At 43.7% G+C, this 144,179-nt stretch overlaps 1 protein-coding gene across 1 annotated transcript; it reads left to right on the top strand.

Moving 5' to 3' along the window:
• The first annotated feature begins 68,195 nt into the window (after nucleotides 1–68,195).
• On the top strand, nucleotides 68,196–139,156 carry ZMYM4 (zinc finger MYM-type containing 4). The gene is made up of 27 exons (XM_044287626.1): nucleotides 68,196–68,282; nucleotides 94,077–94,559; nucleotides 102,100–102,161; nucleotides 102,896–103,066; nucleotides 103,313–103,391; nucleotides 112,395–112,689; nucleotides 116,456–116,630; nucleotides 117,519–117,731; nucleotides 118,785–118,935; nucleotides 120,302–120,417; nucleotides 120,554–120,865; nucleotides 123,838–123,988; nucleotides 124,108–124,280; nucleotides 124,424–124,574; nucleotides 124,744–124,890; nucleotides 127,039–127,076; nucleotides 127,197–127,341; nucleotides 129,083–129,198; nucleotides 129,320–129,491; nucleotides 130,492–130,671; nucleotides 130,925–131,019; nucleotides 131,261–131,432; nucleotides 131,511–131,662; nucleotides 132,591–132,702; nucleotides 132,963–133,211; nucleotides 136,761–136,890; nucleotides 137,478–139,156. Exons 2-27 carry the CDS (start codon nucleotides 94,085–94,087, stop codon nucleotides 137,680–137,682), a joined length of 4,437 nt encoding a protein of 1,478 aa, XP_044143561.1. The 5' UTR covers nucleotides 68,196–68,282; nucleotides 94,077–94,084; the 3' UTR covers nucleotides 137,683–139,156.
• Nucleotides 139,157–144,179: the final 5,023 nt, after the last annotated feature.

Genomic DNA, 144,179 nt, shown 5'->3' with positions numbered 1-144,179 from the left:
TTATAGCTAAATGATAAAGTACATGGAACATATACTATATTGGAATTCAGGTTAACTTGCCGTGTTGCCACTTTGCGATAAATAAGTGGGTTTTGGGTTACAGTTTGGGCACTCGGTCTGTAAAAGGTTTGCCTTAACTGGTCTAGGGTCTTACAGCTAAGTGCTGTGGACCCCAACCACCAGAAACAATAAATCAGATAAAGTTTTTTTAATTTTTTTCTCCTAACTAACTATTCCCTCTATCCCTGTCTAATGGTGCCTCTCCCTCACTGACCCTAACCTACCTGGAGGGTGATGGGTGCAGGAGGGTGATGGATACCGATGGGTGGATCGCAGGAGCTGGTGCTGGGCGGTGCAGGTGCAGCAGCAGGAAGAGGAGGGGAGAGGGGAGCGCCGGGAGTTTGAATCTCCTGCCTCTCTCTAGCACCAATCAGCACCATGGACAGCACCCATTAGCACCACGGCCAGCACCGCCTCCCCCAAATGCTCGGACTGTGATTGGTGGTGTGTAATCACACCACCGATTACCGTCCTTTTCCGGTTCATCGGGTCACCGGAGACCCGAATGGACCGGAAACACAGCAAACCGCAGGTCTGAATTGACCTGCGGTTTGCTGCGATCGCTGATGCGGGGGGGTAACATGACCCCTCTGGCGTTGTAACAGGATGCCCGCTGAATGATTTCAGCGGACATCCTGTTCCAATTATCCCCCGCCATGCCGCAATCGCGTTTTAAAGTTAGGACGTATCGGTACGTCTTGAGTCCTTAAGGACTCAGCAAACGTGGCGTACCGGTACGTCCTAAGTCCCTAAGGGGTTGATTACATGCAATTACAAAAGTATTCAGATGCAGACAACCCCTTTGAGAAGCTCCCAATAAACCAAAATAATTTTCATTGATTTGTTAATGCGGAACGGTGCGGAACGTAAGAATGTAGCGGAACACAAGAACGAAGCGGAACACTACAGAAGCACTACGGAGTACTTCCTAGGGTTCCGTTCCGTTCTTCCGCACTACAAAAAGATAGAACTTGCGGACCTAATCATCAAAACTCTGCGCCGATGCAATGTGTGACGTGAACGCATAGCACCCGCACTGAATCCTGACCCATTCATTTCAATGGGTCTGTGTACATGAGCGTTTTTTTACGCATCAGTTCTACGTTGCGTGAAAAACGCAGCATATTCTATATTCAGCGTTTTTCACGCAGCCCTGGCCCCATAGAAGTGAATGGGGCTTCAGTGAAAAACGCATTGCATCCGGAACCAAGTGCGGATACAATGCGTTTTTCACTGATGGTTGCTAGGAGATGTTGTTTGTAAACCTTCAGTTTTTTATCTTCTATCTTTGTTCAGCAGGACCTGCGATTACGTCATCAAAGGTCCTTTTGCAGGTCCTGAAAGAAGAAGCAAGAAGACGATGCCGGCTGAGCGAACAAGTGGATGAGGTGAGTTAATTTTTTATTTATTTTTTAACCCCTCAAGCCACATTTTAGTGAGCATTCTGTATTAAGAATGCTATTATTTTCCCTTATAACCATGTTATAAGGGAAAATAATACAGTGATTAGACTATGGGGTTGCTCATCCCTATCATCTCCTAGCAACTATGCGTGAAAATCGCACCACATCCACACTTGCTTGCAGACGCTTGCGATTTTCGCGCAGACCCATTCATTTCTATGGGGCCTGAGTTGTGTGAAAAATGCAGAATATAGAACATGCTGCGATTTTCACGCAACGCACAAGTGATGCGTGAAAATCACCGCTTATCTGCACAGCCCCATTGAAGTGAATGGGTCCGGATTCAGTGCGGGTGCAATGCGTTCACCTCACGCATTGCACCCGCGCGGAATTCTCACCCGTGTGAAAGGGGCCTAATGGTTTAAGTCTTAACACATCACACAGGCTTTTATACCCCAAATAAACGTTTAGTGAAAAACGATTTGATACGTTATTCAGTACTATTATTGTACATATAGCTATATTCAATGTAAATGTTGCTGCAAAGCTTTTTATATATGTACAGGTAAATTCAATCTATTATAATTGGAAATACTTGTAGCAATAATTGTCTAGTGTGACTGATCCTTTATATCGAATAATATATAAATTTTTAGTTTATTAATATGACTTATATAACATTTTCATAGTTTTTTTTTCTTCTAGCTCTCAGTCTGTCTCTTTTTCACTCACAAAGGCAGCATCTGCTATTTTGTGAACTTCTGCTGACCTGCAAAATTAGCAGCCTTTGTGTGAAGGCTAGAAGGATAGACAACCCCATATGCCACTCTCCTGTCCTCTAATCAGTATCCTTCAGAGTTTGTTGATGTTCTTTGTAGATCCAATGCTTGTTGTGAAGGAAATGTTACCTTTGAGCCTTTATCACACATTTCTTTTTAATAATAGATACACATAAGTAACTGTTTGCATTCAGGAAACCAAAGCCAGCTCTCCAGTGACTTCAAGTAAAGCTACTTTCAGACTGGCGTTTTGGCTTTCCGTTTGTGAGATCCGTAATGGGTAGAGTTGAGCGGACACCTGGATGTTCGGGTTCGGCCAAACTTGAAAACAAAATTTGGGTTTGGGACCCAAACTTGACCCCGAAGCCGAACACCATTGTAGTCAATGGGGACCCAAACTTTTGAGCACTAAAATGGATGTAAAAATGTCATGGAAAGAGCTAGAGGGCTGGAAAAGACAGCAAAATGTGCTTAAGAGCATGGCAGATGCTCTGCAAACAAATGTGGATAGGGAAATTAATAAAAAAAAAACTTAAAAAAATTCAAATTAGGAATGATGTAGGAGGAAGAGGTTGAGGAGGCAGTGAATGGGTGGATGTGGCCGTGTAGGCTCATGTGGTGGTCTAGGTCGAAGTGGCGGTGAAGGAGGAATAGGTAGCCAACACAGATGTGTGTTATTTTGCATGTTTACATAGGGGTACCCCCCCAAAATATTGGGACATATAAAAAGGATGGATGGTTGAGGCTGTTAGAACTGTCTATTCTGCACAAGGTACAGACAAGTCCTGAGGGATCCAAGCCTGGTTCATTTTAATGAACGTGAGCTTGTCCACGTTGGCTGTGGACAGGCGGCTGCGTCTGTCTGTAATGACGCCTCCTGCCGTGCTAAATACACGTTCAGAGAGTACACTGGCTGCAGGGCAGGCCAGCACCTCCAAGGCATACAGGGCAAGCTCTGGCCATGTGGACAATTTGGAGACCCAGAAGTTGAATGGGGCAGAACCATCAGTCAGTACGTAGTCGTGTGCACAGGTACTGTTCCACCATGTTGTTCAAATGCTGCCTCCTGCTAACACGCTCCATATCAGCAGTTGGGGCCGGTTGTTGCGGCGAGGTGACAAAGCTTTTCCACATGTCGGCCATGCTAACCCTGCCTTCTGAGGTGCTGGCGCTGACACATCTGCGCTGGCGACCTCTTCCTCCTCCCCTGCCTTCGCCTTGTGCTTCCACTTTTCCCCCGGCGTCAGTCGGGAATGCTGTCAGGAGCACGTCTACCAGCGTGCGCCTGTAGTCGCGCATCTTCCGATCACGCTCCAGTGAGGGAATTAAGGACGGCACATTGTCTTTGTAACTGGGATCCAGCAGGGTGGCGACCCAGTAGTCAGCACACGTTAAAATGTGGGCAACTCTGCAGTCGTTGCACAGGCACTGCAGCATGTAGTCGCTCATGTGTGCCAGGCTGCCCAGACGTAAGGACAAGCTGTCCTCTGTGGGAGGCGTATATCGTCTGCGTCCTCTGTATCCCCCCAGCCATGCACCAGTGATAGGCCCGAGCTACGTTGGATGCCAGCCCGCTGTAAACATGCTTCATCCCCATCCTCCTCGTCCTCCTCATCCTCCTCCTCCTCGCCCTCCAGTAGTGGGCCCTGGCTGGCCAAATTTGTACCTGGCCTCTGCTGTTGCAAAAATCCTCTTTCTGAGCCACTTCTAAAAGACTGGCCTGAAAGTGTTAGAGATGACTCCTCTTCCTCCTCCTCGTCCTGGGCCACATCCTCTTCCATCATCGCCCTAAGTGTTTTCTCAAGAAGACATAGAAGTGGTATTGTAACGCTGATAACGGCGTCATCGCCACTGGCCATGTTGGTGGAGTATTCGAAACAGCGCAACAGGGCACACAGGTCTTACATGGAGGCCCAGTCATTGGTAGTGAATTGGTGCTGTTCCGCAGTGCGACTCACCCGTGCGTGCTGCAGCTGAAACTCCACTATGGCCTGCTGCTGCTGGCACAGTCTCTCCAGCATGTGCAAGGTGGAGTTCCACCTGGTGGGCACGTCGCATATAAGGCGGTGAGCGGGAAGGCCGAAGTTACGCTGTAGAGCAGACAGCCGAGCGGCGGCAGGATGAGAACGCCGGAAGCGCGCACAGACGGCCCGCACTTTATGCAGCAGCTCAGACATGTCGGGGTAGTTGTGAATGAATTTCTGCACCACCAAATTCAGCACATGCACCAGGCAAGGGATGTGCGTCAAACCGGCTAGTCCCAGAGCTGCAACGAGATTTCGCCTATTATGGCACACCGCCAGGCCGGGCTTGAGGCTCACTGGCAGCAACCACTCGTTGGTCTGTTGTTCTATACCCCGTCACAACTCCTGCACGGTGTGGGGCCTGTCCCCGAAACACAGTTTCAGAACGGCCTGCTGACGTTTACCCCTGGCTGTGCTGAAGTTGGCGGTGAAGGTCTGTCGCTGATCGGATGAGGAGGTGGTAGAAGAGGAGGAGGAAGCCGAGTAGGAAGAGGAGGCAACAGGAGGCAAAGAATGATGCCCTGCGATCCTTGGCGGCGGAAGGACGTGCGCCAAACAGCTCTCCGCCTGGGGCCCAGCCACCACTACATTTACCCAGTGTGCAGTTAGGGAGATATAGCATCCCTGGCTGTGCTTACTGGTCCACGTATCTGTGGTTAGGTGGACCTTGCAACAGATGGCGTTGTGCAGTGCACACTTGATTTTATCCGATACTTGGTTGTGCAGGGAGGGCATAACCAAGGAGAAGTAGTGGCGGCTGGGAACGATGTACTGTGGGACAGCAAGCGACATGAGCTGTTTGAAGCTGTCCGTCTCCACCAGCCTGAATGACAGCATTTCAAAGGCCAGCAGTTTAGAAATGCTGGCATTCAGGGCCAGGGATCGAGGGTGGCTAGGTGGGAATTTACGCTTTCTCTCAAAGGTTTGTGAGATGGAGAGCTGAACGCTTCCGTATGACATGGTGGAGATGCTTGGTGACGGAGGTGGTGTTGTTGGTGGCACATCCTCTGTTTGCTGGGCGGCAGGTGCCAACGTTCCTCCAGAGGCGGAGGAAGAGGCCAAGGCAGCAGCAGAAGAGAGAGCAGGAGGGGCCTGAGCCCTTTCTTGGTTTTGAAGGTGCTTACTCCACTGCAGCCAGTGTCTCGCATGTAGATGCCTGGTCATGCAGGTTGTGCTAAGGTTCAGAACGTTAATGCCTCGCTTTAGGCTCTGATGGCACAGCATGCAAACCACTCAGATCTTGTCGTCAGCACATTGTGTGAAGAAGTGCCATGCCAGGGAACTCCTTGAAGCTGCCTATGGTGTGCTCGGTCCCTGGTGACGGTGGCCAGTAGCAGGCAAACTGTTTTGGTGATGGCTGCTCTTCTTTTGCACCCTGCTCCCGCTTTTGCTACGCTGTTGGCTCGGTCTCACCACTGCCTCTTCCTCCGGACTCTGAAAGTCAGTGGCACGACCTTCATTCCATGTGGGGTCTAGGACCTCATCGTCCCCTGCATCGTCTTCCACACAGTCTTCCTCCCTGACCTCCTTTTCGGTCTGCACACTGCAGAAAGACGCAGCAGTTGGCACCTGTGTTTCGTCATCATCAGAGACGTGCTGAGGTGGTATTCCCATGTCCTCATCAGGAAACATAAGTGGTTGTGCGTCAGTGCATTCTATGTCTTCCACCCCTGGGGAAGCGCTAGATTGATGCCCTTGGGAAACCCTGCCAGCAGAGTCTTCAAACAGCATAAGAGACTGCTGCATGACTTGAGGCTCAGACAGGTTCCCTGATATGCACTGGGGTGATGTGACAGACTGATGGGCATGGGTTTCAGGCATCACCTGTGCACTTTCTGCAGAAGACTGGGTTGGAGATAATGTGAACGTGCTGGATCCACTGTCGGCCACCCAATTGACTAGCGCCTGTACTTGCTCAGGCCTTACCATCCTTAGAACGGAATTAGGCCCGACCAAATATCGCTGTAGATTCTGGCGGCTACTGGGACCTGAGGTAGTAGGTTCAGTAGGACGTGTAGCTGTGGCAGAATGGCCACATCCTCTCCTTGCACCAGAGGCTCCACCAACACCACGACCATGACCATGTCCCTTATTAGATGATTGCCTCATAGTTAGCGTTTACAAGGCAAAGTAAAAAGTGGTTAAGTCTGTTAAAAATAATTAACCGCCAATAAAAACCCTGATGTAGGGTATTGCACTCAATATAATTTTTTTTTACTCTATATGATAGCGGTATTTTTTTACCCCAGTAACCAAAAAGCCGTATTTCTGGCCTAAATGTGACACTCACTTATGCACGTCTTATCCCAGATGTGCAGTATATTAGAGGGTTTTTTTCACCACAGTATGCCAAAACCGTATTTCTGGCCTAAATGTGACAATCACTTATGCATGTGTAATCCCAGATGTGCAGTATATTAGAGGGTTTTTTCACACCAGTAACCAAAAAGCTGTATTTCTGGCCTAAATGTGACAGTCACTTATGCTTGTCTAATCCTAGATGTGCAGTATATTAGAGGGTTTTTTCACCCCAGTAACCAAAAAGCCGTATTTCTGGCCTAAATGTGACAGTCACTTATGCTTGGCTAATCCTAGATTTGCAGTATATTAGAGGTTTTTTTTACCCCAGTAACCAAAAAGCCGTATTTCTGGCCTAAATGTGACACTCACTTATGCACGTCTTATCCCAGATGTGCAGTATATTAGAGGGTTTTTTCAACCCAGTAAGCAAAAAGAGGTATTTCTGGCCTAAATGTGACAGTCACTTATGCATGTCTTATACCAGATGTGCAGTATATTAGAGGGTTTTTTCACCCCAGTATGCCAAAGCCGTATTTCTGGCCTAAATGTGACACTCACTTATGCACGTCTTATCCCAGATGTGCAGTATATTAGAGGGTTTTTTCACCCCAATAACCAAAAAGCCGATTATCTGGCCTAAATGTGACACTCACTTAAGCACATCTTATCCCAGATGTGCAGTATATTAGAGGTTTTTTCTTCTGGACTTGCAGACATGCAGATAGCCTGTGCTGGTGCACTATAGTTGGCTCAGGGCAGGCTTAAAAAAATGGTGCACTGCTCCTACAAAACACATTTGCTGTAGATCGCTGAGTACAAAAAACAGTTCTTGATAAGATTTCTCCCTAATCTCTCCCTCACAGCAGCTGCAGCTTCTCCCTACACTAATCTGAGCAGAGTGACGGGCGGCGCTACGTGACTCCAGCTTAAATAGAGTCTGGGTCACATGCTGCAGTTGGCCAATCACAGCCATGCCAATAGTAGGCATGGCTGTGATGGCCTTTTGGGGCAAGTAGTATGACGCTTGTTGATTGGCTGCTTTTCAGCCTTTCAAAAAGCGCCATAAAAATCACTGAACCCAAACTTTTATGTAAATGTTCGGGTTCGGGTCCGGGTGCCGAAAACCCTAAAGTTCGATACGAACCCGAACTTTACAGTTCGGGTTCGCTCAACTCTAGTCATGGGCTCTCAAAAGCGGTTTAAAACGGATCAGTTTTGACCTAATGTATTCTGAATGGATAAGGATCTGTTCAGAATGCATCAGTTTGCCTCTGTTCCGTCTCCATTCCGCTCTGGAGGTGGATACCAAAACGCTGCCTGGAGCGTTTTGCTGTCCACTTGACGAAACTGAGCCAAACTGATCCGTCCTGGCACACAATGTAAGTCAATGGGGACGCATTTGTTTTCTCTGACACAATCTGGAACAATAGAAAATGGATCCGTCTCCTATTGACTTTCAATAGTGTTCATGACGGATCCGTCTTGGCTATGTTACAGATAATACAAACGGATCCGTTCATGACGGATGCATGCGATTATATTATTGAAACAGATCCATGATGGATCCGCCCAAAATGCGAGTGTGAAAGTAGCCTAAGGGTACTTTCACATTAGCATTGTTCGGATCCAGCAGGCAGTTCCGATCCGGCAAACCGTATGCAAGCAGAAATATGTTTTTGTTGGATCCGTTAGATGGATCCGGTGATATACCGGATCCGTTTCACCTGGTATCATCCGGAATAACGGATCTGGTATTTAATTTTTTTCAAAGATCAAAAGGAAAAATAGCTCCTCTTATGACTCGTCGCATGCGCAGACCGGAAAACCGGATCCGGCATTGCGGAAATTTCCGGAACGCTTTGTACCGGATCCGGCATTAATTAATGGCGGATTTCAATACCGGAAAAGAATAATGCTAGTGTGAAAGTACCCTAAAGCCTATATTACACCAGGCGATTGTCAGGCCAATCATCGCTAGCGAGCATTCGTATGAACGATTGTTAGCGATCATTTGGCTCATGAACATGAACGTATTTTCTATCTGTGTCTGTTCAGTTTTTTTTGCGGACCGTATGCGGAACCATTAATTTCAATGGGTCTGCAAAAAAAACGGAAGGTACTCTGTGTGCATTCCGTTTCCGTATTTCTGTTCCGCAAAATAGAACATGTCCTATTATTGTCCGCATTACGGACAAGGGTAGTACTGTTTTATTAGGGGCCAGCTGTTCCGTTCCACAAAATCCAAAATGCACATGGAAGTCATCCGTATTTTTTGCAGACTTGTTTTTTGCAGAATGGAAAAACAGAAACGGAATCTACACAAAGTAACTTTGTTTTTTTGGATGACCAATTGAAATGAATGGTTCCGTATACGGTCCGCAAAAATACGGAACAGAAAGAAAATACATTCGTATGCATGAGGCCTAAGGGTATGGCCCAGCAGTGTGGCTGGCTGCATGCAGTTAAGCCATGCCCACCCTGTGCACCTATCAGTTGCTGCAAGTGGGCATGGCTTGGCCTCGTACAGCCAGTTGCACCTTCAGGTGGTACCTTGTATGTGCTGCCAATCACCCAGAAAGCAGGCAAAACACTTGGTTGTAGTGTGAACCAGTCATTTACATAGCAGCACATGACAAATAATGTTAAGGGTTGAACGATCACAGCAGTGATCATTCATCCCCACACAAAGGGGATGATCGCTCCTTGTAAATGCAGCTTACAGGAGTGGGCAATGGTCAGAAATCAACAGTTTCGGGCTTTGTCTTGGGTCCTAATACAAAAATGCCTTTGTTTTTTTTTATGAAGCCCCAGTTCTGCCATCTTTAATTGCGAGCCTAAAACATTGGTGGAACCTGCACAGAAAAAAAGGTAAAAGGCCCCATGTACAGGACTGTATTTTCGGTCTGCATTTGTATTTTTTGCAGATTGGATGCGGTCCCATTCATTTAAGCGGGGCTGCAAAAAATGTGGTCTGCACACTGCATGTTGACCGCATCCATATGTCCATTCCATGGCCCCGCAAAAAAGATAGAACATGCAGACAAGAATAGGCATTCATAGGGCGGGACGTGCAGAACAGGAAAATATGGAACATACGCGGCCGGTATCCGTGTTTTGTGGCTTTATGAACTGAAAAATGGATATGGTTGTGTGAATGGGGCCTGTTCTGTGTTGACCCACACCTGATTTTGACTCGTAGTCACTGATAGAAAACACTGAAGTGTGAATTAGACATTATGCTGACAGAAAAAAATACACCACAATACAATAGTATTGCAGTGTATTGTATGAGCCATCAGAACACATTATTCCCCTAGTGGGACTGAAAAAAGAAATGAATAAAATGTTTAGAAATATAAAAAAATAAAGGAAAAAAAAATCCCATTAGGCCTCATGTACACGGCCGTTGTGCGGCCGTTCTGTGCATTGCGGTCCCCAATGCACGGGCAACATCCGTGCGGCGGCCGGGATGGATCGACACCCATTCAACTTGAATGGCTCCGTGATCCGTCCGCACCGCAAAAAAATAGAACATGTTATAGAGCAGGACGAGCCGAGTAGATTGATATGGTTTTGTGGGAAAAGATTTCATAAAATTTGTAATTCTATACATTTAAAGAGCATCTTTCAGAATGAACAACCCTATTAAGCCAGGAACACTTCCTGGTAGCATTGATCATGCTGATTAAAAAAATACCTTATTTATAGCTGTACGATGCACCATTCAAGAGAACTTTTTTTTAATTAATATGCTAATTATCTAGTTGGAGCACCAAGGGGCTAGCCAGGGTCCTCGGAGCACCAGTTTGCGAACACACCTACAACCTTTGCCACTCCCCCATTCCACTGGACTGGCAGATCCTACCAAACCTTTCCACCAGTCCAAATAAAATCCAGCCCAGAACAAAATCTAGACAAAACTGTCTCAGCAAACTACACTTTGCTGAAACCACTGCAGCTTTCTGGATTTTAGTTATCTCACCCAGCTGAGTTATCTGGCTGGGATATACACGCCTTCCAGCTCTGTACACATTACAGCAAAATATAGAAAATAAAGGTTATACTAAATCTTTTCCCATAAAACTACCATATTTTTGGGACAATAAGATGCACTAGACCAGGCATCCTCAAACTGCGGCCATCCAGCTGTTGCAAAACTACAACTCCCAGCATGCCCGAACAGCCTAGAGGTATCAGCCTACAGCAGGGCATTGTGGGAGTTGTAGTTTTACGACAGCTGGAGGGCCGCAGTTTGAGGATGCCTGCACTAGACTATAAGAAGCACCTAGGATTTTTAGGAGCAAAATAAGAAAAAATAAATTCCATCAGACCTCAGAGCAGACCTCCATTCTTCTTCAGACCTCCGATCAGACCCACTCTCATCAGACCCAAATTTTCCGCAGACCTCAGATCAGACCCCCAAATCAGACCCCCAACCACCATTAGGCTCAGATCAGACCCCCCCAACCACCTTTAGGCTCAGATCAGACCCCCCCCAGCCTCCATCAGCCTCAGATCAGACCTCCAGCTTCCATTAGCCTCAGATCAGATCCCCAAGCCCCATCAGACTCATCAGGTCCAATCAGACCCCCAATCAGCCTCAGATCAAACCTCCCAGCCTCTATCAGCCTCAGATTAGCTCCCTATCAGACCCTCCATCCCCTATCAGCCTCATATCCGACCCCCATCAGACCTCAGATCAGACGTTAAAAAATTAAATTAGCTCACTTTCTCAAGGAGGCGCTGTAGATCCAGGATTCACCACTCGCTGCACCGCTTCTTTCAGGTCCTGCTGTGCACTGTGACCTGACGTCGCTGTTAGCGTTTTTTCTCCAGGCAGGTTTATGATGATTATTGTCACGAGGGTGTCAAGAGCCACATCTGACTCCGTTATACCCGGGGTCAGGAAGTCACAGCGGGTGGCTGCGCGCTCTATGTCTAAAGATCACGCTGTTTCTTAATGATAGTTTTCTGTGTTTGCCTTACTATCCTTTTTGTCTCACTCAGGGATCCGTAGCTTCTCCTCCTCGGCTGTTTCTTGTCTGTCACTCCCAATCTCCTTATATTCTCCTCTCTCACTTCTCTGGTTGCCAGATATAGAGCTTCCTGCCTGGACTTCTATACTGGCCCACTGGAGCTGTGAATCCTGGTTGTTGTTCCAGAACGTTACCCTCCGGATCCCTGTTGGGCTTTTTGTTGTCTTCTGTTGTCGCCCACCTGGGATTATATGTTGTCTGTATTGTCTGTCCTCTCCTTGGTGTTTTCCTTTAGAGTTAGTGGTGCGGACTAGTGTTCCCACCGCCCTATTCACTATCTAGGGCTCATCTTATGGAAAGCCAGGGTTTTAGGCACGCGATCGGCGTACGGGTGAGGAACCCGTCTAGGAACGTCAGGGCAGTCAGGTGCCAGCCGCAAGGTGAGTCAGGGGTCACCACCTTTCCCTCTCCCTTGGACAGAGCCTTCCCTTTTCCCTCCCTTTGTGTCACGTATGTGATAGGCACGCCGGTCGTGATAGTTATACGATGAGGCATCAGACCTCCAATCCGTAAATATTTCCCTTTCACGGTGCAAGGAATATCCGATTTGCTCTGGCCAGGAGATAAAGAAACAGCCCAGACTGAACTTGGGTTGTCAATATCTGAAATCTTTATTCCACAGCACATACTTATAGGACTTTGGGGGTGGGAACATAGTGTCTGGCAAAGATACAAGTGAAACTTCATTAAACAATACTGGTATCTGCTATATACAATACATGAAAGGGTTATTTTACATATTGACCAAGGTTGATCTAAATGCTAAATGACTTGTCATGGGTTGCTGTCATTGTATGTGAGGTGTGATTTTTAAATAGCCTTTTCTAAGGGAGGAAGGTGCTATTGTGTTCACCAACTGGCAAAGGGTGTAAGATGTGCTAATTTGGGGTATTGTATTCCACAAGAGATGAGGCCTTGTATATCTTGTATAATCTGTGATGTATCAATAGTAAAATTATGAAAAATCCCTTTCAGTCGCACAGCGTCAGGTCTTGGTGCGTGTGAATCACCATTTTTTTGTTTTTATAATTTTTTATTAAGGTACACAAAAACTGAGTATACACTTCACAAGAAATCAAAGTGTTGTACCAGTTTTACAAATGCGGGTACATAATTATGAGCAAGATAGCTTAGTACTTATCAATGTTGGGGTTAAACATATAACAAAGAATATATAAAGAGTTTTGGGGATAAAGGGTATGGGAAGGTGGGAGGGGGGTATTTGGGAGAGTGATATTGGGGGGGGGGGGGGTGTCACGGTCATATTGGTGTTTGACCATGACGCGGTTGCCGTTCAGACTAGTTGCTAGGGGCAACGTATAGTTTGTGGTTTACACGTGCACTTCCCCTTTAAGGTGTGTCTCCCTGCTGTTTGGTGAGCAAGGGGTTAATCTTCTGGCTAGTGGGGATTAAGGTGTTTACAGGTGTGGCTGCAAGCTGTGCTGTGTCCTTAATGTATGTGGACATCAGCACTTGTGCACGGGTTCCAGTCGGCTGTGGCAGGTGGCAGGTAAGTGTGTTCAATTCGTCGCTTACCTGCCAATTCCATATGCTGTCTACGGTCTCCTTTCTTTGCAGCTTGGCCGGTGGAGACTCCTGTTTGTCCGTGTTTTGGAGGAACAGGTTGTCTTTACCCTGCTCCTAGTCCAGGGATTTCCTGAGGGTTAGTAGGGCCCCAAGGTTCCGGAGTATGAGCCCTTCTACCATCTGGGTGTGCTCATACGGTTAGGAGTCAGGGACAGAATTAGGGACGCTGTAGGAGGTGACCCTCTCTTATTCCTCCTCCTGGCCTTGTTGCTTCCAAGTTGCCGACTCATTGTACGGAGGCAAGTTTCCCCCACTCCCCATCGTGACAGGGGGAGGAAGAGGGTGGGGGAAGGGGGGGAGGGACATAGGGGATAATAACCATATGTACACTTAAGTCTCATGAGAGGTCCACTAGTACTGCTTCAGTTTACTTTGTGAGAGAAGTGAAGAAGAGGTCTTACTGTCTTGTTTATGTGTGGTGTGGTTAGGAGGTCATGCAGACATATTCCGTTTGTGGCTAATCAAGTCACGGGTCCCCAAAGTTCCTATAGATTTGCCAGGGAGTCCAAATCAGTATGAACTCGGGGTGGGATCCATTTTCCGAACTAGCAATTTGCTCCATTCGGTAAATGTGATCACATCTAGTAAGCCATTGGGGGATAGGGGGAGATGACTCAGATTTCCAATGTACTGCTACTAGAAGTCTGGCAGCAGCTAGTAAGTGAGTACATAATTTTGTTTGCAAGTTAGGTTTTAGATGGCATTTGACAAATTTGTGAGATAATGCCTCCAACCTCTTGCCAATAAGAGAAAATTTTGGGGCATTCCCACCAGACATGAATAAATGTGCCAACTTTCTGGTGACATCTCCATCATAAAGAGCTAGTCGTAGGGAATATAACATGGAGTCTCTCTGGGGTATAGTACCACCTTGTTAGCACCTTGTAAAAGTTTTCTTGTAGCTTAACACATTTTGAGATCTTTGGGGTTTGTGTCATCATAAATGTTTTTTCTTTGTCTGACAGCTGGATTTCAAGATCTCTTTCCCATTTTTTGATATATGATGGTTTCTTGGGACTGCTGATAGATATTAGAGTAACATAGATAGTTGAAATTTTCCTTACCGGGGATCTGGTTGCACGGGCAAGTTTCTCAAACGGTAGATGTTTGGAACTTGTGTCCTGAGGGGATGTTGAGAAACTTTTAATGAAAAGTTGGATATGGAGTAAGTGTAGGGGAGAAAGAGCTTTTAGTTGGGGGTGGAGTTGCCAATTTTCAAGCAAGTTTAAGTTGGTGTCTAGTAGGTCTACTACAGGTAATGTGATGTTTTTCCCATAATTGTGAGTGATCTCCTGAAGAGGGGGGAGGAGTTTTTTAGGACATCTCTCACTTGCAGTAATGGTGAAATATGCGGGGTCAGGACAGCTGAGCATAGGCATTGTCTCCAGATTTGAATGGTATTATAAGTGCATGGGTTCAGGTCAGATTTGACATCCCTCGGGATCTCCTTTGGGAGAAAGAGAAGCGATCTCAGAGGTATTGTCGCCTGAGCTGTATCTGTTTGGACATCTAGTCGACCCTCATGAGGTCTTAGCCATTCCAGACATCTAAGTCCCTGAATCGCTTTATAGTATAGTCTGCTGCTGGGCTGTATGAGTTGTGTGTGTGAAAGTCTAGGTCTACCTTTTTTCCAAAGATATGTCGAGAGGACTGTGCGTATTTGCATGAAGAAGCTGTTAGGTAGTTGTATAGGTAGATACTTTATTATATCATAAAAAAGACATCAATAATTACATACACATGGATGCAATAGGACAGGAAAACAAAAGAGACGGAAAAAACAACAGCGCCACCCTGGGTGGAGAGCTCTGGTCATGAGTCATAGAGGGTGTAATCAGCAGGATAAATACATAGTGGTAAAAGGAAATGATATAGCATAATGATGCTGCCGATACACAATAAGTATGGTAACAGGGGTGAGTCCCAAAATGTAAGGAAGGAAAGTAAAGGACCCAGACAGGGCACCACTGGAATCCGGTTTGCAAGTTTGAAAAACCTAACGACAGAATAATGCTCCATGTAGAACAAGACCGGATGTACAGGTAAATGGGTGGAACTCACCAGAGATTTGGACCAAGAGAGGACCAAACCAGGATGGCGCTACCCCAACGCGCGTTTCGGCGTGCCTTCGTCAGGGGGTAGCGCCATCACTGCGGATCAAACATTTTAAAATCTATACCAGCCAATCATACTCCAGCACTTGCTGGGGGTGGCGCTGTTGTTTTTTCCCTGTCTCTTTTGTTTTCCTGTCCTATTGCATCCATGTGTATGTAATTATTGATGTCTTTTTTATGATATAATAAAGTATTTACAACATTTATTACTTTGGCTTTTTGAGCTCCATTCCTCCTTTAATCTGATTTATGCTCGGGAGCTTTTGCCGAGTCATTTTCTTTGGGGGTAGCATCTTGGGTACATTATTGTGGGAGCACAGGCCCCCCCGGACTTTTCTGTCCCCCTTGGTGTCCGATGCCCCTAGGGTCACCCCTTTCCCTTTCTGCTAGTTGTATAGGTAGAGTCTGCAGAAAATATAAGATCCTAGGGGATATTATAGTTTTAATCAACACTCTCCTGCCAAACTATGAGGCGAATGGCGTTATCCAGGAGTCTAATAAAGCTTGTATTTGCATAGGCATATTTAGGAAATTGGCCTTGTAGAGGTCCGAAGGGTTTGAGGTTAAGTGAATCCCCAGAAACTTAATACAATCATTGGACCATTGAAATGGTGAGTAAAGTTGTAAGAGTTTGTTGTTTAGGGATATGTTTAATACTTGCGATTTTGAGAAATTTATGAGAAAGTTGGACAGCTTCCCAAATTTGTGTAAAATCGATTGGATAGCTGGCAGCGCCTTTTGAGGATTGGTGATGATGATCAATAAATCATCAGCAAAGGCTGATGTTTGGTGGTGTACTTTTCCAACTTGCATTCCTTCAACCCTGTCATCTTGTCTGTGTTTGCAATAGGGGTTTAATGGTAAGGACAAAGAGTAAAGGGGACAGGGGGCAGCCTTGTCAGGTTCCATTGCGGATGGTAAAGGGAGGGGACAGGGTGGAGTTAACCAAAAGCCTTGCAAGGGAGTCTCTATACATTGCCATAATTGCTGTTATAAATTGGGGAGGTATGCAGTATTTTGAGAGTGTCTTAGTCATAAATAACCAGTCCACTCTGTCGAAAGCCTTTTCGGCGTCTGTTCCTAAGAGTATCAGGGGTGTAGAGAGGGATTTTGCTCGGTATATAAGGTTAATCAAGCGAGTTGTGTTCATGCGTCCCTCTCTGCCTGCAACAAATCCAACTTGTTCCATGTTAATGAGTTGAGGGAGTAAGGGTTGTAATCTAAGGGCCTGCATTTTCGCGTATAATTTTAAATCTACATTGAGTAGGGAGATGGGTCTGTAGCTTGCACATAGCGTCGGGTCTTTCTCATCTTTAGGGATAATGGTAACTGTGGCCGTTAACATTTGGTGTGGTAGAGGTTTGTTTTGGAGGGCGGCGTTGCAGACAGAGAGTAGTCAAGGGAGTAAAGTGGTTTGAAATGTTTTGTAGTATAGTAGCGGTAGGCCGTCAGGTCCTGGGCTTTTACGGAGAGAGGTTTTTTAAGGGTTTGGGTCAGCTCTTCAATAGAGAAAGGGCGGTGTAGCAAGGCCGCTTCAGTTTCCTTTAATCGGGGAAGGGTGACAGAGTCTAACCAGGTTTCTATTTCTTGCCCCCGATCTCCTCTTCTTGTGGCGTGGCTGGGCCACATAAGTTATACAATTGCTGATAGAATTCGCTAAAGCATGTGGCAATTTGTTCTGTATATTGTTATGTAGACATCAGTGGGTGAGAAATAGCTGATTTAACAGTATGGCTATAAGTCCCAGTTTTCCTTTTTTTTATTTTTATTGAGATAACATGAATTTTGTAGCATTATCTCCATGGGCATAATATTTGAATTGAGCTGAGAGGTATAGTTTCGCAGATTGGGTATTTAGTAAGTTTCTAAATTCTGTTTTAAGTGCATCTAATTTGGTCAGATCTTCTGCTTTCAGGAATTTGTTGTGTTTTTGTTCTAGTTTCTGAATCTGGGTTGAGATGTCTAAGATGGATGTCTGTTTTCTCCTTTTTAGGTATGATCCCAATGAGATGAGATGACTCCTTACAACGGCCTTGTGGACCTCCCAGACCAAACCCTCAGAAATATCTGGGGCTTCGTTGAGGTTGAAATATTCTTCAAATTTTCCACTGATGTTACTGATATGGTCAGCACTACCCAATATTGTTTCGTTGAGGCGCCAAGAGGAGAATGGTCTGGGAAGGCCCCCAAGAGTTAGTTCCAGAAATAGTGGTGCATGATCGGAATGTAAAATGTTACCTATGGAGGCCTTTTTACACTCTCAGAGCATGTAAGGGGGAACAAGTAAATAGTCAAGCCTTTGATAAAATTTATGGGCTATTGAGTAAAAGGTGTAATCTTTTTCAGAAGGGTGTAGTGTTCTCCATGTATCAACTAATCCTGCTTCTGCAATGGATCTCTTCATTTTAAGGATTGTCAGATGAGACAAGGCTGATCTCCCTGAGGATGCGTCTAGTCGTAGGTCCAGGACTGCATTTAAGTTACCACCCAGAACTTTCACCCCCTCTGCAAAATCACTAAATAGTTTCAGTGTCTTTTTAAGCCATGTACAGTATGTTGTAGCGTGTTAGGAGTGTACACATTGCCAAACGTGTACACTTAGTTCCCTATGGTCCCTTTTATGAATATGTATCTGCCCTCTTCGACTATTAAGGTCGAGCGCACCTCCAATGGGAAGTTTTTATCAATAGCTATTGAGGTACCTTTTGTCGAGGAATCGGTGCCACACTGGGTTGTATGTGGATCTAGTCAGATTGGGGGTGTGGTTTTTCTTGAAGTGGGTCTTTTGTAGCAGTACTACATCCACCCGGTTCTTGCGCATGTGTTGGATGACTTGGCCCCTCTTGGAAGGTGCGTTCAGGCCTCGAACATTAAAGGAACATGCATTAAGTGATGCCATCACATTGTTGAGATGTTAGGGGATATCTGGTAGCAATGGACTTCTCCGAAGCAGATGTGATTATAAAAAATTGATTATTTAAACATAACAAAAGAAAATTTAAAACATTAGTTATAACTATATGAAGTGTCATTTCACAGTGCAAAATAAACTTGTGGCTCATTTTCAGCATACTGTTATCTACTAATAAGTTGTTTAGACCTGGTGGCATATCAGTGAGCTTGTGCCACAAGCTAGAGGTATATGGATCAGCCTGTGGAGTATAATAAGGGAGGGGGTCGATGTGACCAATTTTGGGACCATAAAGAAGGGTACGGGCAGGAAGATTAAACATATCATAAAAGCATTGAGAAGGGTAGAAGGGTTGGGAGTATTGTCAATACTTGAATAGCTTAAAATAACATATCTACCCTCTATTAGGGAAAACCTAACTACTTCCTGACTGCCCATAGGATATAGACGTCCTATGGGCGGTTGTTTATCTCTAAATAGACGTTCTAAAACGTCCATTCAGAGATGGCAGCTGCATGCTAATCGTGCAGCTGCCGAGCAGGGTGTCATGGGAACTGTCCCTGGTTTCTAGATCGCTGTATACACAGCGCTAAACGAGCGCTGTGTATACAGATCAGGAAGCGCTGTGCGCTTCCTGTCCCGGCCCAAAAAAAAGCTATGGCTCTCAGACTATGGAGACACTAAAACATCTTTTTTTTTGGTTTCAAAAATGCTATTGTGTAAAACTTAAATAATAATAAAAAGTATACATTTTAGGTATTGCCGTGTGCATAACAACCTGCTCTATAAACATATCACATGACTTAACCCTCAGGTAAACACTGTAAAAATAAATAAATAAAAGCTGTGCTAAAGCAACCAATTTTTATGTCACCTTGCCCCATAAAGTGTAATAATGAATGATCAAAAAATCATATGTACCCCAAAATTGTACCAATAAAAGCATCAACTCTTCATGCAAAAAACTATCCCCTGAACAAGACAATTGGCAGGAAAAAAATAATAATATGGCGTTCAGAAAATGGAGACACAAAAACATAATTTTTGTTTCAAAAATGCTTTATTATGTAAAATAGAAACAAACAAAGAAAGTAGACATATTTGATATCATTGCATCTGTAACAACCTGCTCTATAAAAATAGCACATGATTTACCCTGTCAGATGAATGTTGTAAAAATTAAAGAATAAAAACAGTGCCAAAATAGCAATTTTTTGGTTACCTTGCCTCACAAAAAACGTAATATAATTAAAATCATATGTACCTAAAATATAGTACCAATAAAACTGGCACATTATCCCCTAGTTTTCAAAATGGGGTCAACTTTTGGGAGTTTCTACTGTAAGGGTGCATTAGGGGGACTTCAAATGAGACACGGCATCTAAAAACCAGTTCAGCAAAATCTACCTTCCAAAAACCATCCTTTTCTTCTGCGCCCTGCCCTATGCCCTTACATCAGTTTACGACCACATGTGGGGTGTTTATGTAAACCACAGAATCAGGGTAAAAAAAAAATTGTTTTGTTTGGCTGTTAACACTCGATGTGTTAAAGAAAAAAAATTATGAAAATGGAAAATCTGCCAAAAAAGTGAAAGTTTGAAATTTCATCTCCATTTTCTTTAATTCTTGTGGAACACCTAAAGGGTAAACAAAGTTAGTAAAATTAGTTTTGAGTAACTTGAGGGGTTCAGTTTCTATAATGGGGTCTTTTATGGGGGGTTTTCACCATGTAAGCCCCACAAAGTGACTTCAGACCTGAACTGGTCCTTAAAAAGTGGGTTTTGGAAATTGTCTTATAAATTTTAAGAATTGCTTCTAAAATGTTAAGCCTTCTAACGTCTTAAAAAAATTAAATGACATTTACAAAATCATGCCAACATAAATTAGGCACATGGGGAATGTTAAGTAATGAATATTTTATGAGGTATCACTTTCTGTTTTAAAAGCAGAGAAATTGAAATTTAGAAAATTGCAAATTTTTCAATATTTTTGGTAAATTTGGGATTTTTTTTATAAATAAAGGTGAAATATATTGACTCAAATTTATGACTATCATGAAGTACAATGTGTCACAAGAAAACAATCTCAGAATGGCTTGGATAAATAAAAGTGTTCCAAAGCTATTACCACATAAAGTGACACATGTCAGATTTGCTAAATTAGGCCTGGTCAGGAAGGGGGCAAATGGCCCGGTCTGGAAGTAGTTAATGAGAGCATGGGCAATTATCAATACTACAAAGAAATACTCATTCTGTAGTGTCCACTGGTAGTCTCCGGGGGGTCAGCTTGTCCAGCTGTCTCTTCATCCGTTGTTGTTGTCTCGGAGGATGAAATGGCGTCCATGGCGCAATGAATGGAAGTGGCAGAAGGTCTGTCAGGTTCTGGGCTGCGTTCCAGTCCGGAATCTCCAATGGTTCCATTTCTAGGGCTTGATAGATGATCTGCAGGTCTGCAGGTGAGGTCTGCAGGTGATCGAATAGTTATCTTGCGTCCAGGGGTGTTCATCAGAACACCAAATGGATGTAACCAGCGGTAGGTTATGTTTCTGTCTTTAAAGGGCATTCAGTAAAGGTTTTAAGGCTCTCCTCTTTTGTAACGTCAGGGAGAAAAGATCTTGGAAAAGTGAGATATTGGCCCCTGCAGAAGTAAGCGGGCTGCTTGCAAAATTTTTTCTTTTGACTGAAAGCTCGCTAAGAGGCAAATCACATCCCTGGGTGGCTCATTGTGTCTCGGTAAAGGGCGCAGCGCCCTGTGAGCTATGTCATTGTGAGATCTGACGCGGAGTCTGGGCCTAGTAGTAGTTTAAAAAGTTCAGTCACTGATTCCATGAGACCTTCTGCTGTGACTGTTTCGGGGAGGCCTTTTATGCAGATATTATTACGTCTTTCGCAATTGTCTTGGTCGTTGACCATGTTGTATAAAAGATCGATGTGGGCTTGAGCGTTTTCCAGGCTAGATGAGACTGCTGTCCCAAAGTCCACTATGGCCCCCTGGTTAGTCTCCACTATCTTCACACTTTCAGTCACTTGCCTCAGTTCTCGCTTGATTTCTTGCAAGTCTTTCTTTATTGGGCTCAGGGCTTCCACTAGCAGGTCTTTCATAAAGGCCCTCGAGACTGGAAGTTGTTCTGCTGGGTGGTTGTCAGCTTCGCTGTCCCGCTCACCTTCTAAATCCACAGAGGGGGGGCCTTTTCTCATAAATCTATTGATATCGCCTACTATTTGCCCCGGTCTGAGTGGTCCTGGTGTGTTCCTAGATCTCTCCTCCTTGAGTTTTCTTTGTTGTGGTGTTCAGTTCCTTATCTCGTTAGCCTCTCTCAGCTGTCATGTAGTTGGACTGATTGCATCCCTTTAAATTTCTCCCCATAATGCATTACTGGGCGGCTTATACTACTTCCTGGAGTGTGTGTGCATGCTGATCCTATTTCCCAGTCTGCTACAAAGTTAAGTGCTGTACATTTATTTGTTATTTTCTGTTTGCTGGATCCCAGGTGACCCTGACTCCCTCCATGTCTGGTGTAGGGAGCCGGTGGTCGTGTCCCCTCACTATTGTAGGGTGTTCAGGTGTTATATAGTCGAGGTACGTGGATATGCAACCATCCACCTTTGGAATTTTTGCATAGGCTGAGCAGCCAGGGAAAGTGCCAGGTCTTATGCAGGGGTCTCCCTTTTGGTTCCTAAGCTTTGGATCCAGTGAGTCATATATTCATGTTGCATTGTCTTGTTTCCTGTACACCTTCCGTGACACCTGTCCCCACTCCTAACATGCATTCCCCATGTAATAACAATTCTAGAGTATCTTTTCTATGTTGTGCCATTCCTTCATTATTTGTACTAGAAGTTATTAATTAATTGCTACCAGTTGGGGGTGTGTACCTGCACAGACTCACTCTATCCAATCAGTGCTGCCATTTTCAGACTGTGCAGGTGCACCCTCCCAAATTGTTACCTCCCCTCTGTAGCCTTACTGCAGACTGCTAGTAATTTATTCATAACTTGTAGTAGAAATAATAAAGGAATGGGACATAGAACAGATGCTCCAGAATTGTAATTTCATGGGGAATGCTTGAAGCTATTAAAACGGGTATGTCAGGAGTGATGGTGGCATTAAAAAATGCATCTTGTCCCGCAAAAAATAAGCCCACACATGGCTATGTGAATGGAAAATTAAATAAGTTATGGCTATTGGAATATGGGGAGGAAAAATCAAAAATTCAAAAATTTAAATACGCCCTGTCTTTACAGAGATAAAAAATGCTTTATTATATAAATAAACAATAAAAAAGTGCTCATAACTGGTGTAAACCACAACTATAAAGACCCATAGTATGAATTACATTATTTAGCCTGCATGAACACCGTAGAATTCCTGTTTTTGGTCACGTTACCTCTCAGATACATAAGATGAAAAGTGATTAATAAAAAGTCATACATACCCCAAAATGGTACCAACAAAAACTATAGGTAACTCCGCTAAAAAAGCCCACACTCTGTTTTATTAATGGAAAACTAAATAAGTGATGGTTCTCAAAATATAGTGACACAAAAACAAAGGTCCTGATTCTTCAAGACTGGTGTATGCTACACTGGTCTAGGTGGGGCCAGCACTTCTTGATGGCATCTGCATAGGCCACATCATAAATTACATGGCTCCTCTGGCATGAAATCTATGGCAGCTCAGAGCTACCTTAGATTTTAGTCATTATTTATGCCCATGGCCCTGCCCATGCTCCTCCCTCGCCATGCCCCCTTTTCATAAGATTGGTAAGGGAAGCGTAAATGTCAATTGTGACTAGAAAAGTCGAAATGGCATTAAAGTCACAAATCCCTTGGATGTATGACTTTTATACGCCAAAAATAGGCGTACAGGGAATAATGAATTTCCCCCAAAGTGTGTTTTTAAAAATAAATAAAAAATAGCTCGGCTATTTTTAGAGTCCCAATAGAAGTGAATGTAGAGGTGGCTGTGCATGCGTGGTGTGGCCTTGTTTACTTAGAAGGCTTCGTTCTAGAGACATGTGCGGGGCCCAGAGATGAGACCCACACCTATCTGACATTTGTGGCATATCCTAGAGATATGCCACCAATGTGTGAGATGATACAACCCCTTTAAAGTATTAAAACATAAGAAAAACATGTCGGTTTTCTTCTAATTCCATATGAATTAGAACTTTCTTGCAGCTTCCCACTACATCATATGTAGAGATAAGCGAATCAAAGTTGACGAAGTGGAATTTCGATACAAATTTCAGGATCAATTCGATTAGTCCAGAAGTAGTATTTTCTCGAGCTTCGTGGTAACAAATCGTATTATTTCCTAAAATGGCTGCTGCACATGTTAGAACAAGGAGCTAAGAACTCTGCTATCGAGGGATCATCCACAATGCCATGCATGCAGCCAATCAGCAGCCAGCTGGCTCCTGTGATGTCACAGCCCTATAAATAGCCTCAGACATCTTGGTTTCTGCCATTTTCCAGTTTACTTAGTGCAGGGAGAGACGTGACAGGCGCTAGGGACAGTGTTAGGAAAGACTTTATTCTGCAAAAAAACGATTGAGAAGTTCAGGGAAAGATACTTCAAAGTGTAGGTAAAGGATAGGGAGGCATTATCCACACTATAGGGAGAGAGTAGGTACCAATAGGGGAGTGTAAAGCCTGGGTAATAGGAGCGATAACTTGCTGCACTAATTGGGGATCCAAATTGCTGTTATACTACTGCTTTTAGGTTGTTTGCACTATATGATAGCTCAGTAATTCCAGTAAACCTTGCTTGTTATTGGCGTGAAAGTGCTGTGTGATACAACCAGTTTTGGGGTGTATTAATAGGAAACATAAGTACGTCTTATTAGCCGTTCTGCTGTAAAATTACATTGTTAAAAAGCTATTTTTGGTGTGTATTAATAGGAAATATAAGTACGTCTATTAGCAGTTCTGCATTGAATTTACATTGTGAAACAGCCATTTTTGGGGTGTATTGATAGAAAATATAGGTACGTCCTGTTAGCCGTTCTGCGGTGATATGACATTGTGAAACAGCCATTTTTGGGGTGTATTAATCTAATATATAAAGATGAGTGTATGTATGTGTGTGTGTATGTATGTATTTCCGCTAAAGCAGTGTTTCTCAAATAGGGGGGGGGCGCCAGGCTCCATAAAGGGGGGCGCGCAATGTAATATGCGGCAGGGAGATGAGCGCTTCCATTGTGGAAGCGCTCGTCTCCCTTCCACTGATCAGAGGCCGGCACAGGCGCTGAGGGACTGGGAGGAGGAGCTGGGGGCCGGGAATAGCGGCGGGGCGGTGCAGTCAGTGTACTATAGCCCCGCCCCGCCGCTCCGGTATAGCAATATAAAATATCTTATTCAATTAAAATGTATTAGATATGCCCCCTCACTCCTAAATTCCTATTACCTTACATCCTATTCCTAGGTTCTGTAATGCCGGCAGGTTGGGCGGGCAGCAGCGTAACTCCCTGGTGTCACGTGCCTGCGCCGCCTACTTTATGAATGAAGCAGGTGGCCCAGGCAAGTGACGTCAGTGAGTGACGCGCCGGCCGGCCGCCCGCCCGGCCTGCCGCAATTGTACAGAACCTAGGAATAGGGTGTAAGGTAATAGGAATTTAGGAGTGAGGGGGCATATCTAATACATTTTAATTGAATAAGACATTTTATATTTGAATACTGGGGCGGGGGGGGGGGGGGTTTAGGCTGATCCGTGGATGGCACAGTTAAGGGGGGGGGGGCTGTGGATGCCATTGTTATGGGGTGGGGGGTCTGTGGATGGCACTGTTATGGGGTGGGGGGTCTGTGGATGGCACATATATAACAGTGCCAGCCACAGATCCCCCACCCCATAACAGTGCCACCCACAGATCCCCCCTGTAACAGTGCCATCCACAGATCCCCCCTGTAACAGTGTCATCCACAGATCCCCCCTGTAACAGTGTCCGTCATCCACAGATCCCCCATAACAGTGTCCGTCATCCACAGATCCGACCATAACAGTGTCCGTCATCCACAGATCCCCCCCATAACAGTGTCCGTCATCCACAGATCCCCCCCATAACAGTGTCCGTCATCCACAGATCCCCCCCATAACAGTGTCCGTCATCCACAGATCCCCCCCATAACAGTGTCCGTCATCCACAGATCCCCCCGTAACAGTGTCCGTCATCCAGAGATCCCCCCGTAACAGTGTCCGTCATCCACAGATCCCCCCCATAACAGTGTCCGTCATCCACAGATCCCCCCATAACAGTGTCCGTCATCCACAGATTCCCCCCATAACAGTGTCCGTCATCCACAGATCCCCCCCATAACAGTGTCTGTCATCCACAGATCCCCCCCATAACAGTGTCTGTCATCCACAGATCCCCCCCCCATAACAGTGTCTGTCATCCACAGATCCCCCCCCATAACAGTGTCTGTCATCCACAGATCCCCCCCCATAACAGTGTCCGTCATCCACAGATCCCCCCCATAACAGTGTCTGTCATCCACAGATCCCCCCCATAACAGTGTCTGTCATCCACAGATCCCCCCATAACAGTGTCTGTCATCCACAGATCCCCCCCATAACAGTGTCTGTCATCCACAGATCCCCCCCATAACAGTGTCTGTCATCCACAGATCCCCCCATAACAGTAAATAATTATAGAGATCCGCTCACCTCTGTTCCTCCACGGTAGGTGCACCAACCACGGTTTGAGTACACCCCTCAAAAAAAATTGGTTTGAAATAGAATAAATGTGGGTGGGCACTCTATATGAAGGTAAATAGGACGTGATTTATTAATAAAATTTCATAAAATGCAAACAATATACACCAAAATAAATTAAAATGGATATGGTATACACACTCTGTATCAAAATGTATAAAAATATGGAAAGAGATCAAACCATCAAGCTGCTTCCCAAATCTGGGGCTGATACCCAATATAGATCTCTCCTTTTGGCAGAACCAATTTGCTCTGGAAGTGAGACCTTATATTGGATAGAATTGGTCGGACACCGTTGTATATGATGGTGTCTGTCCAAATAAGCATACACAAGTTAAAATGACATATATAGTAAATACAAATATATGGTCCTATTAAATATAGCCACTTGATTTTCTTGTTTAGAGTCCTTGATGTGTTTTAAATGCTAACCGTAGCAAAGTCCTGTTCAAATTGAGACTCTTTGTGAATGATGAACAGTCTCCTTTTGTATCCACATGGAGTTTGCTACACACATATATATCCGGTCTTTCTGTTATTAATCTTTAGGATAACGGCATCCAAGTTTAATCGCTATGGTGAAAGTCCTTGTTGGTACATTGAATCTTTCTTCCTCAATTGGTAATAGGTATTACGTCAAGAAAAGTTTTTTTTACCCACTATGTGGGCTTACCTTTGCCTGTGGTTTACGGGAACTTGCGACTCAGTTTATTCTCCACAAAGTGCGCCGGCGTCCCGGCTGCAGAGTTGCTCGCGTCCCACGTGTCTCTGCTGCTGATTAGCAGAAACTGGTCCAGTATAGAGAACACGTCTTTTTTCGGCGCAGGTAGATGACGTCTTTTCAATCCGTTCAAATGGGTTCGAGATATTCCTTTTCCTAGTGCACTTAGGTTCTTTAAGATCGGGGTATCTTTCAAAGTCCTACGCCAGACGCGTTTCGGGGAGACGCTATCCCCTTCCTCAGTGGCATACCCCAATCCTTTAAGTCCTCGTCTTTTATACCAATTTTCAGGTATTCCTCAAAGTCCGTTCTGGATTTATGTTCTGTGCCAAAAAACGGACTGGATCTGTTCCTTTTGTAAGGTTCTGACTTGGTTGCGATTTTAGTGCGGTAAAGGTGCGTTTTTTTCAATATAAATGCGTTTTTTTCACATTATTTGCAGTTTGTTATATATTATTAAATCCAGTGGAAAAAACTGTTTTTAGATGTTTTGTTTTCGCATTATTTGTAAATATGTCACTATCTTGTCTGTAAATAGTTTTTCCAGCGGTTTTTTTATTATTTTTTTATTATTGTATATTTCCACAATATTAGAGACATAAAATATTTTAATACAGTATATAAGAGTGGATTCAAAAAATAGAGTTAAAACAAACTAAAAATATAAATACATTTTCATATAGATTTTCATACACATATTTACAGCCTTCATGGTTGGGATCATTTCTCCCTAAAGTGGGGTCTAATATGGGGTTATATGCGAATTTCATTAGTATTCCTACAAATTCTTAGGACCCATTGAAGTATTTCACCTACGGACAAATGCTTCTGATTCTAATTTAGTAGGTGGTGTAGAGAAAGGGGGGGCACATGTGGGGTAGAGGGAGAGTTGTAGTGCTGGAAAAAACAGCCTGACATACAACTCTACATCGACACCCCCATGGACCACCCAGATTTTATAAGAAGCCAAATATTTCAAGTTCTGCATTAAGGCCCTTTGGTAACATACTACCAAATTCATAAATTTTTCGGGATTCTGCCCTTGACAGTCTCTCAATTTGATTGCCTCCCCGCCAATGTCTTTCAACTTTTTCCAGTGCCATGAAGGAAAGGCCCATCGGATTTTGATTGTGTGCTTCCTTGAAATGTCTGGATAGCGAATGTTTGTCATAGCCTTTAACAATATTGTTTAGGTGTTCCGCTATCCTGACTTTCAAGGTGCGCTTAGTTCGGCCAATATATTGTTTCCGACATGGACACTGGATCAAGTATATAACATTGTTGGAATTGCAGGTGAGGAAATGTTTAATCATCATTGAGTGAGAATTTTGTGTGGAAGTTACTGATAATGTTTTTCTAGGGAATTTAGTTTTTCTACATCCTTGACATTTCCCACATCTAAAGAAGCCCTTTGGCTGAAGCCAATTTGTTATTGGGCCTTTCTTGGATTTCTCCTTTACTGAAGGGGCCACTTGAATTCCAAGATTTGGTGCTTTTGAGTATGTTATTTTGGGGGTAGGTGGCAGAAATGTTCCTATAATTTTATCATTGTGCAGGTGGTGCCAATGTGACCTTATAATCCGCTCAATTTGTCTTGCCTGAATGTTATATGGTAAAATAATCCGAAAGTTTAAATATTCTTCCTGTTTTTGTGTTTTTTCTATGGGTTCGAAAAAGGTCTTCCTATCTAATTTTTTTACTTTTTCAAGTGCATCATTTATGATAGGTTCCGGATAATTTTTATCCCTGAATTGTTTTTTCATCGCACTGGCCTCCTCCTCAAACTTATTTTCTTCCGTGCAGTTTCGTTTCAATCTACGAAACTGCCCGAAAGGGATATTTGTTAACCACCTTGGTAGGTGGCAGCTTGTGAAGGGAATATATCCATTTTTAGCCGTGGGTTTGTGGAATGTATTGCACATATATTTATTCTCTACCCGTACAATTTCAATATCCAAGAACTCAATTTTCTCATTCCCAAAGTTGGAAGTAAATTTCAGATTATTTTTATTATCATTAATTTCTTTAATAAAGTTTTCAAGATTTTCTTTTGTTCCGCCCCAAATAAAAATGATATCGTCTATATATCTCCGCCATAGTACCAGGTCTGCCCCCAGCTTGGGATTGATGTTCGTTAATTCCCAATGTGCCAAAAAAAGATTGGCATAGCTGGGGGCAAACCTGGTACCCATGGCGGTCCCCCTCTTCTGTAAATAAAATTGTTCAGAAAAAAGAAAGTAATTGTGGTGTAGAATATGATCTACTCCCTCCAATATATAATTGATCTGATCTATGTTCCATAATTCATTTCGGGATAATTGTTCTCTCAGGGCTAGTATGCCCTGGTCGTGATCTATAATGGTATAGAGGGACTGGACGTCCAGAGTGCCCATAATCCAATGGTTCTGGGCGTCCAGGCCCTCCAGAACACTCACGATTTCGGTTGTGTCGCGTACATAGGATTTAATTTTTTTCACTTCAGGTTGGAGTAGAGTGTCTATGTATTGCGACAAATTGACTGTTAGAGATCCAATGCCCGAAATTATAGGACGTCCTGGTGGGTCTACAATATTCTTATGGACTTTTGGTAAACAATAAAAAATGGGCAATCTACCTGGTGTATTTGTGATGAAATTGTATTCTTGTTGTGTCAGAATTCCCATTTGTAGTCCTTTTTTACAGAAAAGACTAAGAGACTGTCTATAGGTCTCTGTTGGATCTTTACTTAGGGGGGTATATGTAGTTTGGTCTGTTAGTTGTCTGAGGCATTCAATATTATATTGATCCTCTCCCCAGACAACAATAGCCCCCCCTTTATCTGCTGGGCGAATCACTACTTTTTTATTTTTTTGTAGTTCTCTTATAGCTTTTATCTCCCCACTTGTTAAATTATTTTTATATCCTTTTTTGGTTTTTAATTTTTCCAAATCCACTTCTACATTTTTTTGGAATGTAGACATCTCTGGGCTGATTTCAGCTCTGGGGAATTTTTTTGATTTGTTTTTTAAATCAGTATGAATATAGGGATCTTTTGTAGGTTGTTCTATAATCAGTGGATTTTTAATAAAATATTTCTTTAGACAGACTTTTCTAATGAACTTTTGAATCCCTATGTAGGTGTCAAATTTGTTTAGGGAAGCTGACGGTGCGAATTTTAAGCCTTTATTAAGAAGTGCAATCTGTGTGGTTGTGAGATTAATTTTACTTATATTTATGATATTATCATTTAAATTCAGTGATGGTTCCTGTACTCCCCTCTTTCTCTTGGATCTTCGTGTCTTCCTCTTTTTTGATAATTTTCCCTGTGTTGGTAGTTCTCTCGTGTGTTCCCTGAGTTGTGATTCTCCTGAGTCTCCAGTGGCCATCTCTCGTGTTTCCCTGTGTTGGTTTTTGAATATGTTGGTTTCCTCTGATCCTGTAGTGCTCTGTGTCTCAAATTGTATGGTGTCCTGTATATATGGGGCGCTATTCGCCCGTGATCCATTGGTTGAGGCGATCTCTGTTTCAATCTTGGTGAGTGATGGGGGGGAGTCTGGTCTAAAAAAGCATTGTCAGCTAAAGTCTCATATCTGTTTTGTATTGGTATATTATATCCTCTCCCTTCATTATACTCATTTATTTTTGGTTGGGGAATTATTTCTATATGGTCTTCTCTAATAGATTTTTTCTCTTCTTTCCTAGTAATATTTTTATATTTTTTACTTTTTTTCGCTATAATTTCTTGTTCTGTTTTGTCCAGACTTTTCTGTAGCCTTTCTTGCCATGTTTCATATGTTTGGTCTTTTGGGAATTTTTCTATTTTAGTTTTTAATTTCATTATTTTTTCAGATAGATTGTCTAGTATTATGGTCCTTCTTCTAATAATGAGTTCCATCAAAGCTTTAGATTGTGAGATTAATAAATCTCCCCATTCTTTATTGAAGTCCTCTCCTATTAAGTCTTGTGCAGGAGTTTTTGTTATTTGTAGGCCTTTGGGAATTTTATTGTTGGCTAAATGTAGCTTCAAAGAGCGTATTTCCCAAATTTGTCTTAATTTCTTATGCATTAGATCTTCTAATTCCCGAAATGACTCCACTATATGTCTTTCTTCTTGATCCCCATTATTTCTACCTTCCATGTCTTCAAAAATATAACTTTCTGCCTTAAGCTGTTTTGTCTCCATGTAACTCCATATATCCATGGTAGGTACAGGGGGAGCTTGATCTCAATGGGTGATTTAGTGATAGAAATAACAAAAAATAATTATAGAGATCCGCTCACCTCTGTTCCTCCACGGTAGGTGCACCAACCACGGTTTGAGTACACCCCTCAAAAAAAATTGGTTTGAAATAGAATAAATGTGGGTGGGCACTCTATATGAAGGTAAATAGGACGTGATTTATTAATAAAATTTCATAAAATGCAAACAATATACACCAAAATAAATTAAAATGGATATGGTATACACACTCTGTATCAAAATGTATAAAAATATGGAAAGAGATCAAACCATCAAGCTGCTTCCCAAATCTGGGGCTGATACCCAATATAGATCTCTCCTTTTGGCAGAACCAATTTGCTCTGGAAGTGAGACCTTATATTGGATAGAATTGGTCGGACACCGTTGTATATGATGGTGTCTGTCCAAATAAGCATACACAAGTTAAAATGACATATATAGTAAATACAAATATATGGTCCTATTAAATATAGCCACTTGATTTTCTTGTTTAGAGTCCTTGATGTGTTTTAAATGCTAACCGTAGCAAAGTCCTGTTCAAATTGAGACTCTTTGTGAATGATGAACAGTCTCCTTTTGTATCCACATGGAGTTTGCTACACACATATATATCCGGTCTTTCTGTTATTAATCTTTAGGATAACGGCATCCAAGTTTAATCGCTATGGTGAAAGTCCTTGTTGGTACATTGAATCTTTCTTCCTCAATTGGTAATAGGTATTACGTCAAGAAAAGTTTTTTTTACCCACTATGTGGGCTTACCTTTGCCTGTGGTTTACGGGAACTTGCGACTCAGTTTATTCTCCACAAAGTGCGCCGGCGTCCCGGCTGCAGAGTTGCTCGCGTCCCACGTGTCTCTGCTGCTGATTAGCAGAAACTGGTCCAGTATAGAGAACACGTCTTTTTTCGGCGCAGGTAGATGACGTCTTTTCAATCCGTTCAAATGGGTTCGAGATATTCCTTTTCCTAGTGCACTTAGGTTCTTTAAGATCGGGGTATCTTTCAAAGTCCTACGCCAGACGCGTTTCGGGGAGACGCTATCCCCTTCCTCAGTGGCATACCCCAATCCTTTAAGTCCTCGTCTTTTATACCAATTTTCAGGTATTCCTCAAAGTCCGTTCTGGATTTATGTTCTGTGCCAAAAAACGGACTGGATCTGTTCCTTTTGTAAGGTTCTGACTTGGTTGCGATTTTAGTGCGGTAAAGGTGCGTTTTTTTCAATATAAATGCGTTTTTTTCACATTATTTGCAGTTTGTTATATATTATTAAATCCAGTGGAAAAAACTGTTTTTAGATGTTTTGTTTTCGCATTATTTGTAAATATGTCACTATCTTGTCTGTAAATAGTTTTTCCAGCGGTTTTTTTATTATTTTTTTATTATTGTATATTTCCACAATATTAGAGACATAAAATATTTTAATACAGTATATAAGAGTGGATTCAAAAAATAGAGTTAAAACAAACTAAAAATATAAATACATTTTCATATAGATTTTCATACACATATTTACAGCCTTCATGGTTGGGATCATTTCTCCCTAAAGTGGGGTCTAATATGGGGTTATATGCGAATTTCATTAGTATTCCTACAAATTCTTAGGACCCATTGAAGTATTTCACCTACGGACAAATGCTTCTGATTCTAATTTAGTAGGTGGTGTAGAGAAAGGGGGGGCACTTTCTCTACACCACCTACTAAATTAGAATCAGAAGCATTTGTCCGTAGGTGAAATACTTCAATGGGTCCTAAGAATTTGTAGGAATACTAATGAAATTCGCATATAACCCCATATTAGACCCCACTTTAGGGAGAAATGATCCCAACCATGAAGGCTGTAAATATGTGTATGAAAATCTATATGAAAATGTATTTATATTTTTAGTTTGTTTTAACTCTATTTTTTGAATCCACTCTTATATACTGTATTAAAATATTTTATGTCTCTAATATTGTGGAAATATACAATAATAAAAAAATAATAAAAAAACCGCTGGAAAAACTATTTACAGACAAGATAGTGACATATTTACAAATAATGCGAAAACAAAACATCTAAAAACAGTTTTTTCCACTGGATTTAATAATATATAACAAACTGCAAATAATGTGAAAAAAACGCATTTATATTGAAAAAAACGCACCTTTACCGCACTAAAATCGCAACCAAGTCAGAACCTTACAAAAGGAACAGATCCAGTCCGTTTTTTGGCACAGAACATAAATCCAGAACGGACTTTGAGGAATACCTGAAAATTGGTATAAAAGACGAGGACTTAAAGGATTGGGGTATGCCACTGAGGAAGGGGATAGCGTCTCCCCGAAACGCGTCTGGCGTAGGACTTTGAAAGATACCCCGATCTTAAAGAACCTAAGTGCACTAGGAAAAGGAATATCTCGAACCCATTTGAACGGATTGAAAAGACGTCATCTACCTGCGCCGAAAAAAGACGTGTTCTCTATACTGGACCAGTTTCTGCTAATCAGCAGCAGAGACACGTGGGACGCGAGCAACTCTGCAGCCGGGACGCCGGCGCACTTTGTGGAGAATAAACTGAGTCGCAAGTTCCCGTAAACCACAGGCAAAGGTAAGCCCACATAGTGGGTAAAAAAAACTTTTCTTGACGTAATACCTATTACCAATTGAGGAAGAAAGATTCAATGTACCAACAAGGACTTTCACCATAGCGATTAAACTTGGATGCCGTTATCCTAAAGATTAATAACAGAAAGACCGGATATATATGTGTGTAGCAAACTCCATGTGGATACAAAAGGAGACTGTTCATCATTCACAAAGAGTCTCAATTTGAACAGGACTTTGCTACGGTTAGCATTTAAAACACATCAAGGACTCTAAACAAGAAAATCAAGTGGCTATATTTAATAGGACCATATATTTGTATTTACTATATATGTCATTTTAACTTGTGTATGCTTATTTGGACAGACACCATCATATACAACGGTGTCCGACCAATTCTATCCAATATAAGGTCTCACTTCCAGAGCAAATTGGTTCTGCCAAAAGGAGAGATCTATATTGGGTATCAGCCCCAGATTTGGGAAGCAGCTTGATGGTTTGATCTCTTTCCATATTTTTATACATTTTGATACAGAGTGTGTATACCATATCCATTTTAATTTATTTTGGTGTATATTGTTTGCATTTTATGAAATTTTATTAATAAATCACGTCCTATTTACCTTCATATAGAGTGCCCACCCACATTTATTCTATTTCAAACCAATTTTTTTTGAGGGGTGTACTCAAACCGTGGTTGGTGCACCTACCGTGGAGGAACAGAGGTGAGCGGATCTCTATAATTATTTTTTGTTATTTCTATCACTAAATCACCCATTGAGATCAAGCTCCCCCTGTACCTACCATGGATATATGGAGTTACATGGAGACAAAACAGCTTAAGGCAGAAAGTTATATTTTTGAAGACATGGAAGGTAGAAATAATGGGGATCAAGAAGAAAGACATATAGTGGAGTCATTTCGGGAATTAGAAGATCTAATGCATAAGAAATTAAGACAAATTTGGGAAATACGCTCTTTGAAGCTACATTTAGCCAACAATAAAATTCCCAAAGGCCTACAAATAACAAAAACTCCTGCACAAGACTTAATAGGAGAGGACTTCAATAAAGAATGGGGAGATTTATTAATCTCACAATCTAAAGCTTTGATGGAACTCATTATTAGAAGAAGGACCATAATACTAGACAATCTATCTGAAAAAATAATGAAATTAAAAACTAAAATAGAAAAATTCCCAAAAGACCAAACATATGAAACATGGCAAGAAAGGCTACAGAAAAGTCTGGACAAAACAGAACAAGAAATTATAGCGAAAAAAAGTAAAAAATATAAAAATATTACTAGGAAAGAAGAGAAAAAATCTATTAGAGAAGACCATATAGAAATAATTCCCCAACCAAAAATAAATGAGTATAATGAAGGGAGAGGATATAATATACCAATACAAAACAGATATGAGACTTTAGCTGACAATGCTTTTTTAGACCAGACTCCCCCCCATCACTCACCAAGATTGAAACAGAGATCGCCTCAACCAATGGATCACGGGCGAATAGCGCCCCATATATACAGGACACCATACAATTTGAGACACAGAGCACTACAGGATCAGAGGAAACCAACATATTCAAAAACCAACACAGGGAAACACGAGAGATGGCCACTGGAGACTCAGGAGAATCACAACTCAGGGAACACACGAGAGAACTACCAACACAGGGAAAATTATCAAAAAAGAGGAAGACACGAAGATCCAAGAGAAAGAGGGGAGTACAGGAACCATCACTGAATTTAAATGATAATATCATAAATATAAGTAAAATTAATCTCACAACCACACAGATTGCACTTCTTAATAAAGGCTTAAAATTCGCACCGTCAGCTTCCCTAAACAAATTTGACACCTACATAGGGATTCAAAAGTTCATTAGAAAAGTCTGTCTAAAGAAATATTTTATTAAAAATCCACTGATTATAGAACAACCTACAAAAGATCCCTATATTCATACTGATTTAAAAAACAAATCAAAAAAATTCCCCAGAGCTGAAATCAGCCCAGAGATGTCTACATTCCAAAAAAATGTAGAAGTGGATTTGGAAAAATTAAAAACCAAAAAAGGATATAAAAATAATTTAACAAGTGGGGAGATAAAAGCTATAAGAGAACTACAAAAAAATAAAAAAGTAGTGATTCGCCCAGCAGATAAAGGGGGAGCTATTGTTGTCTGGGGAGAGGATCAATATAATATTGAATGCCTCAGACAACTAACAGACCAAACTACATATACCCCCCTAAGTAAAGATCCAACAGAGACCTATAGACAGTCTCTTAGTCTTTTCTGTAAAAAAGGACTACAAATGGGAATTCTGACACAACAAGAATACAATTTCATCACAAATACACCAGGTAGATTGCCCATTTTTTATTGTTTACCAAAAGTCCATAAGAATATTGTAGACCCACCAGGACGTCCTATAATTTCGGGCATTGGATCTCTAACAGTCAATTTGTCGCAATACATAGACACTCTACTCCAACCTGAAGTGAAAAAAATTAAATCCTATGTACGCGACACAACCGAAATCGTGAGTGTTCTGGAGGGCCTGGACGCCCAGAACCATTGGATTATGGGCACTCTGGACGTCCAGTCCCTCTATACCATTATAGATCACGACCAGGGCATACTAGCCCTGAGAGAACAATTATCCCGAAATGAATTATGGAACATAGATCAGATCAATTATATATTGGAGGGAGTAGATCATATTCTACACCACAATTACTTTCTTTTTTCTGAACAATTTTATTTACAGAAGAGGGGGACCGCCATGGGTACCAGGTTTGCCCCCAGCTATGCCAATCTTTTTTTGGCACATTGGGAATTAACGAACATCAATCCCAAGCTGGGGGCAGACCTGGTACTATGGCGGAGATATATAGACGATATCATTTTTATTTGGGGCGGAACAAAAGAAAATCTTGAAAACTTTATTAAAGAAATTAATGATAATAAAAATAATCTGAAATTTACTTCCAACTTTGGGAATGAGAAAATTGAGTTCTTGGATATTGAAATTGTACGGGTAGAGAATAAATATATGTGCAATACATTCCACAAACCCACGGCTAAAAATGGATATATTCCCTTCACAAGCTGCCACCTACCAAGGTGGTTAACAAATATCCCTTTCGGGCAGTTTCGTAGATTGAAACGAAACTGCACGGAAGAAAATAAGTTTGAGGAGGAGGCCAGTGCGATGAAAAAACAATTCAGGGATAAAAATTATCCGGAACCTATCATAAATGATGCACTTGAAAAAGTAAAAAAATTAGATAGGAAGACCTTTTTCGAACCCATAGAAAAAACACAAAAACAGGAAGAATATTTAAACTTTCGGATTATTTTACCATATAACATTCAGGCAAGACAAATTGAGCGGATTATAAGGTCACATTGGCACCACCTGCACAATGATAAAATTATAGGAACATTTCTGCCACCTACCCCCAAAATAACATACTCAAAAGCACCAAATCTTGGAATTCAAGTGGCCCCTTCAGTAAAGGAGAAATCCAAGAAAGGCCCAATAACAAATTGGCTTCAGCCAAAGGGCTTCTTTAGATGTGGGAAATGTCAAGGATGTAGAAAAACTAAATTCCCTAGAAAAACATTATCAGTAACTTCCACACAAAATTCTCACTCAATGATGATTAAACATTTCCTCACCTGCAATTCCAACAATGTTATATACTTGATCCAGTGTCCATGTCGGAAACAATATATTGGCCGAACTAAGCGCACCTTGAAAGTCAGGATAGCGGAACACCTAAACAATATTGTTAAAGGCTATGACAAACATTCGCTATCCAGACATTTCAAGGAAGCACACAATCAAAATCCGATGGGCCTTTCCTTCATGGCACTGGAAAAAGTTGAAAGACATTGGCGGGGAGGCAATCAAATTGAGAGACTGTCAAGGGCAGAATCCCGAAAAATTTATGAATTTGGTAGTATGTTACCAAAGGGCCTTAATGCAGAACTTGAAATATTTGGCTTCTTATAAAATCTGGGTGGTCCATGGGGGTGTCGATGTAGAGTTGTATGTCAGGCTGTTTTTTCCAGCACTACAACTCTCCCTCTACCCCACATGTGCCCCCCCTTTCTCTACACCACCTACTAAATTAGAATCAGAAGCATTTGTCCGTAGGTGAAATACTTCAATGGGTCCTAAGAATTTGTAGGAATACTAATGAAATTCGCATATAACCCCATATTAGACCCCACTTTAGGGAGAAATGATCCCAACCATGAAGGCTGTAAATATGTGTATGAAAATCTATATGAAAATGTATTTATATTTTTAGTTTGTTTTAACTCTATTTTTTGAATCCACTCTTATATACTGTATTAAAATATTTTATGTCTCTAATATTGTGGAAATATACAATAATAAAAAAATAATAAAAAAACCGCTGGAAAAACTATTTACAGACAAGATAGTGACATATTTACAAATAATGCGAAAACAAAACATCTAAAAACAGTTTTTTCCACTGGATTTAATAATATATAACAAACTGCAAATAATGTGAAAAAAACGCATTTATATTGAAAAAAACGCACCTTTACCGCACTAAAATCGCAACCAAGTCAGAACCTTACAAAAGGAACAGATCCAGTCCGTTTTTTGGCACAGAACATAAATCCAGAACGGACTTTGAGGAATACCTGAAAATTGGTATAAAAGACGAGGACTTAAAGGATTGGGGTATGCCACTGAGGAAGGGGATAGCGTCTCCCCGAAACGCGTCTGGCGTAGGACTTTGAAAGATACCCCGATCTTAAAGAACCTAAGTGCACTAGGAAAAGGAATATCTCGAACCCATTTGAACGGATTGAAAAGACGTCATCTACCTGCGCCGAAAAAAGACGTGTTCTCTATACTGGACCAGTTTCTGCTAATCAGCAGCAGAGACACGTGGGACGCGAGCAACTCTGCAGCCGGGACGCCGGCGCACTTTGTGGAGAATAAACTGAGTCGCAAGTTCCCGTAAACCACAGGCAAAGGTAAGCCCACATAGTGGGTAAAAAAAACTTTTCTTGACGTAATACCTATTACCAATTGAGGAAGAAAGATTCAATGTACCAACAAGGACTTTCACCATAGCGATTAAACTTGGATGCCGTTATCCTAAAGATTAATAACAGAAAGACCGGATATATATGTGTGTAGCAAACTCCATGTGGATACAAAAGGAGACTGTTCATCATTCACAAAGAGTCTCAATTTGAACAGGACTTTGCTACGGTTAGCATTTAAAACACATCAAGGACTCTAAACAAGAAAATCAAGTGGCTATATTTAATAGGACCATATATTTGTATTTACTATATATGTCATTTTAACTTGTGTATGCTTATTTGGACAGACACCATCATATACAACGGTGTCCGACCAATTCTATCCAATATAAGGTCTCACTTCCAGAGCAAATTGGTTCTGCCAAAAGGAGAGATCTATATTGGGTATCAGCCCCAGATTTGGGAAGCAGCTTGATGGTTTGATCTCTTTCCATATTTTTATACATTTTGATACAGAGTGTGTATACCATATCCATTTTAATTTATTTTGGTGTATATTGTTTGCATTTTATGAAATTTTATTAATAAATCACGTCCTATTTACCTTCATATAGAGTGCCCCCCCATAACAGTGTCTGTCATCCACAGATCCCCCCCATAACAGTGTCCGTCATCCACAGATCCCCCCATAACAGTGTCCGTCATCCACAGATCCCCACTAATAGTGCCACCCACAGACCACCATTAGTTCCAAATCCACCAAAAGCACACCTTTTGGTTAAAAATATTTTTGTTGTAAATTGATCCACATTTCTTTCTTTATTCTCTTATACGTTAATAAGGATACAGTGTTATGCAGAGGTGTACTTATTAATTATAACAATTTTATAGACAAATGATACTATTTACAGTCGCGCGGGGGGCGCGAACTGTTTTCTTCTTCCTAGGGGGGGCATGACAGAAAATAATTGAGAAGCACTGCGCTAAAGGAATCTGCACCATCACATTTACACTCACCTAAAGAATTATTAGGAACACCATACACCCCCTTTTGCCTTCAGAACTGCCTTAATTCTACGTGGCATTGATTCAACAAGGTGCTGATAGCATTCTTTAGAAATGTTGGCCCATATTGATAGGATAGCATCTTGCAGTTGATGGAGATTTGAGGGATGCACATCCAAGGGCACGAAGCTCCCGTTCCACCACATCCCAAAGATGCTCTATTGGGTTGAGATCTGGTGACTGTGGGGGCCATTTTAGTACAGTGAGCTCATTGTCATGTTCAAGAAACCAATTTGAAATGATTCGAGCTTTGTGACATGGTGCATTATCCTGCTGGAAGTAGCCATCAGAGGATGGGTACATGGTGGTCATGAAGGGATGGACATGGTCATAAACAATGCTCAGGTAGCCCGTGGCATTTAAATAATGGCCAATTGGCACTAAGGGGCCTAAAGTGTGCCCAGAACACATCCCCCACACCATTACACCACCACCACCAGCCTGCACAGTGGTAATAAGGCATGATGGATACATGTTCTCATTCTGTTTACGCCAAATTCGGACTCTACCATTTGAATGTCTCAACAGAAATCGGGACTCATCAGACCAGGCAACATTTTTCCAGTCTTCAACAGTCCAATTTTGGTGAGCTCGTGCAAATTGTAGCCTCTTTTTCCTATTTGTAGTGGAGATGAGTGGTACCCGGTGGGGTTTTCTGCTGTTGTAGCCCATCCGCCTCAAGGTTGTACGTGTTGTGGCTTCACAAATGCTTTGCTGCATACCTCGGTTTAACGAGTGGTTATTTCAGTCAACGTTGCACTTCTATCAGCTTGAATCAGTTGGCCTATTCTCCTCTGACCTCTAGCATCAAGAAGGCATTTTCACCCACAGGACTGCCGCATACTAGATGTTTTTCCCTTTTCACACCATTCTTTGTAAACCCTTGAAATGGTTGTGCGTGAAAATCCCAGTAACTGAGCAGATTGTGAAATACTCAGACCGGCCCGTCTGGCACCAACAATCATGCTACGCTCAAAATTGCTTAAATCACCTTTCTTTCCCATTCTGACATTCAGTTTTGAGTTCAAGAGATTGTCTTGACCAGGACCACAACCCTACATGCATTGAAGCAACTGCCATGTGATTGGTTGACTAGATAATTGCATTAATGAAAAATAGAACAGGTGTTCCTAATAATTCTTTAGGTGAGTGTACAATCACGAAATTTGGCACACAGGTACATGAGGTATCTGGGAAGGTTATAGACTCAGCTATCTAGCACGTACCGTTCCTGAGATAAGATAGTCAAAAAAAATGCATTAGCCAATAGAAGCCTGGTCACATGACCCTTATCAGCAAATAGAAGCTCGCAGGCCCTTAGTCTCCACATACACACAGTTTTACAAAATCGCGACCATTGTCAATCCAGTGGCGTTTCGTCTGGAACTTCCGCAGGCCTGGAAGATCCATGATGTATTTCACAGGTCCTTGTTGAAAAAGTATGTAGACCCTGCAGAACCATCTCCTTTGCCTCCTCCTCCTATTTTGGTTGATGGTAATCTGGAATTTCAGATAGCTAGGATTCTCGACTATCGTGTTCTTCGGGGTTCCCTTTAGTACCTGGTGCATTGGAGGGGATATGGTCCTGAGGAAAGAATGTGGGCTCCGGCTACCGATGTTAACGCTAGCCGCCTTGTGAAAGCCTTTCACAGGACACACCCAGATAGAGTATGGCCTGGGTGTCCGGAGGTCACTCGTAGAAGGGGGGGTATCCTTGGCGTCTGTAGCACCTGTGCCATCCCAGGGTATGACTCGCTCCCTGCCTCCACAACGTTCACCCAGTGTGCCATAAGGGAAATGTAGCCTCATTAAGTGGACCTTCCCAATAACTGCGTTGGTCAGGGCACGGGTGATGTTACAGGACACATTCTGGTGTAAGGCAGGGATGGCACACCGGGAAAAATAGTGGCGGCTGGGGACTGAGTAACGAGGGATGGCCGCCGCCATCAGGCTGCGGAAGGCCTCAGTGTCCACAAGCCTAAATGGCAACATTCCCAGGGCCAGCAATTTGGAAAGGTGCGCATTTAGTGCTATGGCCTGTGGGTGGGTGGGTGGCTGGGTATTTGCGATTTAGTTCAAGGCCTGGGGTATGGACATCTGTACGCTGCGCTGGGACACAGAAGTGGATGTGCTAGCTGATGGTGCTTGCAAAGGTCCAGGTGCAGGGGGCAGGAGGCATCCGGGCCTGCATCTTGGACAGGGGATTGGCCAGCACGTAACAAAGGGGAAGAGGAGGCAGTGGTGTAAACCGCAGACACTTATTGCGTTCGGCCCACCTATTAAGGTGCTTTGATGTCATGTGGCGGATCATGCTGGTGGTGGTGAGGTGGCTAGTGTCCATTTTTTCCAGTTACAAAGCAAGGGTTAACAGTCAAACAAAACTCAATATTTATGGCCCTGATTCTGTAGTTTACAGAAACACCCCATATGTGGTCGTAAACTGCTGTACGGGCACACGGCAGGGCGCAGAAGGAAAGGAATGCCATACGGTTTTTAGAAGGCAAATTTTGCTGGACTGTTTTTTTTTTACACCATGTCCCATTTGAAGCCCCCCGATGCACCCCTAGAGTAGAAACTCCCAAACAGTGACCCCATTTTAGAAACTACACCCCTCAAGATATTCAAAACTGATTTTACAAACTTTGTTAACCCTTTAGGCGTTCCACAAGAATTCATGGAAAATAGAGATGACATTTCAGAATTTCACTTTTTTGGCAAAATTTATATTTTAATAATTTTTTTCCAGTTACAAAATAAGGGTTAACAGCCAAACAAAACTCAATATTTATGGCCCTGATTCTGTAGTTTACAGAAACACCCCATATGTGGTCGTAAACTGCTGTACGGGCACACGGCAGGGCGCAGAAGGAAAGGAATGCCATACGGTTTTTAGAAGGCAAATTTTGCTGGACTGTTTTTTTTTTACACCATGTCCCATTTGAAGCCCCCCTGATGCACCCCGAGAGTAGAAACTCCAAAAAAGTGACCCCATTTTGGCAAACAACGGGATAAGGTGGCAGTTTTGTTGGTACTATTTTAGGGTACATACGATTTTTGGTTGCTCTATATTACACTTTTTGTGAGGCAAGGTAACAAGAAATAGCTGTTTTGGCACCATTTTTATTTTTTGTTACTTACAACATTCATCTGACAGGTTAGATCATGTGGTATTTTTATAGAGCACAGACACGACAATACCAAATATGACAACTTTTTGGGTTATTTGTTTCAGTTTTACAGAACAAAGCATTTAAGTGTTTCCACATTCTTTAGTGTCCCCACATTCTGAAAGCCATAGTTTTATTAATTTTTTGGGCAACTGTCTTCTGTCAACCAAATAATATGAAGATAGGCGCTAAAACAAAATAACAATCGCTTTATTAAGTATTCTGTGTTAAAATAGAGGGTGTCCACCTATCAGTGCCACGGTCAGCACTGACTAATATTTAATAGTTGAGAACAACCTACATCTATATCCAGGACAACTACCCGGAAGGTGCGTAGGTCTCACAAACTAAACCCACCAACACATAAGGGGGCTCAATTCACCACAGGGTCCAATGCGAGCAACCCGGGTGAAAATACTATCTAGGAGGATTCTTGGTGCTGTGAAAACCACCAAGTAACACTCCTAACAGCGAGTGTAAGCGCGCATACACTCACTGCACCAAGATAGTAACGGTGCAGGACTGTGGCAGAGCATTAACCATTACTCCGATAGTGGTATATGGAGCAAGGATTGCCCTGACACACTCCTTTCTCTTATCAGCTCAACGCGTTTCCATGCATAAATGCTGCACTTCATCAGGAGTTGTATGCACCATACTTCGTCAAAGCCCACAGCCTCTGCAATGATGTTAGGCAGAGGCGGTAGATAACATAGAACGGTAGAGTACCCTGCCTGACACCGAGTCCCTCTGGTGTGAGGTACGGTGTTTTCAATAACAGACCACTGTCCTGCCTAAAGCTACACACCTCTAGGTTGAGGCGTAGCGTGCTAGTGTGCAATCACATTGGCGCTGTAATGGCCGCGAAGCGGCCCACAGAACGCCGAGATTTACAGGAGAAACCCCGCCCTGCTAGACACGCCCCCATCTCGCAGCCAATCCGGTTAGGGAGGCTCGCTCCATACCAACCAATCACTGAGCAGAGGAGGAACTACATGGGTCTCAGGGAAGGCGCAAAGCGCCGCATTAAATAAGGGAATTAAAAGGCGGCTTGACATAATGTCACCGCAGCATCAAACCATATTTATCCATATACAGTGGGGAAAATTAACAATAGAGGGATATAGGACCGAGCGATCACATAACCTCATGGGTATTGAGAATTGAACATGCAGCTCATATTAACTCTCTCATTGCTGGGAAAAATTAACAATAGAGGGATATAAAAATGAGCGATCGCATAACCTCATATGCATTGGGAATTGACCATACAGCTCATATTCACTCTCTCATTGCTAATTTGTCAAGCATGGACATGGTGCGAAAAGCACCAAAAAGTTATTATCCTATAAAGGGGACAAATGAGATAGCGTCATTGAGACCTGCTGGTTTGATGGTATTTAATGAAAAAATCCATCTTGCCTCTGTTTGCAACAAAATGCGATCATAATCTCCACCCCTAGAAGATAATTTAACAGAGTCGATCATTTGAAATTTGACCGATGAAGTATTCCCTCTGTGATGATCAAGCACATGACGTGCAATCGGGGTGTCTTTGAGATTTGAAATGTCCAAAACGTTTTCCCCAATCCGTCTTCTTAACTCTCTAATGGTTTTGCCTACATATTTGATGTTGCATACACATGTCATTAAGTAGACAACACCCACCGACTTGCAGTTGTAAAAAGACCTAGTAAAAAAGGTTTTGTCTGAGGTGCTGTTGGCAAAACTCCTTGACTTGTTGATAAAGCCACAAAATTTACAAGATCCACAGGGAAATGTCCCTGTAAGTGGGTTCCGTAACCATGATTGTGATTGGGGACTGGCATATAGGCTATGTGTCAACATATCCTGTAAGTTGTTGCTGCGCCGATATGTGACTGAGGGTCTAGATGGAATTATGCTGCCAATGTCGGGATCAGATTTAAGGATGTCCCAATGTTCAGCAAGAACCTGGCGTACTGTATCATGGGCACTGTCATACGTCCCAATGATCCTCACAATGTTGTCACTGGTGTCCCTCTTTTTTGGGGACAACAAAAGGTCCCTATTGGTACTCAGTGAATGCTGGTAAGCCTGCTTTGCTGTGGATAACCCCGACGCTGAAACCTCTGCTGCAGATCTTTGGCAGCCACCCTAAAGTCACTTAGTTGGGAACAGTTCCTCCTCACCCTTAAATATTGGCCCTTCGGAATCCCTCTTTTGAGGGCCAAAGGGTGTCCGCTCTCCCATTTCAACAAATTATTGGTAGCTGTGGGCTTCCTAAAAACATTAGTACTGATGCGCCCATCAGCAGCAAGTGAAATGGTGAGATCCAGAAAGGAGATGGTGGTAGAATTAATTTCCGAGGTGAAAAAAAGGCCCAAACTGTTCTTATTCAGGGCTGCAACAAACTCTCGGAACAGCTCACCATCGCCCCCCCACAGGATCAGCACATCGTCGATGTATCTGACCCAGAGGGGGACAACACATGTGAACCGCTCCATATCCTCACAGAAGACCACCTCCCTTTCCCACCAGCCCAGGTAGAGGTTCGAAAGGTAGGGGCACAAGGACTGCCCATCGCGACCCCCCTGAGCTGGTGGAAAATGCAACCATCAAACAAAAACACGTTGTGTTTGAGAATGAAACTCAGAAGTTCCATAACGAAAGTGTTATGGTTCCTGCACTGTTCGCCTCTCTGTTGGAGAAATGTCATTATTGCTCTACAGCCCAACTCATGAGGAATCGAGCTGTAGAGCGCCTCCACATCCAGACTGGCCAAAGAAGTACCAATGTCACATTGGACACCATCCAACCGTCCCAGCACATCCATAGTATCCCTAACATGTGAGGGCAAACTATTAACAAAGGGACGCAAGATGGTGTCCACATAGGTACTAATATTGGCCGTCAGGCAGTTATTCCCGGATACTATCGGCCTCCCTTTTAGAGGTTCATATCCCTTGTGAACTTTGGGGAGACAATAGAAGGCCGCAGTAACCGGGTGTGCAGGAAGAAGAAAGGCTAGCTCAGTTCTATCAATCAAATTGTTCTCCAAGGCTCGATTTAGGATACAGGATAATTCCGTCCTATAGGTTGGGGTGGGATCAGACGGGAGCTGTTCATATGTGAATTTATCCTTGAGCACTCTCATGCACATATTACGATATTGCTCGTGCCCAAGGATCACTATATTCCCCCCCTTATCTGATGATTTGATCACCAAATCCTTATCCTGTTGGAGCAACCATAGAGCCCCTCTCTCTTGTTCGTTCAAATTATCCCTACTGAGTACATGAGAATCCATCTGACTTAACTTACTGGAAACTACTGATACAAAGGTGTCAATGGGGGTACAGTCACCAATAGGTGGCATCTTGGTCGACGGTAACCTAAGATTGGTAAAAGGACCGTCCCCTGGGGTTCTTTGCCCTTCGGCCAACAAATCCGACAAAATCCGCACATCAGGCAAATCTGACATCTCAATTCCCAGTTCCTCACATTTTCTACGGTCATGGGTGACAAAAAATGTACGCCATTTGAGTTTGCGCGCAAATAAATTTAAATCCTTCACCCAACCAAAACAATCAAACCTTCGCATAGGCACAAAGGAAAGGCCTTTTTGTAAAACCTGTGTCTCCATAGTGGTGAGAACCCGAGAAGATAAGTTGATAATTTGCAACTCATCCTTCTTAGAACTAGGTGAGAATTGAGATGACATCTGAGACGAGTGGGAGAACGTCATTACTTGTTCCTCAGTAGGTATTGGGACATCGGCGGGGTGTCGTCTAAAAAACCCCCTCTGCCGTTACGACCTCTACCCCCTCGTCCTCTTCTGCCCTGTCCCCTATTTCTACCACCGTATGGTCTTCTGGCGGATTGGGGCCCCGTGCGTTTCACCCCACCAGCTTCCGGCTCAAATTCACCCTCTGAGGAAGAGACCTCAGTATCTAACTCAAGGGCATCTGAGTGTTTAACACTATAATCAAATATTTTTCCTACTTTGAAGTCTCTAATATCCCTATTGAAGAGGGAGTGTTTCTTTTCTTTTAACTGGGCAGTATATTTCTCTACAGAGATTTGTAGGAGCGATTCTTTTTTATTAAAGTCAGTATGACTACTGAATTTTTTGGTTGCCTCAATGGCTTCCTTCAATTCAGTCTCCAGAGAAGCCACCACACTCTTTTCCTCCTCTAATAAGAGTTTCATTAACCTCAGAGATGAGTCTATGGATTCCCTCTCCCACTTTTTGAGAAAATCCGCAGATCTGAGTCGGACTGCTGGTGTAATGGGGTTCCTCAGCCCCCTAGGGACAATTTTATTACCAATGTATGTTTCCAAAGATTGCACTTCCCACCAAGATCTCACGAAATTTTTGTAGCTCTTGGTAACTAATTTAAAAGCAGACGAAATGGTGATGGTCTGGGAGGAAAAGGATATATCTCGTTCAGAAAACACCTCACTAGAATCTCCCATCCACTGAGCAGTATCAATGCTGCTAGACAGAAAACCTGCCATTCCCTATGATATAATTGAACTCAATGAAAACAAAAAAAAAAAAAACTGTCTTCTGTAGGGCTCATTTTTTTCAGGATGAGATGACGGTTTGATTCGCACTATTTTGGTGTGTGTGTGACTTTTTGATCGCTTGCTATTACACTTTTTGTGTATGGCTTTTTTACATTGTTTTTATTTTTACGGTATTCACCTGAAGGGTTAGGTCATGTGGTATTTCCATAGAGCCAGTTGTTACGGACGTGGCAATACCTAATATGTATACTTTTTTTATTTATTTAAGTTTTACTCAATAATATCATTTTTGAAACAAAAAAATAATAATGTTTTAGTGTTTCCATAGTCTGAGAGCCATAGTTTTTTCAGTTTTGGGGAGATTATCTTAGGTAGGGTCTCATTTTTTGCGGGATGAGATGATGGTTTGATTGACACTATTTTGGAGTGCGTATGGGTATGACTTTTTGATCATTTGCTATTACACTTTTTGTGATGTAGGGTGACAAAAAATAGCTTTTTTCACACCGTTTTTATTTTTATTGTTTTACGGTGTTCACCTGAGGTGTTAGGTCATGTCATATTTTTATAGAGCAGGTTCTAACAGATGCGACGATACTTAATATGTATACTTTTTTTAGTTACTTAAGTTTTACACAATACCAGCATGTTTTAAACAAAAAAATATATATTTTAGTGTCTCCATATTCTGAGCCATAGTTTTTTTTTACATTTTTGGGGCAATTGTCTTAGGTAGGGGCTCATTTTTTGCAGGATGAGGGTACAGTTAGATTGGTACTATTTTGGGGGGCATACGCCTTTTTGATCACTTGGTGTTGCACTTTTTGTGATGAAAGGTGACAAAAATGGCTTTTTCTTACACCTTTTTTTTTTTAGTAATGTAATATATTTTTAGAGCCTTTCATTACGGAAGCGGCAATACCTAATATGTGTGGGGTTTTTTTCAGTTTGTTTATTATAAAATAAGGGGCATTTTTTTCATTTTTTACTTTATTAATTTTATTACTTTATTCATTTTATTAAAAACATTTTTTTTTACTTTTTTTTTCTTTACTTTATTTCTGATGCATCTGTATTGTAATGCATTGCCTGTTCATGTACTACAGTGAGTAGTACACAAACAGGTTGCCTAGGAGACCCAGCCCGAGGCTGGATCTCCTCGGCTCCCGTAGAAGGTAGTTTCCGATGACGTGCAAGGCATTGGGTAGCCTCTGCACGGCATCGGGCTGCCTTATGAGACATCAAGTCTCCGCCACAGCAGCGCTGGGACTCGATGCGCTCACCTGACACAAACCCTTTCTATGCCGCGGTCAGCGGCATAGAAGCGGTTAAATCCGCAGCGATCGCCGCACGGCATCAGTGCCGGTGCCTGCTGATTGATTTCAGCAGGCACCCAGTTCCGATCACCGCCCGCCGCACGGCAGTGATAGGAAATACACATGACGTACCGGTACGTCATGTGTCCTTAAGTACCAGAGCATCATGACGTACCAGTACGTCATGCGTCCCCAAGAGTTTAAAGTAAATTCACTGTATTATTTTCCCTTATAATATGGTTATAAGGGAAAATAATAGCATTCTTAATACAGAATGCTTACTAAAATGTCGATTTAGGGGATACAAGAATAAAATAAAATTTAACTCACCTTATCCACTTGATCGCGCAGCCAGCATCGTCTTCTTTCTCCTTTTTTCAGGACCTGCAAAATGACCTTTGATGATGTAATTGCGCTCACTACGTGGTGAGCATGGTGACGTCAGCACAGGTCCTGCTGAATGAAGATAGAAGGATCTTCTATCTTCATTCAGCAGGACCTGCGCTGACGTCACCTCGCTTAACACGTGGTGAGCGCAATTACGTCATCAAATGTCCTTTTTCAGGTCCTGACAGAAGAAGAAAGAAGACAATGCCAGCTGCGCGATCAAGTGGATAAGGTGAGTTAATTTATTTATTTTTTTAACACCTCAATCGACATTTTACTAAGCATTCTGTATTAAGAATGCTATTATTTTCCCTTATAACCATGTTATAAGGGAAAATAATAAAATCTACAGAACACCTAACCCAAACCCGAACTTCAGTGAAGAAGTCCGTGTTCAGGTCTGGGTACCACATTCCGTTTTTTATCACACGCGTGCAAAACGCATTGCACTCGCACGCTAAAAACTGAACAACACAACGTAATCGCAGTCAAAAATGATTTTCCCGCAATGCACATGCGACGCATGCGACGCATGCGACCAAATCCGGGACACCCGTGTGAAAGAGGCGTTAGTGTATTACACAATGTAATACACTAACAGACAATGCATTACATTACAGAAGCATTGTAATGTAATGCATTGCAGAGCTGATCAGACCCCCAAAAGTTGAAGTCCCAGAGTGGGACAGAAATAAAGTTAAAAAAGGATTTAAAAAAAAGGGTTTTTAATAAAAAATAAAGTTTTAAGTAAAAAAATCCCCTCATTTCATAATATTAAAATGGGGAAAAAAACACACACATATTAGGTATGGCTGCCTTCGTAATGACCGGCTCTATAAATATATCACATAATCTCAGATAAACACTGTAAATTTTTTTTATAGAAACCGTGCCAACAAAGCCATTTTTGTGACCTTACATCACAAAATGTGCAACACCAAGCAATGAAAAAGGCATATGCCCCCCAAAATCGTACCAATCAAACCATCACCTCGTCCTGCAAAAAGTGAGACTATGGAGACACTAAAATATGATTTTTTTTGTTTCAAAAATACTTTTATTGTGTAAAACTTTAATAAATAAGAAAAAGTATAATTATTAGGTATTGCCACGTCCGTAACGACCTGCTCTATAAAAATATCACATGACCTACCCCCACAGGTGAACACTGTAAAAAAGAAAAAAGAAAAGCTGTGCCAAAACAACCATTTTTTGGTCACCTTGCCCCATAAAGTGTAATATTGAATGATAAAAAAAATCATATGTACCCAAAAATGGTACCAATAAAAAGGTCAACACTTCAAAAAAACAAGCCCCTGCACAAGACGATCGGGAGAAAATTAAAAAAGCACCAAGGTGGTCTCAGGTCAGGTGGTCCTATGCTAAACCTACCTAAGCCGTTGGGCTTCTATGTTCAGGAGCGCAGACGTCGCACATATGGTGTGCTACTCCTAGTCACCTCCATGTGCATCAAGCAACCGATGGGAGGAGGAGCAAGCACACCTATATGTACCACCTAATCAAGGCGCTCTATTGGATAGGAAGCGCAAAAGTGCAAAGGAATGCTACTCCCAAGATAAAATAGGAGCGCATTCACACTTGAAGGTGACACTCCCTCAAGCATACACATCTTTTTTTTTTGTCTATGTAGTGTATGCTTGAGGGAGTGGCACCTTCAAGTGTGAACGCGCTCCTATTTTATCTTGGGAGTAGCATTCCTTTGCACTTTTGCGCTTCCTATCCAATAGAGCGCCTTGATTGTACTATAACTAAACTGATCCTTAAAAAGTGGGTTTTGGGAAAAAAAAAACATTTTTGGAATTGCTTCTAAAATTCTAAGCCTTCTAACGTCCTAAAAAAATAAAATGACATTTACAAAATGATGCCAACATAAAATAGACATATGGAGAATGTTAAGTAATAAATAGGTATTACTTTCTGTTTTAAAAGCAGAGAAATAGACATTTTGAAAATTGCGAATTTTTCCCACTTTTTGTTAAAGTTTGGATTTTTTCATAAATAAAGGTGAAATATATTGACTCTAATCTAAGTAAGTGTTCCAAAGTTATTGCCACATAAAGTGACACATGTCATATTTGCAAAAAATGGCCTGGGCAGGAGGGTGAAAACTGGCCCAGGGTAAAAGGGGTTAAACATATAATTATTACACCTGGCCACCAATTTTTACTAACGTTCTACCCCACCACATCTACTTTTCTACTTTTAATTAAAGATTTCATTTTTCTTAAATCAAATAGTTTTTTATTGAATCACCACACTTAATTTTCCATTTTGATAACTGCTGAAAAATGCCTGTACTTAGATGATTATTGCCTGTTTACAGAGGTTCCTTCTAAGCTAAGGGAGGACAATACAGCTAAATATTTGTAAAAATTGGTCTTATTGTGAAGGCCCTTTTTATGTAAATATGCTTTTTGTCTGGAGGGCTGTCCTGAGTCATTGCTACCTGCAGACTGTTGTCAATCAAACAAGAAGTGAGGCACATGGTGGTTTTAATTGTGGACCAATGATGGCAGTGAGGTATGCTTACTTTGAAACAGATTTTAAAGGTGACAGGCACCATTAATCTTTTTTAGTAGCTTCGGGGGGCTTTTGAAATACGTTTGACAACCCCTTTAATAAAAGAGTATTTCTAAGATGCTCATAGTATTCATAGTGATTCAGTAAGAAGAATGACATGATTTTGGCTGTGCCATGTGGCAACCATATGATGGCCCTTCGTCTATGAGGCTAGGAGGCGGGATAATTAATATACTGCACAGCAGCCTAAGTGGGGTTCTGTGTGTCATTCAGTAGAAGTGACTCACAATACTATCTTAAAGAGAATCTGTCAGCTCCAAAACACACCTCAAATTAGAGTAAGCGGTGTATAGTGTAAAGGCATCACTAACCCGACACTGCCATGAAGACCAAGGAACTTTCTAAACAAGTAAGGGACAATGTTGTTGAGAAGTATAAGTCAGGGTTAGGTTTTAAAAAAATATCCAAATCTTTGGTGATCCCCAGGAGCACCATCAAACCTATCATAACTAAACATGGCACAACAGCAAACCTGCCAAGAGACGGCTGCCCACCAAAACTCACGGACCGGGCAAGGAGGGCATTAATCAGAGAGGCAGCACAGAGACCTAAGGTAACCCTGGAGGAGCTGCAGAGTTCCACAGCAGAGACTGGAGTACTGTATCTGTACATAGGACGACAATAAGGCGTACAATCCATAGAGTTGGGCTTTATGGCAGAGTGGCCAGGAGAAAGTCATTAGTTTCAGCTAAAAACAATAAGGCACATTGTGAGTTTGTGAAAAGGGATGTGGGAGACTCCCAAAATGTATGGAGGAAGGTGCTCTGGTCTGATGAGACTAAAATTGATCTTTTCGGCCATCAAAGAAAACTCTATGTCTGGCGCAAACCTAACACATCACATCGCCCAAAGAACACCATCCCCACAGTGAAACATGGTGGTGGCAGCATCATGCTGTGGGGATGTTTTTCAGCAGCCAGGACTGGGAAACTGGTCAGAGTTGAGGGAAAGATGGATGGTGCTAAACACAGGGATATTCTTAAACAAAACCTGTACCACTCTGTGCGTGATTTGACCACACCTTCTAGCAGGACTATTACCCCAAACACACTGCTAAAGCAACACTTGAGTGGTTTAAGGGGAAACATGTAAATGTGTTGGAATGGCCTAGTCAAAGCCCAGATCTCAATTAATAGAAAATCTGTGGTCAGACTTAAAGGGTTTCTACCACTTCAGTTTGACCAAATTAGCTTTCAGACACTAGCGATCTGCTAGTGTCTGATCTCCATAACCATGCAATTCTTAGACCTTTGTGTGGAGTCGTTTCATAAAAAAACTAACTTTTATTCCTATGCAAATGAGCCTCTAGGTGCTATGGGGGCGTCTTTTCAGCACCTAGAGGCTCGGTCTACTCACACTGTATGCCCGCCCATCTCGTCTTGAATGCCTGCCTCCATCAAAGCCATCGGACGAATTCACGCGCCTGCGCCGTTCACTTCTGTCTTAGGCACAGGCGCAGTGAGTGAAGGCCGCTCTCCTGATGCCGGCTTCCTCACTGTTACACCTTAGGACCAGGCCATTTTTTGCAAATCTGACCAGTGTCACTTTAAGTGCTGATAACTTTAAAACGCTTTGACTTATCCAGGCCGTTCTGACATTGTTTTTTCGTCACATATTGTACTTCATGACACTAGTAAAATTAAGTAAAAAAATTATTATTTTTTGCACCAAAAAATACCTAATTTAACAAAAAATTTGAAAAATTAGCAAATTTCAAAGTTTCAGTTTCTCTACTTCTGTAATACATAGTAATACCCCCAAAAATTGTGATGACTTTACATTCCCCATATGTCTACTTCATGTGTGAATTATTTTGGGAATGATATTTTATTTTTTGGCATGTTATAAGGCTTAGAAGTTTAGAAGCAAATCTTGAAATTTATCAGGAATTTACCAAAACTCAATTTTTAGGGACCAGTTCAGGTCTGAAGTCGCTTTGCGAGGCTTGCATAATAGAAACCACCCAAAAATGACCCCATCTAAGAAACTACACCCCTCAAGGTATTCAAAACTGATTTTACATATGTTGTTAACCCTTTAGGTGTTGCACAAGAGTTATTGGCAAATGGGGATGGAATTTGAGAATTTCATTTTTCTGTCTAATATTTCATTTTTACCCATTTTTTCCACTAACAAAGCAAGGGTTAACAGCCAAACAAGACTGTATCTTTATTGCCCTGACTCTGCAGTTTACAGAAACACCCAATATGTGGCCATAAACTACTGTACGGCCACACAGCGGGGCGTAGAGTGAAAGGTGCGCCGTATGGTTTTTGGAAGGTTGATTTTTATGGACTGGTTTATTTACACCATGTCCCATTTGAAGCCCCCTGATGCACCCCTGGAGTAGAAACTCCCTAAAAGTGACCCCATCTAAGAAACTACACCCCTCAAGGTATTCAAAACTGGTTTTACATACGTCGTTAACCCTTTAGGTGTTGCACAAGAGTTATTGGCAAATGGGGATGAAATTTGAAAATTTCTTTTTTTGCCTTATTTTCCATTTTAACCCATGTTTTCCACTAACAAATCAAGGGTTAACAGCCAAACAAGACTGTATCTTTATTGCCCTGACTCTGCCGTTTACAGAAACACCCAATATGTGGCCGCAAACTACTGTACGGCCACACAGCGGGGCGTAGAGTGAAAGGTGCGCCGTATGGTTTTTGGAAGGCTGATTTTTATGGACTGGTTTATTTACACCATGTCCCATTTGAAGCCCCCTGATGCACCCCTGGAGTAGAAACTCCCTAAAAGTGACCCCATCTAAGAAACTACACCCCTCAAGGTATTCAAAACTGGTTTTACATACGTCGTTAACCCTTTAGGTGTTGCACAAGAGTTATTAGCAAATGGGGATGAAATTTGAAAATTTCATTTTTTTGCCTTATTTTCCATTTTAACCCATGTTTTCCACTAACAAAGCAAGGGTTAACAGCCAAACAAGACTGTATCTTTATTACCCTGACTCTGCCATTTACAGAAACACCCAATATGTGGCCGTACACTACTGTACGGCCACACAGCGGGGCGTAGAGTGAAAGGTGCGCCGTTTGGTTTTTGGAGGGCTGATTTTTATGGACCGGTTTATTTACACTGTGTCCTGTTTCAACCCCCCTGATGCACCCCTGGAGTCGAAACTCCCTAAAAGTGACCACATTTTGGAAACTACGGGATAAGGTGGCATTTTTTTGGGGAGTATTTTTAGGGTAAATATAATTTTTGGTTGCTCTATATTACATTTTTGTGAGGCAAGGTTACCAAAAATTTAAATTCTGATATTTTATCTCCATTTGCCATTAACTGTTGAGGAACACCGAAAGGGTTAATAAAGTTTGTATAATCAGTTTTGAATACCTTGAGGGGTGTAGTTTCTTAGATGGGGTCACTTTTAGGGAGTTTTTACTCTAGGGGGGCATCAGGGGGGCTTCAAAAGGGATATGGTGTCAATAAAAAAGGCCATCAAAATTGGCCTTCCAGAAACCATGTCGGTCCTTTCCTTTTGCGGCCTCCCTTTTACGGATACAGCAGTTTACGACCACAAATGTGGCGTTTCTGTAAACTGCAGTATCAGGGTAATAAATTTTAACTTTTGTTTGGTTGTTAACCCTTGTTTTGTTACCGGAAAAAACAAACTGAAATGGAATAGTGCCCAAAATAGCGGTTTTGGCACCGTTTTCTTTTTTTTAACCATGTTAATCTGGGTAGTTAGGTCATGGGATATTGTTATAGAGGAGATTCTTACGGACGCGGCAATATCTAATACGTTTTTTACAATTATTTAGGTTTTTGACTATATTATCTTTTTTGATACAACATTTTTTTTGGGTATCTCTAAAGTCTAAGTGTCATTTATTTTATTTTATTTTATCAATTATCTTATGTGGGGGCTCATTTTTTGCGGGATGAGTGGACGGTTTTATTGGCACTAATTTGGGGGCTATATGACTTTTTGATCGCTTACTATAAACTTTTTATTATGTAAGGTGACAAAAAAAAAACTTTTTTTGCACTTTTTTTTTTTTTCTGGACCGTGTTAATCTGGGGGGTTAGGTCATGGGGCATTTTTATAGAGGAGATCATTACCGACGCGGCAATACCTAATATGTCTACTTTTAATAAATTATTTTAGTTTTTTTGGGTGTCTCAAGTCTGAGAACCATTTTTTTTTTTAGCCGATGTCAGTGCTAAATTGGGATATAAATTTAGTACTCCATGGAAGTGTGATACTCCCTGAAGCAACCGTCAAAGCAGAGGCCCGGATGATCGGGGCATGTGTCGCACTGAGTAGTCGTGTCCTTCCGTATCCCCCTCCTGCGACACACTCTGCACTTTTTTGGGGTTCGTCCCTTCTTTCCAGTATGGGGGAACACACCTGGAAAGTGTTGGCCAGGGACGATCCGGGCACCTACAGTTCCCGAGGTACTCCGGCCTGCTCTTTCCCGGTCCGAAAAGATCAGGGCCTTGAGGACTGCCTCATAGAACTGGAGGAATGTCCCTGTGCTGCCAGCGCTTCGGGATAGTACAAAAGAGTTGTACATGGCAACCTGTACCAAGTAGACTGCAACTTTTTTGTACCATGCCCGGGTTTTGCGCATGGCATTATATGGCTTGAGGACTTGATCCGAGAGATCAACTCCTCCCATATACCGATTGTAGGCGATGATACAATCGGGCTTGAGGACCGTTGCCGCGGTACCTCGCACAGGGACAGGGGTGATGCCGTTACCATGAATTGTGGACAGCATAAGGACATCCCTCTTGTCCTTATACCTGACCAGCAACAGGTTTCCAGTGGTAAGGGCACGGGTCTTACCCCTGGGGATAGGTACCTGGAGGGGGTGGGCAGGGAGGCCGCGTTGATTTTTCCGCACGGTCCCACAAGCGGACGTGGATCTGGCGGCAAGGGACTGGAACAAGGGGATACTGGTATAAAAGTTATCCACGTACAAGTGGTAACCCTTATCCAGCAGTGGGTGCATAAGGTCCCACACAAGTTTCCCGGTAACACCCAGAGTGGGGGGACATTCTGGGGGTTGAATCCGGGAATCTCGCCCCTCGTATACACGAAATTTGTAAGTGTACCCTGAGGTACTCTTAGAGCCTACAATAACCCAAAAACAGTACCTCACTCCCCAACCTACTGCAACTTGTACAAAAAAAAAAAAAGGTTGAAACAGTGGGGGAGTCGTGTTACCATTCTACAGCAGCAACATGGGTAGGTAACTTGGTAGCTGGATCAGGGTGGGACGAGAGGTTTGCAGTTCATTGTTATATGCCATCTTTATTAGTAGTACTGCACCGTCCATTGACACCTCACAGCATCCCCGGACAGAGGTTGTGAGCAATAGTCAGTAGTTGTTTTATACTAGGGGATCAGCATTTGCACCCGCAACTACACTTTTGCTCACGGCCTCTGGTATATTGTTGTTCTCTGCTGGGTATGGTCACATTATCCCCCATTGTGATTCTCCACATTGTATAGCCCCTTGTGGCTCAGTCTCCATGTCCTGTCCCAATTGAGCAATACCTGTAATGATCATGTGATTTATATTGAATAAAATGAGATTTTTTACCTTGAAAAAATACCCTGAGGTACTCTCACAAATTTTGTATAGCTTCACGCCATACCTCGCCCGCTTGGAAGGCACATACTGGCGGAAAATGAGTCTCCCCTTGAACGCAATGAGAGACTCATCAACCACGACCTCCCTTCCAGATACATAGGCCTCCATGAATTTGGCCCCAAAGTGATCGATGACCGGCCGTATCTTATACAAACGGTCATGGGCAGGATCACCTTGGGGTGGACATGCTGCATTATCGGAATAATGCAGACATTTCCGGATGGCCTCAAACCGGGAGCGTGTCATAACCGTACTGTAAAGTGGGGTCTGATATAGGACGTCCCCACTCCAGTACAGCCTGGCACTGGGTTTCTTGACCAGGCCCATATGCAGCACGAGGCCCCAAAATGTCCTCATTTCGGCTGCACTGACCGGCGTCCAGCCACCGGGCCTGGCCAAAAAGGAGCCCGGGTGTTGAGCGACGAACTGTTGGGCGTACAGATTCGTCTGCTCCACCATCAGATTTACCAGTGGGTCACTGAAAAAATGACAAAAAAAGTCATATTCAGTGTAGCCCACTGTGGAAATCTGGATTCCTGATTGGCCTACGAAATCAGGAATCACAGGCTCGTATCGCTCTGGGCTACACCAGACAAGTTCACCGGCAGGGTGCTCCGGTGGATTTAACGGGTGGGCCGGGAAACCAGTACGAGCCCCAGAGCTGCTCGTACTAGTGTGGGCCACAGGGTCCCTAACATGGCGGTCCCCTTGCTCCGCCTGGCGGCGTCTCCGCCGCCTTGGGGGCTCATCATCATCGCTAGATGATGAGGAGGATGCGGATGACAACAGGAATGTGTGGTCATCCTCATCCTCACTGGGACTCTCGGAGTCGGAGGCAAGCTGGGCGTATGCCTCCTCGGCCGAGAACGTCCGGCGGGCCATAGGGGAGTGTGTGTCTGCGTGTATATGTGCGTGTGTGTAACTCTTTATTTGGTGTGCGTGTGTGTGGGGGCACGGGTGTTCACGAACTCACCCTAAAACTAACAGAAAAAAAAAATAAACTAACTAAAAAAAGGGCAAAAATATAAATTCTAAACTGCTGATCAACCGTCCGAAGTTGATCAGCGGTGGGGTGTGCGATGCGCTAACAGTGGCCGGACGCTAAGTGCCGGCCACAGTCAGCGTACACAAAAAAAAAAGCACCCCAAAAAAGGTGTGGGGGGGGGGGCAAGTGGCAGCACCCCTGGGGGGTCTAGGGTCACACAGCTGTGCTGTGGACCCCAGACACCCTAACTGGGGTGATGCAATAAAAGTTCAAAAAAACTACCTTTCCCTTTTTTTCCCTGCCTAACCCAAACTTTCCCTAGCTGTCCCTATGTACCTGATGGGGTGCTGGGGGCAGAAATCAGGTCCTGGGGGCACAGATCGGGGTGCAGGCAGCGGTGGCAGACACGTGCAGGCAGCTCCTCCGGCTCCGGAACACAAAAGGAGGAGGAGAGGGGCGCCTGCCTCTTTTGAATCTGCCGCCGGACCGCCCACAGACCAATCAGAAAGCGATCCTGAGTGGTGATGTCACCATCACCACTCAGGATCGCTGGATGGTGATTGGTGGAGTGAAATCACACCACCATCACCATCCTGTTCCGGGTTATCGGGTCTTCAGAGACCCGAATAACCCGGAAACGCAGAAAACTGCAGGTCTGAATTGACCTGCGGTTTTCTGCGATCGCATACATGGGGGGTCACCGGACCCCCCGACGCATTTGCCCCAAGTGCCTGCTCAATGATTTGAGCAGGCACGGGGTTCCGATCGCCGCCGGCCGCGCGGCAGTGATTGAAAATACACAGGGCGTACATGTACGCCCTGTGTCCTTAAGTACCAGGGCACAAGGGCGTACCTGTACGCCCTGTGTCCTTAAGGGGTTAAAGATTGCTGTTCACAAGCGCAAACCATCCAACTTAAAGGAACTGGAGCAGTTTTGCAAGGAGGAATGGGCAAAAATCCCAGTGGTAAGTTGTGGCAAGCTCATAGAGACTTATCCAAAGCGACTTGGAGCTGTGATTGCCGCAAAAGGTTGATCTACAAAGTATTGACTTTAGGGGGTGAATAGTTATGCACATTGACTTCTTCTGTTATTTTGTCCTGTTTGTTGTTTGCTTCACAATAAAAACAAACAAACATCTTCAAAGTTATGGGCATGTTCTGTAAATCAAATGATCCAAATCCTCAAACAATCCATGTTAATTCCAGGTTGTGAGGCACCAAAATATGAAAAAAGTCAAGGGGGGGGGGGGGGAATACTTTTGCAAGGCACTGTAGTGGAATGTGGCCACAATAGTAGCAGCAGCAGAAGCAGCATAGCATGAACATACAAGGCTGTCTATGGGTAGTAGTAATAGTAGTGATGGTGGTGGCAGTAGGGGATTAGCAGCGAGGAGAAGGAGCCACTGAGGCAGTTGTGGCTGCAGCAGCAGCCATATGGTACATGTTGGCAGAAAGGCAGCAGCAGCAGCAGCCTTACGAAAGATGATGGTCAGCAGGCATCTAGGCTTGGTTCATTTTGACAAAAGTGATGTCTTGGACACTGGCAGAGGACAACGTAGTATTTTTGGGTGTCCTCACACTCTCTGCGGTGCTGAAAACCCTTTCCGAGATGACACTGGAGGCTGGGGAAGAAAGCGTGCTGTGCCAGTGACTATCTGCGGTAGGGCGTGGTGGGGTTTTCTTGCCACTTCTTAGGAAGACACCTCTCTAGGAAGGGGTAGTAAAGACTGGGAGGACTCCACTGAAAGCCTTCTTTGGAGCTGCAAGGAGGAAGAGCAGGAGGAATTTGACCCCTGGCACGGTGTTGGACTCTGAAGTCACCTCCACGTAATCCTGCTGCAACTGAGAAAAGGAGTGAGGCATCCACAATCTCATCCTCTTTCTCCTTAAAGGGGTTGTGTCACTTCAGGAAATAGCATTTATTATGGAGAGAAATTTAATACAAGGCACTAATGTATTATTATTATCATCTATATTGCTTCCTTTGCTGGCTGGATTTATTTTTCCATTACATTATACGCTGCTCGTTTCCATGTTTACGGCCACTCTGCAATTCATCAGCGGTGCCCGTTCTTGAACACTATAGAAAAATGCATCAGCCTATGTGTGCTCTCACAGTCCCTATAGTGTGAAGGCATGGCTACCGCTGATGGATTTCAGGATGGTTGTAACCATGGAAACGAGCAGTGTGTAATGTGATAGAAAAATGAATCCAGTCAGCAAAGGAAGCATTATGAATAATAACAATACATTAGTAAGTGCCATGAATTAAATGTATCTACATGATACATGCCACTTGCTGAAGTGACACAAACCCCTTTAACTATAATATTGTGCTTTTCCGAAACCAGCAGGGACTACTGCAGCCTACTACTACTATTTTTGGCCAGATAGTTGGTGCTGCCACTTCCCATGTTCTGCCTCTGGATCTTTCATTTGGAATCCTTCTGTAGCCCGGATATTTTTGGTCCTTTCGGATAATTTTCTGCACTACCCTGTGTAACAGTCTAGTAATCACGTATTTATGCTGCTAGTTTCAGTATAATCAAAGTTGGTGTTGATCACCTATATGCCGGTTTAATTAAATTGAACAAACAAGTCCCAAAAAAATAACATTTCAACTATTTGGAGAAATAAATGGATGTTAAAGGATCTGTTTCATGTCACAGGTAAATTGCTGCCCTAGTCTGTGTATTGTTGTACTGATCACCTATGTGCTGGTTTAATTACAAAATTAATTCAACAAGTACTGAAAAAAATATTATTTCAACCATGTGGAAACTGAATATATGGAAACTGATGATTGAGGCCTGACCCTTAATATCACAGTAACACTCAAATATAAATTGTTATCCTAGCCTGTGTATTGGTGTACTGATCAACTACAGTGTATATAAAAGGTCTACACACCCCTGTTAAAATGTCCGGTTTCTGTGATGTGAAAAAATGAGACAAAGATAAATCATTTCAGAACTTTTCCCACCTTTAATGTGACCTATAAACTGTACCACTCAATTGAAAAACAAACTGAAATCTTTTAGGTAGAGGGAAGAAAAAATATAAAAATAAAATAATATGGTTGCATAAGTGTGCACACCCTTTAACTAATACTTTGTTGAAGCACCTTTTGATTTTATTACAGCACTCAGTCTTTTTGGGTATGAGTCTATCAGCATGGCACATTTTGATTTGGCAAGATTTGCCCACTCTTCTTTGCAAAAACACTCCAAATCTGTCGGATTCCGAGGGCATCTCCTGTGCAAAGTCCTCTTCAGATCACTCCACAGATTTTCAATCGGATTCAGGTCTGGACTCTGGCTGGGCCATTCCAAAACTTTAATCTTCTTCTGGTTAAGCCTTAATTCCTTTGTTGATTTGGATGTATGCTTTGGGTCGTTGTCATGCTGAAATACGAATTGGTATTCGGAACTGTTCATAATTCCCTCTAGCTTAACTAAGGCCCCAGTTTCAGCTGAAGATGCCCCAAAGCATGATGCTGCCACCACCATGCTTCACTGTGGGTATGGTGTTCTTTTGGTGATGTGCAGTGTTGTTTTTGGAATTATAGCCAAAAAGTTCAACCTTGGTTTCATCAGACCATAACACCTTTTCCCACATGGTTTTGGGAGACTTCAGATGTGTTTTTGCAAAATGCAGCCTGGCTTGGATGTTTTTCTTCGTAAGAAAAGGCTTTCGTTATGCCACTCTACCCCGTAGCCCAGACATATGAAGAATACGGGAGATTGTTGTCACATGTACTACACAGCCAGTACTTGCCAGATATTCCTGCAGCTACTTTAATGTTGCTGTAGGCCTCGTGGTAGCCTCCCAGACCAGTTTTCTTCTTGTCTTTTCATCAATTTTGGAGGGATGTCCAGTTCTTGGTAATGTCACTGTTGTGCCATATTTTCTCCACTTGATGACTGTCTTCACTGTGTTCCATGGTATATCTAATGCCTTGGAAATTCTTTTGTACCCTTCTCCTGACTGATACCTTTTAACAATGAGATCCCTCTGATGTTTTGGAAGCTCTCTGTGGACCATGGCTTTTGCTGTGGTATGCGACTAAGAAAATTTCAGGAAAGACTAACTAGAGCAGCTGAACTTTATTTGGGGTTAATCAGAGGCACTATAAATGATGGCAGATGTATGCTGACTCCTATTTAACATGATTTTGAATGTGATTGCTTAATTCTGAACACAGCTACATCCCCAGTTATAAGTGGGTATGCACACTTATGCAACCACGTTATTTTCTTTTTTTTTGTTTTCTTCCCTCCACCTAAAAGATTTTAGTTTGTTTTTCGATTGAGTGGTACAGTTTATAGGTCACATTAAAGGTGGAAAACGTTCTGAAATGATTTATCATTGTCTTATTTTTTTACAGCACAGAAACCTGACATTTTAACAGGGGTGTGTAGACTTTTTCTGTCCACTGTATATGCTGGTTTAATAAATGGAAACTGAACCCCCCCCCCCCCCCCCCCCCCCCCCCAAAAAAAAAATTTTTTTTATTTTTTTTATTCCAACCGCGTGGAAATGGAATTCACGAAAATGGACGATTGAGGCTTGACACTCAATTTCACGTTAACACTCACAGGTACATTGTGCACTAGCTTTCGTTGTAGTAATAATGTATTCTAACCGTGTGGATATAGAATAAACAGAAACAGATGATTGAGGCCTGATGCTGAAATCCACGTTAACACTCACAGGTAAATTGCTGCCCTAGGCTGTATATTGTTGTAGTAATCATTTATATATGCTGGTTTGATTGAATTGAACAATCTCCTAAAAAATTACATTCCAACCGTGTGGAAATGGAATTCACAGAAACTGACCATTGACGCTCAAGTTCACGTTGACACTCACAGGTAGATTACTACGCTCCCCTGTGTTTTTCTGTAGTAATTATGTATATATGCTGGTTAAATGAAATTGAACAGTCCCCCAAAAAATGTAATTCTAACTATGTGAATATAGAATAAACAGAAACAGACAATTGAGGCCTGACACTAAAATTCACATTAACAATGACAGGTAAATTGCTGCCCTAGCCTATGTATTGTTGTAATAATTACGTATATATGCTGGTTTGATTAAATTGAACAATCCCTCCAAAAATTACATTCCAACTATGTGGAAATTGAATTGACAGAAACGGACGATTGGGGCCTGAAGCTCAAATTCACGGCCCTCCAGCTCTGTTTTACAACAGCTGGAGGGCCATAGGTTGAGCATCCCTGCCCTACTGTGTATTGGTGTATTGATCACCTACAGTATATGCTGGTTTGGTTAAATTCAATAACCCGCCCCCAAAAATAAATAAATAAAACATTGGAACTGAACTGTGTGTATGTGGATAATTAACAGATTTAGCACTAATATTTTGTTCTTAATCACTGATCTGGTTTTTCAAACTAACCCCCCCCCCAAAAAAAAAAAAAATTATATATACATACATATATATATATATATATATATATATATATATAAAAAATATGTGAGGTGACCTGACACAGAGTTCTTACTAGTATTCTATGTGCTATGCTAGATTGATGATAGAACACATGTTGTACAGTTTCCATTTATTCCACCCCCCATAAAAGGATTTCTGTGAGAATGGGGAAAAATAAATAAAAGGATGTCCTTGCAGATAGCTGCTTTTGAGGTTTGCAGCAGCTGCGGTTCTGCTAGGAGACACAGTGACCACAGCTCCTTACTCCCTGACGATGAGCCTTTTCTCTGGGAAACACGGCGCCTCATATTGTCCAGGAAGGTAATGCAAGGACACATGCGACAGAAGCTGTGGAACTTGTTAGGGTACTGCCACAGGTCGGAGTATAGGGTGCGGAAGTGGTCTTTCTTGGACCACTGGAACCGATTGCCTCATTCTCCTCCTCTGTTCTCCATCTGGCTTAGCAGGCTACTGTCAGTGTCACTGTGAAAGGAGCTAGTACAGGAGGACTGTTTCCACAGGGGTTTTCCCTGTCGTGATCAATAAGAAATCGCCGAAAAATCATGTACGCTTCCGATGGGTGTTTTCTGGGGTTGGGGCTTACACAGTGACAATTTCCTCCTTCCATTTTTTTTTTTTTTTTGCTGTCTGCACAAAAAAAATGGAAGAGAAACTGAAACAACACAGACGTATTTTGCATACTTACAGAATGTATGCAGAAGCACAATGGACAAAAATGCTGAATCACAGATCTGTGGTTTGCAGATCGCAAAATGGCATTTGTCTTGTGCATATAGCCTTAGAGCCATCAGAGATCTTGAAAACTATGAGGAATTCATACGTGTAACTGTAACTTTTCATTATACAACAATTCCCAAAAAGTTAGGATGCTATATGAGTGTAAATAAAACTAAATGCAATGATTTGCAAATCTTATAGACCCATCTTTTATTCACAATAAACCATAGAGCATATCACATGTTGAAAGTGAGACATTTTACCATGAAAAAAATTTAAGGGAATCCAGGAATTGATAATGACGACCTATGAAATAGGAAAAACAAAAAATGTTTTCACAGCTCACCCAAAAAGCCCAGCTTAGGTATGACCACGCCTTGTTAGAGGGCTGCACAGATTCCAATTGCAATCCAGCACCTCAGATGAGTAAAACGTAACTTTTAGTTAAAACTACATGGCGTTCTTGGCGACGCTTTTCACGCACAAAGTTGATAAAGCGCAATGTGCACGAAAGAGTTGTTGAGGGCGTCTTTAAGTCTTTACGTTTTATTCATCTGAGGCGCTGGATTACAATTGGACATTTCTCTGGAATGATGACCTGTCCTCAGGATTTAAGTCATCAGTCACATCGATGGGGGTTCAAGTCCTGGCACCTCTGCCAAAGAGCTGTTTAAGGGAGTCACCATGCTCAACGGAGCTCCCGCCGGCTTGCCAAGCACAGTGCTGTACATTGTATAACGGCTGTGTTTGGTATCACAGCTCAGCCACATTGACTCACGGAGTGCCCGCCTCATCTAACAGCTGATTGGCGTGGGTCCTGGGTGTTGGACCCCCACTGATCTGATATTGATGACCTATCCAGAGGATAGGTTATAAATATAAATTTCCGGATAACCCCTTTAACTCATTTAAAACTGGTAGCTGGGTCCTACACACGGCACCCCACTGATCCATTGTTCTCTCCAGCTGCCAGTGCCGGAAATAACATATTGGATAAAGCAGCTTCTCTCCTATTTAAAAGGGGTTGTCCGTTTTTGTTTTTTTCATATTGATGACCTGTCCTGAGGATAGGTCATCAATATCAGATTGGCGGGGGTCTGACTGGCATCTCTGCCGATCAGCTGTTTGGAGAGACCACAGCACATGTATGAGCACTGCATTCTCTTCACTGTTTACCTGCTCGCCATCGACATTGCAGCTACCGTGCAGGGTAACCACAACTGCTCCATCCCATTCAAGTGTATAGGACAGAGACAGGGGTGCACTGCCAATTAGGCGAGGTGAGGCGATTGCCTCAGGCGGCGCCACCTAGGAACAAGTGGGGGCAGTACTGAGGGCAATGAGCACTTCCATTGTGGAAGCGCTCAACCTCTCCATATTCAACTGTATCACCATCCTCAGGATGGCAATACAGTTGAATGTTGCGGAGGGGTACGGAACGTTCTACCTGCCATTCCGGCAAATAGGCCTTAGGCCTAAGGTCAGTAGCCTATCAGAGGCCGCTGCAGGCAGCGCAATGACATCATAATCATCGCACCGCCTGAGTCGGGCAGCAAACAGCTCAGGACACAGACCGGAAGATGCCTGTGCCCTGCACCGTATCCTGACAGCCACACTGAGTGATATATTTGAGTTTATTATTTGTATTTGGTAGCATGCTGTTGGGCCACTATGGAAGGGGGGAGAATTATTATAGCTGTGGGAGCACTATGGCGGTATTGTTTCTAGTGGGGGCACTAAATAGGGGCATTTTTTTTGTACTAGCACACATAAGGAGGCATTTTTTGGCACACATTATAAGGGGGCACGATGGAGACATTGGGTCTACTGGGGCACTAAAAGTTGGTATCTTTTGTACTCGCACACATTATGGGGGGTATTTTTGTACTGGCACACATTAGAAGGGGGGCATTTTTGTATTGGCACACATTATAAGGGGCACTGTTAACGGGGTTGTCTCACCTTGCTATTTTCAAGCTCCATCGCGGCTCTCAGGGCCTTCATTCCCTGCCTGCTAGGGCAGGGCTCACTCCTGTGAAACCTGGACACCAGCGCGGCCACCACTGATAACACTACAGCAGTGGCTGTAACCACGGTGACAGAGGCGTAATTGAAAAATGAACTACATGGAAGAAAGGATCCTAGGGACTACAGGAGACTGATCAAATGTTGATTACTGAGGTTAGACAAACTCTTTAACACTAAGTGCACCATGTCAGAGAATGATTACTATTGGTGGGACTCTTGGGAGCACCTTGGCACAGTATCAGCTTAGCACAATTATTTTTGGGGGACACTATGTTTATGGTACTATTAGCATCAGGGGCACTGTTTTATTGGTAATTATTGGTGGGGGCAGTATCATGGCGGTCTGGTCTGAATGGAGAAGATGAGGAAAGAGAAAGTCTATATCACTGGATGTAAGAGGAATGTGGCGCTGAATTATCCTGTATGTTTTGTAGCCTTGTACAATGTTTTCCAAGTATGTCTTCAACAGTAGGGCTGGAGGGAGGGGGTTAGGTTGAGAATTTACCATGGGAGGGGGTGCTGTTTCACCTCAGCAGAAAGCCTAGGTGCACCCCTGGACGTAACATTGTAATTACAGCTGCTCTTTCCCATTCACTGGAAGCAGTTGTAGTTACCTTGCATCGCCGCTGCAGTGTCCACAGCATGCAGGTACATGGTGAAGAGAATGCAGCATTCTATGCAGCTGATCACAGGTCTGCTGGGAGTCAGCCCAACAACGATCTGACAGAGGAGAACACCTTTAAGTGAAAGGGAGTGGAGCTACTGTAACCCAGTAGGGCCACTGAATGGGAGCTGCTGTAACCTGGCACAGTCACTGAATGGAAACCGATATTGATGACCTGTCACCACCTATTAATAACCTACCCACATGATAGGGGATAAGGTCTGACTGGCGGAAGTGTAACCACTGGGGAACCCGATGACCACTAAATCCCCTGTTTGATTGGTGGTCACTCATGCACACTGCCGCTTCATTCATCTCTATGTGATTGCCAGAGATAGTCACTTGTACTCCGCTAGCTCCAGCAGTTCCACAGCATGCATGTTCTGCAGGGCCCCAGCGGTCGGACCTCATCCAATCAGCCACTTATCCTCTATCCTGTGAATAGGGGTATGTCTTTGTAATGGGACAAGCCCAAAAACTTATTTCCCTTAGCACTTGTTAATTAACATAATTATTCTAGTACTTTTTAAACAGCAGAAATATATTAAAAGCCTGCATTTAATGACAGTGTACTGTAAGACACTTGTCATTCTTTTTCAGGATCAGTGATGTATTTTGTGCATGCATGCATGAGCACTAGCTTCTGTTTTCAGAATGTGAATTTCTGGTTGTATTTATTCCATCTGGGCTGTTTTCTGTAATCGTATGTGAAATTAAAAGATGCCATTCACTTTTAGGGGAGCAAACAAAATGGAAGCATTAATAAGGTGTTTCTGTCTCTTTAAGAGCATGTTGCTGCCGGAGTGAATGTATCCAGTGCGCATGTGCAAAGCCCTCCTCCCCACGCATGCCTGTCTCGTAGTTCCCGCCCTTTATGTTTGCGCCTGCGTCTTTTCCCGGGTCTACGGACTGAACCATCCCATCAGCTGGATTGGGGGGATTCAGACCGAGTTTATAAATGCGTCCCATGTCCGCTAGCTTCCATCTGCCATTTCCCGCATGGTTTGTGGGTGGACAGCATCGTGGACAGCCCTAGGCGATGGCGTTTCGTGGTCAGCTTGTCTTAACGGGCAGGTGTGCGTGAGCAACCTAGAATATTTTCTGTCCCCTTCTCACTGCCATGGAATTGTCTTGACCCGCCCACCTCTCACCCCCCCTGCGGAGTGTTGCAGTTGGACGGGTCCGGGGCCGACATGGCGGAGCGGCGGGACACAGAACCCGGGTTGGCCGGGGGGTAAGGACCGGTTTGTGGGGAGTGGCCTACCGGGAGTGAAGTGGTGCTGTTAAAAGGCAGGGAGGACAGGCCGGCTCATGCATGCCCAGCTCTGTGTCGCCTTGTGTGTATTACCCGCGCTGCCCCTCCACTTGTGTGTATGGCTGTGTATTCGGTGCACTGCTGTGCTCATTGAGTTGTGTGGAAAGTGTGTGTGGATTGTAGCATACATGGGTCTGAGCGGTATTCCCAGTGCTGCACATGGACGAGCTCCTCAGTCATTGTGGTGGCCTTCCTGTGTGGACAGCACTGCCCCAAGCTGTGTCCATGGGCAGAAATCGCAGGTTCAGGTGGCACACTGCTTCCCTTAGGATCCATATTGCCAGGACTATTCTTAGGTTTTGCAGCTATCCCCCATTGGTGGGATTAAAAAGGGTGAAATCAACTGGAAGCTCCCTATTGTCATCCAGTAGGCTGGAAACACACTTGCAGTTTGAGATCAGTTTTTTTGTTGCAGCCCCCCCTTCCTTTAGACCAGTAGTGGCTCCAGCACCAAGAGAAGTATCAGTCCTTCCTTTGTATTTCCTGTCCCCTTTATCCACTTCTAACTGAAAAAACGGCCTGTGTTTCCAGCCTTAGGCGCTGTTCACACAGTGTTTTGCAGGCAGATTGTGGCCTTCAATTCTTCATCAAAAAGCAGTTTGAAATCCGCCTCCTATTGTTACTAATGGGAGGCTGCCCAAGGATGGACGTGTCCTTTCTTGCTATGGTGTCTGGCGGTGTACACTCGTGGTTTACATCCATTAAATGGGGCTAAACCGCAAGTGGACAACTGCATTTAACTTGAGAGAACAGCGGCAGAAAGCAGGGTTTTCTGCTACAGAATACCTGGCGGATTTAGCCGCATGGACTCGGTCTTAGGCCTCATACACACGACCGTTGTCCGCTGCAGTTTTGGCGGCTCAGATGCAGACCTATTCACTCAGTATACTGTCCACATCCGTTGCTCCGTTCAGTGGTCCGCAAAAAAAGTATAACCTGTCCTATTCTTGTCCGTTTTGCGGACAAGAATAGGCAGTTATATTAATGGCTGTCCGTGCCTTTCCGCAAATTGCGGAACGCACACAGACTCCATCCGTATTTTGCGGATCTGCCATTTGCGGTCGTGTGCATGAGGCCTTAAGGTGCTACCACATAGCGCAGTCATGTGTTATTCAAGATCCAGCGACCAAGTACAGGGTGGTCATAGGGCTGGCCCTGGGCTCTAATGAAACCAGTGAGACTGCACAGTTTAAGCAGGTATGCATTGTTAATGGCTTGGTTGTATTGTAGGGGCTGTGCGGTCATTAAAAATGCAGACTGGTTTAGGCTAGATTCATATTAGCGTTATCTTCTGGCAGATGAACAGCATGCCGGAGTATGTTGTATATGGCATAGCCGGATACTGTCTTTCTACCCCGGAGCCCCCTGTCTATAATGTGATGAGGCCTGTTTCCGACATTAGTGCTACGATTTGGTCGAACAAAAAACGCTATTCGCAGCACTAATGCAGGGTCCCATTATAGTCAATGGCGCCTGGTGGTGCTCCGCCTATGCCGGATACGACGGACTCTAGCAGGCTGTTCTTTACCTGGGTGATTGTAACGCAATAGCGAAGTCTCATTAGTTTAATAAAGGGCCCGCTGAGGTCAGACTGTTCTTGATTACAGCACGGCCGCGCCCACGAACGCCACATGGTGTGGTCGTACCCTTAGGTCCAATCTACATGGGTGGGAAACTCAGTGTAATAAAAATTAATATTGGATTTTGCCATGAATCCTCAACAGAACCTGCAGAAGTTACTTGCGGGTTTTCCTGCAGATTTCAAAGGATGAAATCCACAACGTAAATCGACGTGCACAGATTTAAGGCAGTTTTACAGGGAGACCATCAGTACTAACAACTAGGGATGAGCGATCTTGTGTTTTTCAAGTTCGGCGTATGGAGTATAACTTATAGTCCGTGGTAGCGGAATCCATAACAGAATTCTTAGATAACCTGAACCTTGTACGCCAAACTTATAACGCAATTTCACTCGACCCTAGTCGCGCCCCCCCTGCTCCGGCTCCACACGGGAAATGGCTTGGACTGTGGGAGTGATTGTCTGAGCAGGCAGTCCAGGCCTTTTCCTGCACATCGAGGCCAGAGGAGCGGGGACCGGAGCTGTGTCGGGGGATCCAAGGTGAGCACTCATCACTTTACACCCTGTGTGGTGGTACCCTTGCACTTATTGTTTTGATCTGTTAAAGGGGCTATCCACATAATAGGTGAAAATGCATGATCTCTGGGACCCCCGTAGTCTCAAGAATTGGGTCTGTGATTTTTCTGTCTAAAGGCCTGTTTACATGAACCAGCTTTTTAAACTAATAATCATTGGAGTGAAAAAAAAATCACTGCAGTATAAACATTTACAGAAACCTATGATTTTTATACATTCGTGATTAATTATGGTCCACCATATACAAATTTATTTTTTATTTTTTGAGTTTGTTAAAACGACGCTCCAGTTCTAGACTCACGGACACCACACGTGCGCCCTCAGGGGTAAGGAGATCTCACTGTCTTTTCTCCTTACCCTCACACTGTGCAATCTCCATACCCTTGTTAGGGTTATGCCCCCCAATATGCTGCACCCACCCCCCGGATGGCTGATAGTGCTGGGAGCAAAAGGAGATTTCACAATCCGGGCAGTGTGAGGGGAAGGAGAAAAGACCGTCAGTTCTCCTTACCCCTGAGGGTGCACGCGTGGTGTCCGTGAGTCAGCGCTCCCTGTAATTTTAGCTTACCCGTGCCGTGGTAGTGCGCTTGCGCTGAGGCGCACAGCCCCGGTAGTCACGAGGGGTAAGGTATTTTCACGAAGTAAGGATTTTTGCTTAGAACAACGGAAAGAAAATACGTTCGTGTGCATGAGTCCTAAGGCAGTTTAAGACGTGATGTGGCCATCTTGGATGGCAGAATAGGAGCTCTAAAAAGGAGGGCACCAGGCAAGTGTACTGTTTGTTCCCCAGAAAATGATTTTTTTTCTTGAAGCAGATTGCCACTTTAAAAGGAGTTGTCTGGTGGGATGCTGCTTTTTTGTTTTGTTTTTAAAGCCATATTCCTCCCCCGCTGATCCTTGATAACTGCTGTTAGGGCTCTTTCACACTTGCGTATTTCTTTACTGGCATAGAGTTCCGTCGTCGGGTCTCTATGCCGGAAAAATCCTGATCAGGATTATCCCAATGCATTGTGAATGGAGAGAAATCCGTTCAGGGTGCATCAGGATGTCTTCATCTTCATTTTGCTCCAGCCAAAAATCCTGAACACTTGCCGCAAGGCCGGATCCAGAATGAATGCCCATTGAAAGGCATTAATCCGGATCCGGCCTAGCTAAACGTCGTTTCGGCGCATTACCGGATCCGACGTTTAGCTTTTTCTGAATGGTTACCATGGCTGCCAGGACGCTAAAGTCCTGTTTGCCATGGTAAAGTGTAGTGGGGAGCGGGGGAGCAGTATACTTACCGTCCGTGCGGCTCCCGGGGCGCTTCAGAGTGACGTCAGGGCGCCGCACGGGGGCTGTAAGTATACCGCTCCCCACTACTACTATGGCAACCAGGACTTTAATAGCGTCCTGGCTGCCATAGTAACACTGAACGCATTTTGAAGACGGATCAGTCTTCAAATGCTTTCAGTTCACTTGCGGTGTTACGGATCCAGCGGGCACTTCCGGCAAGTGCACGCCGGATCCTAACAACGCAAGTGTGAAAGAGGCCTTAGGGCCAATTCACTCGACTGATGCAAAAAAAAGTTTTTTTATTTTTCTTGCTTTTCAATACAAAGCTGAATTTTCAGCTTGAGGTCTTTGAAGCAGATCTGCTCCAAAAATGCACACAAAACACATGGACTTAAGGTACTTTCACACTATCCACACTAGCGTTGCTGGATTCCGGCAGGCAGTTCCTTCGCTGGAGCTGCCTGCCGGATCCGGCAATCTATATGCAAGCGGATACCATTTATAGACTGATCCGGATGCTGAATCCGTCTCACAGATGTATTGCCATACCGGATCCGTCTCTCTGGTTGTCATCCGGAAAAAATGGATTAGGTATTTAACTTTTTCACATTTTTAAACATCTGTGTAGACCGCAGAACTGGATCTGTTTTTCCGGAACACTTGGGGCCGGATCCGGCATTAATGCGTTTCAATAGAAAATAATGGCAAGTGTTACGGAATTTTGGATGGAGAAAATACTGCAGCATGCTGCGGTATTTTCTCTGTCCAAAAACCATACAGCGACTGAACTGAAGACATCCTGATGCATCCTGAACGGATTCCTCTCCATTCAGAATGCATTAGGATAAAACTGATCAGTTCATTTCCGGTATTGAGCCCCTAGGACGGAACTCTATACCGGAAAAGAATAACGCTAGTGTGAAAGTGCCCTAAGTTGGAGCAGGTTTTTATTCTGCTTCCTATTCATTTCAATGGAAGATTTAGCGCTGACTGTCCCAAGGGAGTGCTGCTTCTTTTTTCCCACATGTAAAAGAAATAGCAAGCGCTTCCTACTGGTGAAATGAATTGGAGGCTGTTTGGAAAAGTTTTTTAGTGTGAACTGGCCCTTAGAACGCCTACTTAGATTCCCTCTCAATAGCCACAGAGGTTTGGACCAGGAAGAGGACACCAACAGGGATCTGACATCGTCAGAACGACCGAGATAGAGGATTTGTTTGTAATCATTCTGCTACTTTATTAACGAAATAAAAATGTATCCTTCCAGACAACCTCTTTAAAACTAGACAATAGTTCTGATTGTTCTGAATGAATTGTAACAATTTATTTCCTGTCCATATAATGATGATGTCTGTGATAGGCTCTTGTGACACCTTGTATTGTTGTTGTGGTTGTCTCAGTTGAAGGCCTTATTCACACTGTCAGTTGCAAATTTTTTCCTTAGGGCTCATGCACACAAATGTGTGCTGCCCGTTCCGTGCATTGGGGACCGCAAATTGCACGGGCACCGTCCAAGTGGCTTGCGCTAATAGATGCAGATAACAGGCTGAACTGGGTAGACAGATGTCGTGTTTTTTTTGCCTTATAAACTATGTTACTATATTATGTTACATTTTTTATTTGACATATTTTTTTTGCAGTGTGGAGGCATGGACCGAAATGCCACGGAAGCACTTTGTGGTGCTTCCGTGGCCTTGCGCTCCGGATTGCGGAGTGTGAAAGTGTGCACACGGCCAGTGCCCCTATATTGTGGACCGGCTGTTTGCAGGCCACAATACAGGCACGGCCAGCACACGTTCACATGCATGAGCCCTTATAGCTAATCTCTGTGGAGGCTCCACTTCTAGTTTTGGCTCACAATCACTGATGGAAATCACTGACCACCAAAACCAGTGCATTTTTTTAAATGTCTGTTTTAAGTGGAATCTGTCACCAGAAAACGGACTGTTAAACCAGGCACAATGCTTTTCTATCCGCATGAGTATGTCGGTTCCTCGGCCGTAAACTGTCCTATTTTTGTCCAGTTTACGGACAAGAATGGAACAGTTCTATAGAATGAAGGATGTTCCGTACCACAAAATGCAGAATGCACATCGAAAAGATCCGTGTTTTGTTGATCTGCTATTTGTGGACCGCAAAACCAGCTACAGCACTGTGCATAAGCTCTTAGGCCCCTTTCACACGAGCAAGTTTTTCGCGCAGGTGCGATGCGTGAAGTGAACACATAGCACCCGCTCTGAATCCTGACCCATTCATTTCAATGGGTCTGTGTACATGAAAGTTTTTTTTTCACGCATCAGTTCTGCTTTGCGTGAAAAAAAACGCAGCATATTCTATATTCTGCATTTTTCACGCAGCCCTGGCCCCATAGATGTGAATGAGGCTTCAGTGGAAAAACGCATTGCATCCGGAAGCAAAATACAATGCGTTTTTCACTGATGGTTGCTAAGGCTACTTTCACATTAGTGTTTTTCTTTTCCGGCATAGAGTTCCGTCACAGGGGCTATATACTGGAAAAGAACTGATCAGGCATATCCCCATGCATTCTGAATGGAGAGCAATCCGTTCAGGGTGCATCAGGATGTCTTCAGTTCAGTGATTTTGACTGATCAGGCAAAAGAGAAAACCGTAGCATGCTACGGTTTTATCTCCGGCGAAAAAAAACTGAAGACTTGCCTGAATGCCGGATCCGGCATTTTTTTCCATAGGAATGTGTTAGTGCCGGATCCGGCATTCAAAATACCGGAATGCTGGACCCGTCCTTCCGGACGGTCTGCGTATGCGAACTGCCTGCCGGAATCAAACAACGCAAGTGTGAAAGTACCCTAAGAGATGTTTGTAAACCTTCAGTTTTTTTTTTTATCACATGAAAATTGCATCAAAACGCATTGCACCCGTGCTGAAAAAACTGAATAACTGACTGAACTTGTTTACAAAATAATGCGAGTTTCACTGAATGCATCCGGAGCCAATCCGTCACGCTAGTGTGAAAGAGGCCTTACTGTTGGGAACAAACTTTTTTTTTTTTTCTGTTTACGTCCCGTTTTTTTACGGTCCATATACAGAACTATTCATTTCAATGGATCCACAAAAAAAACGGAAGGTACTCCGTATACCTTCCGTTTCCGTTCCACTGAAAGATAGGATAGTACTGTTCCATCAGGGACCAGCTGTTCCGTTCTGCAAAAAACGGAATGCACACAGACTACATCCGTATTTTTTGCAGACCTCAAAATACTGAAAAAGCCATACGGTCGTGTGCAAGAGGCCTTACACAGCTTGAGATCCAGCCATTCGTAGAAAGGATGTACAAGATATCTACTTGGTTACTGAATTTCCACCCTGCAGGGACTACCGTCCGGACATGTCAAGCAAAAGTCTGAGGTTTAAACAGTAGATGCCTGGAGGCAATGTCCTTCAGCTGCCATGGTAAGTTGTGACCATGGCATCTGAGTGGTGAAACCCTGGTACCCGTGTGTTTCCAGGGCCGGAATGGCTCCCTCACACTGAGATCAAGGGAGTCCCTTTGTTTGCTGTGACAACCTGGGACCCTCTCCTCTGAAGGATCCAATGCCTGCCACAGCAATGTTTTGTGGCAGGGCTCTGTAGTAACATAGCAAATCTTCCATAGACTGTAGAGGGGATTCATTTCAGTCTATGGAAAAAGCGATCACAGGATCGCATACTAGGGGGACTTAAAAACACTTGGGCCCGCCCTTCAAGTCTCTTGCCTCATCGATAGGTCCGGACTTGGAGGGCGGGCAAAGGCAGAGATTGGGGAGGAGTAAAGTGAAAAGAAGGCAGAACAGCCTGGGCACCTACACACTGAACGCCGCCCCTGGGCACTTGCCAGTGCTCATTTGCATATGAATTTAACTTTGTTCTTTTCTGTAGACTTGCACCAGCAGGAAAAACGAAGGTACAGTTACAATCCTGTATAGTCGTGCTACAGAGCCATGTAAGCACTGTATATGGCCATATGGTGGTGACAGTCTACCTTTAAAGGGAACCTGTCAGCGGCAAAAACCACCCCAAACTGCCAGCAGTACCTTTTAAGTAGCCGGTAGTGTGTTTCTAATGATGATTTTCTTCCTGCAGTCAGATGCGGTAAAAGCAGGAAAAAACTATCTTTTATCCCCTGAACGCGCTGTTTTCGAGTCACTCTTGAAGTCAAGCGGGCAGCGGACTCCTTGCTTCAAGTCTAGGTAACCGCGCCTCCTTCCCTGCCCCTTCTCCTGTGACTGACAGCCGGCTGTTTGGGCATAAGCGCTGTCAGTCACAGGGAAGGGGGCGCGGTTACCTTGACTTGAAGAGTGACTAAAAAATTTTATTTTTTTCCCCCTGCTTTTACCACATCTGACTGCAGGAAGAAAATCATCATTAGAAACACACTGCTGGCTACTTGAAGGTGCTGCTGGTGGTTTTTGCCACTGACAGGTTCCCTTTAAGGGGTCAATATTTCCCATAGACCATCAGGTAACACCTGGAGTTGGTGTTTTTAGAGCAAAAAAGGGCAGCAAAAAATTGTTTGAAAACACCTTTAAGGGCTCATACACATGGCTAGGGCTGCAGCAAACAATTATTTTAGTAATCGAATATTCTATTGATTATTTTTACGATTAATTGAGTAATCTGATAAGAAGAAATGAATTGATAGACTGGTTTCCTTTATAAAAACTCATCAGACCCCCTGCCGACAGTCCCCAACACCCTTCGTTCCCCCCTGGCGATCAGCCCAAGTGCATCAGCTCCCCCTACCTCAGTGCCATCAACTCCCCCTCCATTCCTCCAGTGCCATCAGCCCCTCCATGCCATCCATTGCGATGTCCCCCAGTGCCATCAGATCAGCCCCTCCATGTCCCCCAGTGCCATCTGCCCCTCCATGCCGGCTGTCCCCAGCGCCAGTGAAATAAAATATTTACCTTTCCTGTAGGGGCGCCGCTCCACAGCTCCTTCCTCTTCTTCTCCGCACACTGCACTGGATCCTGACGTCACACAGCGTCGGGTCATGGTGCACGCATACGTGCACTTTGATCTGACGATGTGTCAGGATCCAGTGCAGAGTGGTAAGTAATAGCAAGCGCTTCACGCCTGCTCCGTGGTCACATGACACAAATGAATCCTCGATGCAAAAAATTTGCATCAAGGATTTTTTTGTGTCAAATTACTTGATTCAATCGAGTAATTGTTTCAGCCCTACATATGACTGTGATTGGTCTCGGAAACACAGTCGTGTGTCTGCCGCATCTCCTGACCAGAGCTCCCCTGAACTGACTATCATAGTTTTTTATGATACAGTCAGTTTATATGTGCAGATCTCTTATACTGAAATCACAGTATGGTACAAGAGATCCGAAATTAAATACAAACTAACTATCATAAATCACTATGATACAGTCAGTTTGGGTCAGGGACATGGACCAATCTAGGTTGTGTGCATGAGCCCTTACTGAAATGTTTCAAACACTTACTGAGCAGCGCATGATTAAAGAGGACCTTTCATGGGTTTATGTGTTAGAAACTGTTATGCTTACTAGGGTTGTTTCGGGTATCGAATTTTCGATACTTTTGCCTGGTATCGACCTTGCTACCAGGATTTGCCTTTTTTTCCGATTGTAGGCTTCGCTATTGCGCAGTCTAGTATCAGAACAAGGAGCGTGCTGCTCTCAGCGCGCTCTGTGTTCTCCTCAGCAGCACAGGGGAGAAGGAAGCAGTCTCTCCCTCCCCCCTGTTCCGCTGCCACCAATAATAATATAAAATTCTAAACTAAGTATCATGATATGTACAGCGGCGCCTAGGGATCTCACTGCACTTACTATTATTACTGGGCGGAGACTGCCCTTGTTCTTTTGGGCATCTCCTTCTTCCAGGCTGTAGCGCTGGCCAATAGGAGCGCAGAGCTCACAGTCTGGGAGAAAAATACCTCCCAGGCTGTGAGCTCTGCGCTGTGATTGGCCAGCGCTACAGCCTGAGAGAAGTAGAAGCCCAGGAGAACAAGGGCAGTCTCCGCCCAGTATAACCAAGTCCCCGAAGATACCGGAGGACATAGCGTGAGAAAGGAGCGGCGCCCAAGGATAATAATAAGTGCAGTAAGATCCCTGGGCGCTGCTGTACATATCATGATACTTAATTCAGAATGTTATATTATCATTGGTGGCGCAGTGTGCCCCCCCACACCCCCCTCCAGTATTCAAATCATTGGTGGCAGTGGCCACAGGGTCCCCTTCCCTCCCCCTCGTTGGTGCCAGTGGCACTATGGACAGGGCAGCAGGGAGAGTGTGAGATCCTATTCATCCTAATAGAGCTCTATTAGGGTAAATAGGACAAGGGATTAAAAGATCCCAGGTTCTGACCCCTAAGGCGGAAAAATAGTTATTAAATAAAAAGTAAAAAAACAAACATCAAAATATTAAGTATAAGGCTACTTTCACACTAGCGTTCGGGGCTCCGCTTATGGGTTCCGTTTGAAGGCTCTCACAAGCGGACCCGAATGGATCCCTCCAGCCCTAATGCATTCTGAGTGGATGCGGATCCGCTCAGAATGCATCAGTATGGCTCTGCTTGGCTTCCGCTTCGCTCAGCAGGCGGACACCTGAACGCTGCTTGCAGCGTTCAGGTGTCCGCCTGGCCGTGCGGAGGCAAACGGATCCGTCCAGAGTAACAATGGAAGTCAATGGGGGCCGTTTGAAGGTGACACAATATGGTGCAATTTTCAAACGGATCCTCCCCCCATTGACTTTCACTGTAAAGTCTGGACGGATCCGTCTAAATACAAATTACACTTAGACTTTTTTCTGAAATATAATGCAAATGGTTCCATCGTTTGCATTATAGGAGCGGATCCGTCTGTACAGATACCAGACGGGTCCGCTCCGAACGCAAGTGTGAAAGTAGCCTAAATGACGCCCTTTCCCAATGTTACATATAAAATATATAAACAATAAATAAACATATTACATATCGCCACATCTGAAAAGTCCAAACTATTAAAATATAAAAAAATGTCCTATGCGGTGAGCGCCGTAACAGAAAAAAATAGTAATAAAAAATGGCAAATCGCGCTTTTTTTTTTTTTTTTTTTTAGTCACCTTGTCCCCCCCCAAAAATAGAAATTGGACTGTTCTATTATGGGCCGGACGTTCCATAAAATACGGAATGCCCGCTCCTTTTTATTTATTTATTTATTTTTTTGGGCGTTTCATTTTTTTGCATGGAGTCACGCAATACTTTTTTATGGCATCGAAACAGTCAAAATTTTGGTATCGAAACAACCCTAATGCTTACCAGATAGGGTGGTCCCCTACAGATGCAATCTGTAGGGTGGTCCCCTACAGATGCAAACACTTTTTTTTTTTTTTTTTTTCCTAAAATACCCCTCTATTTTGCAGCTGTGTCCCCCACTATTTTTAGCGACTGATCTGTTAATTTAGACCATCGGTACAGGGAGGAGGAGATGGCCAGGTTTCTCAGTGTGTGTCTCCTTCTCACTGGCTGGAGCGCGGTCCAGTCGCCTGCATCTGTAGGAGCAACCCATAATCCCATGAAAGGTACTCTTTAAGTTTGAGTATGTGCGTTGCAATAAGTGCTACTAGCAGAAATGCTGGTTCTCCACTCTTCTATGGATATCCATCCCTGTCACTAGAGCAGAAGAGAACCTGGCATTTATTGGGTGCCAACACCACCTTAACCACGTAATAGTTTTGCTCGAGCTTTAGGAAAAGCACTTAAAGGGGTTATCCGAGTTATTTTTTTGTTCTTTCTATGTTCCTAACTAAGCAAATGTAACAGCTTTCCAATTCACTCCCTTTATCTCCAGTGGCTGGTTTCTCAGATTTCACTGAGGCTGGGTTCACACCTGAGCGTTTTACAGCACGTTCAAACGCGCTGTAAAACGCTCAACACATGAAAACCAATGCTTCCCTATGGGAATGGTTCTCACCTGGGCGTTTTACAGCGCGTACGATCGCGCTGTAAAACGCCTGACGCATAATCAAGTACTTGAGCTTCTTTGGGGCGTTTTGACGCGCGTTTGTGGCCATAGGACACTGCAGTCAATCACACAAACGCACGTCAAACGCGCGTTTACTATTACAAAAAACGCGCGTAAAACGCGAGTTTGAGAAACGCTCAGGTGTGAACCCAGCCTGAGGGTCACATGACCTGTGATGTCAGCTTCTCTCCCTGCTCTGATAAAGGTCGTTTACAAGCCTGTAAATGAGACGTCACTGTGCTGGCCACACCCCCCTTCATTGCCGTCTACTCTCTGCTGGGATTCTTAACCCCTTCAGCTGCACAGCTTTGCAGGCAGTGAAGAGACAATAAATACTAGAGAGAGCATTGCACAGGAAGGTAGGGGGAAGATCCTGTGTGTATTAGCAGTGTCATTATACAGATGGGACTTGTAGTCCTACACATACAACATGCCGCAGTCTCCCAGCAGTCAGACATGTCATTCAGGGCAGCACTTGTATCCACTCCCTTAGCAGTGTCATTATACAGCTGGGATTTGTAGTCCTACACATACAACATGCTGCAGAGTCTCCCAGCAGGCAGACATGTCACTCAGGGCAGCTCTTGTATTCACTCCCTTAGCAGAGCAGGGGGAGGGGCAGAGATTGTTTTTATTGCATGTAAACAAAGGGCCAGAAAAGAACTAGGGAAATTAGAAGATATATTATTATTTTTTACATAAAACTTGCTTAGCTTAGTTATATATCAGATTTTCAGTGCTATATTATTTTTTTTTCATAACTCGGACAAACCCTTTAAGGGGGTTGTCAGTTTTGGCTGGATCAATTTTTCCATCACATTTTACACTGCTTGTTTCCAAGGTTACTAACACCCTGCAATCAATCAGCGGAGGCTGGGACCGTAGGAACTCACACAGGCTGGTGCTTCTTTATATAGTGTGCAAGCACGGCCACCGCTGATGGATTGCATTGTGTTCATAACCATGGAAACAAGCAGTGTATAATGTTATGGAAAAATGAATCGTCAGCAAAGGAAGCAATATGGATAATAATACAATAGTAAGTTTCTTGTATTAACTTTTTTGTTTATATAATTGCTATTTCTCGCTAGTATCATTGGGGGACACAGACCGTGGGTATAGCTGCTTGCTGCCACTAGGAGGCGACACTAGGCTAAGAAGTGATAACTCCTCCCCCGCAGGCTATACCCCCTCCAGCCTGGAGAGAGCATATCAGTTTTTAGCTTAGTGTCGTAGGAGGCAGACCTCCCTGCTTTTGCAGGGCGGCTTACTTTTATTATGTTATCTTTTTCCTCTTTTAGGTTGGGGAAACAGAGTCGCCTGCCACTCTGTCTACCCCGGGAGCAAGGCCGGTGTCGGAATCCCTCACCGCTCGCCCTCCCCAAGAAACGAAAGTGGACCAGGGCAGCCCAGCTCCCCTGCTTCCCGCCAGCCAAGGGGGTCACCTGAATCCGGCGAGACCCTCCGCCATTCCAGTCTCCTGCCACTTCGTGTGCCAGCGGCTGAAGAGGTGACCCTGCTGGTACTCTGAGAAAGGGTGAAGAGAAGAGGATGAAGATGGGGTGAGTAGTCCGTATTGGGTAAGTACCTCGGCCCTTCCCCTCCCCCTTCTCCCTTCCCCCCCCGGTCACCTCATCATAAGATGGAGGACCTTTTTTCCTCAGGTGGGCCATTCATGATGAGGGCCCCACATTACCTCAGGCCCAATGTAGGTTTGGGCTTCTGTCCATACGGGGGGCCTGGGTTCTCCTCAGATTCTGGTCCAGGTACGGCCTGCGGGGTGAGCTCCCGCGGCCGATGTTCAGCCAGGGCACTTGCAGAGCGCCGCTCCGGTCACAAAATCTAGCCCCCGGCTCCTCTTCGGGCCTAACGGGACTCAGCCCGTGCAGTTGTTTTAGCGGCACGGGATGGGTTCCCGCAGCGAGAGTGGACACTCCCCCTCCAAATCAGTGGGCAGACATCGGCGGTTGCTCTTCGGGCCCCGCTGTGGTAACCGGCCGGCAGTACCGCCCGGTCGGCTGTGCGCCGAACTTTATGTCCCGGTTTTTGCGGCCTACTAGGCCGCAACTTTCATTCCAGTTATGGAGGGGGCGGGTTCGTCCTTTTGGCGCGGATTCTCCCCGACTAGCTGTCGCTCCTCCCCCAGGTGCCCCGCTGAGCTCCGCATCTGGTCATCTGAGCTGGGTTAACCCTTTGTGGCAAGTCGTTTGTTTGCAGCCGGCACTGCATTATCTGAGTGTCCCCTTTCTGCATGCCAATTACCTTAGATTAGGAAGTTAACCCTAACCCCTTCCTGCCGGCATGTCCACCCTGGTGGTGGGGTATGGGGCTGGGCCCATGTCCTATCTGGACAGCACAGGATTGCTCACAGTTTCCCAATCCGCCCTCCGGGGCTGTTTAGTTGAGAATGCACACATGAAGACTTCCCAGACTACCTTCTGGGTCGTCTGGTGTATAGGCCACCACAGGTGAAATCCAGGGGAGCACATCTGAGGGATTCCCAATCCGCCATACGGGCCGTTTGATTGATAATGCTCCACCTGCACAAATACAGGGGAGCACATCTGAAGGATTCCCAATCCGCCCGCTGAGGTCGTTTGGTTGATTAATGCTCCACCTGCACAAATCCAGGGGAGAACATCTGAGGATTCCCAATCCGCCCGCTGAGGCCGTTGGTTGATAATTCTCCACCTGCGCGGATCCGGGGGAGCACATCTGAAGGATTCCCAATCCGCCCTACGGGGCCGTTTGGTTGATAATGCTCCACCTGCACGGATCCGGGGGAACACAGATGCAGGATTCCCAATCCGCCCTACGGGGCCGTTTGGTTGATAATGCTCCACCTGCACAAGCCAGGGGAGCACAGCTGCTGGATTCCCAATCCACCCTCTTGGGTCATTTGGTTGTTAATCCACATGCGCAATCCAATGGAGGACCTCTGGCAGTTCCCAATCCACCCTCCTGGATTGTGGGTCGATTGAGTACCGCCCACACAATCCTGTGAGCGGTCAGGTAGGGATGCCGATTCCACCTCCTGGGTGTTTTGATGGTTATATCACCGCCGTCACTGCCTGCAACTGCCATGGCTGGATGCTAAGAGGTAGAGCTGCGCACGAGCAGGACATTCCTCCTCGGTCTCCTCCGCACCTCCATCCTTCCTCATTAGGGTGATATTCAGAACCCTCCCTTCTGACAGGGGTTGGTTCTGAGGGAACAGGGAACAGTTCTGCGGACTCTGATATGAACCTTCTAGACTGCATCCATGCTACCGGCAGTACTGATTGTCTGCATTGCCCCTTCCTTAGGCGGCATTTGCTTTGCTACTGGATACAGTACTTACCCTTTGTATTCCCTCCTTCCACAGGTGGACTGACGGCACTTGCACTGGTCAGGGCCAGCCATTTGCGTCTCCCCTTTCGGTTGTTGACGGATTGCTGTTCCACTGGGTACAGTACTGGCGTTATGCATTAGCCTCTCTTATAGGAGGCGTTATGGCTTTATCGCGGGTGGCAATGTTTGCTGTAAGTATTACCACCTTGCTTAGGTGGAGGAATTCTCTACCCACCGGGAACGGGACTATTCGTATGCATTATCCTCTTCGATAGGGGTGTAATTCTCTGCCATAGGGGTCAATTCCTACTGGGTGCATTACCCCCTGCCATAGGTTAGGTACTGGCGCTAACCTCAGGATTCAGTACTCCCTATATATTTTTCTCCCCTTCATAGGTGGAGTGTTTGCACTTCCATTGGGGGTAGTGCTTACAGTACGCGTTACCCCCTCCAGGGAGGGGGTTATTACACTACCGTTGGATGCGGTTCTGTTTATCTCCCTACCTTCCTTCCTTGACGGAGGGTTGCGCTACCACTGAATACTATTCAACAGTCGTGGCATTACCCCCTTCTACATCTAACGGGAAATCACTGAGCATCTATGCATGCTTTAATTCAACTAAGCCTCCGCACTAGATGCCGTGGCTTCCTTCACGGGTGGGCCGCGGCAACAGTAGTTGCCATTGGTGCCTGGTACTCTTCATCTAGAGGTATATGGATACTGGGACTGCTCCCATACTGTATCCTCCCAGTCTCTTCTGGTACTGGTGGTTGGCGCAGATAGGTCGTTCCTTGTTCTCTTAAGGGAGTCGCTCAGCAGCTCTTCCGGTGCCCTAGATTCCCATCCCTATGGGCCTCCACCGTTCAGGTCGGTCAGAACTTGGTCCTCTACAGCGTGTGGGTGCACGCCATTATACAAATGTTGGGATTACGACCCAGCGAACCCAAGGTTGCACTGACTCTGTATTCTGGGCCACCACTCTTCCTCATTAGGTGAGGGTGTTTTGCTGGCATTCTGCATTGACTACTACAGCGTGTTCTCTAAGTCAGGATGGCCGAGTGGTCTAATGTGCCAGACTCAAGAGTTAATCTCTTCCGTGTATGGGTGTTCGGGTCTCCAAATGGAGGCGTGGGTTCAGATCCCATTTCTGACAAAAAGCAAGGGTAGTTCTCGCAAGGGCCGGAGATCGAACTCATGGCAGTGGGTCAGACCCCTCAGATAGGGGTTCTACCCTGACACTGCTTCGGCGGTTGCTCTCGTTTTGCCCCCTTTTTAGATGGAATGCCTCAGAATGGCTCTGGTTGACTGAGTTAGCTTGGTTCCATGCTACTTCTGGGTGTCCTTAGGCCTCTCCCTCAGTTTTACGCTGGGAGGAGCAGGCGGTAGCTATTACTGTACAAAGGGTATTTGCATCTCCACTACATGCTAGGGTTCCTACTGAACATTCCTATTGCACAGTTCCTTCGTCAGACGGCGTTTTCTTCCGACTCTGGGATTGGTATCCTGTACGGTGTGGCATCCTCCTCAGCTGGAGTGTGGCCTTTGCGTTACTCTGGCAGCTTCCTTTGTATGGGCTCCTCCTCAAGGGTGTATTTCATTACCAAGAGATCTGTACAGTGCCAGTCCCTGATGGCAATGGGCTTTGCCCTGACCTCTCAATGGTCTTCATTACTGTTAACTGTCCGTTGCTCTGACGACTATTGTTCTTGTGTCGTCAACTCGGGTTTTGCATTGGCGTCAGTGCCATAGCTATCAGCACCTTACTTGGGCGCGCTCGACTGGGTAGCTTAGTCCCTGTGGCACTCGTCTACCACTACGGTGATACTGTCCGTCAGATATGTTTACTTAGTCCCTGTGGCACTCGTCTACCACTACAGTGATTCCTTCCTTCAGTTATGGTTACTTCTGTGTCACATCAAGCGATGGTGGTCATTCCTTTCACTGCTCCTTCCGGGGGTGGACTACGGTCCCCCCAAGCCAGGCTGAGCGGGTGACTGTCACACCTTGTCACCACTGGTAGGGATTTAGTTCCTTGAACGGAACACCCCTATTTTTCTTTCCTGTCCTTCCGCTAGCTGGACTGCTGACCACCTTTTCCCTTCGGTCTCCTCGACCGGTGGCAATGGGTTGTATAGCTATGGAATCCGGGATCTATTTTTTTCCACGGGGAGTATTCTCTTATCTTGGTCTCTGCCCGGAAGTCACTATATGTCAATTATGTTTTTTTTTTTTTTTTTTTCCATTACCGGTTTCTTTTAACCAGAGGAGGATCCTGCGAACCTGGATTTTGGTTCCGCTCCCACAGTTGTGGTCTACAACCGGCTTCGCCCCGACGATCGGTAGATCGCTGGGGGCGTTTCAGGAACAAACAAGCCCCCCTCTGGGACGTCTTCTTCTTTTTGTACGTCCATTTGTCCTTTGTCATTTGCATCAGGCAGTGCTCCGCCAGAATTTTCTTTCTGGCGGAAGGTCACCGCTTTTCGGGTCTTCTCGGACATGGTTTTTCTCTTCTTTCTCCCTCGTATTTTAAGGGCGGGCTCTCCATCAGCCATCTATTTTGGCCTCAGAGATTTGCTGGTCCATATCTGGCGCGTTCCGCTGTATGGGTTTTCTGCCTGATTTTCTTGGAGGTCCTTGTCATGGCTGGCGTCTTCCAACGGGATGCTTTTTTTCCTTGGATGTCTGCCTGTCGGTTGCTTCCTAGCGGAGTGATGGCCTGGCCGTCCAGCGGTCGTCATTTCTCGGGTTCATCTACTCCAGACATCGCTTCTAGAGGACAGCGTCTTGGTCTTCCGGCAAGTTCACCGAGTTTTTTGGGGGTCTTTTCTAGCCATCATCTGTTGCTGCTCCAGGCAGCAAGATCTTGCAGGCGGCAGCGGATGCCGCATCCTCGAGGGCGTTTTTTCTCCAGGGGCGTGTGATTTTTTTTTTCCCTCCCCGTGGTCTGCTTTAGGACGTCCCACGGTCTGTGTCCCCCAATGATACTAGCGAGAAAACGAGATTTTTGTGAACTCACCTGTAAAATCTCTTTCTCGCGTAGTTCATTGGGGGACACAGCTCCCACCCAGTGTTCTGTTTGCCGCACATATTGGCGGTTGGTGGGCCAGTATGGTCCTCAGTTCTGGTGCATTCCGACTGATGTTTGTCAGTTGTGGGTTGTGTACTGTATTTTCCTTATTGATTTTTTTTTTTTCTCCTACTCCTATTGCTTGGGCACAAACTGATATGCTCTCTCCAGGCTGGAGGGGGTATAGCCTGCGGGGGAGGAGTTATCACTTCTTAGCCTAGTGTCGCCTCCTAGTGGCAGCAAGCAGCTATACCCACGGTCTGTGTCCCCCAATGAACTACGCGAGAAAGAGATTTTACAGGTGAGTTCACAAAAATCTCGTTTTGCTGAAGCGACACAACCCCTTTAACTGTTCATCCTGAGCTCGGGCTGCAGGGGGAAGGGGGTGGACTGCTTTAGATGCTCATATCCAGCTAGAGCAGGCATCTCAAACTTGCGGCCCTCCAGCTGTATCAGCCTACAGCAGGGCATTGTGGGAGTTGTAGTTTTGCAACAGCTGGAGGGCCACGAGTTTGAGATGCCTGAGCTAGAGACATGGGCCTGGTCATACAAGACCAGAATCACAGCATTAGCACAACATCAGCAGGAGATATTGCTGTTAGAAATCAAGTTGGGAATAAACTAGGGGTGCACCGAAATTCCGGCGGCCGAAAATGGGCCTAATCCATTTCGGCCGATATTGGTACATATCGGCAGAAAATATGGTTGGTTATATACAGGTCTTTTTTTCTGGCGGAACGCACCGGAACGGCGTTCCGCCACCTTTTGACATCGCAGCCTGCCATGCTCCAGCATCGCAGGCTGCGATGTATCAGCGGGGAGGGACTGGGAGGAGGAGCTGGGGGCCGGTGCGTTCACTGTGCTCCGGTTCCCAGCTCCAGTAGTTATAAAATGTGTACAATTAATAAGGATTCTATTCATGAGGCCCCCTCTGCAGTAGAACATTCAATATAGCCACATCCTACTCACAGGGCTGTTATCTTAATGCTGGCCGGCCGGGCAGACGAGCGGCAGCGTCACGACTGACGTCATGTGCCCGGCCTACTTTCTGAATGAAGGAGGCGGCGCAGGCATGTGACGTCAGTCGTGACGCTGCCGCTCGTCTGGCCGGCCAGCCAGCATTAAGATAACAGCCCTGTGAGTAGGATGTGGCTATATTGAATGTTCTACTGCAGAGGGGGCCTCATGAATAGAATCCTTATTAATTGTACACATTTTATAACTAGTCTGTACTGGAGCGGCAATGGGTTGGTCTGTGGATGGCACTGTTATGGGGTGGGTGGGGGTCTGTGGATGGCACTGTTATGGGGTGGGTGGGGGTCTGTGGATGGCACTGTTATGAGGTGGGGGGGGTCTGTGGATGGCACTGTTATGAGGTGGGGGGGGTCTGTGGATGGCACTGTTATGAGGTGAGGGGTCTGTGGATGGCACTGTTATGGGGTGGGGGGGTCTGTGGATGGCACTGTTATGGCGTGGGGGGTCTGTGGATGGCACTGTTATAGCGTGGGGGGTCTGTGGATGGCACTGTTATGGCGTGGGGGGTCTGTGGATGGCACTGTTATGGGGTGGGTGGGGGTCTGTGGATGGCACTGTTATAAATATCATTTAAAAAAAAGTATTTTAAAAGTATTTGGGCAAAAAGGCGGTTTCGGTTTTCGGTCAAGGGCATCCTGAAGTTTCGGTTTCGGACCAGAATTTTCATTTCGGTGCACCCCTAGAATAAACGCAGTAAAACCAGCTTTCACTTTCACTTTCAGCTGCATTCACTAAATCCCGTTTTTTATCACACTATATATACCCCAAAATGGTTCCTAAAAAACATACAACTAAGGCCTCATGCACACGACCGTTGTTCTGGTCCGCATCCGAGCCGCAGTTTTTGTGGCTTGGATGCGGACCCATTCACTTCAATGGGGCCGCAAAAGATGTGGACAGCACTTAGTGTGCTGTCGGCATCCATCGTTCCATGGCCCCGCAAAAAAATATAACCTGTCCTATTCTTGTCCGTTTTGCGGACAAAAATAGGCAGTTATATTAATGGCTGTACACGCCGTTCTGCAAATTGCGGAACGCACACGGACGCAAAACACACAACGGTTGTGTGCATGAGGCCTAAGGCTGAGTCCACATCAGCGTTCAGCCTTTCCGTTCTTCTGTCCCTTATAGGAGCAGAAGTACGGATTTGGCACATAACTGAGCCAAATGGAGCCTATAGACTTTGTAGACTGTAATGGGGTCCGTTAGGTTTCTGCTCAGAGGAAGATTTTTGAAGCGGAGGCAAAAGTCGAACTGGGTGGCTTGTTCCTGCTCATCACTGCGATGTTGATGGCGATCAGGTAATCAATGAAGGGACGGCCCACTCACACGGAGAGCGGCCTTCTCTTCAAAAAACCGTCCCATTCACTACAATAGAACAGCCGTTCCTATATACTTGAATAGTAAGGAGCCGTCCTGTTGAAGTGAATCGGACGGCTTTTTGTAATTACACCCGCTTACCACTGCTGTTGAGGCGGCGGACAGGTAAACAATGAAGAGAAGGCTGGATCCAGAGATCTCCCCATTCATTGCTCTGCTAGATTTCTCTTTCACAGCTCAGCAGACTGTTGAAAACAGCATGTGCGGCCTTCTCAGTGAGCCAAAGAAATAAGAAAAAGAATAAACTGCAGGTGGCGCTTTAAAGATACATTTTATTGAATAACTGCTACATTTTTTATTACATGCAATTACAAAAGTATTCAGATCCAGGTGCTGGTTTGAAAACTGTAGAATATTTTTCGTGGGACAACCCCTTTAACTTTTGGATTTACAAAAGAAAAACTGCATTTTAATTGGGTGAACCACAGCTGTGTGTATATGCAAACAGTTTGATAGGGAGGTCACTGGTAACAGATTCCCTCTAACCCCTTTCTGACATTCACAAAGAAAGTTCCATATAGCAGACACCTGCGGCTAATATCCGCGATTGGTGGTAATGTCTACTTCGGACATTTAACCCCTGATCAAATGTGACCACATTGTCGGAGAGGGCTAAGACCCGTAAGTGCTTGCTGGGGCAAGAACGCTTACCCCCGTCGGAGAGCGGAGAAAGCGTTCTATGCATGCAATGAGCCGGAGCCTGTAATAGGCTTCCAAGCTCATTACCTGTATATTACAGTTCAGGCTAGCAGTTGACAGCACTGAACTGTAATATACCTATTTCTATGTAGAATAATGGAGCAAATTCCATTATTCTATACAAATCGTAATCTGATTACAAGTTGGAGTCCACTTCGGGACATTAAAAAAAAAAGTTTGGGAAAAAATATAAAAATTAAAATCACCCCTTTCGCCAAAATAAATAACAAAAAAAGCATCATGGGCATCGCCACGTGCAAAAACGGCCGTGCTATTAAAATATTTATTTTTAAAACGTATCCCATATGGTGAATGATGTAACGAAAAAAAATTGGCCAGTACGCTGCTTTTTCCTCACTTTCTCTCAAAAAAAATCTAAAAAGTGATCAAAAAGTCATACCCCCCCCCCCCCCCCAAGATGGTATTAGCAAAAACTGCAGATTACAAAAAATTAGCCCTCTCACATCTTCGTAGACATAACTATATAAAAGTTATGGGGGCCAGAATATGGAATTTTTTTTCCCAGCCTCCCTCTACATTGTATGTCATATTAAATAGTGGCATTAGAAAGTACAACTTTTCCCGCAAAAAACAAGCCCTCATACAGCTATGTGTATGGAAAAATAAAAAAGGTATGGCTCCGGTAAGGCAGGGAGCAAAAACGGAAAATCAGAAAGGGGTTGTCTGAGTTCAATTAAAACTCAGACAGCCTCTGTAAATGTGCTAAAATAACTAAAGAGGCAATACTTAACACCTTTCTCCACTGCTTTTTCATTGATGTGCTCCCGTCCTATGTGGACATCATCATCTTGGCTGCAGTAATGGCCTGTGTCCATGGAACATTACTGCTGCAACCAGGAAAACTGGTGAGGAGGATTGGAGCATAAATATTACCTAAAGGGTACTTGTCACCTGGATTTTGCGCATAGAGCTGAGGACATGGGTTGCTAGATGGCCGCTAGCACATCCGCAATACCCAGTCCCCATATCTCTGTGCTTTTATTGTTTAAAAAAAACGATTTCATCCATATGCAAATTAACCTGAGATGAGTCCTGTCCCTGACTCATCTCACGTTCAGGACTTGTCTCAGGTTAACTTGCATATGTATCAAATTATTTTTTTTTTTACATAATAAAAGCACACAGAGCTATGGGGACTGGGTATTGCGGATGTGCTAGTGGCCATCTAGCAACCCATGTCCTCAGCTCTATACCCAAAATCCCGGTGACAGGTTCCCTTTAAGAGTATTGGCAGAGGAGAAAAAGGGCAAGTATCTCTTTTGTTATTTTAGCTCAGTTACAGGGGGTGCTCAAGTTTTTATTTAGCTCAGGCAGCCCCTTCATGTGCTGGCCATACTTGTTAGATAGCTGTGACAGCTATTTTACTCATCTCCCAAATACACGTATAAGCGTAGCTCAGCTGAGAGTGCATATGTTCTCAATGGGGGGGAGGGCAATAGGACACTGCCTCGCTCAGTGATTTCCAGAGAACAAAAGAATTTTCCATGTTGAAAACCATTTGCCGTTGGAGTCAGGAGACCCCCATACAGATTTGATAGTCTAGCTTGCTCCCTTTTTGTTTACATGTTGGAAGATGTTTGCTGGTCCCCAGGGCTAGAACGTGAGTCTCAGGAAGGTTTTTACTGAATTGCATAGGGCCGTATCTGTCATGAGGCGAGTGTCACGGACGTTCCCGCAACAAGTGGCAGGAGATTGGTGAGACTGGCCACACGTGGTTTGATCTGGCATGTTTACCGTTTGGATCAAATGAGGTCTGTGTTATTTCTGGTGCTTGCCACACCTTCCTTCCCCAGGTGTGGCTATTATGGTCATTTAACCTTCTCTATTTATTGTTGTTTCTCCCACAATGTGATGAGGTTTATAGCTTCAGTTTCAGTTGTGGATAGCTGGTGTGTGGATCTCGGCTGAGTTCCTTGTGCTGCCATAGCCACTTGAAGTTAAGCGTTTTTTCTTTCCATTTTGTATTTTTTTTTTTTTTTTTTGTGTGTTGCATTTCCCTGTCGTTTGTATTAAGGCCTGAGGGAGACTCCTGTTCGTCCTTCCTTTTGGAGGAACAGGTTGTCTCAGTCCTGACATTAGTACCATGGTCCTATAGGGTGAGTTGGGACAATAGGTGTTCCTGTGTATGAACTCGCCTACCTCTGGGGTCTGTTCATACTGGTAGTTAGTCACCCCTTTACCTCCTATGTTCCGTGTGGTGTTTCCCTCCCATACCCAAACGTGGGAGGGAAAGAGGTGGGAATAATGCCTGGAAGCTAGGGAAAGGAGATGGACACCTCCTAGTAAAACCCTAATCAAAGTCCTGACTGACTACCAGTATGAACAGACCCCAGAGGTAGGTGAGTTCATACACAGGAATACCTAATGTCCCAACTCATTCCTGTGAAACACCTAAAGGGTTATCAAAGTTTCTAAAATAATTTTTGAATAATTTGAGGGGTGTAATTTCTGAGTGTTTTCTATTATGGAAGCCTCTCAAAGTGAAGTCCGTATTAGAAATATTCTGGAAAATTAGAAAAATAGCTTTCAAAATTTTAAGTCTTCTAACATCCTGAAAAATGTCATTTACAAAATGATGCCAACATAAAATAGACACATGGGGAAATCTAATAACCATTTTATGAAGCTTCACAATGTCTTAAAGAGGTTTTCCTATCTTCTGGATCTATCTTCAGTATCTGATTGGTGGGCATACCCGGGACCCCGAGATCAGCTGTTTTTAGAAGGCAGCGATGCTCGCAGTAGTACTGCGGCCTTCTTGCAGATTATCCTAGACCGCGTGACATCCCGTTCATTGGTCACATAGCCTATGGGTGGAGCTCAGCCCCATAGACTTAAATGGGGCTGAGATGTGATACCAAGCATAGTCCCTATATACAATGTACGGCGCTGTGCTTTGTGAGCACAGAGAAGGCTGCAACGTTCACAGGACCCCCACTGATCAAATGCTGATAACCTATCCAGAGCATAGGTTAGGGATACTTGTTCCCATCGTGGTCTGCTATTGGCCACTCACCCCAAATAGCGCCAACCAAATTTTCTATACGTAAACCTCTGCTCTTTCTGAGCTCTGTAACCATGTGATGGTCTTACTGACAGTTATCTCTGCATTTACACGGAATGCTACGCAGTCGAGTCACATTATTATGACCACTGACTAATATTTAGAGTAACCACCGTGTGCAGCACGGACAGCAGCTAGACAGGTTGTGGGAGTGGCTCAATAAGGTCCTGGTAGGTTGTCACAGGTGTCTGGACCCATACTGACTATAGTGCAACCCTCAGCTGCTGGAGGATGCATGGGGGAGGATCCATAAAGTGACCACAACGATCAAGGTGGTCCCACAGATGCTTCATTGGATTTAAGTCTGGGAAATTAGGGGGACAGCGCAGTACTTGGAAGTCTTGGTCATGTTCTAGCCGTGTGACATGTCACACTGTGTTGCTGGAAGATCCCATCCGCCCCAGGGAAGACAGTATGTATGGATATATGTGATCTTCAAGGATGGATTCATACCCAAATCAGTTTAGAGTGCCTTCCACTTGTATGAGTGGGCCCAGAGAATGCCATGAAAACTTTTCCCAGATCATAATGTGGCCACCACCAGCTTATGTTCTTTCAGCAATGGTTGCAGGGTGTTTGTCCTCTGATTTTTATTTTTTCGCCTGACACACCAATGTCCGTTCATTTGGTGAAACAGAAAACGTGACTCATCAGAGTAGGCAACTCTTTGCCAATCAACGGCAGTCCAATTACAATGCTGCAGCGAAAATGTAAGCCTTTGCTGCAACTTCATTAGCAGAGGTGCAGTTTGAATCCATCTGCTTTGGAGCATCTTACACAGTAGGGGTAACTGAACTGTTGTTTTAGAGAGGCGTCTGGTAGCCCTCTGGGACATTTTGCAGGTGAGCTGCTCCATTGTAGCTTGACTGTCCGCATTTGCACACCTTTTTATCTGACATTCACCTCCCACATCAAGCCATGTGTGGTGCTGTGCAGTTTCCACGTTGCCTTTTCACAATGGTGCCATTTGTCCACTCATGATACACTTTCACCACAGCAGCAGGTGGTCTGTTCATAAACTGTGCCCACCCTTGACCCAAAAGCCAATAATCATCTATTTTTGCAGGAAGCCCGCCCCTGCCCCATTCACTGTAACAAATACCACTGCGTGCTGCTGTTGAAAGTAGGAAGTGGTCCGAATGATGTGATTCGACTGTATAAGCCACTGATAAGATGGCACACCCAACTGTTGAGATGGAAATGTATAAATTACAAGTTTTGCTGAATCTTTTCTCATCAATCTGCTCAGCTCCTTCTGCTCTATAAGAGTACGACCACGTGACTGCACTGTAGTTCAGTATAATTTGGCCGTACGAGTCGCAGTGGGCCCTAATTAAGCTAATCCAGACAGACTGAACAGTGCGGTCCTCATTAGATTAATTAGGGTCAACTGCAACACAACCACGTTGTTTGGTCATACCCTAACATGCTGCCTACAGATTGCATTGCATTTTGTGGTGACAGGTTCTTAGTTTAATGGAGAATTTTCTTAATCACATTTTTTATTTTTATCTTATGTAGTTGGGATGTGATTTATTTATTTTTTGTCCACCTGCATGTAGCATCTGACTGTCACCCATAGATCTACTGCCTGCACTGCTGATTCTACCTCTAGGGCAGCCAGAAATCTAGTGGGGTTGGTGGATGGACCTGCCAAATGTTTCTGTATTCTCAAAGTTACCATTCTTCTATCCTACAGATTGAAGTATGGATGCCAACATTAATATCCAAGAAACACCTGTGGTTTTAGGAAGCTCCTACAAGAAGCGGACTGCAAAGGTACCAGAAGAATCTCTATTGGATGAGAATTATTTCATGAACTCAGAGGTGCTGACGGGAATTCCAGGTATTGCTAGTGAGGATGAGGATTATTTGCTGACGGGCAGCACTTCCTCCACATTACACTCTCTACAGAGTATGAACAAGGAGAGGACTACTACAGAGCACAAAACAGAGGGTGAAAGAGAAATTCATATAAGTAACTTGAGACTAACAGATTTCCTCCCTCAGCTAAGTAAAGAGTCCATGCTACAAACCATCCAAAAAGACTTCAGTGTACCCAGAGAAAGAGCAGTCCAAGAGTCGTACACATCCAAGGATTCAGGCCGGGCAGGGATATTCCAAGACAAGTTTTCTAGAGAGTCAGATTGCAGATTAAAAGGAAGTTTTGAGACAAAGCAAGGTAAATGGCAATGCATTCCTAAGGACATTAATAGGTTACAGGTATCTAGGAAAGCTAATGGCTGAAATACTCAACTGAAGTGATCAAAAGATCATTTACGGTACCACCACACGTAGCAGGTCTGATGCAAATCTGGCCTAAAAGCTGCCACTGTAAAAATATCCCAAATGGACAGTTTTTTATCTGCATTGCTGCCTACATCACAGCAGGTCTTCTGTTACGTTCAGCCTTTGCGTTGCAAAAGTTGAAAGCTACGGATAAAAATTGCAGTGCAAGTCAGTTTGCATTGTGGATTTTCCCTGCAGCATGTGGATGAGATATCGCATCCACTTTGCTATGGAAATTCCAATGTAGAGAGTCAGAGTTCACAGCATTTACTCCACATATGGCCATATTCATAAAGGGGTATTTTTAGGATGAACAATGATTCTACAGGAATTAGCTATGACCCTCAGCCCCATTGTTGTAGACTTAAGTGCTAGTCCCAGCTAATGTTTACTATTTGTAGCATTACTAGCAGAAGGGCAAACGTGACTGATCTGTACATTTCATTGAAGGGATATTATTTTGCATTTAATAAGTATGTGAATGCATATTTCACTATGTAAAATCTGTGGTTGGGGAAGGTAGGTCTCGGAGAAAAAAAAACAACAACTGGGATTTAAAAATGCTCTGTCAGCATAATCAACCCTATTAAACCAGGTATACTGCTTGGTAGGGTTGATCTATCTGTATGTTAAACAGCTACAGAGGTATCTGCCTTTTATACATATGCATATAAGCACATTGAAGCACCAGGTATGGGTCTGAATCCTTGGAGCACTACTTTTGTAACACCCCTGTGCTCTGCACTTCCCCTCTCCCCTTGATTGACAGGGCTAGACATCAGCATGCTGAGTGCAAAACTGTGTCCTAGAGCTGTGGTATAGCACATACATATCATATACACTACTTACTATAGCATTACCTTTATGAGAAAAGTCTATTTCTATGCTTAGAAAGCTAATATACATATTACTACATTATTTACAAGCATAATATATGATTGTAAAGAAATCAGTAATATGTATTAGCTTTCAAAGTATAGAAAAACATTATTCTTGGGCTACATGCACACGGCAGTGGTTTTTGCGGCATCCTTTCCGTTTTTTTGCGTATAGGATGGTTTCCCATTCATTTCTATGGATACGTTAAAAATGCGGTTGGACTCATCCATTTCTTTTCCGCATTCACTGTCAGTGTTTCCCGTCCGCAAAAAAAGGATTGCATGTCCTATTCTTGTCCGCAATAAACGTTTTGCGGACCCATTGAAGTCAATAGGTCCGCAAAAAAATGCGGATGACCAACGGAAGCCATCCGTATGTCATCCGCATCTGTTTAAAAAAAAATTTGCGGATGGTTGCTGGAAAACCTGTATAAATGAAATTTCAAAAATTACAGCCTTCAGTTTTTTTTTGCGGACCGCACGGATACACAACCTACAAAATTTGCGGACAAACGGAACAGATGTGGATGTAAAAAAAAAACAGGAACACGGATCCACTATTTGCGGACCGCAAAAAACAACTGTCGTGTGCATGTAGCCTTAATATGATAAGGCTGTAGCCTGGAATTAAGTGGTCAGCCTTTCATGTAGAGATCCCAGATTTGATTCTTGGGAGAGGATTTTATATATATTTTTTAAAAGGCTATACTAACCTTACCATATTGAGCATAGTGTTTTTTATGCTTAGAAAACTAATACATATTACTTGTTTATTTATGCTCCTATATTGTGCCTGTGAATAAACTAGTAATATGTTTTAGTTTTCGAAGTATATATAAAAAAAAATTATTCTCAATATAGTAAGACTATATATTAATTTATTATGGGTTAAGTAAGGGAGAGAAAAAAAATAACTGAAGCAAAAATCTAGAAGTATCTAGGACTTGAACCTAGAATCTCTACACGCAAGGCTGACAACATACCTCCAGGCTATAGCATTACCATATAGAGAATAACGTTTTTTTCTTCACTCACTAATATTACTGGTTTATTTATAATCATATATTGTGCCTGTGAATAAAGCAGTAATATGTGTATTGGCTTTCTAAGCATAGAAATCTACTCACCATCATAGTTAGGCTATAGTAAGTAGTGTACATGCTATGACACAGCTCTAGGACACAGTTCTGCCCTCAGCATGCTGATGTCTAGCCCAGACAGAAGGGGAGTATGCAGGGCACAGGGGTGTTACAAAAGCAGCGGCAAGGATTCAGTATGTATACTCTATATCTCTGCATTTGTTAAACATAAAGACAAAATAAAGTTATTGTTTTAATCAGCATGTATGGTTTAGACAGTATGGTTTAATAGGGTTGATCATGCAGGCTCTTTAAAGGTGTTGTGTGAGATGATTAAAAATCTGGGACAAAGCTTACAATAGCTTGAAATAAACAAAAAATCATATTCTTACTCCCTAGTCCAGCACCATTCTCTGTAGTGTTTCTTTGGTACTCCTGACACAGTTTGTGGCATGCTGGAATATGGCACATGACTGCTGCAGCCAAACATTGCCACCGGTCTACAGCTACAGATTATATGATCTTTTTTATTTTAAGGCATTATAGGGGTTGGGGTTTCCCTTTTTACATTATAGGGGTTGTCTGAGACTTTTACTTATCTTGGGCAATCTCTTTAACATTTGCAGGTATGGTTTGAATGTTTTTTTTATTTTTAAATAAAAAAAAGTTACGTTTTTTTCCCACCATTAGATGTCATACTCATTTTTGGATCATAAGATGCAGCATATTTGCCATTTCCATGATAAACAGATTGATTGAAGGGTTATGACATTTAGGGTCCATTCACACGTCCCCAAAATGGGTCCGCATCCGTTCCGCAATTTTGTGGAACAGGTGCGGACCCATTTATTTTCAATGGGGCCGGAATGTGCTGTCCGCATGTGTGGATCCGCACTTCCGGATTCGCAAACAAATAGAACATGTCCTATTCTTGTCCGCAATTGCGGACAAGAAAAGGCATTTTCGATGAGAGTGCCGGCGATGTGCGGTCCGCAAAAGGCGGAACGCACATTGCCAGTGTCCGTGTTTTGGACACTTAAGTAATATTGCTGCCTGCTCTTCAAAGTGTATAGCAATGGTCACGTCCATCTACTGATCTGTGTTCTGATCATCATGCATGCTTATTCACTCTCCCCACAGCCATGTCTCAGCATAGTGATGCTCTGTGTACTGCAGAGGAGCTAATAAACATGACTCTCCAAGTGAATGTGAGCTGAGCTTTAGTACCCCAGTGCTGGAAACTACACAGTGTACTGAGTCTACCCTTTACATCCATACATTGTTAGATTCAGGCGCCATGGCTGCTAAAAACAGCTGATTGGTGGGGTTGCCAGAAGTAAGAACCCACAGTGACTAATCAGATTCTACCTTTCATTTTCCAAAGGAGCTCTGAAAAATGAAAGAAGGACTCTGATTGGTTGCTATGGACAACTAAGCCAGTTTTGAGAAATATGCCCCATAGTTCTGTGTAGATACAGAGGGGTAACAAGTCAGAATCAAGGGTTCTACTGCATATTTATTTTTAAAGCAAATGACTTGTGTACTTAATATTATTTTCAATCATTTTGATTGTTTGATTCTTAAAGAGAACTTATATTAAAAAAAATTATCTTTGGAGCGGCCATTTTGGAAGGAGTTAGATGATTGAATGCCGTCTCCGGTAATTATAGGCATTCGGCCCCCACTGCCAGGGAGTGACAGTGGAAGTGCATGTAGAGCCTTCTGCTGTGTTAACATTTTGTTGCCCTTTAGGCCAAATGCACACGGCCGCGTTCCGCGCCCGAGAGCGGTCCGTGGTATGCCGGGCTGGATTCCTGTTCAGAGCAGGAGAGCACGGCATCATTGGTTGCTATGACGCCGTGCGCTTCATGCCGCCGCTGCACTACAGTAATACACTCGTATAGTGTATTACTGTAGTGCAGCGGCGGCATGAAGCGCATGGCGTCATAGCAATCAATGATGCCGTGCGCTCCTGCTCTGAACAGAAATCCAGCCCGGCATGCCGCGGAACACGGCCGTGTGCATTCGGCCTTATGCTCAGCATATACTGCGTTGAAATCTCCTGACGTATGATATACAGGGGCATACATCGCCCATAAGGTTTAATGAAAACCTCTCCCCAAATCCCTTTATGCATTAATATTCCAATCAGCTTGGGTCTGTTTAGAGTAGAAAAAAAAATATACGTAAAGTGCTTAAAATGCAAATGTGAACCCTGTCAAATTTTTGTTCCTTGTTTTTGTCACTGAGAGGCTCCGTACCCTCAGCTTCATATGTCGCATAGTGAGGTGTTAATCTGTGGGGTGGGAATCCTGCAGCAATTTGGTGGGTCTGCCTTGTAACGATCCATAATATGGCACCTTGATCCCTCTATTTCCATGTGCCTCCTGTTTTATATTTAGGCACACTGGGGGAGATTTATCAGTCTGGTGTAAAATAGAAACCAGTCAAGGTTGACCCTTTTATTTTCTAAAGGAGCTCTAAAAAATGAAAGGTGGAATCTGATTGGTTTCTATGGGCAACTAAGGCAGTTTTTCTTTACACCAGTTTTGATGATTTTCTCTCTTTTTTTTTTTTTTTCTTTCTTTTTTTTTTTTTTTTTTATGGGCTCATGATGCTGTTTTACAGAGCTATTGCTGCTCGGGGAGAATACAGTGCCTCATGGCATGCTGCAGCAACCTATAGCTCCACAACTGCAGGGTGTTGCTGGACAGTGTTTGTCCACACGCCTAGACACAAATATATTTTTTTTTTGTCCCCTTGTGTTTAAAAGGGTATTCTGGTTAAAACAGGATATCCTTTATCCACTAGGATAGGGGATAACTATCAGATTGGTGAGGGTCCTACCGATCACGGCAACGGTGGCTCTGTATCTTGTGGAGACCCCCTGAAATGGACTGAGTGGCTAATCAACAATGCGCACACCATTGGGAGCACTGGAGATATCCAACTACAGTGGTAGGCTATCTCCTGGCACTACCATAGAAATGAAAAGTATTGGACGGCATCATTCAGAGAAGAGCTCTCTAGTCAGGATAACCCTTAAAACTATTGGATATAGATTTTAAGTGTAATGTACAGTTGTTCAATGACTGACCTAACTACAATGGGCTCTTTGAAGAAAAAATAATTTGGTGCTCATCCTAACACTAAACTTGAAAATTTGTCTAATTGGCTAATGGTACCACTGATGGTCTTCCTGGATCCTTTTTTTTCTATATGTGAATGGCACACTTTCTTCAGCACATTATGCTTATACATGCCAGTGAGCACTGACCGCACCCAGGGATACGTGAAGTTATCAGAGAACTTTTGACATATTTGATACATGTGTGCCTTGCTGCACGGTTTACTTTGATATGAATGATATAAGATCTGCTGTCAGATTGTGTATTGTCATTTGTGGCCTGACCAGTACTAAATAGGAGCCAGCAACCATTTAATAACCCTGCACTGATATACCAGTTACTCCCAATTGCTAGGGAGAAGTGCAGGGCATGGCACAGGGCAGACTCCATTATCCTGCTGCTGAAGGCAATGACATAGGGCAGTGACAGGACCAGTATAATATTGTGTCGCTCTTTTTGTATTGATGTGTTTTGATACATGCAAATTATTTTTATTTTTTTTTTTTTTTTTAAAGAATACACCAGGATTTTTATATAGGTGGCCTATTTTTAGGGTGCTGCCACACGACTCCGCTGTGCTGCGTTTTAAAACACATGCATTGTTGGCAGCAGCATACCTGCATTCATAGTGCTATTTCTTCCAGCAAGGGAAAACGCAGCACAAACACAGGTATGTTCTTGCAAACACTTCTCCGCACCCGAAGACAGCTGTCATTTGATCGTGCCAATTTAGCTGTGTTCAGACTACGTGTATTTCGGGAAGTTTGAAATGGTATCGGGCTCTTTGATTGTTCTTGTGGGAGATAAGCCGCCACCATAGGTATTTTGAAGAAATATTTCACAGTGCACATATAGAATTGATCGGCATGAAAGGTTAAGCGTCTTTGTAAGTACGTTTCTTTCTGTGTATTTTTTTTAGTTCTGTAGGGTTCAGAACTGGGATCTCTGAAGATTACTTGCTGGCTTCTTGCGTACGCTGCTAATTTTATCTTTTTTCCAGGCACTGATCAGGAAAAACTGTTAAAGGGGTTATCCAAGAGTATAAAGTGTCCCCCCATGTGCCAGGCCCATACCCTGCTACCTGCGGCGCTCTTGGTTCCCGCACCGCCGCCGCTGCTTCTCCCAGTGCACGGATGAAAACACCCGGGGGGGGGGGGGGGGAGAAGCAGCCAATGGCAGACTGGGACGAGCCTCCCTAGTGTCACCCGCAATGCTAGGGAGGCTCATTCCCATCCCCGCCTGTCATTGGCTGCTCCCCCCGACACCGGATGTTTTCATCCGTGTACAGAGAGAAGCGGCGGAGCAGAGTAAGTATATTCCATGTGGGGGGCCCTGCACATGGGGGACACTTTATACTCTTGGATAACCACCTTAAGTTGGGTTATTCCACCAAAAGTATTGCTATGGAATGAATAGGGCATTTTAAATATACATGCATAAAAAAAAATATATAGCTTCTTTGCTGGTAGCGTCCCTTGCTGTTTCTCCTGTGGCTGATATTCTGGTCCACCTTCTGCATTCAGAGGTGAAGTGGTCCAGACACATTTCATTTATTATTATTCCTACTGCTAAATTCTTAGAATTATATAGCTGTATATCTCTCTAGAGTCTAGACAATGGAGAAAACAATTGCATTGCATAGCAAAAAGCTGTTTATTACTGGTGCTGTGTATGCAGTGGAGGAAGGGGTTAACAAGAGCTGACTGTAATGCACTCCTGGGGTTGCCAGGACTTGATGAGTGGCTGTACCACACACAGAAAGTAAAGAGACAAGTCCTCCAGGTAATATGAGGGGAAAAAAGAAAGCTGATGATTACACTGGGGAGCAATATGTTTGCATTGATTATAGTTAAAATAATTCTGTGTATTACTCCAGACCTTCTTATTTTGTATTTATTTGTGGGATAACCTCTTTTATGGATTGGTCTGGCAACAAACTTTTTTTCAAATGGCAATGGTGATATGCCAGTCTAATGCTGAGGAGAGTGATTGGCTGCAGCAGTCATGTGCCATGCACCTGCTGGTCACTGTGCACATTACCAACATTGTGACGTGTACGGGACAGCGCTGCTCCAGCTTATCACTGTCCTCTGCTACCATATACACGTCAGTGCTGCAGTTTGTAAACGAGCAGCGACAGGAGGGCCGGAACAGCGCAGCAATGGAGAAAGGAAAGTAGATGATTTTTCATTTTAGGCTATTGCATAAAATTACCATTTTTAATAGTTTTGGACATCCTCTTCAAGTTCCTCACTTAAAGGGGTTTTCCGGGATTTTAATATTGATGACCTATCCTCCTAGTAAACCACTTTAACCTCGGCCCTTAAAAATTTTATTTACTCTTTCAGGTAAAATGGAGGAATCCTCACGAGGACAGTTGGCAGCACAAGCCCCAGATAGCAACTTTAGGGTAAGTTGTTTATATCCTAGTCTTTTTGAGCTTGGCTTTATGATCATTTTTTATATCTACGTTAAGTGTTCTCCAGGAATGGTTTAAAATGTCTGATGAGCGGCAGAACCTCACTACACTGCTCTACAATAGATGGTAATGATGCGATCCTGCCTACAACATGCAATTATGGCTGAGCAGCCTGATGGGAAAACTCACCAATATGTAGTAGATGCAAGTGCATAATGTGTAGTGGCGCCATGTCCCCTCACCCCCCTAGGCAGCTCTGCAAGTGGCAGCAACCAGTCCTGCTTCGTTCTAGGGCAAGTTGCAGACGGCCATTTTAAATCCTTTCCAGAGAACCCCTATGTTTTTATGGCTATATGTTCTTGTGTGCTGTCGCCCCTTCAATCAGCTTTTTCCAAGCATCTATTACTTTTTCAGTAAAACCATTTTTTCTGACATTAGTTTGAGGGACATCAGAAGTAATTTCAGATATAGAGCCTTTGCTGTGTATAGTTTTACGGTTTACTTTATTTAGTCCTCCATCAGTATAGTAGAGCAGTTGTCTGTCCATTACAGTGAGATGACTCCACTGACCTTGCCTGCAAAGCTGATGAGGGAGCTGTAGAAAATAGGAAGCTTTAGCATGTGGTGTTTTTGTCTGTAAGTTTTTTTTTTTTTTTTTTTTTTTTTTTTTTACTACATCATAAAGGGAAAGCCGTTTTTGTTCACCTTCTATTGTTTTCTTTCAGGAACCTGGCTACAGCTACAGTAGCAAGTCACCAATGGGTGAAAGTTTGGGGAACTCTTATTCTTCAAGTGTCAGGATAAAGGAGGAGCCAATGGATGAAGATTATGATAGGGCACTCGCACCTCCACCCAACTTCGTAGACAAAGTCAAAGATGAACCAGACAACTCTGAGGTAAAGAAGACCTTAAACAAATACCTTTTCCCCTGTAAATTAACTTTTAACACAATGGCTCCTTCTTCTCTTTGTCTTATATGTTTACAAATGTCCATTGTCATCATTATTTCCACCAGTTTTGCAACGATCTGGTTTACAGCTTCTGACTTTTACTTATTTTGTTCCAAGCAGTTCATAAAATTTGCCAGTAGTACATGGCTGCACCACATTACAGCTGCACATTGTTTATTCTGTCTTTTCCAGGAATATTCCCAGCAACCAAAAACATCTGAAGGGGAGCTTAAAATCAGTGCAGTCTTTTCAGTCAGTGGCAGCCCCTTAGGTGAGTGGTATTGACTCATTGTTTATATCTAATTTAATGCTGTACTGTTATTTTTTGCATAATACAGTTCAGCATCTAAGTGGTTGCTCCCAGAGTCCTGCTCAGTGTGCCAAGATTGATGGAGCTGATCCAGAGACGGGCTTTCAGAAGGCTCTGAGGCCTGCTACAGCGGTGTAGGAACATAATGAAACTCCCATGGGCTGCAATGGTAAATCATTGCAGTCTATGGGACAAGCGATCTGATGATCGCATGTTAAAGACCTCTAGGGGGACTTAAAGGGGTTTTGCCATCTCAGACAATGGGGGCATATTGCTAGGATATGCCCCCATTGTCTGATAGGTGCGGGTCCCACCTCTAGGACCCGTCCTACAATGAGAACGGAGCATGGAAATCAGCGGAGGGCGCACAGCGCATGCGCAGCCGCCCTCCATTCATTTCTATGGGGCCGCTGAAAATAGGTGAGCGCTGGCTTGGCTATTTCAGTCTGCCCCATAGAAATGAATGGGAGCAGGGGCCGCACGTGCGCGGTGCGCTCCCATTCACTAATATGGGAGCAGCACTTGGTGGTGGACGGACTCCGGGGTCCTCGAGCCACAGCTCTCCCCGCTCTGTTCTCATTGTAGGTGCGGGTCCCACCTCCTAGAGATATGCCCCCATTGTCTGAGATGGGAATACCCCTTTAAAATGAGTGAATAAAAAAAATTAAAAAAAAAATGTAATCTTCCCCCTTTCCCCATATTGAAAATGAAGATAATTGCCGTCGCCATGACCCAAAATGCCTGTATGATGAACGCTATAACAGGAAAAAAAAAAATCAACATGGCCGATTTGTTGTTCTTTCATTGCTTCACCTCCCAAAAAGAATTGAATAAAAAGTGATAAAAAAAAAGTCATACACACCTGAAAACATATTGCCCTGCAAAACATAAGCCCTCAAACAATTCCATAGATAGAAATATCAAAAAAAAGTTATGGAGGCAGAATATGGTGATGGAAAAAAAATTTTTTTTTGTAAGGATAGATCATCAATATGAGATCGGCGGGCGCCGACTGCCGGCAATCAGCAGTTTGAAGAGACTGCAGCACTCATACACAAAAGTGCTACCATCTTCTCTGTTTACCTGCTTACTGTGGCAACTGCAGTGGCGAGCAGGTGTAATTACAACTCCGCCACCCCATTCACTTCAATGGGACCGCTCTGTCGAATTCACTTCAATGGGACCGCTCTGTCGAATTCACTTGAATAGGAAGGAGCCGTACCATTGAAGTTAATGGGCTGCAGTTGCAACGCAAGCAGGTAAACAGTGAAGAGAAGGCAGTGCTCGTATATGTGATGTGGTCTCTCCAAACAGCTGATTGTCAGGGGTGTCGGGAGTCGGTCCCTGACGATCTGATATTGATGACCTATACTGAGGATGCCCCTTTAAGTATTAAACTAGAAGAAACACTATATAAATGTGGTATTGCTGCAATTATACTGACTCAGAGAATGAAGGGCACAGAGAAAAACCGTAAAAAAGAAACCCATAAGGCTATGGCAGAATTTCATTTTTTTTCCACCCTGTCTGGAATTTTTTTTCCAGCTTCCCACTATATCGTATATAGTATTAATATTGTATTAAATATTAATATTAAATTAATAAGAAAGTTAAACTTTTCCTGCAAAATAACAAGCCATCATACAGCTATTGGAAGTAAAAAAGTTATGGCTCGCGGAAGCAGAAGTAGGAAGTAGAAAAAAATAAGGAAAATCACATGGTTAGGAAGCGGTTAAAGGGAAACTGTCATCAACTTTCTGCTGACCTCACTGAGGGCAGCATAAAATAGTTACAGAAATGCAGATTTCAGCTAAAAGTTAGTGGTTGATGAGAACCGGCATCATAATCATTGCAGCCCAGGCCTAGGAAAGATTCAAATGTACCTGAGAAGAGTCCTGGTTATTGATAATCTCCTGCTCTTCACGACCATCTGCTGATGGTTGGCAGTTCTCTACCAGAGAGAAAGGGAGGAAACTAGGTAGAAGACTGTCAGTCATCAGCAGGTGGGCAGGAGAGCAGGAATTCATGAATGACCAGGACTCTTCTCAGGCGACGTGACTCTTTTCCAGGCCCAGTCTGCAATGATTGTGATGTTGGTTCTCGTCAACCACTTACTTATAAATGACAGACCGCTGAAATCAACTCACCTGTCTCTACTTTATTCTGCCATTAGTATGGACAGCATAAAGGTGATGACAGGTTCCCTTTAAAGGGTTTCTACCACTTGCATATCACATATTTGGTGATCAGACACTAGCGATCCGCTAGTGTCTGATGTAGCTTACAAGCTAATTATTACCTTAATCCGTTCGGCCCATACCTCAAAAAAAGCACTTATATCTTTATGCAAATGAGCCTCTAGGTGCTATGCAGGCGTTTTTCCAGCACCTAGAGGCTCCGTCTACCTTGCAGTTTGCCGCCCATCGCCTCGCTCCAGCACGCCCATCTCTTACCGTATTCGATCCTCCCCCTGCTTCAGCCTTCAGAAATCCCGCGCCTGCGCCGTTCGTCGCGGCATTCGGAGGCATTCGGCGCAGGCGCAGTCAATGTCTGACCGCTCCGTGCTCAGACATTTCCACTGCGCCTGCGCCGATGACATCGGCGCAGGCGCAGTGGAAATGTCTGAGCACGGAGCGGTCAGACATTGACTGCGCCTGCGCCGAATGCCTCCGAATGCCGCGACGAACGGCGCAGGCGCGGGATTTCTGAAGGCTGAAGCAGGGGGAGGATCGAATACGGTAAGAGATGGGCGTGCTGGAGCGAGGCGATGGGCGGCAAACTGCAAGGTAGACGGAGCCTCTAGGTGCTGGAAAAACGCCTGCATAGCACCTAGAGGCTCATTTGCATAAAGATATAAGTGCTTTTTTTGAGGTATGGGCCGAACGGATTAAGGTAATAATTAGCTTGTAAGCTACATCAGACACTAGCGGATCGCTAGTGTCTGATCACCAAATATGTGATATGCAAGTGGTAGAAACCCTTTAAAGTGCCAGCCCAGACTACATGATAATGCATTCTATTGAATAGCTCATTTAAAGAGAGAAGGTGACTTTTTCTTCTTAGTCACACTTCCATCACACCGTTTACACTCGGGAGTTACGTAAACAGCCTAGATCAGTGATGTTGAACCTTTTAGAGACCGAGTGCCCAAACTGCAACCCAAAACCCACTTATTTTTCGCAAAGTTCCAACACAGCAAATTAACCTGAATACTACAGTCCAATATAGTATATCTTCCATGTGCTTTATCATTTAGCTATAATAGCCTGCCTACATTCAGTGCGCTGCCTGTGCTGTTCACAGTGCGCCCTGCGCTAATGAATGGCAGGAAAAGTCTAAGGCATATTGGTACACCACAGACTTTTTCCAGGGTGCGGGTGCCCACAGAGAGGGCTCTGAGTGCCCACTCTGGCACTTGTGCCATAGGTTCACCACTACTGGCCTAGGGTGTGCTGCTATGCTGTTTATGTAGCTCCCATACACTGTAATGAGAGTTATGGAAATAGCAGAGCGCTGGCCTGCTCAACAGTTTCCATAAGCCCAACCACTTTGGGCTGGCACTTGGTTGGGTTCACATCACGTTTTTGCCATCTGTTTAACGTGTACAAAAAACTTGCGTTAACAGATGCCTCAGACCTATGCCATACAGTGGCATCCATTCACCATATAGTTTCATTGTAAAAACAAAACAAAAACGTATACCTTAAGGTAGGGCTGGGCGATTAATCAAATTAATTTGCCTTTGACACCTCTGATTATTCAATTAATTTTACAGAATCGTCAAATCAATATATATATATACAGTACAGACCAAAAGTTTGGACACACCTTCTCATTCAAAGAGTTTTCTTTATTTTCATGACTATGAAAATTGTAGATTCACACCGAAGGCATCAAAACTATGAATTAACACATGTGGAATTATATACATAACAAAAAAGTGTGAAACAACTGAAAATATGTCATATTCTAGGTTCTTCAAAGTAGCCACCTTTTGCTTTGATTACTGCTTTGCGCACACTCTTGGCATTCTCTTGGTGAGCTTCAAGAGGTAGTCACCTGAAATGGTCTTCCAACAGTCTTGAAGGAGTTCCCAGAGATGCTTAGCACTTGTTGGCCCTTTTGCCTTCACTCTGCGGTCCAGCTCACCCCAAACCATCTCGATTAGGTTCAGGTCCGTGACTGTGGAGGCCAGGTCATCTGGCGCAGCACCCCATTACTCTCCTTCATGGTCAAATAGCCCTTACACAGCCTGGAGGTGTGTTTGGGGTCATTGTCCTGTTGAAAAATAAATGATGGTCCAACTAAACACAAACCGGATGGAAAAGCATGCCGCTGCAAGATGCTGTGGTAGCTATGCTGGTTCAGTATGCCTTCAATTTTGAATAAATACCCAACAGTGTCACCAGTAAAGCGCCCTGATACCATCACACCTTCTCCTCCATGCTTCATGGTGGGAACTAGTCATGTAGAGTCCATCCGTTCACCTTTTCTGCGTCGCACAAAGACACGGTGGTTGGAACCAATGATCTCAAATTTGGACTCATCAGACCAAAGCACAGATTTCCACTGGTCTAATGTCCATTCCTTGTGTTCTTTAGCCCAAACAAGTCTCTTCTGCTTGTTGCCTGTCCTTAGCAGTGGTTTCCTAGCAGATATTCTACCATGAAGGCCTGATTCACACAGTCTCCTCTTAACAGTTGTTCTAGAGATGTGTCTGCTGCTAGAACTCTGTGTGGCATTGACCTGGTCTCTAATCTGAGCTGCTGTTAACCTGCGATTTCTGAGGCTGGTGACTCGGATGAACTTATCCTCCACAGCAGAGGTGACTCTTGGTCTTCCTTTCCTGGGGCGGTCCACATGTGAGACAATTTCTTTGTGGCGCTTGATGGTTTTTGTGACTTCACTTGGGGACACTTTCAAAGTTTTCCCAATTTTTCGGACTGACTGACCTTCATTTCTTAAAGTAATCATGGCCACTCGTTTTTCTTTACTTAGCTGCTTTTTTCGTGCCATAATACAAATTCTAACAGTCTATTCAGTAGGGACTATCAGCTGTGTATCCACCTGACTTCTCCACAACACAACCCCATTTATAAGGCAAGAAATACCACTTATTAAACCTGACAGGGCACACCTGTGAAGTGAAAACCATTTCAGGTGACTACCTCTTGAAGCTCATCAAGAGAATGCCAAGAGTGTGCAAAGCAGTAATCAAAGCAAAAGGTGGCTACTTTGAAGAACCTAGAATATGACATATTTCCAGTTGTTTCACACTTTTTTGTTATGTATATAATTCCACATGTGTTAATTCATAGTTTTGATGCCTTCAGTTTGAATCTACAATTTTCATAGTCATGAAAATAAAGAAAACTCTTTGAATGAGACGGTGTGTCCAAACTTTTGGTCTGTACTGTATGTTCCCCTGCACTGCCGGCCTGTATATGTGGAGTAACCCCAGCACTGCCAGTCTATATAGTCTTGGTTAGGGATCGACCGATTATCGGTTTTACCGATCTTGAGGATTTTGACTGTTATCGGTATCTGCATTTATCTTGCCGATATTCTGATAACGTATTGGGAACACAGATCACGCTGCTCTCAGCGCTCTCTGTGTTCCCTCTGCAGCACAGGGGAGAAGGAAGCAGTGTCTCCCTCCCCCTGTGCTGCTGCTGCCGCCGCTGCCACCAGTGGGAGCACAGGGGACAAGAGAAGGGGGGGGGCTATGGCCACTGCGCCACCAATGAAGAAAACTGTCTCATTAATTCATATACAGGAGGCGGGAGCTGGCTGCAGAATCACATAGCCGGCTCCTGACCTCTATGACAAGCAGCTGCGATCTGCGGTAGTTAACCCCTCAGGTGCCGCGGATTGCAGCTATTGCTCATAGAGGTCGGGATCCGGCTATGTGATTCTGCAGCCAGCTCCCGCCTCCTGTATATGAATAAATGAGAGATTTATCTTCATTGGTGGCGCAGTGCGCCCCCCAGTATTAATTATTGGTGGCGCAGTGTGCCCTCCCAAGCCCCCCAGTATTAACAACATTGGTGGCAGTGGCCACAGGGTCCCCTCCTCCTCCGATCGGAGCCCCAGCAGTGTAAGCCTGGAGCTCCGATCAGTTACCATGGCAGCCAGGACGCTATTGAAGCTCTGGCTGCCATGATGAGCTCCATGCTGCTGTGTGCACAAAGCACAGGGCATCAGGGACAGTGTGAGATCTTATTCACCCTGATAGAGATCTATCAGGGTGAATAGGACAAGGGTTTCTAGTCCCTAAGGGGGCAAAAAGTTAGTAAAAAAAGAAAAACAAAACGCCAAAATATTAAGTATTTTTCGAAAATGAAAATTCACATAATATCGGTATAAATTATCGGCTATCTGCCTAAAAGTTCACTCGGTATCGGTCCTAAAAAATCAATATCGGTCAATCCCTAGTCTTGGTATATATATATTTTTTTCAGTTTAATAATAAAATAATAAAATCGAGATTGAAATTAAAATCGTCCATAGGGTTGAAAAAAAAAATGTTTGATTTTATTTTTGGGCAAAAATCGCCCAGCCCTTTTGTTAACGTATACTTTTTTATTTTTTTTACTGGAGTCTGTGTGGTGTGCTACACTTTTGCATCCTCCTTCTTTTTTTTTCTCTCCAACGTATACATTAAATAGATAAAAAAAATGTGATGTGAACCGACCCTTAGTCCCAACTCGCTGTCTCCAAGGCCTCTTTAAGAATTTGCCGCAGAAGTGTTACTGTTCCTTTTTCAGTGTCTGAAAGCTGTCCATATAAACAAAAGATGCAGAACGATTTTACTGTTTCCATAAACATAGTGAATCCTGATGAAGGCAAGGATCCAAATGCACATATATAAGGGGTTTAGCTTAAAGGGGTTGTCCAGCTTTTTTAAGTTACAAAACCCTAAGGCCTCTTTCACACGGGCGAGCGTTCCGCACAGGTGAACGCATTGCACCCGCACTGAATCCGGACCCATTCATTTCTATGGGGCTGTGCACATGAGCGGTGATTTTCACGCATCACTTGTGCGTTGCGTGAAAATCGCTGCATGCTCTATATTGTGCGTTTTTCACACAACGCTGGCCCCATAGAAGTGAATAGGGCTGCATGAAAATCGCAAGCAAGTGCAGTGCGCTTTTCACGCATGGTTGCTAGGTGACGATCGGGATGGGGACCCAATCTTTATTATTTTCCCTTATAACATGGTTATAAGGGAAAATTATAGCATTCTTAATAAAGAATGCTAAGTAAATTAGGGATGGAGGAGTTAAAAAATAAATAAAATTAAACTCACCTCATCCACCTGTTCGCGCAGCCCGCCTTGTCTTTCTTCTCCTTTGAGGACCTTGGAGAAAAGGACCTTTGGTGACATCACTGCGCTCATCACATGGTCCATCACCATGGTGATGGACGCAGTGACGTCACCAAAGGTCCTTTTCCTCTCAGGTCCTCAAAGAAGAAGAATGAAGACGAGCCGGGCTCCGTGAACAAGTGGATGAGGGGGAGTTAAATTATTATTTGTTTACCCCTCCATCCCTAATTTACTTTGCATTCTGTATTAAGAATGCTATTATTTTCCCTTATAACCATGCTATAAAAGAAAATAATAAAATTTACACAACACCGATCCCAAACCCGAACTTCTGTGAAGATGTCCGGGATCGGATCTGGGTACCAAACATGTCGATTTTTCTCACGCGTGTGCAAAACGCATTAAAACGCTTTGCACTAACGCAGAAAAATCACGTATTTTCCTGCAATGCACTCGCATCCTATTCGGTCCTCACACGCAACGCCCGTGTGAAAAAAGGCCTAAATGTACCAATTGCTAGAGTTTTGGATTTTTGGTTGGTAATATTCCAAAAGAGTTGTTACTTGAGAAGGGGTGAAAAGAGTGTAAAATGCAACAGCCATCAACAGCCATATAGGATCTTCAAGATCTTAGACAATTAAGAATTGCTGATTGACCTTAATACAATTAACAGGGAAAGAAGGGGAATTTAAACGGAACCGGTCACCTAAAAAACGCAAATAAAACCGCCAGCAGTACCTCATAGTAGCCCCCAGTCTGTTAATAATCAAATGTTTGATCGGTTAGTGTGATGCTTCATAGGTTCAAAAAACAATGTTTTAAGCGCCATCAGCGCTATCTTGCCGGCCAGCTTGAAGTCAAGAGGGCAGCGGCTTCCTTACTTCAAATCAAGGTAAGCACGCCCCCTAACCGTCCCCTCTCTTGCTAGATTGACAGCCTACAGGGCGGCCAGGATCGCATAAATCTCGCGCATGCGCGGTGCGCTCCTTGGTAAAGTGCGATCCAGTCTACGGCTGTTGCTGTTAGCCGGGTTCCAGCGGTGCACTGCACATGCGCGATATTTATGCGATCCTGGCCGTACTGTAGGCTGTCAATCTAACAAGAGAGGGGACGGTTAGGGGGAGTGCTTACCTTTACTTGAAGCAAGGAAGCCGCTGCCCTCTTGACATCAAGCTGACCGGCAAGATAGCTCTGATGGCGCTTAAAACATCATTTTTTGAACCTATGGAGCATCAGACTAACTGATCAAGCATATGATTATTAACAGACTGGGGGCTACTATGAGGTACTGCTGGCGGTTTTATATGCGTTTTTTAAGTGACAGGTTCCCTTTAAAGGTGGTTAATGCACAAGCTCAATTTATCACTTACATGCAGGTTCGAGAACAGGGGTTCCCAAGTCCCTTGTGTGCATGGAACAGTAGACTGAGGGAAATAGCGGAGCACTCTACTTGGCTATCTCCATCAGTCCAATAAGCAGTGCATGGAGCGGTGTTCATTCACCGCTCCATGTGCTTTTAGGGTTAATGCAGGCCTTTATTGCTTGTATAAGTTGATTATTTGTTGCTTGTGTAAATTTCTGTTTATGAAGAGAGTAATTTTTGCAGCCTGCAAGCTAACCAGTATGCTGATTCATAGGTTCTTCAGTAGCCCCCCAGCACTCCAGTGGATTGCAGGCACCCCTGAGCTCCCCAGGAGTAAACAAATCTGTCCCAGCAGTTCCTGCTGTTCCCGCTGTCCCTGCTGTCCCTCCACCCTCTGTCAGAGTTTCCTGTTCAGGCTGCAAAAAGATTCTTCAGAAGGGACAGACTGCATACCAGCGTAAAGGATCTACACAGCTCTTCTGTTCCACCCTTTGCCTTACTGGTTACACTGTATCTCCCGCCCCTCGGCCAGTTCCTCCTGCCAAGAGAACCTGCGCCAGCTGCTCAAAGTAAGCTATAATTCTAATTAACAGCATGTCAATTTGTTTCTGATTTCAGAACATGCCTCCAGTTGCTGTCATAGGAAGGAAACCAGTTTTGGATTCTTGTCTGGCAATGTTGTTTAAAGCATATTTATATTTATATTTTTATTAAATTACATATATATTTAAATATCTTATGCATTAGCAGTTTCATGTCTGCCTCAGACGCGTGTAGCTAAGAGCTCAAGTAAGGCCCCTTTCACACGAGCGAGTATTCCACACGGGTGCAATGCGTGACGCGAACGCATTGCGCCCGCACGGAATCCAGATCCATTCATTTCAATGAGGCTGTGTACATGTGTGTTGGTTTTTACGCATCACTTGTGCGTTGCTTGAAAATCGCAGCATGTTCTATATTCTGCTATTTTTATGCAATGCTGGCCCCATAGAAGTGAATGGAGCTGCTTGAAAATCGCATCCGCAAGCAAGTGGTTTCTAAGAGATGATGTTTGTAAACCTTCAGTTTTTTATCATGCGTGTGCAAAACGCATCAAAACGCATTGCACCCACGCGATAAAAACTGAACAACTGAACGCGATCGCAGGTAAAACTGAATGACTTTGCCTCTGAAATCGCACATTTTTCACTGAACACATTCGCAACGCATCCAGACCTAATACGGACATGCTCGTCTGCAAGGGGCCTAAGGGTGGATACTTATAGATCCGTGTAAATGTGCCTCCAATCAACGAGCAGCACATTAGATCATCACTTCTCGCAGCTGATTGTGCTGTGCGAACAGCGATCTGCTGTCCAGAAACAATGAATCTGTATGAGGACAAGTTAATGCAGTAACCTTCGCCCATTTCCATACAGTGGAGGCGATCGCTGTATGTAAATACAGCTCTTACTTCCTCTGATGAGCAGGCAATTATCAGGAAGAAGCATTCCTAAGATGGTACTTATTGTGTGGATCTGTAATATGGTGCCTATTGAATTCTGAATGCTGTTATTCTCTATGTGCTTTTGGTTTTGCATTGTGGCACGTAGATTTTTTTTAAAATAAATTTTGTAGATTTTTGGGGCTATATCATGAAAACTAATTGTCATGGTGTCAGACCCTTTTTAAATAGTGTTATATGCTGCTTTTTTGTGTGTTTTATTCATAAAATATTTTGTACTGTCTAAAGGTTATTCTATTTTGCTTGACAATGCGTATGACTAGGGCTGGGTGATTAATCAAACAAATTTGCTTAATTTGGCCTTTTTGTATCTGGCAATATTGTTTACAAAAATAAATAAATCAAATAATCACTTTTTAGTTCTTCTGGAGTGCTGTACGAGTGCAGCCTGTCTACTTTCTTTGGTCCCTGCAGCCCACTCCATCAACCCTGGCGTGGGCTGCAGGGACTGAAGACAGGGCATCACTGCAGGGGCCTAACAAAAAACTCTAGGCCTGCAATAACTATATGTCTATTAAGATGGATTTACACTACCTGATAATCCAACATTATTGGGAACTGATGGTCCTGCGAATGCTCGTTCCCGACAATCTGCACGTCTCAATGAGCAACCGATCACACGATGAATGAGTGAAACATCGGGTGGTCCTGCCCATTTCTGGGCAGCAGATCTTTGTCTGAACAGCAATCTGCTGCCCAGAAACAATGGATCTGTATGGGGACGAGCGATTGCAGTAGTGATCCCTTGTCCTCATACTGTGAAGAAGATTGCTGCGTGTAAATGCAGCGGTTTCCTTCACTGAACAAGCAGCCAACTGTCGGGAAGGAACGGTTTTTTTTCCTGACAATCGGCTGCATATCGAAGCGTCTAAACCAACCTTTACACTCTGCCACAGACAAAGCCTAATAGACAGCTTCGCACTGATACAGGTCATAATTCAGTGATAGACAACCCGTATAATAAAGATAATGTTATTTATACCTTCCCATGAACAACATAAAAAGACAAAAACCGTTAAGGATAATGGAACAGTTAATTTCCCCTGTAAAAATAATACATATTAATAAGTCCCATGTACCCCAAAAAGGTACCAATGAAATTGCATCTCGTCGCACAAAAAACAAGCCAATAACTGGGGGTGGGCGATATCCCAAATCTTAGATTCCTCACTTTTCTATCATCCACCCCCAAATCATCATCCTACTGCTACCTCTATTACTGTTCCCTCTGTTCTCCCCAGTGCCCTTAAACACTATACTGCAGAGATAATCATGCTATACAAATAGTCCCACTCCCCCCCCCCCCTAATAACTCAGACTGTCCTCAATAGTAATAGTGCCCTCTTGAGTACACCCAGTAGCAACCCGATTAGTAGTAGTGCCCAATAATGCCCCTAGAGTAGCCCCAATATTAATAATGTCCCCATAGGGCATTAAGGCCCCTATATTACCCCCATTTATATAATTACCCCAATATATAATGCTCCCCTCCCATTGTAGTATAACCCCCAATATATAATGTACCCCCCACTGTAGTATAATGTCCTACCCCCCCCCCCCACTGTAGTATAATGGCCCCAACCCCAATGTTTAATGCTCTTCCTCCCTCCACCAGGTACTTCCCCTAGTAGTGCCATACATAGATCTATTTAGAAAAACAAACCTTATACTCCCCTGCAGGCCACGTCTGTCTTTAGGCCGCGGGTTTCGTCTGTCTTTAGGCCGCGGGTTTCGTCTGTCTTTAGGCCGCGGGTTTCGTCTGTCTTTAGGCCGCGGGTTTCGTCTGTCTTTAGGCCGCGGGTTTCGTCTGTCTTTAGGCCGCGGGTTTCGTCTGTCTTTAGGCCGCGGGTTTCGTCTGTCTTTAGGCCGCGGGTTTCGTCTGTCTTTAGGCCGCGGGTTTCGTCTGTCTTTAGGCCGCGGGTTTCGTCTGTCTTTAGGCCGCGGGTTTCGTCTGTCTTTAGGCCGCGGGTTTCGTCTGTCTTTAGGCCGCGGGTTTCGTCTGTCTTTAGGCCGCGGGTTTCGTCTGTCTTGTGACAGCACAAAATACTGCAGTAATTATGAAACGCCCATATACACGTTTCTCATTACAGCGGTATATCTTATATACCGGTAATTTGCCCAACACTAGCCCGTACACTGCTATATGGGTGGAAAATAAATGCGTTCTGATTGGTAGATGACAACATAAAAAAACTATTGTTTTTACCTAAAACATGTTGTTATTGTCCAAAAGTAGAACAAAACAAATAAAATCATACGTATTTGGTATCACCGTAAAGTCCCTATTACATTAGAACAGGCATCCTCAAACTGCAGCCCTCCAGCTGTTGTAAAACTGCAACTCCCACAATGCCCTGCTGTAGGCTGATACCTGTAGGCTGTTTGGGCATGCTGGAAGTTGTAGTTTTGCAACAGCTGGAGAGCCGCAGTTTGAGGATGCCTGCATTAGAAGATCATCGCCAATATCATCGCCAACAAGCATTTGTGGTAGTGCTAGTTAGTGATCACCTGGCAGTGTAATACTACCGCCGATGAACGAGGAGGCACACTTGCTTTGCTGTTCTTATGACTCCCCTAAAAATAAAAGGAGGGTTCTGGGAGTTGTATTTTGAGAACATCTAGAGTGCCGGAGGCTGCTGATCCCTGCACTACATGTTGCTAGAATAAAATATATATAATGTTAGATTTAAGCGAACAAGAGTAATATGTTGTTTTCCAACTATTAAGAATTAAATGTTTATTTAAAAAGTAGACTCATTAAAAAGCTAGTAAAATATTGTGTTTCCTCTCCAGTCTGCTATATATTCTAATTGTTTGTGTCCTTTCATCAGAGTCATTGTAGACCCCAAGGATGTCATTACAGCCCAGTTTGACAGTACGAGTGGCAGTAAGGACTTCTGTAGCCAACCCTGTCTGTCATCCTTTGAGTTGAAGAGGAAGGCAACAGTAACCATTCACACCAATAGCATTTCTACTAAGTGCAGCGTGTGTCTGAAAAATGCTGTGGTAAGTAGGTAACATGAAATGTTCTCCCCAAAACCACTATGTAAACTCGATATGGTGGGAAGCATCTACTACTAACCAACCAGAAGTGTCAAGATTTCTAATGCTGTTAAAGTTCACCTTCTAGCTAACAGGACTTACTAGGGCGGGTCATGAATCTGCCCTGTTGCTCCATTTAATCTATGGGACTATTAGAAATAGCTGAAAGCTGTACTCAGCTATCTTCTGCAGTCCCATAAAGAATAAATAAATACAAATAAATCAGGACAGGGATACTGAACCCTCATTCTCACAGCAGTCAGACCCCCACTGATCAGTTAGTCATCCCCTATCCAATGGATAGGGGGCAACTTTTAGTTACCAATGCCACTTTTAAGGGTTTACATGTGATAAGAATAAGGGCTCATGCACACGAATGTGGCGTGTTTTGCGGTCTGCAAATTGTGGATCCGCAAATCACGGATGCTGTCCGTGTGTCTTCCACAAACGGATCGGGCAGCCTATTATAGAAATGCCTTTTTTTTGTCCACAAAACGGACAAGAATAGGACATGATCTATAATTTTTGCAGGGCCACGGAACAGAGCAACGGATGCGGACAGCACAGAGAGTGCTGTCCGCATCTTTTGCGGCCCCATTGAAGTGAATGGGTCTGCATCCGAGCCACAAAAAATGCGACTCGGATGCAGAACCAAACCATGTTCGTGTGAATGCGCCCTAAGAGTGTGCTTTCTTCCCAGACACAGCTTCCCTTTTTTCTTTAGGCTAGGTGTTGTATTGCAGCTCAGATCTGTTCATTTGAGTGAGACTGAGCTGCTATACCAGATACAGCAGTTAATCACTGTTTCTAGGGGGGGAAAAATAAATCTATTTTCTGAATTTTTACTTTTAGATTCGGCATGAAGTAAACTACCAGAATGTGGTTCACAAGCTCTGCAGTGATGTCTGCTTCTCGAAATTCCGCTCCGCAAACAACCTGACTATGAACTGTTGTGAAAATTGCGGGGGGTATTGCTATAGTGGCTCTGGACAGTGCCACTTGCTGAACATTGATGGCCAGTGCAAAAAGTTCTGCAGTTCCGCTTGTGTGACCGCCTTCAAACAGGTGAATAGAACAATCATAGTTCCATTTCTTATAGTTTGTGTGGAGAACAGACAGAATGACAATCTGCTCTCAGGTATATTGTATCTAGCTGTATATGGTAAAAAAAAAAAGACAGCAGAACGGTTTCCTAGTTAAAATGGTAGATGGATTTGGTGGTAGGTATGATACATGCTGGTTTAGAAATAATATACACACACAGCACAGCTGTACCTCCATACTTAAAGTGGTTATCCAACTTCTCAAACAGTCGTCCCATGTGCCGGGCCCCTCACAGGTAATATACTTCTCCCGCTCCTGGTTCCCGCACCGCCACTGCTGCTTCTCCCTGTACACAGATGAAAACATCTGGTTTTGTGGGGGAGCAGCCAATGGCCTAACTAGCATCGTGGGTGACGCTAGGGAGGCTCGTCCCCGTCTGCCATTGGCTGCTCCCCCACAACACCAGATGTTTTCATCTGTGCGCAGGTAATATACTTACCCCGCTCCCGGCCCCCGCACCACTGGGAGCGGGGTAAGTATATTACCTGTGAGGGGCTGGCACATGGGGGGCTGTTTGAGAAGTTGAATAACCCCTTTAAAGGGGTTGAACCCGGTCACAACCCGATCTGCTCATTCACCATGAGCTCTGATGCTCCCCCTTGCCCTGCGCTGAATCGCGTAGAGCAAGGGAATTTTCTTGAGATTCTGTGACGTATCGGGCTCTCCATGGGTAAGCTAGGTGGACGCTTCCGCCTAGCAGTGAGCCTGGTGACGTCACCTCTGCTAATGGGCAGCACTAAAACCCGCCCATTAGAGCCGGTGATGTCACCGAGAACACGGCTAGGCGGAGGCCTCCACCTAGCATTGTACAAATGTAAACAAACAGCCCTTGCCCTGCGCGATTCAGCGCAGGGCAAGGGGGAGCAGCGGAGAGTAAAAAGCTCAGATGGTCCACTCGTTCATGGTGAATGAGTGCAGATCGGGTTGTGTCACCCCTTTTAATAAAAATAGAATGTAAGCATTTAAGGACGGTCATCTTTGGTTTCTTTATTGAGCCTTTTTTTCCCCCACCAGAAATCTGCAAAGATCACTCCATGTGCGTTATGTAAAACTTTACGTTCGTCAGCAGAAATGATCGAGAACACCAACAGTGTGGGCCGCACTGAGCTGTATTGCTCTGTAAATTGTTTGTCTGCCTACAGAGTCCAGACTGTCACGTCATCAGGTTTATTTCAACTTCTTTCACTCCAAATGCCATGTTTAACAGTTACATATAATGTTTGTTTTAAAGTACATTGTGTAGGTAGCCCTACCTTTTCAGCTCCATGTCACAGTGAAGTCAAGCGTTTTTTAGGACTTTTGTATTGATGGCCTGCTTCAGGATGGACATTCTGCACTCCCTGTAATCAGTGTTTTGATGGTAGCGCCGTCTATTGTGTAGTGGACTGAGCTGGTTACTGCAGTGCTGCTCTTTCCTGAAGTCACACGTGGCAGAGCTGTGTAGTTCTGGTGCTACTCCTGGACAGCTGATTGGCATAGTGTTGGACCCCAGCCGGTCTGTTATTTATGGCCAGTCCTAAAGATAGATAAAAAATCTGGAAATCCCATTTAGTATGTTTTCTCATAGAGAATCTCATTCAAGGCCAGAACACAAAACATGTTAGGGCCCTCTTCTCATCCCATTTTAGCTATGTCCAAGGTATAGCATTCCTCTGAGGTGTCCCATGTACAGTGAAATTCCTTGCACATGGACTCCTATTGTAAAACAAAAATGTATATTTTGTGTTATACAGTACACGCTGCAAAGAAAGAATACTTTCAAAAAAAGATGTGTTAATAGTTTAATAATTAACAGGTTGCAAAAGAGAAAGCTAAATCAAATGAATATTTGGTGTGATCACCTTTTGGAGTTGTGGATTTGGCCAGGATTAATGGTGTCTTCAATACTGATACTTATCCGTCATGCAGTGCCATCAGGGAGGACAATGAACCCCAAACATATTCATCTGATTTAATTTACATTTCTCTTTTGTTCATTTACTTTGCTAAAAATGACACTTCTATTTTTGAAAGTATTCTTACTTTGCAGCATTTGTTCCACCCCTGCCTGAAACTTTTGTACAGTACGGCGTTATGCTTATTATGTCCCTCTGCATAGAAAAGTGCAGCGGACTACACTTTCCTACAGTATATCGTGAGAATAAAAAGGTATGCCAGCACGTAGTGTCAAAGTGTATAACTATAGGACATACGTTTGGTGCATGAGTGCATACGGGCACATCGGAGGGATACATCCGGGAATACTCCCAACATTTATGTAGCCAGAAGCAAGATGTGAACAGAGCCCACGTGTAGTTGTTGCATCTTTCCTGTGACAAGTACAAAGAGCGTCAGGCTATTTTCACACTAGTGTTAAAACTATCTGGAAGGGCGTCCTCTGCTGGATAGTTTTAACACTAGTGTCAAACTAGCCCCAAAAAGGAGTTGAAATTAGCATATTTTTAGTTTCTTAGGGTTTATAATTTTAATGTAATGATAAAGCTTCAACTATTTAATCCCTGGGGGTTAATCATTGTGTTTCTAATTAAAAGGCATCCAGATACAATGTAACAGCTGCAAAATGATGGCCATGCCCCAGTATCATCTGGCAATGTCTGATGGGAGCATCCGAAATTTCTGCACCTATAACTGTGTCGTGTCCTTTCAGGTGAGCCTTGAAAATGTGTTTTAAACTCTTTGCAAATTTAGTAGATAATAAAGCCACAAGAATACGATTGTAACTTATTTTTTAGGTTTTATCACTTTATCACTCTGTTTTCCCCATATTTCTTTCGTGTTAACAGAACCTGTTCAGCAAGCCCACAGGCGCAAATTCCTCTGTGGTCCCCTTGTCCCAAGGCCAGGTGATCATGAGCGTCAATGCTGGGGCAGTAACACAAGCCGGGAATAGCACGCCATCTGTGGTCACCGCTACATCAACATCCTCCTCTTCAACAGTTAGCAGTTCAGCAGCCGCTGGACTGCAGAGACTAGCTGCGGCACAATCACAGTCCCAATCCCAGCAACAAAACACCTTTTCACGTCTTTCTGTGAAGCTGAGATGTGTGCAGTGCAGCCGACTCTTTGCCAATAAGCCCGAACTTTTGGATTACAAGGTACAAACGGGATCGCCAGACTCGCCACTGTTCTTTTTCATTTCTTTTCTCCATTCAAATATATATGAGAACTATGCCGCATTTCAGATTTGCATGATATTGCATAATCAAAAGCCAAACTCTATGGCCTCTTTCACACGAACGTCGCGGATTGGCTCTGGATGCGTTCAATGAAACTCGCGCAATTTTGCAAGCAAGTTCAGTCAGTTTTGTCTGCGATTGCGTTCAGTTCAGTTTTTTTGGGGGGCGCGGGTGCAAAGCGTTTTGATACGGTTTTCACACGCATGATAATTTGAAGGTTTACAAACCTCTCTTAGCAACCATCAGTGAAAAACGCATTGCATCCGCGCTTGCTTCCGGATGCAATGCGTTTTTCACTGAAGCTCTATTCACTTCTATGGGGCCAGGGCTGCGTGAAAAACACAGAATATAGAACATTCTGCGTTTTTTCACGCAAGCGCAGAACTGATGCATCAAAAAAACGCTCATGCGCAGAGACCCATTGAAAAGAATGGGTCAGGATTCAGTGCAGGTTCGCATCACGCATTGCACCCGCGCGTAATAGTCGCTCATGTGAAAGGGGCCTATTGCTTCTCAATTATATGGGGTCTTTGGATTGTTAAATGGCCCTAAATCTTACATAGGAAACAAGTAGCTCAGGATCTGATGGGCATTGAGTAGTTCACAGTGCCCTCAGGGGGATTCGCACCTTTGCATCATTTTGTTTTTATTAGTATTTTTATTTTTGCATTTGGATGTATTTTGTGTCAAATATTTTTCTGGTTTTCAAATTTTGCCTTGTTTGACAGCTAGCATGTATGCTGCCTTGGAAAAAGTATTCATACCCCTTGAATTTTTCCACATTTTTTCACGTTACACCCAAATTCTTAAATGTATTTTATTTTGATTTTATCTGATCGACAAACACAAAGTAGCAAGTATGTGTGAAGTAAAAAAAAAAAATGATACATGGTTTTCAAATTTTTTTATAAATGAAAATGTGTGTGGCAAGCATTTGTATTCAGCCCCCTTGAGTCAATACTTTATTGGACCACCTTTCACTGCAATTACAGCTTTTTAAAGGCACTATATATATACTACACAGCTAGCTGCAGTCTTTACGGCTCATGTGTCCAGTCCCTCTTTGACCTATTGTGTAGCAGTGCGGCCGTTCAGCTGATTAGGGTTGCTGCAACCATGAACCTAGGGTTTTAACCCTTAGAATACAGGAGTTTTTTTTTGTTTTTGTGACTTCGTTTTTTTCCCTATCTTCCTTGAGACATAACTTTTTTATATTTCCGCTCACATAGCTGTATGGGGCTTATTTTTTGCGGAACAAGTTGTACTTTCTAATACTACCAATAATTATGGCATACAATGTAGCGGGAAGCTGTAAAAACAATTCCAAGAGGGGTGGGATTGGGAAAAAATACAGGTATCTTTGGTCGCACAACAGGTGTTGCAGCCAAGATCATCGTGTAGCCCCAGCCTTTGGGCTCATACACACGACCGGATACCCTCCGAGACGTATGGTCTGTGAGCTGGCCATATGTCCCGTAGCAGCATACATCGTGCGCACTGGAGCGCACAGCATAATAGGCTACTATTATATACTACTATATACGGGCCTATTGTCCCGCCTCATAATATCATATGAGTGCAGGACAATAGTCCAGTGGCCGGCCCGATGCACACAGTATCATAATAACCTATGGTGCTGTGCACTCCTGTGCGCATGATCTATACCGCTCCGGGACATATGGCCCGCTCGCGGACCGTATGTCTCGGAGGGCATATGGTCATGTGCATGAGCCCTTAAAGGGCTTCTGTCACCCCACTAAACCGTTTTTTTTTTTGTTTACTTATAATCCGTATACTGCGATTAATCTAATTATCTAATTAATCATTTTGGTCCGGTAGATTGTGTTAAAAACATGCTTTTAAAATATGCAAATTACCTTGCTACCAGCAAGTAGGGCGGCTACTTGCTGGTAGCAGCCGCATCCTCCAATCCTAAAGACGCCCCCTCCGCATGTTGATTGACAGGGCCAGGGAACGGGATCGTTCTCAGCTGGCCCTGTCTGCTATCAAGATCTCGCGCCTGCGCCGTAACTGTATTCAGTCGGCGCAGGCGCACTGAGAGGCGGCCACTTGCTTGGCCGCTCCATCCTCAATGCGCCTGCGCCGATGACGTCACATCTACACCAGGCACATTGAGGATGGAGCGGCTGAGCGAGCGTCCGCCTCTCAGTGCGCCTGCACCGATTGAAGACAAGTACGGCGCAGGCGCGAGATTTTGAATGCAAACAGGGCCAGCTGAGAACGATCCCGTTCCCTGGCCCTGTCAATCAACATGAGGAGGGGGGGCATCTTTAGGCTCGGAGGATGCGGCTGCTACCAGCAAGTAGCCGCCCTACTTGCTGGTAGCAAGGTAATTTGCATATTTTAAAAGCATGTTTTTAACACCATCTACTGGACCAAAATGATTAATTAGATTATGTAGGCATAAATCGCAGTGTAGGGATTATAAGTAAACAAAAAACAAAAACAAAAACAAAAAAAAAACGGTTTAGTGGGGTGACAGAAGCCCTTTAAGCTGGTTTATGACCAAATCAAAGTTGAACTTTGTTTTTTAAGTCTTGTATCTCATAAACAGCTGAAAATGTTAATAAAGACTGATTGAAAAGGATTTGTAGCCCAACTTAGTAAAATGCAATAATAAAAAAGGCCTGTGAAGGTGTCCATATAGTGTAGGTTTAATGCTGACACTTGAATCTGTCAGTTGCTCATCATTTGCTCTTTAGCAGGAGACCTATGACTCTTTGAAAGAATGGTGGTTTGTCTGTTGTTGCTAAAGAGCAACCAATGAGAACGCGAAAGGGTTATTTGACCTACCTCATAAAGAAATAAAACTGGATGGTAATATTATTTTTATTGCAAAATATTACAAGATATCAACATTTTATTTTTAGGGTAAAATGCATCAGTTTTGTGGCAAAGCATGCTGTGATGAGTACAAAAAAATTAACATGGTTATGGCCATGTGCGAGTACTGCAAGATAGAGAAGACCATCAAGGAGGTGGTACGCTTCTCAGGGATCGAGAAGGTGTTCTGCAGTGAAGGTGAGTCTAGTCGGCCAAATACCAAGGTTTTTAATGTATTCAGGGTTTAAATCTTCTCCATGTTCTCAGATTAAAAGCACACATTTAAAGATAATTCCACTATTTGTCCTTTTCTGCAGGTTGCAAGCTGCTATACAAGCACGACCTTTCAAAGAAGTGGGGCAATTACTGCAAAATGTGTAGTTACTGCTGCCAGACCTCTTCTAAGTTGGTGCGGAATCATTTTGGAGGGAAATTGGAGGAGTTCTGTGGAGAAGAGTGCATGTCAAAGTATACGGTGTTGTTTTACCAGGTAATATCTTTATTTTACTCACGTTCTGGCAAAAACTCAACAACTTTCAAGCATTTAGTAGCATCTCAGGACTCCCAGAACAGTTTTTCCGAACAGCGTGTTCCTTTTTCTAATTTCAAAGCTGTTGCATTTGTCTTTCACAGATGGGGAAATGTGAAAGCTGCAAGCGACAAGGCAAGCTAGGCGAGTCTCTGAAATGGAAAGGGGAGATGAAACACTTCTGTAATCTGATGTGTGTCCTCGTCTTCTGCAATCAGCAAAGCACAGCAGAGCCTCCACCAGTCAATAATACAGGTTTGTAGTGTGGTTTATGTGTAGCACACTGTTACACCATATAACTAGCAAAATAGACCTGGTTAAGATTAGTGTCTGCCATTTACAGGGTCTTTTTGTTTGGGCTGTTTGCTGTTGCTTACGTCTAACTTCTGACATATTATGACCTATTTTACTTCAATATTTTCAGTATCTAATGTTCCCATGGTCCAAGCAGTACCAGCTTCCACTGGCTCCTCTGGAGCTAAGGAGTCGACTCCGGTTATTGCCAATGTAGTGTCCCTCGCTAGTGCCCCTGCAGCACAACCCACTGCAAACTCCAATAACGTCTTACAAGGTAAATGCTATACATTACTTGGTTTAGTATAAGAGTTCAACCCACACTTGTTGTGATAGCCTATCACTTAGTGACAAAAGAGTCAGCATATATCTTCTCCAATGCGATTTAAGCAGTACAGATCCAGATTTATTCAAACATTGGTTTGGTCCTAAGCTTGTTCTCCCGACAGGGGGAGGGGAAAGAGGGCTGATATCACAGGTGTACGCTCTTTTACTTGATAAATTCTTGGAGGGGTTCCCGCTCTTAAGAATAAAGAAATGGGAGGCTGACCTGGGAGGTATGTCTCAGGATACATGGGATGATATACTGGAAGGAGTCCCCAGGGTGTCCTTGAGTGAACAGGGCAAGTTGTCCCAACTATTTATCATACATAGAGTATACAAAACACCGGTGTTCCTAAAAAAGGTTGGAGTAAGAAGTGATGATAAGTGTCCAAAGTGTATGGAAGATGGTGCGGATTTGTTGCATATGCTGTGGTCTTGTCCAGTTATTGGTATTTATTGGGACGCTGTCAGGAATATGATTAACAGTAAAATGACTTTGCAAATTCAAAATGACCCCAAGGTGTGTGTTGGGATATGTGTCTGAGATTGGAGGGACCGAATCGGTTAAGGTAGCTGTGGGGAGGTTGTTATATGTGGCCAGGAAATTGGTGGCTATGAGGTGGATCCAGGGAAGTCCGCCCACACTGGAAGAGTTTGAACGGAAGGTGCATGACATGCTGATATTGGAGAGAGGGTGTCCTCAGAAATTTGATAAATTGTGGAGTGACTGGTTATCTCATACTCATGTGGTTATATAGACTTTGGATGGTCCATGACTAGTTGATAGGGTGGGGAGGGGTTGGGTTAGGGTAGGGTGGGGGGGGGGGGGGTTGGGAAGTTGGGAGGGGTCTTGGGGATTGGTAGGACGTATTTCTATTTTTGTCTCACTATTTGATTTTACAAGTGTACACGCTGTATACGGAAGCCTGGTATTAATGTGCGTTGGTATTTATATGGAAACTGTTGTATATTGAATCCACATGGTGGGTACAGTGAGGAAAGACTGTATTGTATTGTTTTTATGAAGTCCTGCATCTATTGTTTCAATAAAAACGATTTGATTCAAAAAAAAACATTGGTTTGGTCCAGTATGACCTTTGTCAATCAAATCTGGATAGGAGTAATATAACAATAGTCAATATATTCATCAGCAGCATACCCCCACCGATCGCTAGAAAATTTATGACAAATCTAAAATTTAAAAAAAGTGTAGTTCCTCTTTAAGCAGATGATGATTAAGGCTACTTTCACACTAGCGCTTGATCGGATCCGTTCTGAACGGATCCGATCATATTAATGCAGACGGAGGCTCCGTTCAGTACGGATCCGTCTGCATTAATAACTTAGAAAAATTTGCGAAAGTAGCCTGAGCGGATCCGTTCAGACTTTCAATGTAAAGTCAATGGGGGATGGATCCGCTTGAAGATTGAGCCATATGGTGTCATCTTCAAGCGGATCCGTTCCCATTGACTTACATTGTAAGTCTGGACGGATCCGCACGCCTCCGCACAGCCAGGCGGACAGCTGAATGCTGCAAGCAGCGTTCAGGTGTCCGCCTGGCCGAGCGGAGCGGAGGCTGAACGCCACCAGACTGATGCAGTCTGAGCGGATCCGCATCCATTCAGACTGCATCAGGGCTGGACGGAAGCGTTCTGCTCTGCTCGTGAGCTCCTTCAAACGGAGCTCACGAGCGGACAGCAGAACGCTCGTGTGAAAGTAGCCTAAAAGATATACATGGTACCAAAAAACGTACTGTGGCCAGTGTTGAACACTGTAATGTGTAGATTGCAAAGAGTAAAAAGGAAACAAATCTGTAGGTGTGTATGTGCAGAACAGTGTAAAAGTGTTCAGTGAGGGGTCAGACAATAGTACAGACCTTTCTGTGATGGTTAGAGTATATGATGAAATGTTACTAACTAGATTGGGCCTACCTCGGAGTAGGTCTGTCCATGTCCTGTTGTCTCTGTGCCTGCACCTTCCCCGCCTTGTTGTAGAAAAGGCTTGTCACCTGTAAAATAAAACTTCAATTCCCATGTAGCAGGTACGAAATTCTGATTCGTTAGTCTAACTCCTGTTATTTTATTGTTTTGCTGTATATTAGGTGCTGTTCCTACATTAACACCAAAGATAATTGGAGATGTAAGTTTTTTCCTAAAATTGATATATCTTGTGTGGAGACACCAGTTTTATTTTTACTAAGTTGCATATTTAGCTTTTGTCTTTGCCTTGTTTTAACCTTCTCTTTTGGGGATCTTCTAGGCAAGTACTCAGACAGATGCCCTGAAACTTCCTCCCTCACAGCCCCCACGCCTCCTGAAGAATAAGGCCCTACTCTGCAAACCTTTCACACAAACCAAGGCAACCTCGTGCAAACCTCACACGCAGCACAAGGAGTGTCAGACAGGTATCCATTCTCTCAATTGTGTAATAAAATTCACATTTGACTTTTTGTCTGCTTTAGGGTGTTTTGATGTAGATTTTTAGAGACGTTTTTCTTTTCACAGTAAAAACACCATCCCTAAATGTTAGCCAAAGGTCTGTGTGAAATATAAAATGCAGGACACACAAGCATTTTTTTTTTTTATGTTTTGTTTAGTGCCATTTTTGTCTTTCTGGTTTCTCTTCAAAAACGGTGCATGCTGCAGCTCTTAGCTTTTTTTTTTTTAGGCATTTTCACATCACCTTCTCTGTAAGGAAAAATGTCATGAACCAAATGCTAGTGGTAAGACACTATGGGGGAGCTTTATCAAAACTAGCTTACTTTTCCATAGCAACCAGATTCCACCTTTTGATTTTTCAGAGCTCATTTTGGAAAATGAAAGGTGAAATCTGATTGGTTGCTATTGATAAATCTTCCCTTGTGTGCAAAAAAAACACTTGAAATATCTTCACAAAAAAATGCTGCAAAACAGAAGATGGTAAAAAAAATGCTTGTGCGTAGTCTATTTTCTTGGTTTGTTTTGGTTTTTTACTGTTAAACACCAGAGCCAAATTCATGGTTGTGGGGACCCTAAGAACCCTTTTTCCATATGCTGTATTAAGGCATATGGGTGTAATAGAGGGGGGACCTGAAGCAGAAAGGGAGAACTTATAGATAAATGTGTCTGTCCATGTGAGAAGGGCTAGTCTAAAGAATACATCCTGTTTACCTCTTTGCTTTATACAAATGGGTGTGTGGGGAGTGGGGAATAAATATCATCCAGCCTAAAACAATGACACTATAAGGGTACTTTCACACTAGTGTTTTTGCTGGAACCGGCAGGGTCCAGAAAAAATGCTTTCATTACTGATAATACAACCATCCGCATCCGTTATGAACAGATCCGGTTGTATTACCTTTAACATTGCCAAGACAGATCCATCATTAACGCCATTTAAAGTCAATGGGGGACGGATCTGTTTTCTATTGTCAGAGAAAACGGATCCTGATCAGTTTCCCAGGACGGAAAGCAAAATACAACATGTTGCGTTCTGCTCTCCGGTCTTGGAAAGCAACTAAATGGAACGAAATGCATTTTGGAGCATTCTGTTCTGTTCAGTTTTGTCCCCATTGACAATGAATGGGGACAAAACTGAAGCTTTTTTTTTTCCGGTATTGAGCCCTATGACGGAAATCAATACCGGAAAACTTAAACACTAGGGTGAAAGTGCCCTAACCCTTGTATAAATGTCACAAGTTTATTTAGCTTAAAGGGGTTCTGCAGTTCTTTTAAACTGATTATTTATCCTCTGGTTTGAGCTGTTTGAGAAGGCAGTGGCACTGGCAGTAGCGCCACGGCCTTCTCGCAGTTTAGCGCAGGCCGAGTGACGTCACAACTAGTATCACTGGCCTGGGCGCAGCTAAGCTCCATTCAAGTGAACAGAGCTTAGCCCCGCCCAGGCCAGTGATACTAGTCGTGACGTCACTGGGCCTGAGGGAAACGGAGAAGGCCGCGGTGCTCCTGGAGAGCCGCTGCCTTCTCAAACAGCTGATCGGCGGGGGTCCTGGTTGTCGGACCCCCGCCAATCAGATGCTGATGATCTATCAGTTTAAAAGAACTGCAGAACCCCTTTAATTTCTTATACTCCCTTTTTGACGTATTTTGAGGTCTACTTTTTGTTCCGTTTTATGAACCTTAGTTTTGCCTTTTGTTTTTTATCTGTAGAAGATGATGGGAAGCCACAGATCTTGGTGATTCCTATACCCGTGCCAGTGTTTATTCCTATTCCCATGCACCTGTATACACAGTTTGCCCCATTTCCACTAAGTGTACCTCTCCCGGTAAGTTGTTAAGTACTTGAATTAACATCCAATATTCTGTCAGTGAATGATTTTAATGTAGTCCTTTCCTTTTAAGATGTTGTGTCATTAAACTTAAAACCTTTTTTTAATAAATAAAAAGGTTCCAGTCCCAATGCTGATTCCCACCACTCTTGATAATGCCGACAAGATTATAGATGCAATTGAGGACCTCAAGGAAAAGGTCCCATCTGATCCCTTTGAGGCAGATATTCTTCAAATGGCAGAAATGATTGCTGAAGATGAGGAAAAGGAGAAAACGCTTTCTCATGGAGGTCAGCATTTGCAGAGGTCTTTTATTCTGCATGTAGTAATTTCATTATAGATCATTTTATTTTTTTGAGTTGTGATTATAGCGGAGACCAGAATAACTTTTACTTATTAACATTAATTATTAATGTTTGAGACCACTAGTGGACATCAAAATGCATTTGATTGCTTTTTATAATGCATTGTATATCTTGGATACCAATGCATTACAGGTTATCACTATAATGGTAACAGGCTGTCTATTAAGCTGTGCCAGTGGCACAGCCTAACAGGCATATAGTTAGGGCAGCTGTGTCTGCTGTGGTTGTGCAGGCACAGCTCCTGTGTCCACACGATCACAATGACCAAAATTAACATCTTGGAAGCTTAAATTACATGAGACAAAATAAGACCACGGTAAGGAAGGGAGTAAGTGCTGGAGTATTTTTTGTGTATGTGTTCAGTGTTCTATTAACTACAGGGTTTTAGGAAAGGGATCTACCCTCCCATATCCTATAGAAAATATGTCGGTGGGTAAGAAGCTGATATCAAGGATATATCAAGTTCTATTATACCAGAAGACAAAAAAAAGAGCAGCCAACTGGGCTACGAATGATAAAAAAAACTTTTTCTTTTTTTCCCCTTTTTCCATTTCTCTGGGGGAGCAACAGGCATTGGGGGTAAATAGGGTGGGCAATTGAAATATACTGATTTTATAAAGCTATAATGTAAGTTATTAATTATTATTAGATTGCATTTGTACTGGTTATATAATGTAAAACCTTGGATTATTAATATTGCTGATGACTGTAATGAATTTATGAAAATAAAAATAAACTACAGGGTTTGGACTATTGGATGATCACTTGGGTTAATACAGAAGGGGGCACTCTAATGCCATGTATTGTATACAGAGAGCTTGTCAGAGACTGAAACTATAACATTAGAATAGGTTTCTGCCCTCTCTACAAACTTATGTACGTCTAGTACATCTATGTAGACCACTAAGATGTTTGTGCCCTCCAGATCAGGGCAGCACTTACAGTGGAGACCTGGAATCTGAAGCTGTATCCACCCCACACAGTTGGGAAGATGAATTAAACCACTACACTCTTAAATCGAACAACTTGCAGGATGCAGATACAGAAATTCGGCCGATTTCCAGAGTGGGGATTGAGCAGGATCTGGAATTAGACATCCCAACAGGTTAGTAATATTATTGGACAATTAAAAATATTGGTATGTACATGTTATAATTACAAGCATTCTGCCTGTAGCCGTATATGTGCCATTCAAGTCTGTTACATGAAAAAACTAACTTTTCATCATAATGTGCGAAACAAGCCTTGGCAATGTGTTTGCTCTTTGTAAGTCATCAGATCATGGTTAATTTGTTTCCTGCTTTATTTTGTAAATGGTAGATTGCATATAAAATCCTGTACTTTTTCACCAATCATAGAAACATTTGACCCATTAAGTAAAGGCTCAAGTTTCTTTGGTCGGACTCGGGGAAGACGAAAACACCGTGATGGTTTCCCACCGCCAAAACGCCGGGTGAGTGAGAATGTGGTTATAATTTAAAAGTAAAAAAATAAATGTACCACCATTAAACTGTCCATGTATAATAATAAACTGTATTTGCCTAACACTGCTGGCATTGATGACTTATCTCATCCTTTTTGTTGAAATATAAGGTGATGACTGGTGATCAGTGCAGATAGTATTAGTAGTTTCTTAGGCTGGTGCTGAGTTATTTATTCTTGGTTGTCTTATTATCATTTTTATTTTTTTAAAGGGCCGCAAAAAATCTGTGGTAGCTGTGGAGCCACGAAACCTTATGCAGGGATCATACCCTGGATGCTCTGCATTGGGTTCGACATTAAAATACATGTATGGCGTCAATGCCTGGATGAATTGGGTACGATGGAAAAACTCACAAGAAGAACCTGAAGACATTAAGTTTGGAGGTAAGTTTTCTATGTGACAGAAAATGTAAAACATGTTTTCTCTCTTATTTTCCTGCTCACCACCTTGTTTTCTTATAGTGCGACCTGTAAAGCTGAAAGAAGATATTCTGTCATGCACCTTTGCAGAACTCAGTTACGGCCTATGCCAGTTTATCCATGAAGTACGCCGGCCAAATGGAGAGAAATACAATGCAGATAGTATCCTGTACCTGTGCCTTGGAGTTCAACAGGTAAATTGTACACAACACCCACTTTTCTTCTGGCTAAAAGAGTATTGACAAATCCATCATGATCTGCACACACTGCATGGCCCAAAATAAGTGAACACTAATATAAGATAACACTGAAATATTCCTCATTTCAAAAAAAATCTTGGGCATACTGGGAACTTAAAGTGGCCTTGTAAAAAAAATAAAGTGGCCCTATGTTGTAGGCAGGTCCAAATTCACAAAAGGTGTGTCAACACAAGTAAGCAGGGACAACAGAAGGAGGCAGCAGAAAATACCGCCACAGCAGAACCAAATCGGCTCAGCACAATATACTGCCTCAGCAGGAGCAGTTACAACAGTGCAGCAGAAAATACTGCCACCATCACCACAATATTCAACTGTATCACTGTCCTGAGGACAGCCATACAAGAGGAAACCTGTAACCTTTCGCCAGGTGCATAAATACTTGATGCTTTTAGCATCAATTAATGCTTAGAGCAATTGTTATGTACCCGGCTCGCAGCCGAGGGGAGCTCAGACGGCCCCCTGGGCCCTGTAGGGCCTATGGCAAGTCCACCCCCTGATGAACACTAATTTGAAAGCCTTCACTTTTCTGGGGATCCTTAGACAACCAATCCATGGCTCTCCTAAGCACTAGTTCCCATGGCATTGTTACCTTCAGTGGTAGCTAGGAACTTAGTAGTAAAGTTTTGTACAGGTATAAATGTATAATGTAATGCATTGGCAATGATGGGGCCGTTAGCTTTTATCACTGCTGCAGGTACACACCTGCTTCAATTGAACATTGTATGCCATGCATCATGGGCATGGAAAGTGGAAAATTGTCTATATTGTGAAAGATTGCCTACAACAAGTCTCTATGTTCCTTAGTTCTAAAGCTAGAATGGCCTCATGTTCAGATGTTGTCTCTTTCTGTTTTTTTCCCTAGTATCTGTTTGAGAATGGAAGAGTAGATAACATTTTTACAGAACCCTATTCCAGATTTATGGTGGAACTTACAAAGCTGTTGAAGATCTGGCACCTGCCTGTATTACCCAATGGTAAAGTAATAAATACTCTGCATAAATATGCCACATAGTGGAACAGGTTTATCACAACTCATGCAAAGGGAAACAGATTTAGTTGTCCATAGCAACCAATCGGATTCCACCTTTCCTTTTTCTTTGGAAAATGAAAGCATCAGTCTGATTGGTTTATAGGGGCAACAAAGTCGGTTTTCCTTTGCACTAGTTTTGATAAATTAGACCCAAAATGTGTTGACAGCATTCCTGCTTTAACTGACGTCTACAATTTGTCCTAGGTTACATATTTTCGAGGATTGAGGAGGAACATTTATGGGAGTGCAAGCAGCTGGGTGCCTACTCGCCTATTATCCTTCTCAATACCCTGCTCTTCTTCACCACTAAATTTTTTCAACTGAAGACTGTGACTGAGCACCAGCAACTTTCCTTTGCCTATGTCATGAGACGTACAAAAACTCTAAAATACAACACCAAGACGACATATCTGCGTTTCATGCCTCCTTTCCAGAAGTCGGAGCTGGAGCATGGTGTGTGACACGTTTATGTAGATTCTGTACAAGTACAGTACCATGGAGGTTTATTTTATTCTATGGAGTGCAATTATTTAAAGACCTTGCCAACTACCTTACACTATACAGACCGTTCAATATGACTATAGGCCTCTTTACGCAGGCCAATAATTAAGGCAATTATTGGGAAGGAGCCTTTTTAGGAATTCTCATTCTCCAAAAATTGCCCTGTGTAAGGTGCTGCCAATGAATAAGCAAATGCTTGTTCATCAAGTGAAAACGTTGTTGAATATACCTAAATCATTGTTTCCGGGCAGCAAATCATGGTGTGTAAAAAGCGATCTACTTACCAGAAACTATGATTCTCCATGGGGTCGAGCAGTCGCAGGAGAATCCCCATACAGAGGAGATGTAAATGCAGCTCTTATCCCATGAGATAAGCAGGCAGTTATTAGGAACAAATGGTTCGCTCCTGATAATTGCCTGCTGAGTCAGCCCATGAAATGTGCTTTCAGAGACATTTTAACAGCATACAGTCATGGCCAAAAGTTTTGAAACTGACACAAGTTTTGGTGTTCACAAATTTGGCTTCAGTTTTTATTGTGGCAATTTGCATTAACTCTATAGATTGTTATGAAGAGTGCTCAGATGAGTTGCAATTGTAAAGTCATTCCTTGCCATGAAAATTAAGTCAAATTAAGTTATCCCTATCCACAGGATAATGGTTAACTATTAGATTGTTGGGGGGGTCCTGCTAGGACCTGTAACTCCTTTAGCCCCCCCCCCTGAAATGAACTGAGCTGCCAGTCGCCCATGCTTGTGGCCTTTCCATTTATTTCTATGGGAGTTTTGGAGTACAACGCTCCACTTTCTCCGGAATTCCCATACAATTTAATAGGATCTAATAGTTATCCATTGTCCTGTGGATAGAGGATAACTCCAAACAACAGGAATATGCCTTTAATCACAAAAAAACAATATCTACTGCATTTCAGTCTGATCACAAAATGACCAGCTAAGGCTTGTTTCACATTTGCGTTAAGCAGATCGGCAGGCTGTTCTGGGCAGAAACTACCTGCTGGATCTGTGAATACTGGGCACTGCCGAGGATCCTTCCGCCCCATTCACTATAATGATGACCAGGGGAGATCCAAAACGCAGCCAGTCAAATATGCTGAGGAATGGCCAGACAAATTCCCCTGCACACAGCAGTTTTCGTCCGACCACCTCTTGGCATATTGGCCAGGTGGCGGCCGGAACAACCTGCCAGGTCTGTGTTAATGTAAATGTGAAACCGGCCTAATGCCTGTATTTCACAGCCTGATGTGGCAGACATTTGTTGGGAGGGAAGCGTTCCCTCCCGGCAATTGCCAGCTTGCTAGCGGAGAAGACCGTGTGTGATCTCCTCTACAGTATGGGTAGGAGTGATTGTTATTCCATTTCTCATCCCCGTGCTGTTTAGTGGTTTGCCAGATTGTTATTGGACACCACGATTTGCCGTCTGCAAACGTTAATTTTTGAACATGTCAAAAGATTTGGATTACCCAATGAACGAGTCTTTGATCGGTGGCAGTATTACACTGCAATGTGATCACTAACAAGTGTTCATGCGAACACTCGTTAGTGATTATCTGCTAAAAAATAGGCAGTGTAAAGCCTCATGCAGACATCCATGGAACACGATCCGTGAGATACCGGACTGGCATTGCAGGAGCGCCCGGCGTCATTGGTTGCTATGACGCTTTGTGCTGCCACTGCAGTACAGTAATACACTTGTATGATCTATACGAGTGTATTACTGTACAGCAGCGGCTGCACGAAGCGCACGGCGTCATAGCAACCAATGACGCCGTGTGCTCCTGCGATGCCAGTCCGGTATCTCACGGACAGTGTTCCACGGACGTCTGCATGAGGCTTAATACAGGCTTTACATCATTTCAGTACCTTCTTATTAGCTGAGGAGAAAGTGTTAACGAGGTCAAGGCAGCTGATATCACTGTCATGCAGGTTGAATTAGATAAAAACATTGTCTTCTATCTGTAAAGAATAAATCAAGGCAACTGGACGTACTGTAGATTTCTTGAAAACGTTTCGCTCGTTGGAAGAACGGGTGAAACGTTTTCAAGAAATCTACAGTACGTCCAGTTGCCTTGATTTATTCTTTACAGATATATACCATACCTGGATAAATGAGAACCTTCACAGACATTGTCTTCTTCTGTTAACCATGTTTACCTCTAAGGAAAGGTGTAATCCTCTTTGCTTTGCATCAGAATGGTTTCACAGGCACTGCTGCTTGTAAGACTGCAGCTTTGAGGTCACTTTTACATGGCAGCATTCAGTATGTCTAAGCCAAAGCCAGAACCGACCCAGAACTCCTGGTTCTGGCTGACATCATTATTTTTTTTGTTTTGTTTTGATTTTCACTATAAGGAATAAAAAGGGTATAGTTTAAAACAGGATGCCTACCCTGTTGCCAGTGACTTCTGTTATACAAAAAACAGGATCCATCTGGATCTAAAAGGAACCTGTATCATATTTGTGCCCTATTATATCCTGTTTTAAAGCATTATACAGAAGTATGGCATACATAGAGCCTTAGTGATGCAAAATACCACTGTGTAATACCATATGCTAATAATACTGGACCAGTAGCAAACCAGTTCGGAAGTCTGTTTGCGATTACCGGCATGAGCACTATTCTGTCATTAGCAAAATATCACCAGCACTGCAAACTGTGATAAGATAGACTTCAGGTTTACCATGATGAATGTGTTGGAAAGTTATGGCTAGGAAGACTGATATGTGGCCAGGATTAAGTGAGAACCTGCAGGTTTGGTGGTTGGATTTAAAATCTAGTCCACTTTTAATCTCTGTATATTTAGTCCACTGGTTAGGGCTCATGCACACAAATGTATTTTCTTTCGGTGTCCGTTCCGTTTTTTGTTGACTGTCCGCAAAAAAAGGAAGTTACTCCGTGTACATTCTGTTTCCGTATGTCCGTATTCCCACTCCGCCAAGAAATAGAACATGTGCTATTATTGTCCTCATCACGGACAAGGATAGGTCTGTTCTATTAGGGGCCAGCTGTTCCGTTTAGCAAAATACAGAATGCACACACGGACGTCATCCGTATTTGTTGCGGACCGCAAACTACATACGGTCGTGTGCAAGAGGCCTTAGGCTAGGGTTTTCTTAAACTCCTCACAGTCCTTTGATTCTCACAGCTCTATACAACGTGACTGAATAAGATTCTTTTACTAAACTTAGAGATATTACACCAACAAAAATGGTCATACTTGTTGCTGACCTGGTTGGGAACAGTTGCTTTTTGTGCCACCCAAAAAATCATATGTCAGTTGTTTTTCCTACTTGAACAGGTCTGTGGTGATAACTGTGAAGATGCAGAGGGAAAATAGTAAAATGTTACAGCAACTGAATGTGTTATCCTTATGTAATAGCAACAAACGTTAGAGCACCCTTCATTACCTGGCCATAGAAAGATACGCAAGAAAAAGAGAAGAAATCAACTTACTAGCGAAGCAATCTTTTTGTAATGTTTTACAGATAAAGCATCAGGCGGGAAGAGAAAGAGACTAGAGGATGAAGATGGACAGTTTGTGATGGAAATGGCTGAAAACACAGACAACCCACTCAGGTGCCCAGTCAGGCTGTATGAATTTTACTTGTCCAAATGGTAAGTGGCTTATCTACAACACTTGATCTGTGCCTGTATACCAGTCACTGTAGATCCAGCAACATGACTTAAAGGGGTTATCCAGGCTTTAAAAATAAATCCATGCTTTCTTCTAACCTGTAAGAGAAAGACAGTTTAGTTGGTACTTAACCACTCTGTCATGTCACTGATGCCTCCAACTCCGCTGTGCACAGGCTGCTGCTCGGGTCCCATCCAGATGTCTCCCTTCTCTTCCTGTTCAGATGAATTTGCTATTGTGCAGTTGAACATGAAGAGAAGAGAAGACCTCCAGTTGGGATCCGATGGAGTGGTAATTACTAAGGCCGAGTACACACTTCAGTTATGCTCGGGCATAGTTGCTATGGGCTAAGCCCGATTTTCCTTCACACCAGTTTTGATGAATCTCCCCCACTGTGTGCTGCACAGTTTGTGTGATGTGACCCTGTCTGCACAGCTAGACAGTTTCAATGCTGTAGGGTTGATGCCCACATACATGGTAGTCCGCCACTTAGGATATGTGTCATTACAGTTTCCTGTTATCTCTGTTTAGATTGCGTTCACTATATATTCTTCTCTCTCCCGTGCAGTTCTGAAAGTGTGAAACAGCGGAGTGACGTCTTCTACCTTCAGCCAGAGCGTTCTTGTGTACCCAATAGCCCCATGTGGTTCTCCACAATGCCCATTGACCCAGGCACATTGGACAGCATGCTGACCCGGATTCTCATGGTTCGAGAAATTCACGAAGAGCTGACCAAAGCAAAAGAGGACTCGGAAGGGGAGCTTTCAGATTAAAGTGGCACAAGATGCCCTACTCTGAAACCACAAGCGGCTTCTAAATATAGTGGGGCAGGTGCTAAACTGTGAATATAACGTTGTTCACTTGGAACTTGTGCACTGCCCTCCTGTGAACTTCCACCCCCTCGTATAAATGGACAAAGGACGTCTTGAACTGCTGGGACTAATTGGAACATATACTACACAGTCCAGGATTCCTACACCAGATGAATTGGCCCACAGATGCGCAAATGACTCTTATGATCAGACACCTAAAATGAGGTGTTAGACCCACAATAGGAACTGTAATTTCTTTTTAACTGGAGCAAAGGGGGGGGGGTCACTTTTAGCTCTTTCTACTGTGTAAATGTCTGATAGTGCTATGTAGGAAACAGCAGAAAGGGTTTACAACGGAGTCTCTTCTATACTTGTGTTGAATGACACTGAAAGTGGGCGCATTGAGCTGCTGCCCGCATTATATTATAGAAAAGTATGTATAAACCATGTTGAAAACCTATTTTACGCTTTTTTTTTTTCCCCCACTCAGACCAGAACATTGAAATGACCCTGACAATTTTTAACCTCTAGTGAGCCACCACCAAATGAATTTCTAGAAAGCAAGTGGCCATTTCTTTATAGACCACAATAGCAGTACCGGCCCCCACATATTGTGCACACATAACTTGTGCGGATTTCAGCCCGGGAGCCTGGGTAGTTAGAATCCTTTGTTGTGATGCAATTCGGAGTTTTTTTTTTGTTTTTTTTTTTGTTGTTTTTTTTTTTTTTTTTTCATAATGTACTACGACACACATGGTTTTTATATATGCACATAGTTACGGAGCAAAGGGTTCATTCGGATTCTCCTCCCCATCAAAATAGTGTGCAGTGTTCAGCCCCAATAGTTACTGCTGCATCAATAGGCTCAATGAAAAAGCATACGTGTACTTTTTGTGTTTTGAACATTACGACGGTTTGAGTAGCGATGTAATAAAAGTATCCTGAAGTTAACATGCATCTAGCGTCAGTGTGACTGATACCACCAGAGCAGAGAATTTTTACGGTCTGCTTTCCAAACCAAAGGAAGGAATCTTCCATCAGAAACCTTAGAAAGGAGGATCTCAGAACCTGACGGTAACACATCTAGACCTGAGAAGAAGTCATACTGGCTTGGATCTGTTTTTGGACTTGTAGAAAATTGTCACCCACAAACAGGTCACACCAGATTGCTTTGCAAGGGGTAAAGCTAGAAACTCTGTATGTTACTCTTAACTCATTACACTCTTTTCTATCAGAGGGGACCCAGCCGTTTGTAGTGTACTCTGTTCCTATCCCCTTGTATTTTAAAGGGTAGTAATGATTCTCATTTTCTCTTTTTATTTCCCCCCTTTTTTCCCCCTCGTTTTAGCAGTTTAATATTAAAGACAAAGTAGTCCCATTTTGTGTATTTGTTCTTATCCTGCTTGTACAATAAATCACTGATTTGTGTTTTTAATGTGCAGAGATTTGTGTGGCTGCCATGCAGAAAAAAACCTCACAATAGCACCCGTTGGCTTCATCATAACTGACAAAGATCCAAATGACGGTGACCCCCAGCCTTGATCCACCTAATTTATAAGAGGCAGATGTTGGCAGCTCGTGGAGCCTGACTTTAGTGCCAGGGCTTCTAACAGTTTCAGTCTTCAACAGTCACCAGCCATATCTACCATCTCATTGATGTGGACAAGAAAGAAGGAAAGGAAGAAATAGGTGGCACTATACAGATACACTGGCTATAATACATTTTTAATTGCATGCAATTATAAAAGTATTCATATCCAGGTGCTGGGTTGAAAAATGCAGAATAGGTTTTGTGGCACATCACAGTTTCTGGCGTATGTTACAGTAAATCTAGCGGGCTGTAGGAAGCCCTTCCTCCTCCTCCTATGCCCGCCCCAACCCTTTTCTCAACAGTAGAAAGTTGCAAATTATGGCACAAATATGCCATGCACCATAATTCACAACTTTTTTTATGCTACAACAGTGGCCTTATTCCTTTGATGTCTTCTAGGCATGACCTGTTTTATGCAGGAGTATAGAAAAGTATAAGAGGGTCCGATGTAGAGTAGAAAAGAAGCTACACAACTGGTTGATAAATTCACTTTTTGCTGCTGTCATTTCTCCCCCTATGTAGCCTCCAGGGAGCGGGGTAAGGCCTCTTTCAGACGAACATGTCCTGTGCCGACATCACAATCCGTGTGTGAGCGAGACTTCCGGTTATTGACACTGCTCGTTTCATAGGAGCTTACAGCATTATAATGATTTATAATGCTGTATGGGAGACGCAGATCCATTCCCCCCAGCTGGGAAAGGTGGCCTCTCTCCATTCCCTTTAATAGCACTTCTGCACTCTGCTATTGGAAGTGAATGGAGGGAGCCGTGCACATCGGCCACATCTCCATTCATGTGGTCATGCCACAAAATTAGATGGACACCCCTTTAAGGGTAGATATGCTGCATATTTTCCATTGTGGAATTGCAGGTGGAAAATTCAGTGTATTAAAGTACCACAAAAGTGGAAAAATATCTGCGGCAGAAACTAACGGTGCAGATTCTAAATCTGCAGCATGTAAACTTATGTCACACACAAGTCTATTTTACTCTTTGTGATGCAGAGGGTCAGGCTCGGACTGGCCCACAGGGGAATCCCCCGGTGGGCCCCTAGTCTCCCACCCACTGCACCAGTGGCACATAACACAGTAGACTTACTGCACTACATACATATATTCAATGTACAGCACCTCAACCAGACTATGGTCAGATATAAAGCTTGTTACATGTTTTATTATATTTGAATGTATCCGTATAGTGGGCCCCCAAAATAAATTTTACTGGTGGACCCTAGGCACCCCAGTCCGACACTGCAGAGGGGGAAATCTGCATGTAACACATGTAAGATTTTACTGCACAAAAATATACTGTGTGGTTGTGAAGGAGGGTTGGCAGGGGTGGAATTGCACAGAATCCGCATTAAAACACCACCTGTGTCCCTAACAATTTAAGGCTATCAAGTGCCAAAACTAAGGGCACCAAGAGAGGCCAAATTGGAGATGTTAGAAGAAAGAACAGTGAACTCCAAGGTCTGCAGCCGGCTGCACTTCCGTGAGGATGTGACGGGTCCACTTGAAACTAAGCACAACTCCTTTGGGCCTTATGCACGTGACCGTATTTTCAGAACGCATTCGATTCACATTTTTTGCAGAACGATTGAGGATTTATTCATTTCTCTGGGGGTGCAAAAAATGTGGACATCACACAGATGTCATCCATGTGCTGTCCACATCCGTGTGTGGCCAAGCCGCAAATTATTGTCTGTTTGGCAGACAATGAGTTTCTACAATGGGACCTGGAAAGTGTGGGATGCACACGGACTACTTCCATGTTTTGTGGATCCGCAATTTTGTTTGGTATTGTAGCTCAGCACCATTCACTTCAATGGGACTGAGCTACAACTAGGCCATGTGACTGATATACGGTGATGTCACATGGCCTAGTAGGAGGCCATGGAGCACCGGCCTCTTCTTATAGCTGATCGGTGGGGTCCTGGGTGTTGCCCCCCGATCTGATAGTGATGAAAGGTCATCAATGTATTACCAGATAACCCCTTTAGGCTACATGCACACAACTGTTGTGTGTTTTGCGGTCCGTAAATCCCGGATCCGCAAAACACGGATGGTGTCCGTGCGCGTTCCGCAGTTTGCAGAACGGCGCGGACAGCCTTTAATATAACTGCCTATTCTTTTCTGCAAAACGTGGACAAGAATAGGACAGGTTATATTTTTTTTACCGGGCCACATGGAGAGCTGTCCGCATCTTTCACTTATCCTCATGCTGTGACATTTTACACTTCAAAAACAACTTTAGAGTGAAAATTACTATTTTACTATTGATGTCCTATCCTCAGCAGGGTCCGACACCCCGCATCCCAGCGTAGCTGACATATCTGGGTACTGCAGTAGCCTGCTTTGTCCTGATAAATGACCTACTGCAGAACAGTTGATTGGCAGGTGTTGGACCCCCACCAATAAGATACTCCTGACCCATCCTGAGCTAGGTTAGGCCATCCAGGGGTGCACCTAGCCCTTCTGCTGCCTGAGGTGGAAACAAACTATGCGTGCATAGTGAATTAGTAAAATGGCGCGGCTCACTGCTGTTAGTGGGTGGTGTGGTGCTTCAAGCTAAAATTGAGGACGCCTCACATCAATGTAAAAAGTAATTGAAAAAAGTAGGAGAGCGAGCACTCACTCTATGGCCAATATACAGATTTATTAATAAAATTGAAATAATGCAATAAAATAAATTAATAACACAATATTAATAACATATAAAATAGCTGGTCGACCAAGTATACACCATAATAGAGATATCGCGTTGCAATAATTAATAGAAGGGCAAACACATTAATGGTGCTGGAGCGGTATCCTAGTGATGCAGTGAATAGAAATAAATAAGTGCCAAAGCAAATAAATTCAATACTAATATAAATTGTGAATAAAACCAAATGCATATAGTAACAAAATCCTCAGTGTTACAAAACGTGATACAAATCAATCAACATAAAAATATTGTGGTAATATAGTGAAAGATTGTTGCAAAAATGAAGTGAATGAAGTAGAGGGACCCCTGATGGTAGTCCTGTGCGCCGTGCACACTTAGTTCAAAGTTCCTCCTCTGGTGTTGAATATACACACATCAACCAAATGCTGGGTCAGCCGCAGTAAATGTCTCAGCCCGTGGCTGTAATGAATATGCTCGGTATTAGCAGCTCAATTTATAGCTCTACCTGGGAGATAATCTTTCCTGAGGAATAAGGAGTCTTACCTCCTATAGTGGTGTACTCAGGATCCGTGTCTTTCTCCGTTGTACGAGGTGCGCTGAAATCCACGCTCTCGTCCTGACAATCCAGCCTGGTCTCGCGATACTGCGAGTGGGACTCCCGTCCGGTCTCTGTATTCGCTCAGACGTTATACGACAGTAGAATTGTCCCAAGGTAGCAGTTTACAAAGATTACTTCTTATCGCATGGCCATGCAGAAAGTCTTTCTCCTGGAGGTTATAGCAGAGTGTCGCCCAGACGCGTTTCGGGACTGTTCCAATCCCTTCCTCAGTGGTGGTAGCAGGCACTCCTAAACCTCCTCCTTTTTAAACATTTATAGGGTGACCAGTAAGTCCTGGTTGTGTAGTCCGGAATTGGAGTGTCAATACATAATTTTCGACATGATGCGATTCTATTGCGTTTTTGTTGCGGTTTTATTCGGTTAAATTTACAAAAACGCATCAACCGAATAAAACCGCAACAAAAACGCAATAGAATCGCATCATGTCGAAAATTATGTATTGACACTCCAATTCTGGACTACACAACCAGGACTTACTGGTCACCCTATAAATGTTTAAAAAGGAGGAGGTTTAGGAGTGCCTGCTACCACCACTGAGGAAGAGATTTGAACAGTCCCGAAACGCGTCTGGACGACACTCTGCTATAACCTCCAGGAGAAAGACTTTCTGCATGGCCATGCGATAAGAAGTAATCTTTGTAAACTGCTACCTTGGGACAATTCTACTGTCGTATAACGTCTGAGCGAATACAGAGACCGGACGGGAGTCCCACTCGCAGTATCGCGAGACCAGGCTGGATTTTCAGCATTCACAAGCAGTGAGGACGAGAGCGTGGATTTCAGCGCACCTCGTACAACGGAGAAAGACACGGATCCTGAGTACACCACTATAGGAGGTAAGACTCCTTATTCCTCAGGAAAGATTATCTCCCAGGTAGAGCTATAAATTGAGCTGCTAATACCGAGCATATTCATTACAGCCACGGGCTGAGACATTTACTGCGGCTGACCCAGCATTTGGTTGATGTGTGTATATTCAACACCAGAGGAGGAACTTTGAACTAAGTGTGCACGGCGCACAGGACTACCATCAGGGGTCCCTCTACTTCATTCACTTCATTTTTGCAACAATCTTTCACTATATTACCACAATATTTTTATGTTGATTGATTTGTATCACGTTTTGTAACACTGAGGATTTTGTTACTATATGCATTTGGTTTTATTCACAATTTATATTAGTATTGAATTTATTTGCTTTGGCACTTATTTATTTCTATTCACTGCATCACTAGGATACCGCTCCAGCACCATTAAAGGGCTTCTGTCACCCCACTAAAGTGATATTTTTTTTTTGGGCTAGTGAAATTAGTTATATTGCGATATATCACAATATAATTGTGTTACTTACTTTGATCCAGCAGTTTCTTCAAAAAACGAAGTTTTATCATATGTAAATTCGGTCTCTAACAGCAAGTAGGGCGGCTACTTGCTGCTAGCTGCTGCAGAAATCCGCCCCCTCGTCGTGTTGATTGACAGGGCCAGCCGGGATCTCCTCCTCCGGCCAGCCCTGTCGGCATTTCAAAAATCGGTTAGATGTATCGATCTCTTTCCTTATTGGATCGATACATCTAACCTTGTT

This window comes from Bufo gargarizans, chromosome 3 (assembly GCF_014858855.1).
Source record: "Bufo gargarizans isolate SCDJY-AF-19 chromosome 3, ASM1485885v1, whole genome shotgun sequence".
Taxonomy (NCBI): Eukaryota; Metazoa; Chordata; class Amphibia; order Anura; family Bufonidae; genus Bufo; species Bufo gargarizans.
This window is presented reverse-complemented; position numbering and strand designations above follow the sequence as displayed.

Excerpts from the sequence above, each read along its gene's own strand:
- ZMYM4 (XM_044287626.1), top strand. The coding sequence starts at position 94,085 with ATGGATGCCAACATTAATATCCAAGAAACACCTGTGGTTTTAGGAAGC. Across the intron at positions 124,891-127,038 it reads CTCCAATAACGTCTTACAAG|GTGCTGTTCCTACATTAACA; the intron begins GTAAATGCTATA and ends GCTGTATATTAG. Across the intron at positions 129,199-129,319 it reads CACTAAGTGTACCTCTCCCG|GTTCCAGTCCCAATGCTGAT; the intron begins GTAAGTTGTTAA and ends ATAAATAAAAAG.